Source organism: Clytia hemisphaerica, unplaced genomic scaffold (genome assembly GCF_902728285.1).
Source record: "Clytia hemisphaerica strain Z4C2 unplaced genomic scaffold, Clytia hemisphaerica genome assembly, whole genome shotgun sequence".
Taxonomy (NCBI): Eukaryota; Metazoa; Cnidaria; class Hydrozoa; order Leptothecata; family Clytiidae; genus Clytia; species Clytia hemisphaerica.
The window spans coordinates 58181-163527 of NW_027104291.1; the positions used below are offsets into that span (position 1 = coordinate 58181).

Consider the following 105347-nt stretch of genomic DNA (forward strand, 5'->3'; position numbering starts at 1 on the left):
ATAATGTAACAATTAAAAGTATTGAATTACAGAATACAACAGTTTATGGATTGGCATTCTCGGTATCGAGTAGCATCTTCAACGCAAATGAAATCCAAGTTGTTGACTGTGTTATGAAGAGCCATCTAATCAATGTTGAAGATTCGAATAATGTAACAATTCAAAGCATAGAATTTCAGAATACAACAGTTTATACTTCAGCATTCTACGTATCGAGAAGCATTTTTAACTCTAATGAAATCCGAGTGGTTGACTGTACTTTGAATAGCCGTCTTTTCAATGTTCGATATTCACCTAACGTGACAATTCACAACATTGAATTACAGAATACAACAGTTTATAGATCAGCATTCTACATATCGAGAAGTATTTTCAACTCAAATGAAATTCGAGTTGTTGACTGTGTTATGAAGAACCGTCTTGTCGAAGTTCGACATTCATCTAACGTGACTATTCATAGCGATGAATTACAGAATACAACAGTTCATAAATCAGCATTCTACGTATCGAGAAGCATTTTCAACTCAAATGAAATCCGATTTGTTGACTGTGTTATGAAGAGCCATCTTTTCTATGTTCGATATTCACCTAACGTGACAATTCAAAGCATTGAATTACAGAATGCAACAGTTTATAGATCAGCATTCTACGTATCGAGAAGCATTTTCAACTCAAATGAAATTCGAGTTGTTGACTGTGTTATGAAAAACCGTCTTGTCAATGTTCGAAATTCATCTAACGTGTCCATTCATAGCAATGAATTACAGAATACAACAGTTCATAGATCAGCATTCTACGTATCGAGAAGCATTTTCAACTCAAATAAAATTCGAGTTGTTGACTGTGTTATGAAGAGCCCCCTTGTCAATGTTCGACATTCATCTAACGTGACAATTCAAAGCATTGAACTTCAGAATACAACATTTCATAGATCAGCATTCTACGTATGGAGTAGCATTTTCTACTCAAATGAAATCCGATTTGTTGACTGTGTTATTAAGAGCCTTCGCTTCAATGTTCGATATTCACCTAACGTGACAACTCAAAGCATTGAATTACAGAATACAACAGTTTATGGATCGGCATTCTACGTATCGAGAAGCAGTTTCCACGCAAGTGAAATCCGAATTGTGGACTGTGTTATGAAGAGCCATCTTGTCAATGCTGAAGATTCGAATAATGTAATAATTCAAAGTATTGAATTACAGAACACAACAGTTTATGGAATGGCATTCTACGTATCGAGAAGCATTTTCTACTCAAATGAAATCCGAATTGTGGACTGTGTTATGAAGGATCGTCTCATCAGTTTTCTTGATTCGAATAATGTGACAATTCAAAACACTAAATTACAGAATACAACAGTTTATGAATTAGCATTCTACGTATCGGGGAGCATATTCAATTCAAATGAAATTCGAGTGGTTGACTGTGTTATGAAGCACCGTCTCGTCAATGTTCAAAATACATCTCATGTAACAATTCAAAGCATTGAATTACAGAATACAACAGTTTTTGAAGAGGCATTCGATGTACGGAGAAGCATTTTCAACTCGAATGAAATCCGAGTGGTTGACTGTGTTATGAAGAGACGTCTCGTCAATGTTGAAGATTCGAATAATATGACAATTCACAGCGTTGAATTACAGAATACAAAAGTTTATAAAGTGACATTCGCTGTATCGAGAAGCACCTTCAACACAAATGAAATCCGAATTGTTGACTGTGTTATAAAGCACCGTCTCGTCAATGTTCAAAATTCATCTCATGTAACAATTCACAGCATTCAATTACAGAATACAACGGTTTTTGAAGAGGCATTCAATGTTTTGAGAAGCATTTTCAACTCAAATGAAATCCGAGTGGTTGACTGCGTTATGAAGGAACGTCTCGTCAATGTTGAAGATTCGGACAATGTAACAATTCAAAACACTAAATTACAGAATACAACAGTTTATAAAGTGACATTCGCTGTATGGAGAAGCATTTTCAACGCAAATGAAATCCGAGTGGCTGACTGTGTTATGAAGAAACGTCTCGTCAATGTTGAAGATTCGAATAATGTAACAATTCAAAACACTAAATTACAGAATACAACAGTTTATGAATTAGCATTCTACGTATCGGGGAGCATATTCAATTCAAATGAAATTCGAGTGGTTGACTGTGTTATGAAGCACCGTCTCGTCAATGTTCAAAATACATCTCATGTAACAATTCAAAGCATTGAATTACAGAATACAACAGTTTATGAATCGGCATTCGCCGTATCGAGCAGCATCTTCAACGCAAATGAAATCCGAATTGTTGACTCTACATTCAATGAAGCATTTGCGTATTTAACACGTAAAAGTAATATCACTATAAAATATATATCCGTGAGCAAGTCCGATATAAGAGGTGCATTTATCGTTTTATCAAAATCCAGTAAATCCACGATTACAAATGTAACGATTCACGAAAGCAGGATGATAGGTACAATGTTTGGCATTGCAGAAAAAAGTAATGTTATACTTAAAAACGCAACAATTTTTGACACTGAAATAGGTCACGACATTTTTTACTTGTATGAAAGCACGGTAACACTAGAGCAATTCATCATTTTACGTTGCGTTATTTATGGCGCTATTAAAGCAGTTGAGAGTGTCAAAAAATTAGTAGCAGGTATTAAGTCGGAGTTTCTCAAAAATAACTTCACTGTTTTGGATTTCAGGCTTTATGATAGCCTTCTGCATGAAAATTTATTCAATCTAAAAAATGCAGATATTTCTTTGGAAGAGATTAAAATTAAGAACAGTTCTATAGATAAAAGTATATTGGATGTTGAAAAATCTACTGTTAAACTTAAAGGATTTAGTTTAATAAACAATACCACTCCAAATTATGCTATTCAAATGAATAGAGTCGAAACTGCTACTTGCGAAAATTTTACCACTCATGGAAATGATTTTTTAACTTTGATGAGAATTCAATCATCATACTTCAAAATCTCGAACTTCAAATCAGTTCATGATAATACTGAAGGAAAAATAGCTATCTTTGACGTTGAATTTTCAGTTTTATATTTGACGAACAGTATGTTTACATTAAATTCCATTGCTATAGGTAGCCAAATAATAAATTCAAAGCAAAGCACAATTTATTTTACAAAAGTTGACATCGTGCTACCGAAATCATTGTCCGAGGAACTCAAAGTTTGGAAAATGTTTGGAATACATTATGGGCAAATCAAAAACTTTTCAACCGTATGCGGAAATCATTTCAATCCTCAAATAAAAAGACTTAAATCATCGACAGAAATTGTTTGCAACAGATGTCCATCAGCTCAATACTCAATATCAATTGGAAGTTTTCTTATAACTTTTTTGGAAGGTATGAGCAAATTGTCAAGTAAAAAAAATGCCATTAAACTCAGCAAAATTGCACAAATTGAAAAAGCAAAATGCAAAATCTGCCCAACAGGTTCTCGCTGTCCAGATAACGATTTAATAGCACGTGACAATTTCCATGGCTTCTATGAAAATAATACATCGAATTACCAATTCCTTTTATGTCCCGAAAGATACTGTTGTTCATCAACTACAAGAAATTGCAAATCTCAAACAACTTGCAATCTAAATCGAGAGGGAAGACTTTGTGGCAAATGTGAAGAAGGTTACTTCATCAGTTTCTTCAATAATAAATGTATTAACATTTCTGAATGTACCAATGGAAGCCAACATTCTTTCTGGACGCTATTTTTCATTACTTTCATCACTTTAGCTGTGCTGTTAACATTTCTTAAAGATCTCATCACTGCTATCAAATGTGCTGGGCCGATCATAATGGCATGTTTAAGGTAAGAAAGGATTAAATATTTGCGTTCGGTAGAGTTCGAAGGACACGGAGTGTTGTGATTTTCCAGTTGCACAGTTTTGGGATCATGAGATTGCACACTTTTGTGCTTTTAAAAAGTATTTGACCTATTTTTTACCTTGAGATATTGGATGAAATAAGAAAACAATCAAAATACATTTTTAGCATTGCGAATATACAATGCTGAAAATAATAATTACTTTATTTATCAGCTCACTAACGTAACAATAGAAAGAGACCTCTTTTTTCGTTAATCCAAGCTTTATTAAGTATCATGATAAGATATTATCACTCCCGATAATATTAAGAATTTCGAAAAATTAAGCCAGCTCTTTGCAAAGTATGCTTGTTTTGTAACGAATTAGAATAAATTTGCACAGAATTATGTAAGAATAAAGAGTTCTAAGTCAGCATTTCGATTTTTGGTTTACAAAATTTTTTGAATTGGATATTTCGGGTAAACTTCGGATTAACTCACAATATTGCGATTTACTTGATAGGACCATTTCTAGTAATTTAAAAACGCCAATGAAAAACGTTGTTCATAAAGAAACAGCAAAATCTACTACTGCTTGAAAAATCTCGGAACAACTGGTGTTATGCGCAGATATGTAATTTTGCGCAGATATGTAATTTCTGCGCATATATGTAATTATTTTGCGCAGATATGTAATTTCTGCGCAAATATGTAATTATTTTGCGCAACTATGTAATTTCGAGCTGCGCAGATATGTAATTAAATTTCTGCGCAGATATGTAAAACACGACCTTTTGGACTTAGTTATTTTTTGAAAAACTGACTCGATTTTAACATTAATTTTTCAAAGTATTTAATCGCATTGTTCTTGGACTGTGACAGACATTTGGCAATTGTTGTTTTTCTTATAAGCATCATCTTTATAAGAAACAAGTCAATATCTTTTTATCAAAGTGATATTGGCTTTCGGCGATTGTATCAAAGCAACTAAGGGACAGTGCTAAATGACTTATAAGCATCAACTTTATAAGAACACAATTCATAACTCTTAAACCAATAGATATAAGCTTTTGGCGTTTGGTTCTCTAATACAAACATAGGATAGTGCTTAAGCTAGAAATTATTTTTCCTTATAAGCATTAACTTTATAAGAACACAATTCAACTCTTAAACCAATGATTATTAGCTTTTGGCGTTTGGTTCTTTCAAAGCAAATATAGGATTGTGCTTAAGCTAGAAAAATTTATTTTTCTTATAAGCATCAACTTTATAAGAACACAATTCATATCTCTCAAGCCAATAGATATTAGCTTTTGGCGTTTGGTTCTTTCAAAGCAAATATAGGATTGTGCTTAAGCTAGAAATTCATTTTTCCTTATAAGCATCAGCTTTATAAGAACACATTTCATAACTCTTAAACCAATGATTATTAGCTTTTGGCGTTTGTTTCTTTCAAAGCAAATATAGGATTGTGCTTAAGCTAGAAATTCATTTTTCCTTATAAGCATTAACTTTATAAGAACACAATTCATAACTCTTAAACCAATGATTATTAGCTTTTGACGATTGGTTCTATAAGCAACGAGGGGACTGTGCTAAATCAGGAAATTTTTGTTTTTCTTATAAGCATCAACTTTATAAGAACACATTTCATAAATCTTAAACCAATGATTATTAGCTTTTGGCGTTTGTTTCTTTCAAAGCAAATATAGGATTGTGCTTAAGCTAGAAATTCATTTTTCCTTATAAGCATTAACTTTATAAGAACACGATTCATAACTCTTAAACCAATGATTATTAGCTTTCGACGATTGGTTCTATAAGCAACGAGGGGACTGTGCTAAATCAGGAAATTTTTGTTTTTCTTATAAGCATCAACTTTATAAGAACACATTTCATAACTCTTAAACCAATGATTATTAGCTTTTGGCGTTTGGTTCTTTCAAAGCAAATATAGGATTGTGCCTAAAAGAGAAACATTTATTTTTCTTATAAGCATCAATTTTGTAAGAACACGATTCATAACTCTTAAACCAATGATTATTAGCTTTTGGTGATTGGTACTTTCAAAGCAAACATAGGATTGTGCCCAAAAGAGAAAAATTTATTTTTCTTATAAGCAACATTTTATAAGAACACAATTCATAACTTTTAAACAATATTTTTAGCTATTGTTTGATAAATCAAATCTCTGAAAGCCTATTCCACTTAGAAAAAAATCCTTGTTCTTATAAAATTCTCATAAACTAATGTTAGATTTAGGAAAATTCCCTATTTCTTTCGATAGAGCCGTTACAGAATGCTGATTCCACTTAGAAAAAAAGATAATTTGTCTCCTTTTAGATGGCTTAAAGGAAAAGGAAGTTTTTTTAGGAAGTTTTGCTAGAGACAACCAATATAATTTTACTTTATCTCACTGTAATGTATAAAGAAATGCAATCCATATCTACAAAATCAATAAAGTTTACATAGATGCGAGATCTCGAGTAAAGGTTTTATCGAAGATCTCATTATATTGTACTTTTTTATTAGGTTGTACCGATAAGATAAATAGAAAATCCGAATCTTTTGCTTATACCTTTCTAGATGGGTTTGCATTTTTTTGAAGAGTTTGGATACTCTTATTTTTTTTTAGGTTTCAGCCTAAGATATTCTTAACATGTTCTCCCTTGTTAACTTTGTAATAACTACCGTATTTTTTCGAATAAACGCCCTGGGCGTCTTTTTAATTTTAAGACTTTCAGGAGGGGCGTTTATTCTAGGGTATATACCATTATACCAAGAGTTATTTGATTCTCATAAACTAGTTGCTTATAGGAAGAATTACTATGCTCATAATATTATACGCCTTCCCTTGTTTAATTTGTAAGACCTAAATACTGAAAGGTATATGACCATCTATGAAAAGCTGATTCTTATAAAATAGGTGCTTATAAGAAAAATAAATATGCTCATCTTATACGCCGTTCCTTGTTTATTTCGTAAGAAGTAATTACCGAAGGGTATATCACCGTCTATCAAGAGTTATTGCTTTGATTCTTATAAAGTAGTTACTTATAAGCAAAATAAATATGCACATATTAAGCGCCGTTCCTTGTTTACTTTGTAAAAACTAACAACCGAAGGGTATATCGCCGTCTATCAAGAGTTATTGCTTTGATTCTTATAAAGTAGTTGCTTATAAGAAAAATGATAATGCTCATATTATGCGCCATCCCTTATTTACTTTGTAAGAACTAATTTCCGAATGGTAAATGACCGTCTATCAAGAGTTATTGCTTTGATTCTTATAAAGTAGTTACTTATAAGCAAAATAAATATGCACATATTAAGCGCCGTTCCTTGTTTATTTCTTTGTAAAAAACTAACAACCGAAGGGTATATCGCCGTCTATCAAGAGTTATTGCTTTGATTCTTATAAAGTAGTTGCTTATAAGAAAAATGATAATGCTCATATTATGCGCCATCCCTTATTTACTCTGTAAAAACTAATAACTGAATGGTAAATGACCGTCTATCAAGAGTTATTGCTTTGATTCTTATAAAGTAGTTACTTATAAGCAAAATAAATATGCACATATTAAGCGCCGTTCCTTGTTTACTTTGTAAAAACTAACAACCGAAGGGTATATCGCCGTCTATCAAGAGTTATTGCTTTGATTCTTATAAAGTAGTTGCTTATAAGAAAAATGATAATGCTCATATTATGCGCCATCCCTTATTTACTTTGTAACTAGCCATAATTTTCATTAAAGTGCCACCGCAGAAGAACGATCAAATAAGTTGTTGAATTTGGAATTTGTGTCCATCTCATAGATATCTTCTTATAGAGATAAGATAAAGTTATTTACCTGTTTTTTTTGTCATCTCTTTTATTACCATAATAAAATAATATTATAATAATGGTATATAATGGTTTGTTTATATCATACTAAACGCTACTGTACTCAACTGCCATTCTACTGTAATAGTCGAACGACAAGATTTTGAAAGGATAAAAATTTCTAATTTGCTTTGCTCAGAGCGGCTAATAACTACTTGTGGTTTAAATAGGGAATTTCCCAACAAAAAAGGAATTTCCCTTAATTCGAATCCCTGAGGTAATAAAAAAAGACATATAGAGCTTTGAAAATGGGTAATCAGAACAAAACAAATCCGGAAAAATGTTTTTAATGATGATGAAACAATAGAAATACAGTCAAGCTAAGAATGTTACCGGTACACCATTTAACCGGAACTAAAATACTGAAAAAACGCGCGCAAAATTTATGAGATGTTTGCCCAACTTCCTTATGCGTGAAGCTATGAATGCCATCCTCGGAAGCTTTAGGCTTCCTGCGGTGGCAACAAGTACCCTGAATTACAAAACTTGTTTCAAAAACATGTCTCTCTTCTTCTGATAATTCTTTGAAAATATTACTTCCAAAAATCTCTTGAAACTCTGCGTCGCTATTTCTTCTCACAAAGGTACCACAATTTTCAATAATCTTAGACCATACCGGTTCCCTAATTTCATCCAGCAGTCGAAAAGCATTACTTTTCATATCGTAATCTTCAAGTGAAATTTCCATTGATCCACTTAATGAAGCAGCTTAAAAAAATCACTTGATTTTTCATATGATACTTTAGCTTTCATTTCTGGAAGAAGCAAGCGGTAACATATTTCAAGAAAGCAATCAACAGCGCAAGAATAGGTACGACTGCCCGTTGTCCTGCTTGAATTTCGGAAATGTGCAACATTCAATGCAGTGTCTAGATTAATCGCAAAGTCTTCCTCTGCCATACTGTGAAAAATCTTCAAATTATTTTAGGAGCAAAAAGCAAAAAATGTAATTACAGTTGACACTGTTCTAATTTGACGTTCTACTATTTGATAAGCCCGTTTTGGATAAAATTTGAAGTCACTTTAAGGTTTTGAAAAACCACTCTCTTATTTGCTTTCTAGTAAAAAAAAAAATGCCAGATATTTTGAAATTCAAATGTTCGATTTTGTGCGTTCAAATTAGAAACTCAAATTTTGACTCCTCAAATATTGCAACATATCAAAGATTTCTCCCAAAAACTTATATAAAATTTCAGCAAGATCTTCGGTTATTGTACTGATTCGACGTTCAAAAACCAATCGCAATAATCAACCTTCGCTTCGCCTTCTTCTTCCCGTGTTACTCTATAATTCAATATTTACTTTCGGATTGGGGAGACTTTCTCAATATTCAATATGCTGTGGTATTCGATGAGAATCCCTTGAAATTTGAATTAGAGAGTGTCACTACTGTATATTAGATTTTTGCAAAATGCAAACTTTCCTTTATGGAATTTCCCTTTTATAGGGCGCCTTGTTTTATACTTTAGTTCAGTTTCAAAAATTCTTTTAATTGTCAGCTGTGTGCTGTTCTGTATCAATAGTGTTAGAACGATGATGGAAAAAACTATATAAATAACTGTCAGACTGTTGTTCTGTCAGTCTGTGTTCTGTTTCGCTGGAAAATATAAATCAATCTCAATGTCTCTAAAAGGATTCAAATTGTTTAGTTTTCCTTTCAGCAAACTCACACTGGATTGTTGGGTTTATAGAAAAGTAGTGCGATTGGACTACTGGACTGTGCTATAACTGGGAATAAAACAGATTTAAAAAGAAACAGGGAGAAATTCAAGATGTCTGCCACCATCACATCAGGTCCACCAACTTTCCTTTTTTATCGCTGACATTACCTTATACCTAAAGCCAGAGCCATCGGCTGATCGTTTGAAACATAGTCAATAGAAGAAATACCAGATAATTCAATTGACATTGTTTGAAAGCTCCGACACGATAGGAAGAAACAAACGTCCGCCGCGCAAGCTAAAAAAGAGCTATCCTGTAAAACACGGCTTATCGCTCTTCATTCCGGGAAATCAAATAACCGTTAATTGATAATGTTCCGCTAAGCGGAACTAAAATACTGAAACGCGCGCGCAAAATTATGAGATGTTTTCCCAACTTTCCCTCACGAGTGAAGCTATGAATGCCATCCTCGGAAGCTTTAGGCTTCCTGCGGTGGCAATTAAAAAAAACATTTTTCACTTAATGTACGGTATTTCAGAATTCCAGAAATTGATCCTTTCTTCATCGGAAATCGGGCAGAATTCTTTCGGTATTTCGGAATTCTGATATTGTTTCGGTATCGGAAATCCGTGAATTTTATTTTATGTTATAAAGTTTCTCCCTTCCGGAATCATGCATGAAAAATCAAATTTGATGAAAAATTAGTCAAGCAAAACGAGGAAGAATACCCCAAAAAATCGGTATCGGAATTGCAAGTATTTCTTTTACGGAATTTCGGAGATTTTGCCAAAAATTATTCGGTATTTCCGAAATCGTAAACGCTCCCCCGTAATACCTTATCGCGAAAAAAATGTCAGGGTTTTAATTAGTCAGGGAAAAGTTTCGTCCCCTCTAGAGGCATTTTTGTCACTTTTTCCCGACCAAATTTACAAATTAGTCACTTCCAACCCGAGTTCCACCTCCACCCGACTAAATTGTCCAAATGAATAGCGCTCCGCAACACATACGTCATTATTATTATTTTTCACTTTTTTGACATTTGAACCAGTTGCTCTCACAATTCAAGATACGTGCAAGTTGTTATATATCTTTTGTCAAATGATGCAATTAACGTGCAAAAGAGATTAACGCAAAGGTTGATGGGATTGGAACTCGTACAAACACATCGAGAGTAATGATTATGTCAAAAATAAAATCTATTTTTAGATTCAGCGCAGTGCGCTATTGGTTTCCTGCCTTCACTTACCATGAAAAGCACAGGTCGGAAATCATATATCGACGCGCGCAATCAACGAAGACAAAAGTAACCATGACGACCATCCAAGTTCTTGGATGAAGTTCAAAGTTAATATTTTTATTCCCGTCATTGAAAACACAACTAAAAAAAGTCATCAATGCTGCTTTTCAAAAAGGGTCAGTGATAGAGAATCGTAACATAAAGTCTGTGTATTATTTCGATTCAATTAACGTGATATTTCCATAATTAATAGTTTAGTAATTACTGTTATACATTTGGGGATCATATAAAAGATTTCTTTCGAAAGAAACTCACTTCAATTAAGGTCGCTACCCACTCAGCATTTTATATATACTTTATACTTTACCTTACACTTGGAGGTTTTTGGGGAATTCGTAAATAGTAAACTGCATACTGATACAGTCTGGTAGACATTAATAAGGTAATATTTGCTCTTCATCTTTGATTCTTTCTACAGTGATTAGATTGACACATGCGCGATAAAATTTCTATTATTGGTCTTCAGAGGTTAATATATTCTTTGAAAACTTAACCTCTGATACTCAGGGTAGCCTTCACTAGCTCGAGAAAAGATCTTGTAGTTTGACGTTTAAAGCACAAACTTCTGTAATTCATACCCTGAGTATCAGAGGTCAAGTTTTCAAAGACAAAGAGAAAATATTTATTCGAGCTGTAATACTCACGTCACGGGCGGTATGTAATTCAGGGGTACAAATTTGATTTTTGGTTGGGGTGTTTCAAAAAAAACGCCCCTATTTTACAATCTTTGACGTACATTTTCTATTCGGTTGAGCTGCTTGAATTTTTTTGTGAGTATTGTACATTTTAATTCCAAACATTTCTAACATTTTGGCAGAGTTACCTCAAATAAATTTCAAGTTATGAATATTCTCTACTACTTTTTGTGTTGTTTACAGTAGCAATTAATTGACGTCAAAGAAGAAGTCAAACCTTTACATTCTAGCTTTCCTATCAGCTGTAAAAGCCGTTTTAAAGTGAAATTGCAGTTTAATGAAAAAACAATGATAATAGGTTGTATAGTGCATTATATACAAATTTTACCTCATAAATAACTTCCAAGATGTTTAAAAAAAAAGAAAAGAAAATCTATGTAAAAAAAATACTAGTCCGGAGCCAGTCCCGGTATGGATCTTGATATTATCTCAAACGTAAGTAGTCAATAGTAATAATTTAGAAATTTTTCAATAAAGGAATTAATGAAAAAATGATGCCATTTTAATGTTTTAAAAATAGCGAGACAAAATAAGAGCGTAAAAACGAAGCGTAGTTTAGTTCCTTGTTCCATAAGGGAAAATTTAACTATGAAAATCCGTGAACAATGAAAAATTGACGTCAGCGGAATTATCATAAAGTAAATGTATAATTTTCACCAAAGGTAAAAAATAAAATTTTAAATCTTCCCTAATAAAAATTTCATTTGTCTTTGTTCAATAGAAATTTGTACGCCAAAAATCGAAAAAATAGGCACGTTGTTTTTGACACACCCGTAAAATTTTGGGCAAAAGTTTCGGTCAGGGATAAAAATAATCGGGTAAAAGTTTTGGTCGGGTGATAAAATGTCGGGGAGAAATTTCGTCGGGGAAAAATTTTGTCGCACCCCCTCAAAATTTTCGTCACTTTCCCCGACATTTTTTTCTCCCCGATAAGGTATAGCAAAAGTCAGTCTAAGGAGAAAGGGATGGTTTTCGTGTAGGTCCCGTCCACACATATTTTCGCCAACCCTAGTACCCCGCCCTAGAGTGCCTCCCCCGTGCCGAACAAAGAAGGATCAAATTCAAAAAGGGAAATTCCCATTAGCCGTGTGTCTGGAAACTCCAAGATCCTGGCATAGACGAGAAATGTTGTGATTACCCCCGTGATTTTTCGCTCTCCCCCGTAAACTAAAATTATTATTGCAGAAGACCTTGGTGCACGTGGTTAGAGTCTCTGCGGAGGTGCAAAAACATAAACAAACCATAATGGGGTCATCGACTACGAGATTGAGCCTGACACTTTTTAAGACTTTGAGGAAATGGTTGATTTTTTTGTCGTTTTGCAAGATTATGTCAAACTTTTCTTCAATGATTGATGGAATTGAAGAAATCTATCGTGAATTACGAATTGCTGATATACTTAGCCAATTCATTTCGCTCATATTATGCATCTAAATAATATATGAAACCTTTTTGATTTAGATAATAGCTATTTTTCCATCAATGCTGAATTATGCCTTCAACAACTTCAACAGTAAACGGAACAAAGAAGAACAGTTATTTATCTCGTGTTTTGTCTGTCAATGGAGGAAGTAGTAAAACTGAAAAATCTGATAAAAATACGGTCTCTAGCAAATGGGATAATGACAATAATAACAACAATCCTTTCGCATCTCGAAATGGGAGTTTTCGACGTAGTAGCAGCAAAAATTTAAAACGAGCAAATGAAGAATTGAGAAGCCATGTTACAAGATTAAAAGCTGAAATTGAGCTGGAGAAAATCAAATCAAAACAAACCCATAGAGATAAAGTAGCTGATATTAAACGAATGAAAGACCAGTATGAACGGGCAAATAGCTTGAGTATCGAAGCAGTTACACAAAAAATGAAGAACTTAAGTGAAGTAGAAACAAAGAAGTTGAAAGAAAGTCTCAATCGAGATAAAGATGCTGAAATAAAACAGATTATAAAGTTTAAAGATGAGGAAATTAAAACTTTGCGAAAGTCAATGCATGAAGAGACTGAACGTTTAAATCGACAACTGCAATATGCAACCAGTAGCTCTTCCAGAAGAAATAGGTTTGGAAATGCACCGAATCATGATGATAATGAAATTGGAAGACTGAAAATTGAACTAACTAAATTAAGCAAAGAAAATGAAAATCTTGAAGACAGATATTCTGGACTGCTCCTTGGAATGAATCAAAAAAATGAAATGATGAAAAAGATGAAGGTTGACCATGAAAGAGAATTACAGAAAATTTTACGACAAGCGAGAAGAGAAAATTCCCAAAGTGTCTCAGAATTGCAAACTTTACGAAAATCTTTACAAGATAAAGATGCAGAGATCTCACGTCTGGATTCTTGTGTTTTGAAAGTCACAGAAGAAAAGGAGCATTTTGAAGAGAAATTTGACAAAAATGTGCTGTTGTCGAGCTCATTTACAGCTGATGTAAGTAAAATATAATGTAATTATATGTTGTTATTGTTACAAGGCGGTGTCAATTTAATATTACCCCAGAATCGGCTGTTTGATTGAGATTTGATTGAGTTCGACAATCGAATCGCAATTATTCGATCGCAGTGGATTACATTCGATTGGTTCAATTGCAATTTTCATTCGAACTTGACACGGGCTGGATGTTAGTGTTAAACCTGAAACAACTAACTTTCCTGAACCAAAAGTTTCCAAGTTTCACAAAATTTTTGACATTTTAGCAAATTTCTGATATTTTAGAATAATTTTGGACATTTGAGACAATTTTGAAAGCTCTTGCTCTGCCAATACTCCTTTAGGTGAACGCAACGGTCTTTTACATAACCAATACTCCACACTTCAAATGATGCAAGTAAAACAAGCGGGGAAATTAGATATTAAAACTCGCGAAAAAGCGTGACATTCCTGACTCCACCACAAAACTTTTAAAATTGTATTTTTGGCAGAGAAACTAGTTCCAATTCTCCATTTATTTTCAGCTGTTTTCTGGCTTATTCGCAAAATTAAATCCACGCAAAATTTTTCAAAACTCTGACTCGCGAAATTAAATCCAGGAAATTTCGCAATTAATTTTCTTAGCTTGCGAAATTTAATCCGGTTAAGTTATTGCTCTCTACAGGATGCAATTAACGATTAATTGCTCTCTTTGAAGGAGCGTCAAATAAGAAAAAATAACTCATCGTGCGATTATGCTGCAAATCTTCCCATGTGTTTAAGTTCTATAAAGTATTAGCCTGAGTATTAGCGTATATGGAGCAGATAATTTCCGGCCTGAATGGATGGAGTAATTTTTTACACCAGATTTCTGTCTATGAAATTTTTGGAGACTCAAAATTTCCTCCTTCATGTTTTGCTTGTCAAAAGCAAATCCACTATAGGAACTATGTAACAGTTTGAAGTTACCAATTGCAAAATTAAAACTCAAATTGAATATGATACTATACCTAGAAAGCACTTTCATTAGCAAGAAAGAAGAAAATTAAATATGTCACTAACTCAAACTCCATGAATGGTTACTAATCTATTGTACATATAGCAGCCTTATAAGTTACCAAATGTTTATAGCTAATGTGATTAAACTTTTTACTGCAGAAAAACGACCACCCTCGAAGCTTGCAGTCAAAGAATGCTGAACTTAAAAATCAACTAGATGCGGCATACTTGAAAATTAGACAATTGGAAAAGGATGTAAGTAACAATGTATATATTTTTTAATTATCAGAATTGCAAATAATTTGCTCTTATTTAAGTGATTTGTATTGCATCAAAGTTGAAAATTTCCCAAACAAGACTTTCTAGAATGAATTCTTATCGCTAGTTCAAAAAATATATTAGAAACTCTAATTAAAATATAACTCTAATATATCACCTTTATTTAAGAACTTGAACTCGACTGGTAATCATACATTTGACTTGAGTAAATCCTTTCGATTGGACAGCAAAGTGAAACAACTGAAAACAAGAAACTCAGAACTGGTAGCCATTGCTAAAAAACTTGAGGAAAAAGCTAAAAATGTCCAGATTGAATTTGATGACTATGTAAGTTGAATCATTCCTTGAAAATATGTAATATCAGCATAAATTCAGCATGAGTTTTCTTTCAGCCTCTTTTTTATATAGAACCCTATTTTTTGAACATCCTCTCTTTAGACTTCTAACTAGAACTGCGATTCCCTCTACTGTAAGGCTGTATGATATAAAGTACTCTAATTTGAACCTTCTCAAACTCGAAGAACATTATTGACTTCTTAAAGAATAAAATTAGAGAGTTTCAACACTTCTGTTTTATTTTCCCATCAAAATCATCAGTTGATAATCTGGCAATTCACTTGCCTCCTTCCTTTTTATATAGAGAAGAGATGTGGAAAATCAAGAAGATAGTAAAGGAAAGATCAAGGCATCATTCTCAAAACAAAGAGCCAAAGATTTGACGGAGCATGCACGTGCAATGTTAATAAAAGAGCAAGAAATTGAAAAATTAAAGCAAAACAGTCCTCGAATAGAGGTAAGAAAATGAAAATTCTTTTAATTTTATGCTATGAAAAAGCTTTTATGAAGATAAAAAATGAAAAAGAGTCAGGGAATCTGTTTTTTAGAATGTATCTTTTTCTGTTCAAGACCCTTCAAGAGAAGTTATCTACCTTCAGGGAAGAAATTTTCACAGAAAATTTTTTTGTGGAATTTAATTTCACGCTTTTTTGACAAATCTGCGAAGTTAAATTCTGCAAAACACAAATATTTTTTGGATTACCTCTAAAATTGGTCTTTTTAGGGCAAAATACGAAATAGGCCATATTATGAACAAAAAAATTCTCTCAACCAAAAAATTGAATTCTGCGAAAATTCCAAATTTTGAGCTGTGAACCCCAAAATTCAATTTCAAGAAAATTTCTTCCTGTGGAAATTTATTCTTTTAATGCAGTTTCTTGATACCTTATATTTTTAGATGTATACATGATCTAAATTGTATTTTCACTTTTAATTGTAATTAGGAACTAGAAGCATCCCTTCATTTATCAGAAAAAGAACGACTCCGTTTGGAGCGGCAACTCAAATCTCCACCCATAACTGTAAGTTTAATTTGCTCTGGGCGATGCCGGGCAAATAAAATAGTTCGTATGCTTATTATATCTGTAATGACATGAATTTTTATAAAGTAAAAAGTCAAACTTAAAATTTTTGAAGTTACTTTTAGTGGTTCAAAAGTTATAAGCTTCTAATGTCAAAACTCGCCTTGGAAAGTTAAAAACTGTTGATGAGAAGTCTCGAAGTGTAAACTAAATGTTTTTATAACTTTTAATAAAGCTACTAGAAGTATAATATCTAAGTTTTTAATAATGTGAATAGATGCGTTTATCTAGACAACTTAAACCCAAGCATTTAACCCCTTTTAAAACTAAAATTCTTGGAATCATCGTAGTAACGGTGTAGAGATTCGCCCATTCGCTCAATCTATCGCAAACTGAAATTGTGTTCTAGCTGTCTGAATATCAAAATATCTTAGTTGCCCTAATACAGAGTATTGATATTACGAACTTAAAAGTACTTCAACAAATTCCTTATAAGCTCTCATACGAAAATAATATATTGAAACTTAGTCTTTCATGTTCTTCTATCTTTACAACTTTTGATAAAAAAATTCCTTTGTAGTTATTTACACGAAAAAGAAAAGATAAGATATTTAGCAAGTCTTATCTTGTGCTTTTCTTTCTCTATTTTTTCATTTTAATATTTTCATAGTGTTTTTTATACATGAAAATTGGACCATGTTGGGAGTTAAGTATGGTATATTTTGAGGGTTATTTTATTTTAGGCCTAAAACAAGATAATCGTGGAGATGCATGCTGTGTATTTTTTTGTGTTTGAAATTATTAGTATATGTAAAAAAATCCAAATTTTCATTTGATGTTTATTTAGCCTTTTTTGATTAACCTTCTTTTTTTCATCCAAGTTTGATAATTATCACATCGCACTTTTTTTCCTTTTCAGCCTTTCACACTCATTTTTCCACCAAAAAAGCCTTTCCCGAAGTTTAGCATATTATTAGAAGAAATTGAAGAAATGACACAGAAAAACTGACAACATGCTTCAGATCCAAATAAGAAGAACTCCCCAAAACTTCAAAATCTTTATTTCAAGTTTGTGTTTTCATTTTTCAGCCAAGGATCTCAGAAGAAGAATACAACACCTTAAAAGAATCGAAAAATAAAATCGTGAAAGAATTTTCAGACTTTCAACAGCTTCACACCTCATGTCTACAAATCAAAGAAGACTTGTCGAAGAAATTGAAACTGCTGAAAGAAATTAATCAACAACTAGAATCAAAAGAAGAAGAATGCGTTGCTCTGGTGAGTTGGGGAATTCTTTTTTTAGATTATGTGTAGAGTTAAAAGATAGTGATATCTTGCATTTGCAGAATAGATGTTTAATTTTGATTTATCAAGTTTATTCAAAACTTTGTGAAAAGCCGTCAGCGCTGAGATGAGTGTTCTTAAAACGTTCAAATTTAATATGGAAGAGAAATCATCTGAACCCTTTCTCAGTAGCTGTTTTCAATCGGGTTCCACCCACGTATCCGCGGTTGAAGGCTACCAACCAAAAAATTGGCTGCTGACCACTTGACTTTTATATAGGCCGGGACCAAGCTATATCTGTCACCTTTGATCGAAGTTTTTTTGGAATTGGTACCCGAGAAGAAGCCATCGCAATGTTAAAAATTAACGTCTAACGGCGCTACATCATCAAAAGTATTCGAGGAAAAGTAGATATAGCGCTCTCGATGCATTTTTACCGCTATTGAGTAATGCCGCCATTATGGTACCAATTGAAAAAAACTCTGATCGAAAATTTTGTTGGTTTGAGTAGTTTGGTCCAGGGATATATAAAGGTCAGTGTTGCTGACGTATACTAACGGATTTCCGTGCTTCTTATACTACCTGCGGTTTTGAAGAAGACGACTGGGATTCAGACTAACACAATATCTGCAATTATAGACTTTATTCCACTTATCATAATATGAGACCTCTTGAAACAAAACTGCTCGTTAGAAGCTAATAATCTATGTATCAAGTATTTCAACAGAATAGATGAATGCCATCCGATCTCAATAATTTTAACTTATTCGCTGTATGCTACTTGGATTTGGTTGCTTCACAATTAGTGGTTCCTTAGCAGGCTTAGCGGAAATTGGGCTTTTCCAGAAAAATTTTACTCCCACTGTTGAGGATATTGATTTTTTGAAGTATCGAACCCCCCTGGATAGCCTACTTTATTAGTAAAGACCCCCTGGATATCCACCTTTAAAAATATGCGCAAGCCTCTGGATATCCTCTATTATAAAGATACTTACCCCTGGATATCGTATTTTTTACTTGAAAAGACACTTTACCCCCTGGATATCCGATATCCTCGACAGGGGGCACGGACTATTTCTGGAAAAGCCAATTGATGCTTGAAAAACTTGATGTTGTCTCTAATATTCCGAGAGAAATGTTTCAGGTTTTAATGAGTGGTAAGCTTTTTCTTTTCGCCAATCAACATGTTAATGGAATTTTTTTTATTTTTGCCAAAAACAGCTTACTCGTGACGTAATAAGTGGAACTGTTTCCAACCGTTTTGAATTACGTTAACTTTTTCATACTTTTTTTAAAAATAACAATTTTTATAAGAATGAAAAGTCAAAGCCGGAGAACGAATTAATAAAAATCTGAGCCTGATATTTTCGAACTCACGCTTAAAATACTAAACCTTTATTAGTTTTTAAGTAAAATGACTAAAATTTGCCGTAAAACTTATAGATAAAAAATAGCCAAGAAAAACAACAGCAAAAATTTACTGGTTTGTTTTAAAAAAAAAGTATTATCTCTTGAAATCATGAAATTTTGTCTGGGTATTATATCACTATTTTGGTAACGATATTCGCTACTCAAACTTCTCATCGTATCTCATATTTAGAGTATATATAATTCAATTCTGATCGGTTTAAAGTTTGTCTTCCGAAGCAGGTAGCAGCTGTATTTTATCAACTTTTTTTTCTCGTTACTCTATTTTAGTCTTAGAATTTTCTTTCAATCTCATATTTTTTCTCAGCCTAAAAAGGGTTTTTCTAAGGTTGTAAAACAACAGTATACGTGTATAGTATATAGATACATAGTTAGATTGAAGAGATTTTCGTTTCAACGATTGACCTGAAAATTCTGCTTAGATAATTAATTATAACGAATGGCCAGTTAGCTGTGTGCAATTTGGATGCAAAATTTCGAGTAACAACAAATAGACCTAAAGACCGGTATCAGGCTGATTTCTAATCTCATAACAGATCATCCAGGATCATCCATTCTGCGCATGCCACGCTCTACTTTAAAGGGATATGATGAATTTGGCGATCTGACCTGGTTGTTCAGCCAAAATATTCAAAACCGCCTTTTACTTGAAAACGAAAGTGAAAGCGACTGGGTTCTAATGTTCATTGTTGTGATTGGCTTTGAATTCTGCTGCGATTGTTTTGTTTTAGCCGATCGCTGCGCGCAAAGCTAATTTAACATTAATCCCAAAAAAGATCAAAGCGGTGCGCCAATCAGGGCATGTTCTCTTACAAAACTATGGCTTTTTCGAGTGAATACGTGCCAAAGCAAAGTAATCAGAAATATCTCGGAGACTAGCTGGTTTCTATTTCCCTTTTTCTTTCTACTAGAGTAAAAGCTTGATGACGACACAACAAGAGATGGGTTTCTTGAAACGAGAAATGGCTGAAGAACAACATCGCCATCAACAAATCGTATGTACAATTCGTCGTACTCGATAGAAGCTTTTTCAGGTTTTCTAATCATTATTTTGTCAAATGTAATAACACCCCTGGCTGTGGCAGATGAGATGGATTTTTATAATTGGTCACTTAAAGTAATAAAAATGACGCGTTCTTTAGAAAAAGTAACAAAACTGTTTTATTACTAGCTAACGACCTACCAAATAAAATAAGAGCTTGTAAAAACTCTCGTCCCTCCCCTGGACAATGCTCTAAGGATATTCCTCACACGAAGAACTCGCTCTTCAAATCCACGCTCCTTCCAATGTTCCATTCAATTCTAAGATAGCTGAGCCGGTTGGCCGTGGATCCCGTGAAAACAATCTAAAGTGTAAAGACTAACTAAAAAGTCCTAGATTAATGGGCTATCCACGTAAATTATCGCCTCTACCCATGCTGTTTGACATTGGCGAGTTTATGTATCGGAGGATATCGAGGGCGACGATGAGTCGACGTAAAACAAAATCGGTAGTTGGTGTACGGCTCTAAATCGCCTTTGCTCATCTAAACAGTCGACGGTATTTTGGTGTTTTACCGCCGTCGAGCGATTCTTGCGACATGTCAACTTTGTTTTATACTGTTTTTTTCGATTTATCTCGAATACATAAACTAGCTATTTGGTCAATGTTCTACGATAATGTCCTCATAAATAATTATTAGAGGATTAGTACCAGTGATGTTGGTGAATCTTTGTGAAATTTAACTCGTCTAGAAAAAGCAAAACGAAATCCAACGATTAAGTCTAAAGAATATGGAGGAAGAAAATGAAAAATTGTCACGCAAAATTCAATCCATGATTAAGGTAATGTTCATTCTTTTCACTTTTAATATTTTTACATTTTCAAAAGGGCAAAAATAGTCAAAAAGTAAAAAAAAAAACATTGAACGATTCTTCTTCCCTCGAACTTTATCACTTACCGATCCTCTTTGAAATGGGAAGGGGCTTATTTTTCTGCTTGTAAAGAAATATTACCAGAGCTTATCAATAAGCGGTATCAAATGATCCATAAACTGCTGACTATGTATAATATGCTGTCACACATAGCCCTCTACCGCCATCCTTAAATGCGTTTTTGTATAATCGAAATCCCAGTTCTGAAAATCTGTGGTATACTATAATTGAGTTCTAACCCAACTTTCACTAATTCGAACTTCAACGAAATTCGAGTTTTAGTTCATGTCGATTGAAGTCTAATTTAAGGGTAACCAATCCTGAAAAAGTTTTCTTTTTTTCAGAACAATCTACCTTACATTAACAGGACTAATCTTTTCAGGAACTTTTTATAAATTTTTGCGATTTTGAGTGTCAGGTCAAACCAGAAATAAGTCTCACTAAAAGCACCACCTATACCATACCCTTGTACTGCGAATTTCAGTTCCGTTAGTTTCCAATATTCTTTCATTTTAAATACAGCTTGAAAAAGATTTTGACATTTTGAAAAATCGGATGAACGAAAAAGAAGAAGAATACAACCAACTATTTTCTGAAATGGAATATTGTAAACAGACTATATCAACTTTGAATAAGGTAAGCTTTTGAACAGCCAACAGAAGTGAAGGGAAATGCGGGTGAAAATTTATTGTGGGGAAAATACTATGGAATCTCTCACTATAATGTCCAATTTTGCAGCGAGGTCAACTCTCTCTAATTCGAACTTCGATCTTTAAAATCCTTCGAACAAAATCTCAGTTACCATCAAGTTTGTTTGTTTTACGAGATCACGTTTATCATAAACCAGATCGACAGAGTCGACTTCTATCTGAACTTTACTTCCTTATTATTTTGATGGTACTAATTCCAGTAAAATAAACTAGAGGATTCCTACATCTCGAAATTCCTCACTTTCCTTTTCAAAAAGTATATGAAAACTCAAAAACAATGAAGTATATTTGAAAGTTTATAAAACTATAATAAAAACACATGGATACGTCCAAAGACATAATGATTCCTTGGTCATAACTTTCTGTTTGTTTCTTTTCTAAAGAGGACTGTATCTATTATTGATTCGTTGCGTGCTCAAGAAAAGTCGACAATATGGTTTAGCTTCTGTAAGTCATTAGGAAAGTGTTATCAAAAAGCTATAATACTTTTTTAGAAACTTTCACTTCATGAAGAACGCCTCGAGAATCTCTTACTTGAGAAGACAGATGTTCAAAATAGACTTGTTGAAAGAGACCTGGAAATCGACAAACTTCATCAGGTAGGCGCATGCGTAATAAATGTACACGAAAATGATACTAATAATTTGTTACTGAGATAGACCCTCAAATTCCACTATGACGGATTTCCTCCCAAGTTACATAACCTCGCAAAACCTAAGAGAACTCTATTCTATTTTTCTCTCCCAGGAACTATCCGATTTTCAAACACACCACGGCAGCGAAATTTCGGACATGCAGCGTGAACTGCATGAAGCTTGCCAACAGAATCAATTGTTACGGAAGACGGCATTACAACTCAATCAACAAATTAAAGAGAACACTAATATGGTGTTTCACTCGGTTGCCGTACAAACGAATTCTGATCATCACAATAGTAAGTTAACATACAGTTTGTTGCAAAACAAAAACATACAACACTCCTTTTTTTTACAAGAACAATTTTAATAGAACAACGAGGCTCAAAAACATCAGAAAATAAGAACAACAAGAACAAAGCCTCCAAATAGGAACAACATAAGAACAGTTTGAGTCTTTTAAAGTACTGAAAAATAAAGACAGCCCCGCCTCAATGAAAATGTGTAGCCATAGACGTTTAACCATTGAGTTTCAAGCTAAGGAAACTCATTTCTGATGACATATCTAACCTAGCACTTTTCTTTGTTTCTGTATTTTAAATTCCATCAAATTCTGGCGGAATAATTTTTTTCTAATCATATCCGATGATATAGGAGATTAGAGCATTTGGTAATACCAGATTGGGTTGAGCCTTTTGATCTTTAGTGGTCGAACAAACTACATCTAGCTCTGTAATTCAAGTCTGAGAGATGTGGAAACGGGCCTTTATAACACTTCACAGTAAATCAGTTCTCAACTCGAAATTGAAACCCCCTGATAAAAGCGACGTTTGGAATGGAAAGTTTGGAACGAGAAGTGACCAGCTCAGCCCTGAAATATGGTTTCTTTCTATTCTTCATTTTAGACAATAAAATTTCTTCCAACCATTACCGTTTATCTGACAACGTGTTCGATTCACCAAAAGAACCACTCATGGCTTCGTCAACAGCCAATGAGAACACACCAAATAATCACGTGACCATTAAAATAACAAAACCTGCCGCGGCGTCATCAGTTGAAAATAGCGAAATAGAGGACGAAAGTAAGTTATGTTTTTTGCAACGACCATATATAATGTAGATAATAAAGTTAGACTTAGACTGAGCTGAATTCTTACATCGTAGAAACCGTTCTCATTTGGGGAAATGGTAGATTCTATAAATTTGAAATTCTCTGGAGTCAAGCTCAGAAGGGAACAAAGAATGAAGAAAGACACTGTATGGCTTCAAAGCGATATTATCGCGTTTCAAACGTTGAATAAACAAGCAAAAGCTCAATATAAATAGCAATAATCTCAAGTTTCTATCTAACTATATAGTATTTCACTAATTTTTTTTTATGTTGTAGATTTTTCGATTAAATCCGACAATTTGATGGATTTTGCTGCAAAACGAATCGACGAATTGGCAATTTCACAAAGTGATGCCAGTAGGTTTTATTTTCTTTTTACCACGATTTTGGTTATGTCATAGGTGTGTACTGCCTATATAATAATAATATAATATTGTTTTACAAATTCGCAGGCCACCGTGCGGACACATGGGCCTCTATGAATCGCTCATACATTTTGGGTTAATTATTTACATTGTTAATATAGACAGGTATGCAACAATAGTGACACTTTCAATCATATTCAAACTTTTTAGCTTTCCAGGCCACACTAAGGGTCTCTTTAAATTCTTCCACTGAGGATGAGTTGACTACTTTAGAAGGCAAACTATTCCACTGCTTAATGCCCCGATAGTATAGGGAGTTACTCTGCGGACCGCGAACACCATCGTTCCCAAAGATTACTACTAATTCAGAGTCGTGCGTTCTCATAGGTCTCCCTCGCTGGTTACATTTCTTAGGGATGCAAGATTTGTCATAATAGTTTAGATGTTTAAAGATCTCAACCATGTCACTTACCTCGCGTCTGTATTTTAGACTAGTTATTCCGATTCTTTGCATTCGATTTTCATAGCTTAGCTGTCCACATGTCTCAACTGTTTTAGATGCGCGTCGCTGAACACCCTTCCATCAATCTCGCGTGTTTTTTCAGTTTTGGTGACCAGATAACCTGGGCGTATTCTAAGTGTGGTCTGACAAATGTTACGTACAGTTTTCGAAACAGTTCTGGAGTGAGGTACGTGAAGGTCCGCCTGATAAGACCAGCCATGAAATTAGCTTTTTTCACACCTGATTTGATATGTGTTGGTCAAAGGAGAGATTCTTATCGATGATAACACCAAGATCTTTTTCGAATGATACACGTTCAAGAATTTTATCCCCTAGTGTGTATTCGTGTACATGTTTGATATTATTTGGCTTTCCTAGGGTTAGCACATGACATTTGTTAGGATGAAAAGTTAATAGCCATGTTTCGGACCACTTTTGTAGTTGGTTAATATCGTTTTGTATTACTAGTGCATCCTCAACTGATTCCACTTTATTGACGAGTTTGGTGTCGTCAGCAAAAAGGAATAGTTTTGACTTAACGGATTCTGGTACATCGTTGATATAGAGAACGAAAAGGGTAGGCCCTAGGGCACTACTTGACGTACTCCACTGAGCACTGCTTTTTGCACCGATTCAACTCCGTTTACTTTGACAATCTGGGATCGATCCTTCAGGAAGTCTTTGATCCATTCAAGCAACTTGTTTTTTATCCCATATGCTTCCAATTTGATTAGGAGACGTTGATGAGGAACTGAGTCGAATGCTTTTGCAAAGTCAAAGTATATTGCGTCTACGGCTTTACCGTTTCCAATATCTTCGGTGCAAGCATCTAGGTAGTTTAGTAATTGTGTTACAGTTGACCGGCGGTTGACGAAGCCATGTTGTTTGCTAGATAGTTATTTCTCTTGATCAAGATATGTCATAATATGGGTTTTGAGAATCTTTTCCATTATTCGGCAACTATAGATGTTTAAACTGATTGGACGATAATTTTCTGCTATGTTTTTGTTTCCTTTTTTATAGACAGGTGATACGTTTGCAAGCTTCCAGTCCTTCGGAAGACAACTCTCATTGAAAGGTTTTGTCATTATCAGGAAAATCGGTTCTGCGATGTATTCGGCAAGCTCCTTGAGCATCCTTGGGTGAAGCTCATCTGGGCCGAGGGATTTATTTGGATTTAACTTTTTTAGTTCTTTCCTTATAGTTTCAGTGAGTATGTTGATCTCAACTTCTTTATTCGTCCTAGAATCAAATTCAGGGAGCTCCTCGAGTGGCTCACGCGTAAAAACACTACAGAATTGGTTCTGGAGGATGTCAGCTTTACTTTTATCGTCATACTTAATGGAGTTTTCGTCATTTGGATTCTCAAGCAGAGGATGGATTCCAGATCTTGCCTTAAGGTTACTACGTATGTATTTCCAGAATCTTTTTGGGTTTGTTTTGGACTGTTCGCTGATCTTTTTCTCGAATTCTCTTTTGGATCGAGTCAGGGCTCTTTTGGCGATATTACGGCTTGTTACATACTCTCTTCTATATCTTTCAGTGTCTTCATCATGTAGAGAGTTGATCCATTTTCTATGTGCTTTTCGTTTCTCATTAATTAGGCAACAAGTGTTTGAATTTAATGGGCATTTGCCTTTTTTGATCTTATTTGACAAGTCTTTGTTGTTCTTGTTGGAAGTTGGCACATAAAGGTTTCGGAGCTCGATCATTTGCTTTAGGAACAGGTCCCAGCTCTCATTTACATTTAGTTCTACTGACCGCTGGATGAAGTTGGTGGACCAGTTTATTTGGCTCAGATGGGTTCGCATTAGGTGGTAGTTAGCCTTGTTATATTGATATCTATTTAGTTCATCCTTGAGAGTGAAGTAGCCATAGAATTTAAAAAAGAGGACACTATGATCACTGAGATGGAGTGGGGCAAGATATTTTATCTCAGAGACTTGGTTTTCTTCCCCTGTAAGAATGAGATCGAGTGTCGATGGCCTATCGGTTCCACGTCGGCGTGTTGGTTCGAGGACATGTTGGTATAAGAAAGAGTCTCTTAGAGCATCGAGAAATCTTTCCTCGTTGCTATCTTCTTCGCATGGGGAAGACCAATGTTTCCAATCGATCTTTCCGTAGTTAAAGTCTCCTACAAGACATAGGTGAGTGTATTTTGGGTTTAAGCAGAGATCTTTTATGAGCTTGTTCATGTTCTTGTTATTTTCATCGTAGTCGTTTGTATCGGTTTTGGTCGGGCTTCTATAAAAGCAGCCAAATAACATTGTGTCTTTGTTCTGCATTGCTATTTCTATCAGGCAGACCTCTTCAAATCGAATTTTTGTTTCTATTTGTAGGATAAGGTGTTCAAGAGTGCTAAATTGCGTGGGTTGCGTGGGTGCGTGGGTCAATATTTTTGCGTGGGTTAATATTTTTGCGTGGGTCATTTTTTTTGCGTGGGTGCGTGGGTCAAAATATTTTTTGTGTGGGTCAAAATTTTTGCGTGGGTCAAAATTCTCTCTGTAATTCGAAAAAAATGCCTTCCCTTGAAATTCGAACTGGTCACATCCAAAATGTTGGATGTGTTTTACATAACACGTTTAGGTTTATTTTGTTTATTTTGCATAGCTTTAGCTGTCTTTTTATAAGAGGAAGCTTTATAGAATATTTTTAGAAGCTTTAAAGCTTCTTATAGCACGCTTTAATCTTTTGGGTTTCCTTTGAGTGTTAAAGAACAAAGCAAATGGCGACAAAATCTGAAAATTTTTCTACAAAAGTTATATTCATTAGGCGACCGATTACTAAACAATTTAATCGTTGTCAATTATTTCGTCCACCCCACTTGTAATTTCTTTGATTTAAGTACATTAAAGGCCTTAAGTAAGTACATAAGTACTTAACATTAAAGGCCAATTTAAAAAATTGGACGAAATAAAGACGCTGTACTTTTTTTCAAAGCAATAGAAAAGGGAGGAAAAAATTAAAGTTATAGTGTTTATTTCCATGACACTGGAATCCTGAAATATAGCATGCTAAAATTCAAAAGTGTGATCCTGAAGTGTGTCTACAAAAATTAGACGGGTGTGTGTTGATTCTGTATAATGTTATAGTAAATAATATAAACCACAAGGTGTTACTACATAAAAACTGTGTGCTTTTGTTTAGATAGATGTATGTAGATAGATAGATGTAGATATATACACAACACATTTTTGTATAAGATAACTTGACAATTTTAATTTGACAAAAAAAACGTCTTAGCTAACTCGAAAGTTTTAATTTGGTAAAAAAATCGAGTTAGCTAAAAAATCACCAAAAAAATAGTGACCCACTCAAAATATGACCCACGCAAAAATTTTGACCCACGCAAAAAATTTGACCCACGCAAAAAATATGACCCACGCAAAATTTTTGACCCACGCAAAAAATATTTTGACCCACGCACCCACGCAAAAAAATTACCCACGCAAAAATATCGACCCACGCACCCACGCACCCACGCAACCCACGCAATTTAGCAGACTCGGTGTTCAATGGAGTTGTGAACTAGTATTATAATTCCTCTTCTTTTTTTCATTCCAATATTTGTTTTATATGGTGTGGAGTAATTTTCGAAAGAGTAGTCTTGATCTTTTCTCTCGAAGACTCGTTTGGTGTTTACCTCAGTGATGGCAATTATATGTGGTTGTTCTGCGATTACCGTTTTTAACAGTTCATTTTTCTTTTTACTTGTCATTTGGTCAGCGTTTGTGTAAATTATCCTAAGTTCTCTAATTGTTGGGGTTGTTTCTGTAGGTTTGTTCATGTTTTGGTTTGATGGGTTTTCATTTGAGCTATCGTCGTTATCATTTTTGTTTGGCCTTATTGGCTGGTTGGGTTGTTGTCTGTTACGTTGGTTTGGCTGTTGTTTAGTGTCGTTTTTTTGTAAACCTTCTTTAGGTCGAATCCGTTTTTTGAAGATCCTCGGACTCTCCAAATGAACTCATTCGTGGTGAGATTACGATTTCGGTCTTTAGCCTGCCGGGACAGTTCTTTATAGCATTCGCGGTCGGATCTACAGAGGTCTTCCGTGATGCTCATGCCCTTATACTTTTCGTTTCCCTTTAGTGACGGGAGATTTCCCATTAGCTTATCTTTATCTTCCTCACTATTGAGGCATATCAATAGTGGACGGTTGGGCTTCTTCCCTATTCTAAAAACTTTCTTTATCTTAGAGGTGACATGAAGATCTTTTACTAATTGTTCACTCCATTCACAGTCCCTAGTATGATTGGGTGTGTCACTATTATCACATACCTGCTCTTGCTCTTTCATTCCATGCACAATGATGTTTGTACATCTTCTTCTCTTCTCCATCTCGTGGGCTATCTCTTCGTCTCTTGCTTGTTTTATCGCAATCTTGATTCCGTTTGTATCACTCGTCTGCTGAGAAAGACCAGATTTGGTGACTTCTGAATAGGACTTCAAAGCTTGCTGGCATTCATCTTTTATCGTTGATAGGATACTGTATTTGAATTCATCAAGTTTTCTTTCAAATTTCTTTTCCGCAAACTCAAGTGTATGCAGGCCAGGATCAGCTTTAAGATCATTTTTCAAAAGTTGGAGATCGGCGTCTTTGTCCTCGAGCTGTTTTTTTAGGTGATCTTCGAACTCTCGCAATATACAATTCATGATTTTACTAAACGCAAAAACGTCAGCTGTTCAAAACCTCTCGTGACTTCCCTTTTTGTTTTGAAATCGTCCTTTTGGTTTGCAGTTGACAGAGATTTACTTCATAGTCTATCATTTTGAACGAAATTTTGGCCAAGGTCAAAAGGGACAAGTTGGAGTTTTTACTAGCTCTTATTTGATTTGGTTGGTTAAATGACCAATTAGTGAAGTATCTTGTAAAAACTCCAAGGCATCTCGGTCAAAAAGGGGCCAAATTTTCATATAAAATAACAATGTTTTTCGATGCCAGCAATTGTATTTCCATTTCTTTCTTATCTGAAGCTTCAATCAGTGACGCTCAACCACCTCCGCCTTTCATGTCAAACATATCTGGTATCACGTCACATGATCATGACGTCATCAAATCACGTCATGACGACGACACGGATGACGACGTTTCATCTGTCGAAGAACTACAATGCGATGATGAGAACGACGCTTTGCCTCGTAAAAGATTACCGGAAGAGGAGATTGAAAATCAAGATCTACAGTTGAGAAAGTAAGACTTGTTAGCTGAGCATTTTAGCATTTTTCGTTCTATTTGTTGTTACAATATAAACGTAATAAGTTCAAGTTGCGAATGCGGCTTAACGTATATTATTAGTATTTTAGCTTACAATGTTGTGCTTTGAGGTATACTAAGGTAAATACTGCCAGTTGATAGAACGAGGTAGATCAACGTTATCTGCCAAAATAGGATAATCGGCTATACTTAAGTTTATGGAGTAATGTGAATTTTTCAACTTGTCACAGAAATAGATGGTTTTAATGAAAGCTCTATCTTTGTGTTGATTTGTTCACCAAACAAATAATGATATAAGTTTTCTTTGCATAATCGTGCATTAAAAATTCTCACTCTAACTTAAATTTCGTAACCCTAAAAAATAGCGTCCAACTTACGTCCATTAGATGGGCGTCCAAACAACGTTGTGTATCAACCTCCTTTTTTGTCTATTTTTCAGTTTGGATGATAAAGACGACTTCCCGGTCAAATTATTCCAAGCGAAATACACATACGACCCATCATTATATTCCCCCAATGCTGACCATGAGATGGAGTTACCATTGATTGCTGGTCAATATCTTTACATCTATGGTGATGTTGATAAAGTACGTACGCAATTTTTTTATACGCAACCCCAATTTACATTCTAGCTCTTTTTCTGATAAATTTGCTTTGATCACCCCTTATATTATACCAAATTTTAGGCTTATTGGGTCGAGGTCAGATTATTTAAAAAGCTTTTATTTTACGAGATAGTAAAAAAACTGGCTGATTTCAGGGCTCGAGTAGAATTTCGTCCCGGGGGCGGGGGTACTTAGGCAAGTGAAGGGTGCGGGTATGTGCCGTCCTTAAGGGTGCCTTTTTGGGACCCTCAAGTCCCTGTAAGGGTTGGAGAAACCAGAAAATTAAATTTCAGTCCCAGTAAGGGTCGGAAAATAGGAAAATTTCTACTTTTTGCTCCTTGAAAGATCAAAAAAGCACAAACCCGTCAGCCCGCAACCCTAGTACCCCCCCCCCGGAATCTCGGACACCTTCCTGAAAGAAAATTCTCCTTTATACGTTATTTCTTTTTCGAAGGATGGGTTTTATATTGGAGAGACGAAAAATGGCGAACGAGGTCTAATACCGTCCAACCTTATTCAAAGAGTTGAAGGTTAGAATGAAACTTTTTTATCCTATCAATCTTTTAGCATTCTTGGGGACCAATCAGATTTGGTCTGAGAAAGCCAGTTTGGGTGTGTGATATCTTTATTCCCCGGCTGAAGTAACAATTTAAAACTCATTGGAAAGTATTTTTTGATAACCTTTTGATAATCTTTTGGTAGCCTCGTTATTTTATACCCCAATAATTGAAGTAAATTCTCCTCAACTCAAATCAGATGCTATATTTATTTAACTTTATATTTTTCATTTCATTTTTAGACGAATTTGCGATCAACGAAGGTATTTATCTTATTAAGATTTCATACAGGTTTTAGGCTTGTATCTCTCCTTACTTGGAAATACCTTCTCTTTTTCTCTTTTTCTTTTCTTTTCTTTCGTTCATGTATTTGTACTTTTGAGGACGGTAGAGTGTCTGAATCGATTTGGAATAACCCGCAATTCTGACCTGCAAAACAGAGGACGGTAAAAGTGCTGGTTAACCGTTGTTCTCAGCTGGTCTAGATCTAGTCAAGCTAGAACCTTACCGTCTCCGTCGCAGAAAAACACACATACATAAACTCGCTAATAAGCATTTATACACACAACTGTAATGACTTCCATTGCTTCTTCTAAAGTATGCAACTTAAACAACCAATCAGTTATTTCTGAGTTTATGTATCGGACGATATCGAGGGCACGAAAACAAAGTCGATAGTTGATGTACGGCTCTAAATCGCCTTTGCTCACTTAAAATGACGACAGTATTTTGTTGTTTTTACCGTCGTCGAGCAAAGTAGACGGTGATTTTGGAGGCATGTCAACTTTGCTTTATACCGTCCCCCTCGATTTACCTCGAATACATAAGATCGCTATTGTAAGAGCCAGAGTGACGTAATGCTAAAAGACATCGCCTGAATTCCTACTTTCAAATGTTTTTTACTTTGACCCATACATTTTACGGTTCCCATATTTTTTTTCTCCAGACTTACCATTTGATGTTTCGGACTCTGACCTGAGTGAAGGTTTGTAACTATTTTGTGTCATATATTTCATAAACTTTACGCGATCCCAGAAATAATCTTTGAGCGAAAAGCTATGATGTATGAAGTGAAATTTTATGTGATTCTTCCTACCTTCAACTTTAAGTCCCCTACCTTGCCCAGTTTTCACAAAATTTCAAAACAAGTTCATCTAGCATGTTATCATCTGAAACAAATAGCAAGGAGGAAGCAGGAATTTTTTGTTGTCAACTTGGTAACAATACAGCGTTCCAACAATTATTCTAATTTTCTCGATGAAATGAATTTGTTTTCTCCTTTACAATTCAGTTAAGAAGAAACTGCAGCAAAAGCAAAAGGACATCGGAAGCCCTTTGGCTGGTAAATTTAATAATTAAATCATCTTAATCTAAAAAATATAATAAAAATTTAAACCCGATAAATTGTTGTTAAATAATAGCACTTAAAACTAAATAATTCATCATTATCTTAATATTTTAAAGTCTGACCTTATTTAAACTAAACCTCGTACCAAAATTATAAATTAAAATCATAAACGGCTTGTTTTGCATCTTTTCACCACTGTATATACACACTAGAGTCACTTTTTCTTTCACCCAATGAATTTTGAATCTTGAGATGTTTTCCGTTTAAAGCCGAATACCTTGCAAACACAAACCGACTAAAAGCAAAGTACAATTACCACAAACATGGCCAGCCTGTGACGTCATTGATAGATGATCGTGATCTGATTATGTCATTGGATACAAGCAAAGGTAACTAACATCAAATTTTTACGAATATCCAACCTGGCGTCACATGAAATCATAATAGATATGATATTTTTTTCAAGGAACTGATTGCACTTCAATGTAAGGCCAAACACTAAAACGTAATGGACCAAAAGAGGGGTACAGAGTGTTGGGTGAGATAGGCCATGTGCGTATTCTTATCATCAACACGCCCTTTCTCCTTCCAATTCAAATTATTTTTGTCCAACTTAACAAACATCGGAGAGGGTAGTGTAAAGGCTGATTCCCTTGAAAAATGTTTTTGATGCCTTTTTGACGCCATTTGAATGAGTAAATTACGGAATGCTCGGAGAGTTCCTCTTAAGTCAAGCTAGTATGTCAAGAACCACAGAGAAAATAACTGTTGATGGTGACTGAAACGAAATACATTCTTAGTCCGATCTTAATGCTTTTAATTATGGCTGCAAACTCCACTCAAAAAGAAAAAAAAAGAAGACTATATATCAACGGAAAGTTTGTAGACCTGACGAATACCTCCACTAAGGAGGTCGAAATATTGTTTGAAATAAAATTTATAAGAAGAATGACCATTTGAACGTACATTTAAATGACTTGAAGACTATATTTTACCATATTTTTATTTTAGATAATTTCGTCGAAGTTCCATGGCCTACAGACGTTGAAATTGAGCGACAAATGGGTGATAGTGTAATCGTTAAATGGAATATACCAGTAGGAATCAATACTAGAGACATTCAAGGCTATTCCATACAAGTAGACGGTGAACACAGACAAACGGTTTTAGGATCGGCTCGTACTAAAGCGCTTATATCAAATCTCAATTTGGATAAGGTGATTATATCAGGCGTCAGAACAACGTCTATTCTAAGGGCTATAACACTAAATTGTCGTTGAAACAACGCTTGGACCTTTATTAAACATATTCGTAAACTCCAATTCTGTTCTGGCACTGCAAGCAAGACTTTGAAGTCTAAAATAAAATTTAGATTTTCTTAGTCAAAACATTTTAGTTAACACTGGGCTGCGGTTTGGATGTTGATTTCAATGGTATTTCTTTAGTCACAAAGTCTCTTTTTTAATATATTACGACAGACAGTTCAATATCGAGTTGAAGAATAAGCTATAAGCTATAAGCTATGGCATAAAATCTATGACGTGAGTCTCAGCAATTTCATGTCCTAGATTCTATACCTTTTAGACCGTAATTTCGAAAATAGCCCGTAAAAATCTCACATGGATCCCGTACGTCGTAAATAACTTTCTACTTTTGAATTTTTCAGGTGACACGTGTTTCTGTTTGTACGGTAACGAACGACGGACGAGAATCGGACGACACTGAATCCAGTATCATCGTCGGTAAGCTTTTCTTCAAGCATGGTACACAACCATTGTATAAGTAGTAAGTCTGCGACCGCAGCTGGAGGCGACCCGAAGGCTCCTCTTTCGATAACTATCTACCTGAAGGTAGGGGAGGGCGGCACTCTTTTTTCTTGGATTCCCCCACTTACCCCTTTAAATTGCTGAGCGTCAAGCAGAGAGGTATCAAGTACCATTTTAGTACTAAATTACAAAGTCGATTTGACCCACCCAGGGATCGAAACCACAACCTTGCGCACCTGCAGTCGTTTATAATCATACGGTGTATTAATGTAATAGGTGCGAGATGGTAACATGATAATTGTTACGGGACCTAATATATTCCGTATTATACCCCTTGCTGACCGTGTAACTAATAGTATAATGGAAAAATGTCATTCAGTTTATCTTTATTTTCAAATCTCTCATAAAGAATACTTTGGAATCCCTTCTTGTTTGCTATTTGTTTCTTCTCTACCACACAGGAGGATCGCAAGTAAATGGAACTACATTAGCACTGGACAAAGATCTCAAACCCAAACCTTCCAATACCAAACTTGTTCGTCGTGCAAGCGAAGATGAAATTATCGCCAATTTCTTCGAACAGTTAAAGAAAGTTGTGACTACTGCCACCAATAAATCTATATCTTCACCCCGCCCATTATCAATGGCGTCACCAAGATTGCCAGAGCCAGAGGACGATACTAGGCCACAGCAAGATCAAACAACGTCAATGGAGGTATTTAGAATTACTAAGTTCATTTGGAATATATTTTTGAGCCATTCCAAATACTATAACTACGCAACTTTATATGTGCAACAATATTTACAACTTTGATAACTATATTTGATTCAGCATATAAGGCCTGACTAAGAAAGTTTTGTAACTGGATAGTTAAGAACGTATGACCAGGTTTGCGGTGCTGAAAAATCGGCCAATCTCCTGTAAGTGCCCTTTATGTTGTAAGCAAATTGGCCTCCTTTTGGACGAAATTTAAGAAAAGTCCTTCTCCATTGTAAGCTTTTGTTCTTTTCTTTTCAGCAACTCAAGCAAATCGACGGTGACGAAACACATCCAATGAAACCTGATTTGAATTCTGAGGACGACGAAAAACCGAGAATTCTCAACCCAGAAAATCAAAATAAACCAAGAATTTATAACCCAGAAAACGAAGAAAAACCGAGAACATTCAACCCCGAGAATGATCCCGACTTTCAACGACTTTCATTACCGGAAGGTGAACGAATCGTTATTTCTGACGACGAATTGTCGGTCATTATGGAAGAAACGGAAAGTAACGATGACATTTTAACATCGAACAATCTTGATATACCGAACCAACAAGCGCGTGGATTACGGGCTAGCCCGGACGGTGAAGAAAATACGGAGATATCAAATTTGATTCGGGCTAATCAGCTGCAAGAAGATTCTTACGAGTTAATAACCGAAGAAACATTAGAACAGAAGTTTTCAAAACGGCAAAATAGTGAGCCAGTACATGAAGAAATTTTCGAGCAAATGTATCAAACGAAACAAGAGCACCAACCAGCGGATTTACCGTTATTTGACTTCCAGCCTCCGGAAACTAACACTTCAGAGGCTTTGGCTGAGAGCGATGAAATAACCGATGATTCGCCTAGTATGAACAGCGCTTTAACAAAAAAGACTGAATTTGAACAACGTATAAACGAGTCTTTGAAACTACTTGATACTGGAGAAATAAATAACCGAAAAACTATAGATCCTAACCTACTGAGTCACCAAACTGATGAAGATTCGTTAGGCTCAATAGATCAGGGTATAACGAAACGAGACTTATCACGTGATTCACCGACGAATTCGATAATTGAAGATTCGATGGGAAGAGATAGTTCATCAAGTAATGAGACATCAAATCTTAGAAACAGTGAAACTTATGATTTCGGCGAGGATGTTGACATGTTATATTCGGAAGGCGAAGATTTATCTCCGATATTATCTCGTCAAAATAGTATGAGTAAATCTTCGCGACAATCTAACGAACATTTTACACTCAAAAATAATAATAACCATTCCAATGTTACGATTCGTAAAGATCAACACGATACCCAGAGTGAAAGCCAACCTGAAAGCGCGAAATCTACCCCTAGGTCTAGGGGTAGTAGAAAAAGAAACTCTTTGATTGATACACTATCATCAGCTAGTCATGAGAAAGGCAATGCTATTGGAAAACAACCCGGTAGTTCACAATCAACTCCAAGACTTTTATCGGGGCGTAACTCTATTCTCGATTCAGAAAGTCTTTCGATGGGTCTTCTAAACGATTCGAAACGAACAGACGATAGAAATTCGATCAGGATCGATAAAGAAACCTCGAGTTTAAATTCAACACCGAGGTCTATATCTAAACATAGTAGTAAACGAAACTCGGAGAATGAATTTTCTATAGACCATAAAAACGAAAAGTCGACTCCCCGATTACTATCAAGTAAACGAAGCTCGCTCGATTCCGATTTCTCCGATTTACTTCCACCAGACTCAATACATTCGCACACATCGAAAACAAGTGAAAATAACATTACCAAATCTACTTCTTCAAGGAAATCTTCTAAACGTGACAGCAAGAAGAATTCTGAGAACTCATCAGCGCAAGACTTTGATGCAATCGATGATCACGCTAAAATAAAGAGTAATAACTCCACGCCAAGACTTTCATCAACTAGAAGCAGCAAACGAAATTCTTTATCACTACTTGCGTCTGACTTCCCCTTAGAATCTTTAGATACCGCTCGCTCAGATGGTTCACGAATAAGTTTAGAAAGTTTAACCAAACAGCATGCAACCTCTGGTAGTGAAAACTCAACGCCTCGTGATACATCTGGAAGAAGCTCTAAAGATGACAAGAAAGATGAGACATCTCAAGATATATTATCTGCTCGTTCAAAGAAATCTGATAGTCGATCCAATAGCAAAAATTCGACGCCTCGAATCTCATCTGGTAGAAAGTCTGGTGAAGAAAACATCGATGAGCATTCTCAAGATTTATCCTCAGCGCGTTTGAATGCCTCTAAACGTTCTGATAAACTGAACAATCTGTTAAATGTTGAGAATGCTCCTTCACCACGTGATGATATCACAAAAACAAAATCTCCGAAACTTCCATATGACGTCACATATGGCTCGTTCGGTCACGGACAAAATGACACAATCGAATCCAACATGGAAGAAAGTACGCGGTCAACACTAAAAACCGAGAAAGAACAGTCGGTAGAACTCGGTGAATCTGACAATGAGGAACAACAATTAACGAACAGTATCTCTTCATCGAGAAAAGATGAAATCCGAAATTCCCTCCTTAAAGGGTTGAAAAATCAATTCAAGAAATCTGGTAACAAAAAATTATCAAAATCAAATAGTAACACCAGCTCAATCATTGAAGATATCTCATCACTCAAGTCTTTGCTTAAAGATAGTAGCCAGGCTTCGAATAAATCATCAATTAAAGATGGTAACAAAGTTGTACGCAGCCATTCAGAATCAAGTCGAAAATCTACTACCCTTCGTTCGGAGAAAGAAAAATCACAGTCAACAGAGAAAGACTTCTTTAGTTTACCAAGTAGCGTGCAATCTTCACCTCACATCTCTGACAAACGGAAATCCAAGTCAGAGAAGGAAACAGATTTACGTAAAAATTCATTTTCTTCAAACCATTCACGACCTCCTTTACAATCTCAACAGTCACGTGATTCAAAGAAAGCTTTTGATTCGCGCAAATCATCACGTGTTTCTCCTGATTTCTCGCAAAGCACTGACAAAGACGTTAATAGTTTACCGAACAGTATAAATGGTTCACCAAGACCACAACTCTCCAAAAAATGGTTTAATTCAAAGAACAACAGTCCTTCTACGAAATCTAAATCCGACCATGATCCCAATGCATATCATAAAGTCAGACACGCCGATACATCATTTCAAGTATGAATGAGCACGAAGAAAGTGAAACAGTACACAAAGCGGATAAACAATCAAAATTACTAATCCGATTAAAGACATGTATTCGTTGGCTGGCTATGACGTCAGTGACGATGAGTTTGACGTCACACCAATGGTTGCCCTTGACGACACAGATCTTGGAATCACCGAACCAAAGCAACAAAACAATAACAAACAAGACGGCATTATATCTCCCGGTGAAGTCGATAACACAGTCGAAGCAATCGATTACGAAACACTCGAAGAAGAAACGATAGACGAACGTCAAAACGAACGAGTCCGAATTTTCATCGCTATTTATTCGTACGACCCGATAACAATGTCGCCGAATACCGAATATAACTCGGAAGAACTCTCTTTTAAGAAAGACGATTTAATACAAATTATCGGGGAAATGGGTGAAGATGGATTCTATTTCGGGAAAATCGATGGGAAATCGGGTTATGTGCCGAGTAATTTAGTTGCTGAGATTAATCTTGATGATAATACGATAATCGATTCATCAGTCGATGAAAATCTCGATCAAATAAACGATACAAAGAATAAATCGGATAGTTTTGATTTATCGCATATGTTGAAACCTTCCAAAGTCCATTCTGATGAAGAGGATGAAAACCCAGGGTTGTTAAGTGAGCTCAATAAATCGCTGTCAAACTCAGTTCCAATCCTCTCATCAAGCAATCAGCACGAAGATGACAAAACGACGAATAACGAGAATCTACCGACCGCTTATTCGTTACCCGAGTTACAAAACAGTAGCGAGGATGAATCTGGGCGTGATTCAGGGCGTAAAAGGGCTGACCCATATAAACTGAAGCCAAGGTTAATGGTGGCGTTGTTCAATTATGATCCGGCTGTCAGCTCACCTAACGTTGATTCTGAGGTGAGTCAGTATTATTTACTTATTTGTCTCTGTATATTCTATTGATTTATAATTCTAACTAAAAAGTAGCTTCTCTCAGGTGCCTAATAACCCTAATTTTTCGATTTTGTTTGCTGCATTCAACGTTTATTCAAAAATCATTCAACTTTACTTTGACGTTATGTACGTTTGATCGACATTGTTTTGACGTTGTTTTGCACTTCCAATGCACGCGACTTTACTCTAGTAATGTTTCCTTTACTGACTAGTAGTAGTACTCCAGTAAGATGTTTGCATTTTGCTTCTTTGCTCTTACTGTAGATCGAGTTATCGTTTGCAGCTGGTGAAAAAATCGAAGTCTATGGAGAAATGGATGAAGATGGTTTCTTTAGTGTAAGTTTCACATCCATTCATTCTGCTGTTTCTAGAAGGCGTTCTAAATTCAAAGCCTGGAAGACGTACTTTGACGTCAAAATTTAAATAGTAGCTGTCTCTGCACGTGAGGAACATGATGGAAAATATAAGATTGCAAAGGGAAATCTTTATCAAAAAGAGAAAAAGTAATCTTTGGCATAAAGAGGATAGTGGCCCTGGCCTGTTTGATAGGATAATGACGGGATAGTTTAGAACGTCACGGTGATTCTCTATAATCTTTAATTGTATACTGTAGTAACACCCCAATCCATATACTTCCACACCGACAAACAGAAAAGACACAGTATGTTCGCCATAATTTGGTGTTCGGGTTCTTGTCAGTACTGAGAAACTTATTTTTACTCTATTCTTCTTCGAGGACTAAGACTTCTTATCATCAACATGAAAAATATAAGCACAATCTGATTGGCTAAAAAGGCGTACATAAATGCTGTATTTCATTTTGTATCGTACAAATACAAGACCGCGTTCAAAAAAGGGGTCTGGTAAGCGAGAGATCGTATTTTGAACTTTCTTATTGCATCTTTTACCGAAATTTTGTACTCTGTACCGTGTGATAACTACCTTAAGGGAACTATTTTTTGCGGGAACTAATTTTTGCGGTTCGCAGTTCAAGATTTAATATTGAATATTTGCGGGAACTAAATTAGAGCCGTACTGTGAATTATTCGACCTTTGTTTTTCGCATTTGAAAAATTTTGCGGGAACTTAATTTTGCGGTTTGGGCCTAAATCCGCAAAAACCGCAAAATTTAGTTCCCGCAAAAATTAGTTCCCTTAAGGTATTACGTATTCAATTTATGATAAAAGGAACGAACTTTTGATCACAAGCCAGTTACCACTCAGTACCAAATCATCTGTATGTTAACTGACAAATTATCCGATATTATCTCAACAGACACAGACATTTTTCAATATGTTTCGCTATATTTTCTCTCAAATTGATTTCTCCTTTTCTGGTTATTTCAGGGCAAACTGAACGGACGAAAAGGGTTGATTCCTTCGAATTTCGTTTCTGATAGAAAAGAAGAATCTAAGGTAAGATTTCGAACCTACCAGCCATACCACCTTATAAAAAAAGTTCGAACTTTTGTCAAGTATTCAGTGATATCCAATTCCGAATATGCATCCCTGCAACGTCTTCTGACATCTGACAAGTGACGTATTGAGTAGAGAGAGGTACAGTGTTTTACAGTCTGCCTAAGCAAAAGCTCAAAATCGAGAACTGCCATGGCGTTCTTAATAGTGAGTTTATGTATTCGAGATAAATCGAGGGGGCGGTATAAAGCAAAGTTGACATGTCTCCAAAATCGCCGTCCACTTTGCTCGACGACGGTAAAAACACCAAAATACCGTCGTCTGCTTAGATGAGCAAAGGTGATAAAAGCTTTAAGTGGAACCGGGGATAAAACATATCATGAATAATGAAATCTTTCAGAAAATGATTCCATTAGGGGGGGGGAATAATTTGTTTGAAGGTATAAAATTGTTCTTTCCAGAGTAATTCATATTGATCTTATCTATTTGGAGTTTGTCTGAATTCTTGATGTATCACGGCTGATTTACGTTCTCTGCGGTGGCAATAATATATTAATAACTTGATTCTCATTATTCACAGACATCTATGGCAATCTCATCATCACAAGAAAGCCTGGAAACCAAAAACAAGAAAAAGAAGAAAAACCTATTCAAGAGCATGTCGAAAGCTATCTCTAAATTCAAATCAAAGTAAATTTGAGCGGTTTCCCTATTATATCTGTATGTTGATGGTAAGATAAACGTTTTTTAATATTCATGATGAATACTTTTGAAAAGCGAACCTTTGAGTTTTTTACGCACCATAAATTTGTGACCGAATTTTAAAAAGGTCAAATAGCTCGTATAGAGTTGGAGAGTATTTAATTCTTTTAATTTTCATGCATTTTCAAATTCGCCATGTTTTATGTAATATTTATGAATGCTTTTCGAGTGAACTTAGTAAATCCGTTTTTTCTTTAGAATAGTTAGCGAATTTTTTTATGTAAATTCTGGAATTTTTTTATTATTTTGAGCGTGCAAAAATATTTTATAGTTTTAAATTTTCGAGCATTTTTACGTGTACATTATATAATTCAGGGCTTTACGGTCCATCAATCATTGAATTTAGGGGCCTGGGGGCTAAAGGAGTTTCTTAACATAGCTTTGAAGTTATTTTGGGAGGTGTATAATGTCAGCATATACTTCTCTGATTACACGTTTTTTTTTTATAAGAATGGTGTTTTTTCATTTCATCATAGATATTCTTAACTTTTTGGCGAAAATCATCCAAAAATATTCTTACGGTATTCTTAGGTTAAGATCGAAATTGGCAATCTACAGGTTAAAATGCATTAAAAATGGCATTATTAGGTTCAGTTGCTAAATTCCATGATGGTGATATTCCTACCATATTCTTAATTTTTTGGCCATTTTCATCATGGACATTCTTATAAAGTGTATTCTTATAAAAAAAAGCGTGTGTAAGACTCGCTATAAGGCCACTATATATCAATGAAATGAAGATTGGTTTGGACTTCCCCATAACAAGTCTCTTCAGAGGTTTGTCTATACTCCTACCATTAAGTTTGTGCCACCGCTTAAATTATTTTTCAAATACTATTCATGCGAGCTATTGATTGCATATTCATAAAATTTTCTATTTATATATTGAGAATACCATTTGTCCCGTAGTGTAAATAAAACAAATTATCATAAGTATAATATATTTAGTTTAGTTTTATTGTCTAAATATCACGTGCTGGAGTGCAGTTTTTATAAAAAATCATTATCTTTCTGCTGGAATTTCCTCAAACTTTCATTAAAGGTTTTATTTTTACACAAGTGTTTCCGTTTCATATCAGACACATATTTCATATAAGTGTTTCCCTATCGTTTTATTATGCTTATATAAGCAAAAAATGTTTTTCTTTTCCACTTTCTGAGCAATCTTGCTCCACATCCGTGTCAATCCAATGTGAAAAAGCTTGTGAATTAAGATTGATGAGTAAGCAAACGATATCACTCTTATTTAAAAACAAAACCTTTAATACCTAGTATGAACGATCTCTGAAACTATTCCGTAAAATTGACAGTCCGCACATTGATCATTGCTTTTGAAGAAAAAGATAATTTTATATAATTTTAAGTGAATGAATTTTCGAAAAATTTGAAAATGAAGAAGAAAAAGAGAAGATTTTTTTTTACTAGATCAAAAATTTTAGAATCTATGCTCTCATTCTGGAAAGATTTGGCCTAAGATATGTCATAAATATAGCCAAAAATATATTTGTTGTTGCCCAATATAACTCTCTTCAACTTTTTTCTTCTTCACTTTTCACCCTGAAAGAATACACGTCAAAATTCTTCTTTATTTCGGCTATTCTACAGTCAGATTCGGTCTACTAGAGTCCGAGGTCCTTCATCAGTAACAGTAATAAGTATTCAGAGAAATGAAAAAAATTACTAATATAACTAAAGTAGCAACAGTTAAGTTATAAACTAAAAAGAACGCTAATTTGCAAAATTACCTGTTGATTAAAAACGAGAACTAATACTGAGTCGATTTCTAAAGTTAAGAATCCCCCTTGAAAGCTTCTTCCTAAACTACTAAATTTGTTGATAATAAATTAGAATAGATTTCAAATATTATATCAAGTATCATTTTCCATATTTTACTGCAATAAGATTTCATTAATTTTTTTCATGGGAACAAAGTTGCAATAGGTGGTAAGAATGGTTTAAACGTTTTGGAACCAGGTTTAACAATAACTCGTGATCTTCGACAGCTCTCCACGTCCATTGCAAGGATCCTCGGTACCGTAACTTTAACCATTGCCGTATCATCAGTAAGCTCAGGTGGCATTTGCCAATAAGATTCTTTGTTCGATTGCTCTGCAAGGCTGCGTCCGGATACATGACTGACCGGTTTTGGCGATAAGCAGACTGGTGTACCTTGGTTCTGACACTTCGGTGGTTTCGGGTAATTTGGTTTGGATAGTTGGATACTGGGCACGAGAAAGTCACCCAAGCGATCGCTAAGAACTTGTTTCAATAATAAGAAAGCCTTATCGCGCTCTACTTTCACATTCTCGCAGTGTTTCTGCCATATTTGTTGAGTGTTGCTATGTCGTTTCTCCATGGTTTCCAGGTACTTTGCAAAGCGCTTGTTGTTATGGTTCTTCTCTGCCAATGTTTTGATGGTTGTTTTAATGCGATTCCATTTACATAGATCCATGTAGCGACTCACCAAATCAGCGAATCTCTGCAGAATGAGTTCGTTACAATACTGTAAGACGTCTGTGGCCTCATCGCGCCGCATATGATTGATTTGATTCATAGTATGAGCTTTCTCGATCAACAAACCTTTTTGTCGGCTATTGAGGCGACTCCACAACCTATTTGGTGTATTTTGACGTAACTGGCATATTTGTGACATTGCTAAGTGGTTGACTTCGCGTTTCAGGCGGTTTCGATCAGCCTCTAAACTCTTAGTTAATTCTTTCGTCTCGTTAGATTGTTCTTTTTCATTTAATTCCAGAAGTTCAACTTTTTCTCGTATCTCAGCATATTTCTGCACCATGGCTTTACAAGGCTCCAGCTCACGTTGTAGATTATCATTCAAATACGATAATTGTTGACATTGTCTCGCCAACACAACATTACGGTTTTCGACTCGCTTAACCAGTTGTTGTTGATCAGCGCACTCTGTCGCCCGCTTCTGCAACTGTAGGCGACATTGCTCTAGCTCCTTTTCTGCATTCGCTTTATTGGCATTCGAATGCTTCATAAGCATCTTCTTTTGTAAGAAAATGTAATGCAGTTTGCGTTCTAGACTAGAAAGCCCATCTAAAATATTTGCTCCGTCGGATATGGCTATCAGAGCGGACATTTGATCATGGGAAAGATCGTCACCACCAACTTCAGCCTTTAGAACCATCTGCTCGATACTTTGTTTAAAATGGTTCACTTCACGCACTAGCTGCGCTTGCTCACTTTTCATCTTAGAAACTTGTTTCCCAGACTCCAAGTTTGCACGGCGTAGGTTAGCTTGGAAACGTTGCTGCTCGCGCACGATGAATTTACGTAGACGGTGAAGTTCTACCTCAGACTGTTGCGTAATCTTCTTGATTAGTTGGTCACGTGGTAATTGCGCAATGTCCACGCTGAGCGGGATGTTAACGTTGGGTGGTGAAACACATTTTTCAAGATCTGTGCACTGACTTCCAGGTTTTATCATTTCACGCTCTTTCAAAAGTTCTTTGATTTGCATTTGCAGTAGCTCGATGTATTGTTGCTTGGAGCTTAAATCAGTTTGGTTTTCCGCCAGTTCAATCTTCATCAGTTTCTCTGACTGTTGCAGTTGCTCTAACTGCTTCTCTAGTTTCTTTTGTTTTTCTTTCATGATTTGATCAGCAGCGGCTGCCGAGTTTGACGCAATGACTTCACGCAGATTTTCAAGTTCAGCTCGTTGAGCGTAATACCGATCATCTGATTGCCGTAACTCTTCGCGTAACGCGTGAATCTGCAAACGTAGCTCGTCAGAATGAGGATCTTCCGATTTGACAACGGATACAAAATGCTCATGTGATGAAACCGATTCGGTATCGTAATCGTAACCACTTGCAATCGATTGCGGTGTGTTCGTATGCCGTACACTTGGCATTGCTGAGACCGTACTCAATGCTCGACTCGGGACACGGCTACCGGGCACCAATACACTACGACGGCTTGATAACTTCTTCTTTAGATTCTCACGCATGACCTCCAACGGTTCTTGCCGGTCATCTATGGGCACGGCACTTACTATTTTCTTGGTCACTGCCAAGGATGCAACTTCAGGTAGTGAATTGACCTCAGTTAGTGAATCAACATGAACGTCATGAATGGATTTTGACGTATCTTGAGGGCTACCCCGCCTAGACACATTTTCTTCTTTCTGGATCTTTTCGCCTTTCTTCCGTTTTTTCTTTTCTTCGCTCCTCTCGTCGTTCTTTCCTTCTTCTTTCTCAGTTTTCTTTCCTTCTTTCCCTGGGGCAGAAATGAGAACTTCCTCTGGCAGCTTAATCGAAACATGACGCGATGTTGGACGTTGCTCAATCAAAGGCGTGTTCCCTCTTTCCAGCTCCGTAAGGGCGTCTTGTAAACGTTGCTCAGATAAGACCAACTCACGCTGTAATCCGTCCAAGTCTTTCCGCAATAGCTCGTTCTCCGTCAAAGTTTGACGCAGTTGAATCTTGTCTTCGGCGGCTTTTTGTGCGTCAGCCTTCAATGATGAAATCTCAGTAGTCTGTTGCCGAACTTTAAGTTCCAGCTCTGAAACCCATTCAATCTTTTTCTCGATTACTGGTGTAAGAATTTTCATCTGGCGGCCACCAACTTTATAACAACCTTTGGCTTGAGTAGAAGCGCCATACTTTGCACCGTCGTTGACCAGAGTTGCAATATTCTTTAGTGCTGGCTGCATATTCTTCCATAGCTGTAACTCTATCTCTGTATACAACTTCTTGGTGAAATTCCTAATCTTGTGTTCAGCTGCAGCTGCGTTGGTTTGATTGGTCGATAAACTCTCCTGGGAACTTTTCATCTCTACGTCACCGTTATTGAGGGCCACATTTTCATTGATGGTTTCAGTGCCACCACCAACATCGATCGAATCACATTCGGCAACCATATTGCACTGTTGTTGTGAACGCCCTGTCAAATTCAAACGACTTCGACTGGCAAAGGCTTTCCGCTTTTCATACCGCGACATATTCTGTTTGTTGCCACCGTTACCAGCACCTGTGTTGCCACCGCTACTTGCGTCACTAAACAGCTTTTTCTGTAAAACTTGAATCAATTTTTGAACAGAGCTGCTTGATCGGCGAAACGCTTTATGTATTCGCATGAAATAATCGTCATTCATGAGTTCTTCGCTTGAGACATTTGGCTTCAGGTTACAAAAGTTGTCCAATTCATCTGTTGATATGGCGAACCAGTTTTCTACGTCTTGCATGACGTCATCGCGGTCTCTTCCAAGCCGCGCACTCTCATCGAACATGTCATAAATTTGCGTACGCTCCTTCTTCTTCTCCTTACTAGCTTCGATATTGAACATGTCATTTTGGAAGGTTGGAACGTACACGTCATCGAATTCGATCCCTAAAATATGGATATAACTTTTATAGCATAATTATTTTGTCAGAAATTTTACGGAGATATAAATCTTCATCTCCGTGGAGATTTTCACGTGTTTCGATGGAATTTGATTTCGCTAATAATAGGGACCCTAATATGGTCCGTATATTTCATGAAACGCAACCACAATTCGATAGAAGGTTTTTGAGACTTTTTCAAGAGAGGGCTGGCGAATTAGACCTGGCAAAACTTTATGGTCAAAACTGACATTATAGGCAAAACCCCTAACGCCAAAACATGGTATAATGCTTGTTAGGGGAGAATAGATTCAGCTGCTTGATTACTCTCAGGTTCCAAATAAACGGGGGAGGGGGGTGGTAAATTCAGGGTCGGAATTTTGATAAACATGGGGGGTTAATTGCCGGGGGGGGTTGGAAATGTTACTTCTGAAAACCCAAAAGTAAGCTAAATATAGGCTAAAATCAGGCTTTTTAGAGCAAAACAAGGGACCTTCTCTTTGACAGCTGAAAATATTCTTAAAAATTAAACAGGGGGGGGGGTCCTAATAAGGTCCGGGGGGTTGGAAAATTTTTGGAAAAATAACAAGTCGGGGGGGGGGGGGCGTTTATTTGGAACCTAAGAGTACGTTTTTTACACGTTTACAAACTGACATAAAAATCTTAGTCATCAAGACAAAATACAAATTATTTTGTTATGGTGGCCCAAATTTTTCTGTGTGTTTATTTTGTTTATTTTTGTTTCTAAAGGCATGATACAATGTACCCTGGGGGAGAATAAATTAAGCTTCTAGTATGTGATGAAGGATCACGTGCTTCCAGACCCCGGATTTTAAGACCTCTGGATTAGATCAAATTCTATTCTGAAGATTTTTTTAATCCTCAGTGCAGGACTGAAATCTCGACACTTTTAAGGAGTGGTGGCTAAGTGGTCAAGGCATCAGAGTTACAAATCAGGGGTTCGTGGTTCGAATCCCCGCTCCATCTAATACTTCATTCAGTTCATTTATAGCCGGTCCAGTTGGTAGCGAGCACCTCACTAAAAACCGGGATTTTTCATCTCGTTTCTTAGTGAGTTCCACTTTGACGATTTTCGAAAAATAAATGCCTTTCAAGTGTTTTGACGCAAATTCGATTATTTTGCTACTGCAGGAGCTTCGAAAGTTAAAAGTGACGTAAAAAAATCGAATGTTTAAAAACCCGGGCTCAAAACATTCGAAAAAGTCGCAAAGTGGAATAGACGTTAATTGCGTAAAAAAACGCGGGTGACGTCTAGTATAGGCTAGTCCAGTTGGCTTTGGTCTAAATTAATAGATTATCCGCGTAAAATTTCGGGTCTTTAACCCTTTTTACATAGCCGTCGATAGTCACGACAAGTTTCTTTATGTACAGTGAACTTTTGCTAATTCGAACTTCTATTATTCGAATCTTTCTATAGTTCGAACTGATTCTCAGATCCTGTTAAGAGAAAGGCCTTGTTAAATACCCCCTATAATCTCTATAATTCAAATCTTTCTCTGATTCGAAGAAAATCTTTGCTCGCCCTTGAAGGTCGAATTAGAGGAAGTTAACTGTATATTAGACATTCATCCACAAAACAAAACAGTACCTGAATAATCCAGGGCAGCCTGTACCCGATCCAACACTTCGTTCAATTTCTGTTGTTCTTCGTGTTTACGTCGATTTTCTTTCATCTTTTTCAATTGATGAGCCACAAGCATTGATGTGTCATCTACCTACAGACAAGTTAGAATTCTTGATATGCGCGATTGAAATGTCTTCTGGCGTTGCATCACGGACCCCAATAAATGATTGATTGCAAGTGAGGTAAAATCAGCCAATCAATACGTCACTTTCAACCAATCAACTGTTGGGTCCATGGAAGACATTGCAATGGTGCATATCATGAATACCGTAAATCACCGATTAAGCGCCCCGCTTGAATTAGCGCCCCGCTCGAATAAGCGCCCCCCATTTAATTAAAATAATTTTATAAGCGCCCCGCTCGAATAAGCGCCCCCTTTGAATAAGCTCCCCCCTCCAGGGAGGGGCACTTATTCGAATTGGTGGCCTAGGCTAATTTCCGGGATAAGAATTTCTCTTCAGATGATTAACAGTCGAAAAAAATTGGAACAAAAATAAAAATCAAGGTCTTTTAGCTTTCTTTTTTTTCTGTTTCTTATTGGATTTTTCTTTTATTCATCCTTTTTTGAAGTTAAGTTTAAGCAGATTCCGAATTTGTTGATATACGAATTTCTGAAATAAAAAAATAAGCGCCCCGCTTGAATAAGCGCCCCCCTCAGAGCCTGAAAAATTAAATAAGCGCCCGGGCGCTTAATCGGTGATTTACGGTACACGTTTTTTAAAAGAGAAACAAAATATATAAGAACAAGGCTTCGATAGTAAGCTCATTAAGAACAAATTAAGAACATTTTAAGCCTTTTAAGGCTCTTTGAACTCTAATACATCCGATTTCTTAGGAAAATCGACAAACAATGTTTACAGAATGGTGAAAATTTTATTATACAGTAGACTGTCGATCTTGAAGTAAAATTCTGATCCCCTTCGAGTTTCGAATAACCGAGAGTCAACTGTATTATAAAAAAACTGGTTTGATAAATTTCAGAAATTCAAGTTCTATTCGATACTATCCATCATTTCGGATGGATCTCACTTTTAAAAATTGCCCATTTTTTGAATAACTTTTTTCCTTTTTGTTTTACTTGGAAGTGGTCGAACCACTTTCGCAATAAACGTGTGTGAGCAAAGAAGATCGGGTATGAACTCATACCTGCACTCCCTTAGCTCACTTTTTGGTGATTCTGATAGCGTTCACGAAAGAGCGATTGCATCAACGTTCATCAGTAAAATAAAAAATGGTACAAGTGTTTCGGGTATGAGATACTATCGGATACAAGTTTTGATTTTAACTTTCTAGAAATCGAAAGAATTGGTTTAAAGCGAACCTCGGTAGCAATTTCTTCATCACTAGACAATGGTTCACCTTCTTCATCACCACTCTCGTCATCATCGTCGTGGCACGAAGTGGACGTCTTCCGTCGACATTTCTTGCATACAAAATTCTTGGATGATCCTCTTGATGCTTTCTTAGTCGGGTCTAAAAAATATATAAAAAATTTAGGCATGTGCTAAGCATTACCTTGAGTCTACGAAAAATCTATTTTACTGTTTTTGACTGGGATTTTACAGGTTTTGGGATTTCCCTGAAGTTTTGCCTGGGATATAAAGCGACGTGCAATTTTGATGAAATCATCATGGTAAAAATCGTGTCGAAAAAAAGTCAGAATTCACCGTGAAACTACTCTAAATTCCTTTAAAATTAATAAAAAACTGACTTTACCCTCCGTTATATCGGTTAACTGTAAATCTTACAAACCTGATATTGAATTTAATCTCGGTGAAGTTTTTTTACTGGCGGTGTGAGATGACGGCTCAATGGCTTTGACAAATACAGCTGGTAAAGTATCTCGGAGAATAATTTCTACTTCGGATTCTTGTTTTTCGGCCTCTTTTTCTTCTTTTTTCTTTTGGGCCGCAATACGTTTATGACGCATGCGCGCCGCAACTTGTGGGTTTGGCATCTCCCCGCCGTTTGATGATTTTAGCGTCGCTCACATTTCTTCAGCATCACATCCGAGATCCGAAGACCTTCATTTTGTTTTCTGAACTGAACTTTTTTGAGCCTTGTTCATGTTTTTAAAACAGTAAAAATTGACGTCATATTTTTGCAATACATTGACATCTCACTTCAAAGAAAGATTTGACGTCTGATTGATTTTACTACAGTGATGTTATCTTTGCTGCAGTTTGAGCTGTCTTCTTTCTGCCTTTGATATTCTAACGCTAATTTAGAGAAGAAGAAGAAGAATGAGCCTACCCTAAGCATAGGGCTCAAGAGTATCAATAACGGATTTATCAAATAAAGGTTCCTTACCGTACAGTTGTTGAAAATGGCTTCGAAATACTTCTGCATTTTCTTCAGGGGTTTTGCAAATCGACCCATATCACTCTTCATCGTGGCTCTATCGTTACTAGATTGAAGTTTTGTTAATCCAGCTTTGAGCTTCAATACGTTCATCCGATTTTAGTCCATGGGCATTTTGTGAAATAGTTCGCACTACGTTCTTTTTCTGACATAATAGTGTGGTCGTGTTACAAAAGTACAGGCTGTTTGTAGGAAAAAAATAATATATAGCTGAAACTTTCTCCAGATCTTCTCTATAGGATGCTTATGCCTCAGGAAAAAATCCCCTAAAATCCCATTGGTGGAACATCCCTTTTTTGGGCAATTTCTTTTTTCCCCAGGCAAAACCCTAAGGTCAAAAATTTTTGAAAATTTCAAACTCTTTTTGAGACAACATCATGTATACCATTCGAAAGCTCTCAAAAAACTATATAGAAGACTTTTAGACGGGTATAGCCGATTTCATTACCTAACTCGAGATAATTCACGCAGAAGATGCAATTTTTGGTCAATTTTAGACCAAAATGTGGCGAAAAGGGGAACTTGCGCATGAAATATCTCGAGTTAGGTTTAAAAGTCTTCTGTATAGTTTTTTGAGAGCTTTCGAATGGTATACCTGATATTGTCTGAAAATAAGTTTGAAATTTTCAAAACATTTCACACTATAAACGTTGACCAGCAGGGCATTGCAAATGCTCGCGACACATTTGCAACGGGAGCTTCACGATCCAGTGTCACTATTTGTGGAAGAGACGGACTCAAGCAGACATATAGTATCCAACACAGGACCACTCCATCAACATTGTAGTCAGTACCAATTACATCATTTCGTCATTCAAGATGTTGATCCTCGTGTGTTCTTCTGGGTGTGGTGGCTTAACGGACCTTGTGATGCCGGTTCAGGTGTCCACCACACCCTATTTTTAGGTTTAAGTCTGAAAGAACAACTTACTCACTAATTCTTAATGGAGTGAATTTTTAATTTAGAGTATAGGCAAAAAGTCGATAGAGAGTTGGCAGTTAAAAGTTGAAATCTTTGCTAGAAAAAATTTAAAAAGTGAATATTTACTGTGAAGAAATTGCGAACTTTGTTGCTTGCAGAAGGTTAAGGTTTTTATTATTTTTGCTGATGGGAGTTCGCAAATACAGTTTAGTTTGTTTAAATGAGTGCTACAGATTTGGACAGAAAAAAATTGGAAATGAGTGCACTTACTGAAAAGATAGAAAATATAGCGATGAAACACGTCATGCATAACAACTGAATTAAACTTTATTTTTTCACTTTTAAACCCTATATTTGACCCTTAACCAAATACCCTAAAAGAGGAAAAGAAAATCTACAAAAGTATGTCTAAAAAAAGTTCCTAAAGGCAAAAAAATGCTCAATTTGAAAAAAATCACCTATTAAATTGTACAAAATATCATTCCTAATCAATCCATGACTATACTTAGTCAAGCTTAAATACAAGCAGCTAGTTTAAAAAATTCATCTGTTATTTTCCAGAAACACAATCCGATAATCCGTTATTTATTTCCCGATTGTACCAACCAAGCATTCGTAACCAGGCAACGTTAAGAAATCTTCGAAGGTTTCATTTTCGACCATTTTATCGACAATATCATATGCTTGTTTGTAAGCCTCATTGTCAATTCCTCCTAATTTCTCAACCTCCTCTTTAAGGATAGTTTTAAAAAGTTCTAAAGTGAAAGTGCGCCCATCATCCAATTTGGCGGAGTGGTGCAACCATTGCCATAATTGAGCTCTGGAGATTTCGGCCGTGGCAGCATCTTCCATCAAGTTGTACAAAGCTGCTGCTCCGTTACCCTGAGAAACAAGAGAAAGGTGAACATTTGGTATCACCAAAATATTAGAGTTTTACTCTCGACATCTTCTGAAACAATGTTGACACTTTTCTTTTTCAACATTTTCTAAGCTTACTACACGAAAAAAAACCAACCGCAGTGGTCCTTGAAATATGAAACAAAAAATCGTGTTAACTTTTTGCATGCAAGGTCGTATACTTGTCTACTCGTTTTCGTGTAATATAAGGTATGCTATATAAATCGAAGAGCTGTAATACTTAAAGGTATTTTTTTTTAGACAATTATTTTATCGATAAAATATTTTAAGGATGTTTGAATAAAATAACAATGTTACCTTGAACCATTGATTTAAGTATTGTAGACCGATGGAAACATTAGTTCGAACACCTCTCTCAGTGATCTTTCCTCCTTCGACATCGAAAGTGACTAATTGCTTCTCCGTAATGTTCAAGTCTTCGAATTTCCTAAGGAGATCAATTTAAACAGGATTGTGATTTCGTTTGTCCATTATAGTGCAAAAACAGCAGGATTTTACCAAAAAGCTTTGCTTTTCGCACTTTTATGCACCCTCAAAATACACTGTCTTTCCTATCGACCGTTATATTGCACTTTGGATGGTACATTTGTGGTCCAGATCTCCCAAATCTCTTTATTTAGCATTCAACTGAGTTGATTAATAAGCCAGGGCCTAGAGAAACACGGGAAATCTACCTAGTTTAATAGCCAGTTTTACTGAATTCTCTCTTCTTACCTGTCGATTTGGTTGACTTTTCCATCGAGACCACGAACAAATATGTCTTTAGCAAGTTTGCATAAATCGGGATGAGCAACCCAGGTACCATCATAACCCGCAGCGACCTAAAAAGCAAAACATAACTTGTCACAACCAAATTTTTATAAAATCTAAAAGCATTGGATTGTTATGATTTGGGAATTTTCACGGGATCTCATCTCACTTATAGGTGCCTTAAAACGACAATTTCTCATTTATTTGTATTTAGATGTACAAAATCATTTTTGACCTCGTTTACAAACGGAATAATTACTTTCGAAATATCAATTTGCGAGCAAACGTACAAACCTTAATTATCTTAATTCTGATAACACTGGAAGTATTGCAGTCACTACCTTTTTTTAAAGGAAGAAATTTTGGCGGATTTGGCAGATTTAGCCAAAATCCGCAAATTTAGTTTCCGCCAAAATTTATTTTTTCCTCCATCCGCTAAATTAAATTCCCGCCAAATTTATTTCATTTACTCATTCCCCAAATTGGTGCTATTTCAGGCCGTAAAACATGTTTTTTTGCTTATTTGATAACGATTTTGGCTAAAAATATCCTGCAAACGCCATATTAAATCCCCTTCAAATTAAATTTTTCCAGCCATCCGCCAAATTAAATTTCTTCCTTTAAGGTATTTATTTTTAAAACAAGATCCACGCTATGTATCGCAAGAAGAATTATGAACACTTACCTCAATTTCTTTATCAAGAGAGACTTGCTCCATGGCGACTTTGTTGACTTCTTCATCGCGTCGTGAGGGGATGAAAGCAGACATGCCTCCCATTGCATGTGCTCCATGACGATGACAGATTTGTACAAGACGTTGTGCGTAGCCAGACATGAAGGGAACTTTCATCGTGACCTAAGGAGAAAAGATGATTTAGACTATAGAGTGGACGTTTTTAGCCTTAAAACTTTTTTTTCAGGATCATTTTGTGTTGGTTGTCGGGTTGATCGGTGAAGTGAATCGTCAATCATTGACATAACCAGCCCCACCCCAACCCTAGCAGGGCCCTGATCAAGCCATCACGGTAAAAAATTTCTCTTCTCACGCCATCATGCTAATCTCTTTTCTCATTACGCATCATGCTTCTGAAAATCATAAATCACGCCACCACAAAAACCTTCAGGGGGCTCGTTAAGCGGTACTGATCTAACATTTTTAATATATTTTCCACAATACCAAAATTTACCTGTTTTCGATCGGGCATAATACAATCGCCTCTCGTCTTCAGCACTTTGATCAAACTGAAAATGTAATCCCAACGACCTGCGTTCATGCCGCATGCGTAGTTACGTAATTCGTATAACATTTCTTCCATTTCGAAACAACCAGGGAGTGTTTCGATCATAACAGTGGCACGGATGGTTCCTTAAGAGAAAAATAACTAAGTTTTGGATTGAATGATAAGTGAAAGACGTCTTTCCACAAGCGAGTACTGCCCTTGTTTACTGGGTACTCAATTTTGATTTTTTTTTCAACGTTTGCAAAAAAGAACCCTGAAGGGAATGAATTTTGAAATTTTTACGATCCCCCTTATACTTTTAGATGTAGAAAGGCACCATTATCTTTTAAATTAAAATTTGCCTAATTCGTAGAGGCTATACGTGGTTTATCGCAATAAAGGGAAAGGTTAGTACTCGATTATTGTACCTTGAGGGATCTTTATGTAATCTTCAGCGAATTCGAAAACCTCATTCCACAAAGCTGCCTCTGTCCGGTGTTCCATTTTGGGAAGATAAAAATACGGCGCCGAACCACGGTCCATACGTGGTTTTGTGTTATGGAAAAAGTAGAGTCCAAAGTCCATGAAAGCACCAGAAATGGGTTTTCCATCAATGACCAAATGTTTCTCATCTAAATGCCATCCACGTGTTCGAATGAAGAGTTGAGCGGGGTTTTCTTTCAGTTTACGAATTGATCCTGTAGTGAAAAAAATAGAAGATATTTATTTTCTGTGGCTAGACTTAGCTGGATCTTAAACAAGAAACCATCGTTTTCAGATCCGATTCTAAGCATAGGTATGCTTCAATGCCATTCTTAAAAATATATGTATAATTCAGGAAGCACCTAAGAACACATAAGTTTGGATTCTCGTAAAGCACAAACGTCTTTTTGAATGTATTGTACTTCAAATTGATGTTTCTGACTAGTTTGATCACAAATGCCAAATTAGAAGTACTGTAAATTAGTTTGAGATTGATGATAAGTAGCCGGTAGATTTATTCCTTTAGTGATAATGCTGAAGTAGAAGATTTCAAATTTTCAAACATAGGAAAAAAAGTTAAGAAGCTTCTTTTCTGGACTTTAACATCAATTTGTTACAACTGACCGTCAGGGTTTTTGAATTCGATAGTCCTCGTGTTGGCATCCAAACAGTTGACTTGCCCATCAATCACATTGTGCCACGTTGGACTGTTTGAATCTTCAAAGTCAGCCATAAACACATCAGCTGTACTGTTTAAAGCATTGATCATCATTTTACGTTGAACTGGACCCGTGATCTCGATGTGACGACATTGCAGGTCCGAGGGGATCGGTGCCACCTGCCATGTGTTATCCTCGCGTCTAGCTGGAAACTGTATTTATAAGGCAATTGTTTAGCAAGTGAAATTAGGAAACCTTAACTTACAAAATAGCTGGTCTTTAATTTATTGAAAGGTAAGATTTCTGTTACATGTAAGAGTCTTAGGAAACTTAAAAAATATTGCTTAGACTTTTGGGTTTGCTACTTTTGCATACCCAAAAGGTGAAAATGGTTAGAGATAGCAAGTTATTTAGCCATTTATAGCGCCAAGTGGTAGGTAAAATGGACTAGTTAAAACAGATACATCTTAGCTGTGGGGACCTGGCTGAATAAGTTGACAGGAAGGTTTCTAACCGTAAGACTTCAAGTCAATTATAGTTGACTGACATCATCGGCACATCATCGGGCTAACAAAGGGGAAACATTATAACTTCTTGAGTTCTTAAGACGATATCTTGTTATGTTTTAAGAATATGTATAATGTGACACATCTTAACAAGTTAATGGAAAAGACAATTGAACCCATAGTCCAATGTCTATTTCAAAATACACTCTCTCATAATAGGTAATATCATTTTTCAATCGTGATTGCATCAAATTTCAGTCAAGCAATTTTGGTAGGTTCGCAAGGCTAAAAAACTCACGTATACGTAAAAATGACATCATCAAAAACCTTTATGCTACAAACTGTAACACCTTAGGGGGTTTGGGTCCAACTTCACTAGGGAGGAATATGTGTAAGTGGGTCAAGAAAGCAATGTATCTAGACATCTGAAGTCAATAAGCCTAACTCGAGTCCTCTCTCATTCGAAGCAAGAGCTACAAGTGTGACATAAAAAGAGATTCAGATATACAAATACGGACGCTTATCTTATCAGTTAATAGCCAACAACAAGAGACCATTCTCATTAAGTAGTAGTTGGCTAGATGTTAAGGTTTTAAAATTGGTTGGTTTTTCAAGAAGATCAACCCTCATCTTAAATATAAAAGGTTAAATCATTTTACGAACCTTTAAGTCTTCTCCTTGGTCGACGAGTTTTTGTCGATCAATACGTGTTTGCAAGACGCTTTGTCGTTTAGCTTCGAAGTTACGATGAATGTCTGCTAAGAATTGGACGGCATCGGGAGACAAGATACGATCCCAACCATCCTTGATATCCCCAACGACTTCAACTCCTGAATGAACATATTAGAATTCCAAATTTTATTTTTAAACAATATATTTTGTAAGAATACAGTGAATTTTAGCTTAAAAGGTTGAACTGGTAGACCAATTGATCATCTGGTATGGGAACCAGCAACTAAGCTAGTACCAGCTGGATTCTACAGCTGTTAACCAGTTGACAATTGAAACAATGTCTCTGATTCGGTCTAACTTGAAAGTTTTATTATAAGTGATTAACATTAGTAATTAGTAGTCGAACCCACACACCACAACCTCCCAAAAAATAAATATAAACTATAACATACCTTCAGAAAATTTAGTAGCAAAGCCTCGTGTTAACAGAAATAGATATCGTTGGCTTAAAGCTGCTTGCGAAGCTAGCCTCAGGCTTCGAGTCGCAGATGATAAACCAATCATTATTATACGGTTATTGCAGTTATGAGTATCGTTATTCTGATTTTATTATGAATTGTGTATCTTTAGAATGAAAAATTCATAAGAGGGATTAAAACGATAAGACTGAACTGCAAATCGAGAAATGAACGACAACTTTGATCTTACAGAAAAAAAATCGAAAGAGCTAACCAACACACTAAACAATTGAACTGCTCAAAATTGACAGACGAGAACATACGGAATTAAAACATCTATCATTATCTATAATTCCTTGTATCCACAAAGGTGCATAGCTACACCTCCTAGCACACCAGGTCCAAGGTTTCAAGGTTCCAAAGTTCAAAGTTCATTTTCATGCAAGAAGGAAACTCATTGACAAATGCAATAATTTATTGTCGACACAAAATTAGCTCTGATTAAATAACACTTATCATCATCAATTACACGAAAAACATCACGAGAATTAAACTGTTAAAACATTAATAACATCCGCCATCTTAAAAATAATTACACTTATTAATGTCTGACATTCCACAAATAATAGCTGCAAAAAATGACTAGCCCGAGGCCAAAGTGCAACTACCAGCTAGTGTCAATGATTAAAAATCTGACGAAAATGAAACAAAAACTGCTCGAATTTATAACCGCTTAAAAGTCACGCAATAAACAAGCTTTTCAAGAATTTTGTTATGAAATTAAAAACGAGGACAAAGTTCCCTCTTTTAAAACTCCTTTCGCCAAACCGTAGGAAGAAGCACTTATATCATAAAAATCAAAGTCCGTCTTGTACCATGGTAAACAAATATTGCGTGAAAGATGACAGGGTTTTATAAGGATTGGTGTGGACTTTGAGATTGTTATTGGTCAAGGTAGGAGGGTGGTGTGTGTGGGGGCAAATTCTACTGGTTTGGTTGATGAACTAGTAGCAGGGGGATAACTGTCTATCAAAACATTGAGCTATCTTTTATAAGCAACTAAAACATTTCAGACCAAAGACATATACCAAGGTCAGGTTGCTAGTTAAATTCGTCTCCGTATCAATCTAACCTTACCAAAACTGCGCCAAAAATGAAACAGGGTTCTTGTTCCCAAGTTCAATGATCAATGATGCTTCCAGTAAAATTTCTAGCCCTTCGAAATCCTCACTGTCTACTAACTTACATACACATATAACAAATTGCTTATAAAAAAACAGTCAAAACGAAAACACAGGTACAGGAAACCAAAACACTGTTTCCTTCCGTTCAAACTTACCTTTTGGTAATTTCAAATCTGCGATTGTCAATGCTACCATTTTTCCTTGTTTTTCTTTGGATGTTGTTTTTTTATATGAATTTTTTATTCTAGCTGCTATAACGATAAAAAAACAGAATGAAACGATATCTACAAATCTTATAGGAACATGAGGCACAAAAACAGTAATGCGACTGTAATATAAGCAGATAAGTAGCAATACTTTCGGGGATGAATTTTCGGGAAGATATTTTCGCAAATGAGAAAATTTTGCGCGCGAAAAAACTTACGTGATTCTTTGAATTTGTTTGTTTTTAATCCAGATTTTTACTAATGTTTAGGAAACTAAATGCAAAATCTGACCTTTTTATCTATTAAAGTAAAGTGTATCTCAAAGCTTTATCTAAAAGATTTTAAAGTAAGGGAAGATTTCTTCGCGAAAACTTTCGCGAAACAGCTTTTCAAAATATTTTCGCAAATTGGCCGCAACCTCGCGAAAAGCTTTATCCCGCGAAAGATTCTGTTTCCCTTAAAGTAATTGAGCATAAAGTCTAAAATATTAAAATTCTGACGAACTAAGAATGAGAACAAAATCAGAACAATTCAAGGCTCGAAATGCCAAACATTGAGAACAGCTAAGTCTCAACAGATAATTATTAATTCTTGCAAATTATTGCAATGAAGTAATGTTAACCACACCAGGAAATAAATAAATTTAAAAATGCGGAAATCTTTACCCTATGTTTTGTTCGGTGTGGAAACTAATGCTAAAAGCACCTGAAATGATAAATCGCTGGACATAAAATGTTCTGAAAATTTCTAATAACTTTTAATCAGCTTAAAAAAAAAACCAAACCAAAAAAAATGACACCTGAAAATTTACACACCTTGAGTATGATGACATTTCTGACAGTAAGGTGTCACAAAAATTGACACATTTCCAATATAAATTTATTTTTAATGTCAAATAATCGTTCAAACCATAATTCATTGAATATTCACTAAGCCTTTTAAACTCAAGGGACTTTTTCTTTTCCTTAAAGCTTTTGTTTGTTTACAATGGCTCTTTAGAAGAACCAAGGAAATTTTCGATTTTAGCTCATTTTTGGCAATGAACGTCATCCAAATTTTTTTTGTCAAAAGTTACCGTATATGACAAGGATCGTATGTTCCAAATTTTATTTAAAAAACCAAATAGATCAAAATCTAAGGGGTTTGTGCTAAATAACCAAACTCTAAACTTCGATCCACTTTCATTCATTCTTTTTAACTAAAGTCGTGGTCCCCATATGTAACTGGAAAGTCGTGTTAAATGCCAATCGCAAGAAGAGCAGGTAACAGACAAACGAACAAACGGATGAACGAATGGACAAGCGAATTTATTTAATTTACAGGACCTCAGGGGTAAGTCCGAAAATCTTTGGCTCAAAATTGAAGAAATTTTGAGAAAAAAAGGTCGACTTCGTATGTAATTATCATAAAGAAATCTATGTCACACGACTTCATCCTTAGAACCAGAACTAATAGTTACCAATAGCAAAAGGTGAACTCAAAGTATAGACTAGAATGAAGATCCTTAAAGAAATTTTCGCCTAAGAAAGATTGCGTATCAAAAAGCTTAGCTTGAAATTCGAAAATCTAGAAAATAGAAGATTCAAGGTGGAAAGAGTTAGACACCAGAAAGCTACATTTACTAGGTTTTCTGTCGTGATATGACATAGAGTGGAATCATAAGATAAGACCAAAAAATAGAGGTACAAGGTACAAAGATCGAAGTGAAAGCAAAAATATTGTATCGAAAACAGTTATCTAATTTGGCGAACGGAAAAGATATAGAGGAAATTTAGAGGTAACTCATTCAAAAAAAAGTCCAAAGTCCAAATTTACAAACTCCTTAATAAACTGTTAGTCTAGCTAAAACCGCTACATATTAGATTTCAGATGTGATACTTTTATCGATAACATTAAATAATGCTATGATAACATACACAGAAGGGCAAAGAAAATGTCTCACTCGATTTCAAATATATCAACAACATTAGAGAAAAAGCACCCTTAAAAATAAGTCCTTTTGAAATGCTGATTTTTCATTTCTTAACACCAAAATTAGGCATTGGCTGATTTTAATCGTTTTTGACTATTTGGCTTTTCCTTTTAAAACGGCTAAGACAATTGCGCCAAATTTTAGGCCAAATCGGATATTTCGTAGTCATGCATGGCACTGCATGGCAACCTAAATATTAAGCTTTGACAAAAAACTCGTCCCAGGCCCAAAAATCGAAATTTCAAAAAAAGTGAAAAGAACACCCCAAAATATTCACCATTTAATAAACATTTTATTAAAAATAAGCAGTGCATCTCCATCGCGTACCGCCACTCTTAAAATGCGAATTTGTTCGAGAGAAGAACTCTCCCACCGACCAAAAAGTTCTTTGGAAAGAGGAAAAGGGAAAATGCAGAAATGAGATGGAAGATTTAAATAAATTAAATTACATCTTCATGGCCTCTTATGAATTTTTACTGGAGAACTTTTGTGGAGATTGTGTAATTGTTGCCGCAACATGGAAGGCATCCTCATTTGTCATCTCCGAGAATATTCTAATTAGAACGTACAACTTCGCAGAAATAATTTTTTTCCGAGTTTAAAAGACTTATCATAAATATGGTATATAAAGTACGGTATTTGACATAAAAAATAAAATTATAATATAAATTTTTATGACACCTGGATGTCAGAGATGTTATCGTGTTCAAGGTGTTATTTTTTTAAAGTGTCAATTTTTTCTAGTTTTCAAGCTAAATAAAAGTTTGGAGGCCCTTTAAGGAGCCATTAATATTAGTTCAACATAACCCTGCTAGAGCACAGAGTTAATGTGAGTTAAGTAACAGAAATAAATATAGAAAGGTAATAAAATACACAACCTGACGTCAAAAAGGTTAAATTACATGGATTTACGCGCGTTATATTTTGAGACATGCGTGAATTTAGTAGAGCTTCCAAAACAAGAACTCGCAGCATGGACAAAAATGGTGAAATTGGAGAAAACAACAACCTTGACGTCAAAAGTGTACGAAATATCTACAAGTGTCGAATAGAGGGTTACACTAGTGATTTTATCTGGTACTCAAAAAGAAAAATATGATTCCGAAACCATGGCTGATATAAAAGTGATGCTCCAATTTTTTAGAGGTTGACATTATTCTCTGCTCTGGTTCAACCTATATGCATAACTCAAATTATCAAAAACTCGAACACATTTTCTGTTTTTTATTATCAGAAACCCTGCACATAAATCTCCGTATTTCGAGTTCGAAAAAACTATAATCCTCAGGGCGTAGTAGAGCTATTGCAAACTCTGCTTCTGTTGAGTATTTCTTAATTCAATATTCTGTCAAGCGCTCTATAACGAACAATCAATCCATCATATGCACCATGGCAATGTCTTCCATGGGCCCAACAGCTAATTGGTTGAAAGTGACGTATTGACTGATTTTACGTCACTTGAGACCAATAGCGAGTTTATGTATGTGTGTTTTTCAGCGACGGAGATGTTAAGGTTCTAATTTGAGTAGATCTTGACCAGCTGAGGACGACGGTAAATCAGCACTTCTACCGTCCTCGATTTTGCGGGACGGAATTTCGGGTTTTTCCAAATCGCTACAGTCACTCTACCGTCCTCAAAAGTGCAAATACATAAACTCGGTAATAATTAGCTATTGGGTCCGTGATGTAATGTCAGAAGACATTGCAATGGTGCAATGGTGCATAATAATGTTGTGTTTGTGCCTTATCAAGTGAAATTTTTGCACAATAATCGAACAATCCGACAACCGAACTAATCAAATTTAACCGAACGATGCAAAGTTTGTTGATTAAATCGATTCAACGAACTTTTATTTGGAAATCGTAAAAATTCGATTAGTGTAATTAATCGTTTCGAGGTCGACTAAGTTTGATTACCGTATTTTGTTCGACAAGTTTGACTAGTCGTGTTACCGCAAGTTAGTTCGATTAATATTTGTTGAATTTAATCGAGCTAATAATTTAAAACAATTTTAGGATTAAAGTTTGATCATGCTCGGCAATGTTCGATTGGTTGAATTAATATGGCATGGTTTATAAGAAGAAAGATAAATGCGCAAAAAAGTGTAAATATTTTAGAAAAAGAAATAAGTTGCTCAAAGTAAAGAATAAGGAAAAATGAAAGTTCTGATAGTCAGACGATTTTCATATATAGACGACTTGGTTCAAAAATTGAAACTTCAAATAAACATAAACATACAGATTTGAAAAGAGGCCAGTCAAAGGTAATTCAAAGGACAAAGTCCGTCATTACATAATGTCGGAAATAGTAGATAGTTAAGAGTTTGTATATAAATTCATCAATGGAATGTTTCGTGACGAAAAGAGAAGGGAGTATTTGAGGGAGTTAAGTGGGAGAGCAAAGATTGAGAGGGAAGTTGCGACTAGTAGGTTGAAAGTCCATGAACTTTGGAAGCTCATAGGTGATAGAGCAAGGTACAGGTTTTGACAAGACAGTTACAAATTACCATATCAAATACGCCGCTGATATTCCGGAAATGAGTATTTAAAAATGACATTTTTGTTTATTTTTATTGTCAATGACTAGTCGTTAATGAGATTGAGGTTAGAGAGTGGGTGTGTTTCTTTGTTTGTATGCTTGCTCCACAAAACTGTTCTATAAACAAATAGGATGTTGTGGCTGGCTGTAGTGGTGCATATTTTAGAGCTCAATGTTCAAAGTTCATTGAAGGAGTGAATGAATGAGTAATTGTAGGAGAAACTGTGACATATCTTGATCGATGCTTGTGCTACACAGCACATTTGAACCGTGCGCAGAAGGGCAATGTACACGCTAAAATACACGTAATTTTCGTTTCCAAAGTTAAAGTATTAAAGTTGATCTATATAATAGCGATAAGGTTGAAGCAACAGAGATGCGAGGTCGAAAGATATGTGAGCTAACTAAGCCAAGAAAATCCAAGAAAATTGAATCTTTTAACAAACATGATTAGAACAATCCGCTTCAGACGAAGTAATCGAGCGAGTCTGAATGAATAGTTAAGGCTTAATATAAAAGTACGTTCTAGAAGTACGTTCTCTAAAAACACTGCTTTTGTTTAAGCTTTCCTCCGGATTGAAACTACCTTGAAAGAAAAATTATAATGTTAAAAATAAAAGCTTGTATGATGATGGTGCTGATGTTTAATATGCTCATACTCTTAACTTTTTGAGTCTTAAGCCTGAAAAAATTCTTAACGTGTTCTTACTTTGACCATTTCGTTAGTATTTTGAACCATTTTCCTAAGAAAAAAGGGTCTTTTTGAGTCCACAAAGCCTTAAAATGTTCTTAACTTGTTCTTAATATTTTTGCTATCGAAGCCTTATGTTCTTATATAGTTTGTTCTTATGAAAAACCGTGTAACAGAGAAATCTAAGTGATCAAAAGATAACAAACCTCAAAGTCAAGATATCGAGACCAGCACGTAACAGGCTGGTAGAATATATTCATTACTGTAACACCATTACACCATTTTATCCAAAAAACAACAACGAAAATTTCACGTAGTACTAATTCTAAAGTGACCTTCCGAAAGGTGTGACTTTCTTAAAAAAAAGGGTTTAATAGCAAACAAAATGACCCTAAAAAGTCTTTTGATCCCAATATTTATTAACTAAATAATGCGTGTAGGAAAAACACGACATTAAAAAAATTATTGCGATATCGCGAAAGAGGGATTTACTAAGTTGATATTTCGATATCTGAGTGCCACAGCGCTATATTGTTTTTACGAAAGCAAAAGAGGATAGGGGTTACTAGTAAAAATACGTTTCATGTTTAAGAGGAGAATTTTTTGTTATCTTTTTGAAGAAACAAAAGAATTGAACCAACTTGAACCAGAGGAATATCAAACAGACGTCACACTCAAAAGTATACAATGGTCTTACACTTTCATACTGTACTCAGTACTTTTTCTTGAAACCTTACCCCCGGTTTTTCGCGTGTATTTTTGAATTGAACCAGAGTGAACCAGAGTAAAAAACTGTCAACAAAACTTCATATTTTTTTTACTGTGTTATTTTTTCTTGTGCTCGATAGTTAAGGTGATGCCGTTTTTTCGTGGCACTTTCAATGGTTTTACCAAATATTTTTTGTGAAGGGTCTATCACGAGATATTAATAAAAAATACCCAATTTTTTTGCACAACTTAGACTACAGTAGCATTAAGTATTTGCTTCCCCTGTTTCATTGACCCAATGAGAAATTAAATCCCAGGGATTTGGTGTGACAGATTGCATGAATTTGAGCTTTCAAACGAAAAACTACAAAGATATTTTTGGCATTGGAAAAATTGAAGCATTTCCGAAAAATATCTAGAATTATTACCAATTATAGTGAAAATTAATTTGGGATTTAATTTTCCATTATCAAAAAATTCTCCAAAAATTGTATTGAGCTAGAACAAAGAATATTTTAATAGCAACAGAAAATAACAAATTAGACAAGAATTTATCCTTAAATTGAATTATTTTTTTGTTATCATCAAAACTTTCAGTAAGCAGTCTTGGGATTTGATGATAATTTAGAAAACAAGAAAAGATTCAGTTAAAAAATGCTCTTCAGTAGAAAACACAACAGTGAAAAATTGATGTGGGCGCTAAAAAGTGCAGTGCTGCGCAGAAAAAGGGGGGAAAAGCCGTGATGTGATGTCATCCTAAAGACAATAAAAGCTCGCAAGACAAAAAGAGATTTTTGTTTCTATATAAGAAATAAAAACAATGGAAATTCAAAGATGTCACAACCTCTTTCCTTATGTATACATTTGTTACTAGTGATTTCCTGAGAAAATTGAGAAAGTTTTTTTGACGTGACGACTCGCAATTAACTGCTTCTACCAGGGGGGATGGAATGGGAGTGGAGAAAGAGTATAAATGATGACAACATCGCTCGTTAGATGCTCAATCACAACTCTACCACAGTGGAGATTGGACGAAAACAACTTGACCAACACCCTTGACTACAAAGACGACAACACAATATCAAGGTAGGATTTTCAATGTTATTATCCTTTTATTTGTTCACGTTTTGTTTAAAATGCACCACCGAACTTTGATACCACACCCTAATAAAGATGATTTCAAACCTACCAATAAAAAGCGATGTACACGTATTTTCTATAAGAGGAAACTATAAGAACATAAGGCTTCGAAGGCTAAGAACATTTAAGGCTTTGCAAACTCTAAAGCATCTGATTTCTTGGGAAAATGGAAAAATTTACTTAGAAAGAGGTGAAAATAAGAAAATGTTAAGAACATTTTTAAGGCTCGAAACTCAAAACTTTCCGATAGCTTCAAAAAATTTTAAAATAAAACATGTATAGTATGTTGTACTCAAAAAAGTTTTTTTGAAACCTTACTGGAAATTGAAATATTTGTATACTACCATGTAGGATCTACAATATGTATGAGAATCGGCATTTTCTAAATTAGCACATTTCCTCATTCTCTCTACAGACAAAATGATGATCAGACGTTCACAAACAATTATTACCAACGTCAAACATGTCCGGCTCATGAGTAAGTGTCCGTTAATTAAATCATTATCGACAAAACTAGGGAAGCCCCTCGCAGGCTCAATACTTAGTTAGAGTCTCCGGAATTTTTTGAAAAAGCTCTATTTTTGCTAAATGTGAGTGGCCTTCCCCGTTTTCCTGGTTTATCAAGGGGGGGGGGGGTACTAAATAATGAATTCGTTAGTGTGAAGGAAAACAGCTTTTCAAATAAGCTTCTACTTTGAGGTTGTAATCTTTAAACTTTAAGGTGCTTTAAAATTACTATTCTTCGCCTTTCATAATCTATTAATTTAGCAAAACAGACCAGACCCCCTGAGATATTTTTCTAAAAGTTAAAACTTTAAGGAAGGTTTTCTTTGAGGTTTTCAGTGTTGATTAACAAAAATGTTGATAAAATTCTCCTTTTGAATTCTCTATCTTGGATTTCAAATCGCGTTCTTGCCACGAAGCAAGTCTGACTTTTTAAATATTTATCTTACAATGAGCTTGTGATAAAAAAAGTACAATAGAGGACTAGTACCCAATCTCCTCCTTCTCGGTTTTTCCATATATACAAAGTTTGAAGAGAGATTAAAAAGAGATAACTTTAGGTTTCAAAATTCCCCTTTCAAAACATTAAAACAACATGGCTAGTTAGAGCAAACACTAATTACTCTTATCTTTGCATAATCATAGAAAATCACACTAGCATCACGAAATATTGCTAACTTAACTTCGGTCAGCTTAAAGCCTTACCGTTGGCGCGATTGACCAAATAAAGACTTTATTTAATATAAACAAGAAATCTCAGGATTGGTAATATCAGATCAAATTTCAATTCAAAATTTTCTTCCTATAAAGGTCATCAGGTTACCATTTTCCGCTAATTTTGTCAGGAAAAAGATGACCAAACTAAACTTTTCACGTGCATACACCGTGGATAAACAAAATATCATAGGTCTTAAAGGTTAAGGAGAGGGTGTCGAACAATAGAGCAAACAGTATAAGCGTGATAATTTTAAAAATGATGGCACTATCGTACGATGAATAAAACTAATTAGCAAACTTCAAATAAAATGAAAAAACTTTTCCTTCAAAGAGTTATACTAACTTGTCTTCATCTACCTCCACAGCGAAGAAATATTTTAGCAATAAAACAAAATAGCATCACTCTGAAAGCATCAGAACACGTTTTCAAAAAATTTCTCAAAATAAGTCACCTCATGGGAACAACAAACAGCCAAGTTGAAAGGTTATTTGAATCTGTTTGAATCCATGGTAAACATTATTTGAAGTGAACGTAAAAGGGTTTCCAAATAAAAAGCTCTTAAGATGAATCAGTTTTCAAAGAATTACTCCTGGTAAAAGCTAAACTATTAACCGAAATTCTCAAATCAATTACAATAACTTGCCCGTTGACAACAAAAATGATCTCCTGAGCCATAAAAAACTCATGTGTTAAGTCAACTTTGATAGTCAATATATTACGCTCAGAGATTTACTCCTTTGTGTACTCTATAGATCTGTCGAGGAGCAAGCTCTGCTTCTCCACTCAGTACAAGTGATTGTGCAAAACTCAACACTCATCAAACACAACATCCCCAATGTTTTGACCACTCTGGTGTCAACAGCAGTCTATGCTCGTTTATCCGAGTCGCACTGACGAGTTTATAAATCCAAATGTATACACTTACTATTGACTTAAAGTAGCGAAAGAATCCTAAAGTAGCCATATAATTTCAAAATACTCAATCTATTCTTATTTCATCACAGGTAAAAATGTCTACACATACGAGAACAGATATGGTGGAATCGTTCGTGACTATCCATTGGAAGAAGTAGAGAGTCTGAAAGGACGTGCACCATTCTTACCAGACTGTACCATCGCTAGAGTTGGTTCTGATAAATTATGGAAAGCTGTCACCGAAGGAGAAGGAAACTACATTAATGCTCTTGGTTGTATCACTGGTAAGCTCCATTTACTTATCTTCATTAGAGGCAAATATTGAATCTTGGTCAAAAAATCTACCAGTATCCGCCTTTCAAATCCTCCAGAATAATTAGATGAGGTTTTTATCTTTCAAATTCAACAGTCTTACAACTTGAACGTTAGTATGAATTGCGGAAAACAAAAAAAAACCATGCTACTCATTCTTCACTATTTTACACAATCTTGTAAACGATCTCACTGAAGAATCACCATAACATTGAAACATGAAAGTTTGCTTCGGTCCAATCAACTTTATTCGTTACATTTTATTAGGTGGACAAGCTGTACAAATGGCAAAAGCTGGTCTGAAATCCATTTACATGTCTGGATGGCAAGTAGCTGCTGACGCTAACTCAGCTGATCAAGTCTTCCCAGATCAATCTCTATACCCAGCTGATTCAGGACCAAAGCTTGTCAAACGTATCAATAATGCACTCATGAGAGCTGATCAGATTGCCAAGTTGGAAGCAGTTGAGCAACACGTTGATTACATGTTACCAGTCGTTGCTGATGCCGAAGCTGGCTTTGGTGGAGCCTTGAACGCTTTCGAAGTTGCCAAGAACATGGTAAGAATATAACAGTCACACATAATGTTGTTTTTAAAAAGTGCCAACTTCCCAATTTCGGAGAGTTAAAATTCTAGCATTACAAGCAAAGGCATATTTACGTCACTAAAATGTACAGAAATATATGAGATGTCTCTTAATGACAACAACCTTTGAGTTGTGAAGTGTAGAAAATCTGGCATGCCAATGAAAAACTTTTGAAGTACTATCTATTCACCTTCAAGTCTTTGACCATGCTTTTTAATTCTTTCTTCATCAGATCATGTCCGGAGCTGCTGGACTCCATTTCGAAGACCAGTTAGCATCAGAGAAGAAATGCGGCCATATGGGAGGCAAAGTCTTGGTACCCACTAGTCAATTCATCCGTACTCTCAATGCTGCTCGATTAGCATCTGACATTCTCCAAACACATACATTGATCATTGCCAGAACTGATGCACAAGCTGCCAATATGATCACCAGTGATGCTGACAAACGTGACCACAAATTCTTGACTGGTGAACGTACACCTGAAGGATTTTATGTTTTAAAGAATGGTATTGACACTGCTATTGACCGTTCCCTGTCATACGCTCCATATGCTGATTTACTGTGGTGCGAAACTGACCGACCAGACCTTAAAGAAGCTAAATATTTCGCTGAAAGCATCCATGAATACTTCCCAGGAAAACCATTAGCTTACAACTGTTCCCCATCATTCAACTGGTCTGAATACTTGACTGAAAAAGAAATCGAGAATTTCCAAAAGGACCTTGGTAAACTTGGATTCCGTTACCAATTCATCACATTGGCTGGATTCCACAACATGAACCACGCCATGTTCAAAATGGCCAGAGCTTACAGGAAACGTGGCATGTCTGCTTTTGTTGAAATCCAAGATGATGAAATGAGACAAGAAAACCATGGATTCACCGCCCGCAAACATCAACGTGAAGTAGGAGCCAGTTACTTTGACCGTGTCACCACAATGATCAGTGGAGGACAAGCATCAACTACAGCACTCAAAGGTTCAACTGAAGAAGAACAATTTGAATACACTCAAGATTTGGAAACTTTCAAAAGCTCCTTCAACTCTCCTTGAACAATCTAATTTTTTATCCATAACACCATAAACAATAAAAATGAGGATTTCAACAACAACGAGTCTCGACTACATCCAACCAAAATCGAAAAATCTCAACAACAAAAATTAAATTTTCGAATAAAAAATTCCCTGTAAATAATCTTTTTTATATTTTTAGAGCTTTAATTAAAACTAATTTTTTTGTTTTTTGATATAAATATTATTTTATTTCACAACTTTATCCTACATTTTTTGTACGGGAAAAAAATTATTTAAAAAACAATAAAAATACAGTAAAAACCAACAAAACACCATGTCATTTTTCTGACTTATACTTACTTTTCAAAGAAAGAGTGGTTCATACTGTTTAGTCAGTGTCTTTTTGTACAATATTGGTGAGAATTATTAATCACATTTATGATTTTACATTTTCTACAGTAGTTGAAAATTTGAACTAAGTCAAAACTATTAAAAAGTTATTTGTTTCAATATAATCTGCAGTGGGGATAAAAAGAGACTTAAATAAAGTTTGAAAAATGCAGTAGAACAAGTGATACTTTTATGGACCTACCTGGTTATGCATTTAACACATCTATAATTGATATCTACGTGACGTGACCATTAAAAACAATCATTCAGAACACAAATAGTGACGATCTATTGAAATTAGTCGTTTGTTTCTTATAAAAAAAACATTTCATGCTCTTGAAATATTCTTTCATATTCAAGACTTTCTGAGCAAAAACAAACATCTAACTCATCAAAAAATTGAGTAATTTGGCTAAGAACATTGATGTATGCTTATTAATAGTGATTCTTATAGATAAACATGCGTTTTTTGAGCTGAAAAATTATTTTTTTACAAAAATCTGCTTGAGCCATCTTTTACCTACTTTCATGCAAAAAATCAGAAAAAAACAATGATCCAATATTTCACAAAGTCGAAAAAACCCTTTTTTTGGCTGGTTTTTAGCTGAAATTGACCCCAAAATTATTTTCCCGAAAATCGAGCTCCGTCACATTCGAGGGTTTATAGTTATACATGTTTGTGCAATAAATCATGAAGAATGAAAGAGCAAATCGCGAGAAAAACTAATACCTAAGTAATTGATAATGTGCTTATAAAAACATATCGAATTTGGCAAGTTTTTTAATGAAAACACGCCAAGAAACCAAAATTTCATTCTAAACACACATATTTTTCGAAAGTAAGCCCTCACGAGCAAAAAAAAATATCTATCTCATAAAAGAATTGAGTAATTTGACTAAGAACATTGATGTATGCTTATTAATAGTGATTCTTATAGATGAACATGCGTTTTTTGAGCCAACAAAATTTTTTGCAAAAATCTGCTTGAGCCATCTTTTACCTTGATGGTACCCACTTTCATGCAAAATCAAAAAATTTAATCCAATTTTTCACAAAGTCAAAAAACCTTTTTTTATCCGTTTTTTGGCCCAATTTCCCAAAATTTTTTTTTTCAAAAATCGGGCTCGTTACATTCGAGGGTTGAAGTTGAATGTTGTTGCAAAAAGAAAAAGAAATCTCGAGAAAAGTAATTCAAAGTAATGACTTGTGCTTATAAAAAAAAATATTTTGCCAGTTTTTTTTTTAAAAACACGCCAAGCAACCCAAATTTCCTGTCTAAACACACATATTCTTCAAAAGTAAGCCCTCATGAGCAAAAAAAGACATTTCTCATAGAAAAATTGAGTAATTTGACTAAGAACATTGATGTATGCTTATTACAAGTGATTCTTATAGATAAACATGCGTTTTTTAGGCCAACAAATTTTTTTTGCAAATATCTGCTTGAGCATCTTTTACCTATGATGGTACCCTACTTTCATGCAAAAATTCAGAAAAAATTAATGATCCAATTTTTCACAAAGTCCAAAAAACCCGTTTTTTAGCTGCTTTTTGGCCCAAATTTGCCCAAAATTTTTTTTTTCGAAAATCGGGATCCGTCACATTTTGCCCACCACCATTTTGGACCTTTGTACCAAAAATCAAAAGATTCCTATGATTCAATCCCGAGAAAAGTTGGTAACAGACGGACGGACGGACGGACGGACGAACACAGGTTAATTTATAGGACCTCCAGGTATGTCCAAAAATTAACTTCTTGTAGAACTGAGCTGCCATAGGGTCCTCCTGGGTTCAGGTACGTACCCCCTAGAATTTTAGTTACTGCCAATCATTTTGGTATCCCCAAATTTTTAAAATTCTAAAGTACCCCCAAACTTTGAGTTACACCTTTTTTAAATACAATAAAGGATTTTCTGCTCTTTTGTCATTTCTGGGAAAATACTTCCATGGTGGCCAGAACTTCTTTTTCAACAAATTCAAGGGTTCCAAGGGTCATTTCTGACTAATTTTCCAGGGTTTCAAGGGTTTTTTACCACAAACTTTCAAGGGTTGCTAGGGTTTTTAGTTGATCTTTGCTAGCTTTCAAGGATTTCAATGAAATATGTTGACAACTGAAGAAAGGTTGAATTTTCAACTCTCAAAGTTGAATCCTCAACTCCCTTAATAAAATGAATAAAATACGCCCTAAGAAGTTTTCTTTAACAAAATCATAAAAACCTTGAAATCTTTCAAACAAATCGGCCTTTTCAATCCCCTTGATCTTAAACAGAAACTCAAAATTATTCTTCAACAGATACTTTCTTTATAGAAGTTGTGGTAAAGAAGGGTCCAACTATAGTTGGGCCTGATGGAGAAAATAATTTATTTTCAGTGCAGTGCTTGATATATTGGCTGATAATTAATAATTTTACAACCACCCATTCTATCACCCAGACCTGCCGATCTCATATAATTCTAGTGACACTCAACAGGTTAAAGGGTAAACCCCTTAAGAATGAGCCTGGAATATCCCCTTAAATCTTCCAAAATATGTTTCTCATTTAATTCACTGATGTTTGTATCCCACACAGTAGGAGAAATTTTGTATTTCTGAAAGCTAAAATGCAACAAAATTTGGAATTTCAAGGGTTTCAAGGGTGTAAATCTTGCACCTCAAGCCACAAAATTGTACTTACAACAAAATCTTTGTAATTTTTTACACCTACTGGTGGGCCAAATTGAAAAGTCCCGTTTCTGTAACGGAAGGAAATCAGAGCCTTTTTTGGTCTATTTTTGAAAAATGGTAAACTTAATGAAAATAGTATTAGTCCTGAATTAAAGCCTTCATAGTACTACTACTTCCAAACCAAAATAAATTTCATAAAAGTTTTTCCTCGTTGAATAATTGAACTTTGAAGGTTCTGTCACGGAAGGAACGCAGCAAAGACATTAAAAAAGACCAAAGTATGCTGATTCAGATTCCTGTGAATTTAAAGAGAATTTTAAAACCAAAATACCACCAGAAGAAACTTATGTCTATCTGCTTGTTATTGAAAAAAGAACTGAGTCAAAAAAATTAATTTCGATGGCTACAGGCCTTTGCAACTGAGAAAGGTCAGTGTCACGGAAGGACACCGTCACGGAAGGAAAAAATTCCTATTTTTCAAAATCAGAATAGCGTAAAAATTTGACTGAACTAGTGGAGTGACACTCATATCATGAATCATGCCCATTTTTACTATTCAGTTCATTTCAAAACCTTGGAACTGTATTTTTATTGTTCAACCATAATGGTGATGATAATTAGGAAATTTTACAGGAAAGATTATATTTTTTAAGCAAAAAACGTAAAAACGCGACCTTGAAGCGATGAGCTACTTCCAAGGCTCAATTATCACATTTCCATGGTGCTGAAGCGTTAGGTTTAGACCGGTTGGGAACAGTAGTTTTGCCGGAAACCGGTTTTTATCTGAAAAGCTAATTAAATTCAGAAAACGCGTGTCAAACAAAAACAAAACATTCAAACTGAGCAAGAATCATTTCACCAACTTAACGCAAAGGAAAAGTTAAAACCAACAAAACAAACAGCGACAACCTTAAACAACACAATTAACAAAATAAAACAAGAACCAAAAAGAACAACCCACAAATAAACAATCTTACATAGACAAACAATCAATTAAATCTACAATTTGCGGAGAAAAACCGTAAGTGAATTTAAAGAAGTGAGAAATAAATGGAAGCGATAGATGAGACCAAAGTCGGCATCAGGTGTGGCCATGAGTAGCTGCCCTGCTACTCTAGAGTCACCCGTCATCTAACGAAAGTTTAGAAAGTGTTGCAATCACAATCTAGAAAAGAAAATATTTAGAAAAGAACGGCATAATCGAAAAGTTGAAAAGTTGGCCCAGGAGCCCGTTCGGGCCGTATCCGAGTGGCTCGAAAGAAAAAGAAGAAGAAATGAGGCTTCAAAAAAAACCACAATTTATATCAATACGGCGGAACTTCTTTACCAATTTTTACTAATGTGAGTTGTAATGACATATCCTCAAACAAGTGGCGCATACCACCACTAGAACTTTCTAATAAGTTCAAACGAGACATTCACAATTTTCAAACTAAAAATGTTAAAATAAAACGACAAATCCGATAAATGTTTTAGATGATGATGATAATTAAATAAAACTAGAGAAGACTTTCTAAGAATAGTGTTATATTGCTAGCAAGGGAATGGAATACCTGCTGGCGTCCATATATTTTTTTCAATGTCTTTTGTAAACGAAAGACTTTTCCGCCTTGTTTCAAAGCACGGTCCATTAAACTCTACCCGCCAAGCTAAAATTTTCCAAAGATGAACTAACCCGTGCTATCCGGATGATTTCAGCACCAAAACAAGAGTAAAACATGGTTGAAGGCAAATTACTAGTGCAAAAAGGAAGACGTACAATCTCAAAGGAAAAACTGTCCCTTCCTCCAGAGCCGCCTGGGCTCAAGCTGTAAGCTTACAGCGTTGTACTGGACCCTTAGTTAAGCTTATTCTGAGCTTCATCTGCTTCATACAGGGCTGATCTGGTTCCTAATGGTCATAAACCTCGTAGGATACTTCTCTGCAATGGATTAGACCCATTGAAGTCCAGCGAAGTGGGCAGAACCAACGAATCTTCACTAAATTAGCTTAAGAACGCTTAAAAAGCTCTTTTTCAGCGTTTTTAAGGCTTTTTTAAGCAAAAAACGTAAAAACGCGACCTTGCAAGCAAGTGAGCTACTTCCAAAGGCTCTAATTAGCATATTTCCATGGTGTGAAGCGATTTTGAGGGTTTAGAACTGGCTGGGAACAGTAGTTTTGCCAGAAAACCGGTTTTTAGGCCTCCAGAGCCGCCTGGGCCTACGCTGTAAGCTTACAGCGCTGTACTGGAGCCTTAGTTAAGCTTATTCTGAGCTCCATACAGGGTTGAGCTGGTTCCCAATGGTTCTAAACCTCGTAGGACACTCTCCTGAAATGGATTAGACCCATTGAAGTCCAAGATTTCTAAAAATAACAAGATATTTTGAATCCGTCACGGAAGGACAATAATTTCAGACCTTGTAAGTGAATGTGAAGGAGGTTGCTTTGGAATCTAATTTCATTTTTTGTTAGGGGGTACCAATAGTTAGAACTTGCAATAATATTAAGACTAGTGTACTTGCACAAAACTGGTGAAAAAACCTTTTGTCTTGAAATTGTCACGGAAGGAATTCGATATTTGAAAAAGTTTTCTGCTTGCAGTACTTTTTTGTTGTTTGACTTATTTCAAAATGAATAAACCTATTAAACTAACTAGGGTATGTACTTGTTTTAAAACACATTTCATTTTTGATTAATCATTTTATTTTTCAAAAGAAGGTCCATTATATTTTAACACTTGTCCTTCCGTGACAAACCTCACTAGTTGTGTTTCGATATAATCACCTGATTACTGTGCGACTCGGTTGATTTAAAAGTTGAAATTGGAAAATTTAAGGGTTATATTTAAAAAAAATCACAGTTACTTATTTTGTTTGTAAAATTTTTGATTTTGTGTTTTGGTTGACCACTTTTCAATTTGGCCCTGGTGTTATCCTTTAATGATTGAGTGCCAAAAACTTAAAAAATGACATAAAAGAGAGATAAAATTCACCTATATTTCCCTTGTGTAAGAAGCCACATTTTTGCCCACTTAACAAATTGTAAGCCACGAATCAGTGCAGCTAAAGAAAACTTTAGCCCTTTGCTGGCAATGTTGAAAAGAAAGTATATTTCTGATTGTTTCCATTATTGACAACTCAGCCTTCAAAATTTCTTGTTAGGGTCAGCCACATGACCAGTAAGCCACATTTTTTTACCCACACCTCATTTGCTTGTTAACTCCCCTTTGAGTAAGCTACAAAAATTCGCCCTTTATGCAATGGATAGCTAATTAGCCTTTTTTAAACTGATGACAAATTCGGGTTATCAGGCAGAACGTTGTGTAATTTGCGTGTAACCTTGGAAAAAAACTGCCTATTTAATCAATGTTAGATAAAATGATAAAATTTCATCCAATCCTATCCTTTTCCTTCCATTTACTGCTTATAAATCAGGTGACAGTTAATCTTGGAATCCAAGGACATTAATAAGAATAGGAGCAAAGAATCCCCAAAAGAAAAAAATATATTGCAATTCCTTTTTCAAAAAACCCTATTGACCTTAATATTGTGTTTTTGCACCATTTAGAGGTGGATTGGCGGGATTGGAGTTTTTACTTTGAACTAATATTTTGTTTGGTTAGTATTGGCCTTTCTCTAACCGGGACGAGATGAAGTTTTTACAAGCTCTTATTTGATTTGGTTGGTTTGGTTGTTAACCAGTAATAAAACAATTTTGTTACTTTTTCTAAAGAACGCATCATTTTTATTACTTCAAATGACCAATTTTTATAAGGTATCTTATAAAAACTCCATCTCATCCAGTCTAACCAGGGGAATAAACAAAACAAAGAAACCATTGGTCCCTTTTTGTAGCCCTTAGTTTTGTTTGCTGTAAACAAGGGGGAAGAAACTGCCACACGCAGACAAACTACTTCCAGTTGCCTCTCTGAATATCCCATTAAAATAGATCCAAAAAAATACTTTCTCACTAACAACAAAAATGAAATCCAGCATGGTTGAAATTAATTGGTTTTCTTTTTTACAAAAGTCAGCGGGTCTTCGTCAGGATACTCATGGACAGTGTCCAAACCCCTACCATCAACAGTGTCAGTTGAGGGTTGACTAGAAAGTTCCATGCCCAATATGGCAAGTCCATACTTATTCCACTGAATTTTGACCAACACCATGATAATGCAGAATAAAAACATTAAGAAAACGGAACCTTGCAATTGCCAGTCTTTTTCAATTTCTTCATAGTAGAATTTTTGCAATATTTCAAATGCCTGCTGGCCATATTGTAATGATGTTCTCGTAAAGTTTTCGAACTTCTCCAAAACTATTTTTTTATCTATCATTTCTTATTAGCCTTTCCTAAAAAGAGAGAAAACAATAGGTTAGTTCTAATAAAGCCAGTGCAGTACAAGTTCTTGAAACTTTCAAACCTTCTGATTTATTCTAATTAATTAATCATGCTTCCAATAATGTTCTTTTCTGTTTTGTTTCTTTTTTGTTAATAAATTATGTCACTGTTTATGGTAAGCAAAATAATAGAAGGTGATACATACAATGTTAAAAATATATAACACTATTTACAAGGTTTGATGAAGCCACATAATGGGAGCCCCCTTTATTTAAGGGGGATTCAACTTTCTAAAAAAGCCTGGATAGAACTTTTTCTGAATAAAATGTGGGATTTGAGCTTTAAGGGAGGGGATTACTTAAAAGTAGGGGAAGTTGATATAGGGGGAGTCCCAAGTGGGGGGGGGGGCACACGTTCTGAAGACGACCATACGTTCGGTCCAAAAAATGACTTCCAAAATCGGACGCTTACAGTGAAGAAATAAGCTACAAAATTTGACATCCTTCCAGTGCAGAAGCCGACAAAAAGTACACCCTTACAGCACCATTCTCTTCATCTGACCTTTTCGAATGGAACACCTCACTTTTAAAAAGGTAATTTTTGAGACATACAGATGGGAAATATACAGATGTACACGAGTGTGAGCTATTGAATAATTTAAGAATTCATTTCATTTGAAAAATTTTCATAGGAACAAGAGGTTATTTGCTACCATTACAGTTCAGGTAGAGATAAAAACATACCCTTACAGCAATGCACTGGTCAAAACATACCCTCACAGTGCAGCACTGATCAAAACATACCCTTACAGTGCAGAACTGGTCAAAACACCCTTATGGTGCACTGGCCTGTACTAGTTGAGCCTTGAAAAACCAACCCTTAGTGCCACGTGTTTGGTAAGTCATTAACCTTGCCCCCCCCAATGAGAGGAGGATGCATATAGGGTGGGGGTTTGGTGGAATATATATGGGGTGAGTTCAGACCCCTCTGAAAACACTATGAGCCATTGTTTTTTACATGGAAAACTGTTTAAAAGTAACATTCAATACCAATGTTATTCCTCAACCTTAACCTTTAAGTTATGAACCAGCTCTTGCTCATCTGAAGAAGGTTGCTCTTTTTTTGCATTTTCAAGTTTCTTTTTCCAATCACTGACAGTTCTTTTACTCAAAGGACCATTAAATGTTTCGACTATTTTGTCAAGCTGCTCTTTTGGAACATTTTCATACATTTCAATCCAAAACTCTTTGCTGTAATCGTCAAATCGAGGAAAGCTTTTAAGCATATTTTTCATCAATACTTTCTGGGTGTTTGTCAGATCCTTGTAATATATAAAGAAATTATGAGATATATCTTCTGCATATGCGTGATCAACCATACTTTTAAGTTCACTCAATCTTCTTTCCTTGTTACGTAGCTGAATTTGTAGTTTTGAATTATCAATTTTTGCTTGTTACATCTTCAGGATTAACTTGTATACCACATTCTTTAGTAGATGGTTTGATAGGTTATTTCCACCTCGCTGTTTTTGTTTCCTGGGAAAGAGTATTGGTCATTTTCTTTATTACTGTCATCGTTTTTATTTGAGTAGTAGTTAGTAACAGTATTATGTTTTTTCTTGGATGCTAAATACTCATTGAGCTTCTCTCTGTCAGTTGGACGTCCTTTCCTCTAAAAAGAATATCCTAATTATAATAATCTTCAATTTTAAACATTAGCTTAGTCATCATTAATTGTAACTGTAAATATTTCAAATAAGAGTTAATAAAAAAATAACTAGACTTAGGCCAAATATAACTCAAATAAAATAATATAAATCTATAGTTAGGTGCAAGGGCATGTTTTGGGTAATTAAGTATTTTGTTCTATTATATATACAGCTACACCCTCACCTCTCCCTTATGGATATTATTGGCATGTAGAAATAAGATTGATTACCTTGTTACTTTTTTTCAAAATGTCAATTTCTTCTGCCATGTTTGAATCAAAGTTGCATTTAATCTGATAGGTACTAGTTATGATTAGACCTTTCAGAAATATAAAATTACAAAATATTTATTGTTAAATGTATTTTGATTTGGCTGGTATGGTCCAGCTCTAGGGCTCGAAATAACGGTCGGACATCGGACATTGTCCGACCCAATTGCTGATGTTCGACCCAAATCGATTCTAGTCGGACATCATGTCCGACCCAATTACTTTTGGTGCCTCCAAAAAATTTGTCAGGATGCGTTGTGATATTTCCAAAAGAAATTATAATTTACATAGAATTAGTAACTTATTTATTTACACACAAAAACTCTCAAAGTTGCGATCATTAGTGTTAGATATTCATTTTGTGTGATGCTTTTTCTCAACAAATGAAAGGATGCTTCAAGTAAAAATCATGGGCTTCTGACCATTAATTGACATTTGTTTAGCTTCTTCGTGATCAATGTGAAAATTCTATCAGAAGCTTGTATTAGACTTGAAGTATACCCCACATAAAAATCAATCGGACATGTCCGACCCATTTTACTTTAAAAGCCTTAGAACATGTCCGACCCAAATCAATTTTTGATCGGACAATGTGTCCGACCACCTAAATATCGTTATTTCGAGCCCTGCAGCTCTGATGATAGAAAGAAGGTCACAAATTGGAAACATCCAAACAGGCAAACATATTTTAATCTAAAAATAGGGCGAATAAATACCCTTCACCAATTTTTAGATTTGTATAACATGTTTTTTTTAATAAGCATATAAAAATCCGAAAACGATGCTTAGGTCGAAAGCTTAGTAAGGCTGAATGCTTGAGGGATGCTTATATCCAAAGCAAAAATTTAGGGAAATACTGAAAAGACTAAAAATTCCAGCCAAAAAAAGCCAAAATCAGGAAAAAACGTAGGCTCAAGGTAATGCTTGCCATACTGTATGCTTAATTTTCCCCTGTATCTGAGCCCAGAATATGCTTACAAGTGCAATAATACTTATAAAAAAACACATGTAGTTTGTTTAATTTTTCGGACCAAAAGGCGATTATTGGATTGGACATGTCTGACGTGGCGTTTTGTTATTGAGATATTAAAAAGGTCCAAGTTTTTGAGCCACCTAACAGTTTTGGCAGTTTTGATAGATTTTGAGATGTTCGATTTCCATACTTTTTATCCCATACTTTTTATCCCATACTTTGCAAAGAGAATGAAGAGCATTCCAGGCTTTGGCTTTCTGACGTTCGTACCTTGAAGTCGGGTAACTTGCATCAGTGGAGGGAAACTTGCATAGCCATCAAATGACTGACCAATCATAGCAGCAAAATTTCAAAGCAGCTCTACTCTACGATTTTTGTTTTGATTTAGCTTTGTATTTTAATGACCAGCTAAGTCATTCATTTGAGGGCTATAATGCATGTTAGTCTCCAATGATGCAAGTTACCTGATCTCACGGCACAGTATTGCATGTGATCTGTCGTGTTTCAGTGTAACTTTACAAGATAAAGAAAGTTGTCGACTCGTTTTAATCTCTGAACCATCAGTTTGTTGTCATTAGGGCATTAGGGGGTTGATACCAATAAATTTTGTTTTTTGACATGATGAATAGATTAACATTTTGACATGCCAGTTCCACAGCACACAGAAGAGTATCGTAAGTTGGTCTAATGTCGACATCCGTCTTCTAATTTCGACACCCTTCTTTATGGATAGGAATAATACCGGGTGTCCCAGAAAAAAGTTCCGCTCTTTGAAGTGAATTTTATCGAGCTCTATGAGCTTTTAAATAATGAATCTTTTTGCATTGGAAAGAGGAAGGATAAACTTAAATTTTGAGGGGTCATTTATTAAATTAAGTCAACTTGATCAAAAGTTATAGCCTAAATGCTAAAACATCACTTTCAAAAAAGTCAAAAAAAGACGAAAAAAGAGGAGATTAAATCATCATAAAGAAAGCACTTCTTTTGCCAATTTATTTTAAGGTCAAAGTTTTTTCCATGCAGTTCTTTAAGGTGTCTTTATTTTATTGTTAATTCCTTTTCTTTTCTTTGTCTAATTTAACGAGCTCCCATGGGCATAATCAAGGGGCACGATGCTTTTTCAAACTCCAAACATTCATCAAAATCTTACCAAGAGTTTTCAAAGCTTTTTGTGTCTTTGTCTTACAATGAATTTAATCCCCTCTTTTTTCGTCTTTTTTTGACTTTTTTGAAAAGTGATGTTTTAACATTTAGGCTATAACTTTTGATCATGTTGACTTAATTTAATAAATGACCCCTCAAAATTTAAGTTTATCCTTCTTCTTTGCAATGCAAAAAGCTTTATTATTTAAAAGCTCATAGAACTCGAGAAAATTCACTTCAAAGAGCGGAACTTTTTTCTGGGACACCCGGTAGGAAGGTCGAAATCACTGATAGACTAAAGATTTTTTCCTCTCATCGTGCTAATCAAAGTCAATCAGCGATTCTGACCTTCCTCACTTTCTATTGTTCCTATCTCTAAAGAAGGGTGTCAAAATTATAAGACAGATGCCAACATTAGAGACCAACTTACAGTGTGAGCAGCCTTGAAAAAATATGATTTTCCAATAGCAATAAGGGACCATTCCAAAAGTACGTACGCTCTGAGGGGGAGGGGGAGGGTACGACCAAAAGCGTACGAGGGGGAGGGGGAGGTCAGGTAGAAAGGTATGTACGCTTTGACATTTTTATATCATCAACAAAGACAAACAGAAGTTGAAATTGTTTCAATTTTTCTCAAAATCCCCTAATTTACCTTTGTATACTCTTTATTTAATATGATCTAAAATTTTTGAGGGGGGGGGTCATTTCAAAAGCGTACATACACGAAAGGGTAATGCCAAAGCGTACGAGAGCGTACAAGGGGGGAGAGGGTGGTCAATTTTCACTGATTTTGAGCGTACGTACTTTTTGAATGGTCCCTAAAGAAATATTGTGTGTAACCTAGATCAGAGTTGTTCAGAAGGGGTTCTCCTATAAGATTCCAGCCACTTTAACCAGAAAAATAACAGGACAGGAGTGTTCAAAAATATGTTTCAGAAGGTTACCAAGAAAATTTTTTCAATGTCTCGGGCAAGTTAAGGCCTGTGTAAAAAATTAACGAATCAATCAAATAATGCTTTGGCTTTTTGGGAAAAATTTTTGATTTTTCTCACTCGTCATATTAATACCTTTTCAAAAAGTCCTGGGCCAAAAATTGTGTTTCCAGCCTTGCCATTTTGATAAAATTAAGGAAACTGGAATATTTATCCAAATGAGCTCAAATTTGGTACAAAGGTAGGATTTATAAACATCTCTTGTTTCCAAAAAATTGATGATGTCAGCATTTTTTTAGAAAAAACGAAAATTGTTGATTTTTGCTGACGTCATCAATCTTTTGAAACATTTTTTTTGGAAATGAAAGATATTTATCCACCCTACTTTCGTACAAAATTTGAGCTCATTTCAATAAATATTCCGGGGGTTATTAGTATTTAAAATTTTTGCTGATGTCAGCCAAAAAGTGTTTTGCCTTAAATTTCCCTAAATAGCAGAAACAGAATTTTTGGCCCAGGACTTTTCTGAAAGGTATTAACATGAAGAGTGAAAATAACGAAAAATTTTCCCATAAAAAGGGGTGGAATAACTGGCCGCCACAGCCGTTACGATTTATCGAATTTTTTGCACAGGCCTTAACTTGCCTGAGCCTGAGGTTTTATCCTCTCCTAAATAATACTTCCCCCGCCCAGCAGCTATACCGTTATACGTATACCCTGCCTCGCTATATAACACTTGCACAGCATCAAGTCAAGAGTGATATAATAATCTGCACAATATTTATAATCTTGTACCGTAGCTCAATAGTTTATAGCTAAAAGCATAGCTACATGCATAGTCAGAAATTTCCTGCATTTAAAAGCTCTCTTCGCTTTCTGATTTGAATGATGGCGCTGCGATCTCTACCTTCACCTTTCCCCTCATTAAAGGCATAATGTTGAGCTGCAGCTTCTGGACTAATAGACAGATAGAATAGCCAGATAGCCTGATAGCTACCCTGGACTTGACTGAACACACTGGCACTGGGAAACAAATGACAAACTAGAGAATAGAAGAAGCTCGCTTGAAAGCAAAAGTCATGAACATGAACATTTTAAACTTACATGAACATTAAATCGCAGAAAAGCCATCTAATATTAGTCTTTTAGTTCCCCACAGCCTGAACCTGAACTGAGCCAACATCCAACTGAGGCAACATTGACATTGACCATTCAGGTGCACGTGTGGTGCGGATTGTGATTATGGATGGATATGGCGTACGAAATGCACTTTAAATAGAGTAATACTGTTTCTGACAAAGAAACTAGGTTTTCCAGGGGCAAAAGGTTGTTTTCGTATCCGATACCCCGATTTTCGTATCCGATATCCCGATAAATTTAAGAAAACATGTTTCTCGGTAGGGAAGAAAGGTTTTCAATTTTCAAGCATGAAGAAAGCAGGCAACGAAACCAAACCATCAAAAAACACAAGTGGTAAGAAGAATAGTTCTTTTAATATTCAAAGTAGTACACATGTACGATTTTTTTTGGACTCATTATTGCTATCAAAACTAAGGATCACATCTGTTTGAATCGAATGACAGAATGAAGTTGAAGTAGTCATGTGTTGTTTTAACTGTCTTTTGGCTTTGTCATTCCATCATCATCATCAATAATCATGTCTGACAGAATTGCGAGGGCTGGAACATTAGGCCACGAAGAAGTTTTAGAGGACATTGAGTTGTACATTCGTGGCTTAGCTAGATCTTTTCCTGAAACCAAAGATCCAGAATTTGAAAAAAAGCTTAATCAAGCCAATGTGAATGTTCAAAGGTTAGCTCAAGGCAACACAAACGAGGCTAATGTACAACGAGTACATGGTCTTGTTTCTAGATTAAAATCGAGATATAATGCACTCCCTTTGGCTTCTGTTAATGAAGAAAAAAAGTCTCGTTACAGCAAAAAGACAGTTTCTGGGAAAAAGGAAATAACCCATATGACATTGACATAACACATTTGAAATTCCTTTTGTCCATTGGACATAATGTCAAAGAAATTGCTGAAAAAGGGTTACTTGGTGGCTCTATGCATAGAAACACTCTGACCAGATTCATGAAAGACAATAACATTCCAACACCAAGGGAGCGCTATTCTATCATTTCCGATGATGACCTTTTGATTCTCATCCGAAAAATAGCTTTAGATTTTCCGAACTCTGGTATTCGTGAGGTTACTGCTCTTCTTCGGACTGGAAATCCTCCTCACATTGTTCAACGTGACAGAGTAGCTAGATTACTTTCTTTCTCGAATCCAGAGGCAACTGCAAGAAGATGGGCACAAGTGGTGCCACGTAGAGTTTACAGTGTTCCAACTCCTAATCACCTGTGGCACATTGATACACATCATAGTTTAATCAGGTTATACTTAAAGATTGATTTCTGCAAAATTAATTAGGCGGTCATCGAAAAATTGTTCTATTCGCGTCACCCGCCCGCATCAAATTTTTCGCTGATTTCCCGGTGCAGAGATGCGGGAAAAAATCTGGGAAAAGCAATTTGTTCTTTTAAAGTATAGCTTTTTTCTCAATTGCTCTGACAACCATTGAAAAATAGTTTTGCTCGCGTTACCACCCGCCCCTGAGTTACTGGCGTGATTAAAAAAACCCGGGAATGTTTTTGACCGCCCGTCCGCCCGCATGCATTTTTAACACCCGTAGCGACGCGAACAGAGCATTTTTTCGATGACCGCCTTATTCAGTGGCCTTTTGAGAGCAGGGGAAAAGTTAAAGTATTAGGACTCTCTTTACTGTTAAATTTAGCGTCGTAGCTTTTTGTAATGCTGATATATACCAAATTCTGTCAAATTCTATTATAGCAACTATCTGGTCTGCAAAGTAGCTAGAGTTATTTTTTTTAACAGCACTCAGGTTTTATTTATAAAATTTAAAGGCCAGATAGTTTCTATGATGGAATCAGAAAATCAGAGAAGGTATGTCAGCACTACACAAAGTAACAGTTGTATTCCTGTTTCAACATTTCAACGTGTATTATCAACCTGAATTTCATTTTGATATCTGGCAATAAAAATGCTTATGTTGGCCAGAAGAAACTGTTTCCAGTGTCTAAACCCCAAAACTTTGAAAACATGACAACAATAGACCTTTTCATAAATCACGTCACAAACCGCTACAAAATTCAAAATTAATTAAAAAAAAATTTTTTTCAATGAAAGTATCAAAAACGTATTGAGAAAACTTATTTTTCATGTATTTTAAAGAGAAAAATATTACATATTTTTCTTTTTAATTTTTTGAGCAAGAAGAAAAATTATTGAAAAAAATAAATGAGCACCTAAATGTATTTTTTTTGTATCGTTTTTCTAAATGTATTTTAAAACAAAATAAAAACAGTATTGTTTTTTATCAAAGAAAATGTGTTATTTTCACATTGGTAAAAACATATTAAACTTATGTATTTAATAACACAATGCTCCAAAATATTTATTCAATATTGTACAAATTTGTATTATTGGAGTATTTTTCCAATATGGATAAATCAGAGCCCTCAAAAAAAATTGTTGTGCAGCAATCTTTGGAATAATTTGTCAAATTCTATCTTTTAAAATACATTTTTATTGCGTTTTTTAAACTTAACAATTGTAACCACACAAGGGAAATCATACCTAAAATTGTTTAAGTGTGATGAAAGTAAGATCCACAGTATCCTTATATGGTAAAGACTCTGATAAGTTTGAAGATGAGTAAAATTAGTAAGACTTTAGGCTGGTTGAAATGGTTGATGGCATAACTCAAATCAAATATAATAAAAATGGGTAAAAGTGAAAAGAGGAAATTACTCTAATCCAAAAAATAAAAAAATATGACAAGCTAAAAACAAATGTTTATAAAAATATGTTTAATGTCCAAGGTTAATTGTAACACCATGGTAATTGTTTGAATATGAGGCAAGTGATGTTTGTGACGTAATTTATAAAAAGGTCTATTTGAAGCTGCCTTTTCCATTACATGACTAAATTTATTTTTTTTCACTGAAATAACTTCCAAAGGCTGTAGATGTCCCCTAAAAATTTCCACTTTGAGAACTAAGTTTAGAACTATTCAGAAATCTCATGAAGTAAGGGTTCATAAAGTTTGTCACCAAGATTTTTAAGCTGTTATCTTTTTTCTCTATCAGGTGGAACTTTGTCATACACAGTTGCATTGATGGTTTTAGTCGCTTTATTATATATTTAAAAATTCATACAAATAACCTGGCAAAAACAATGGTGTGTGACTTTATTGAAGGCGTTAAAGTGTCAGGTGTTCCAAGTCGTGTAAGAGCAGATCATGGCGGGGAATTTGTTCATGTCAAATCTTTGATGGAGTCTCTGAATGGGCCTGACCATAACGCTTTTATATCTGGAAAGTCTGTTCATAATGTCCGCATTGAACGATTATGGAGAGACGTGTTCTGTAAGGTATCCAATAAATTTTACAACATTTTCAATATAATGGAAAAAAACGGCATCCTTGACATTGAAAACGAAGTTCATATTGCAGCTCTCCATCATGTTTTTGGCTTGAGGATTCAAAATATTCTTTCAACGTGGCGTGACGCACATAACCACCACCCTGTCAGCACTGAGCACTACAAAACACCCAGGCAACTATGGTTTCAAATTAATCAAATGGAGTCAAAACGTAACACAGCCATCAGTAATATCTTTCAACGTGATCTGGGAGAGGTTCTCCAATTACTTGCAAGATTCAAAGGCACACGTGATCTTCCTGAGCCTGACTCTATCAAAAAAGTGCTTCCAAGAATCATGCTACCTCTAAACAGTTTGGAACTTGAAGAGTTGAATAGGACTGTATCTGTAGACTCTGAAAGTGAGCATGAAGGTGTTGATATTTATGTGAGGGTGTTGGAATTTGTGGCTAGATGTATTAGGAAATAAATTTCGTTAATTTTTTTTTTGAAATGGATATCGTATTTTGAACATTTGCTGCAAACGTTGTTGCCCTTTTTTCTCAAAATCAAGAGAAAGTGAGTTACTTCCTTTTGTCAGAAAGGGGCAGAGTTGTGCCGTTGATCTAAAAACGATAGTCATATATTGTGTAAAAGTAACCAAAGCCAATATCATATCGTATCATACTATATTATATATACATATATCTCTTTATTATAGGGCTAGTCTAAAAATGTAGAACAAGATTGTTACCCGGGGGGTAATTAGGCAAAAATGGATGATGGGTATGACTCTCTCAAAAATCGAAAAAGAAAATTCAAAAAGTCTCTCTAAGGGTCCGCTTTTCAGCAAAAATCGGTCTCTCTAAAGGTCGGTTTTCGGAGGTCCCGTCCGCACATACCCCTCATTCGCCAACCCTAGTACCCACCCCCCCCCCAGGTCTACACTTCTATGAGCAATTATTGTTGCTCTTGTCATTGTTGACTCTGGTTTCTTGTAGATTTTCCATTTCTGTGCGTTTCTTGTTCGATCTGGTTGTGCTGCTGTGATTTGGTGTCCATTGACTGAGATGGCTTTATATGGCAATTGATCGAAGGGTGGTTTGGATTCGGTGTTCTGTTGTTTCAGGAGAACAGTGTCCCCTAACTGGATGCTGTGATGCTTCACATATGGCTTGTTGTCTTTATGATGGTGAGATTGCTTCCTCTTCTGCATGATCTCATTCTCTTCTCATTCTGCTTCAGTGATGTCTTTTCTGCTGGCTGTGGTAGACGTGGTAGAACATCCTCAGTATTTTCAGGTCTGCCTCCGTCTTTGATGTTTTGGATTTTCTTTGGGTCCGATGTCACACGTTTAGAATGGAATGTTCGACCAAACTATTTGATTTTTGTCTGTCTGAACGTCAATTTGGATGGTTTGAGGATTGTGCCATTCTTTTTAAAATAATCCAGGAATGCCTCGAGGTTTCTATAATAATGATCATTCCAGTCTCTTCCATAGACTAGGATGTTGTCATGCAATGTAGTAACACCTTGGAGACCAGCAAATGCTTTCTGTATCTGATTGTGGAAGACGCCGCTTGAGGCTGTAAGTCTAAAATGCAGAGTCTCTCAATTTTTGTAGACCTTCCTGTGTTTTGAAGATGCTCTTTTCTTTGGATTTCTTATCTACCTGGAGTTTATGGTAACCCCAGCCTATGTCAATTTAGCTGAAAATCTTTGTTTCCTTCAAGTCGTGGCGGATCTCCTGTAGTGTTTGAAATCGTGAAATCGGGTGCGCTTCATTCCAGCATTGCGTGGTGTATGTCTTTGTTCATCCTGATTTGGCCATTACTTTTGTCTTTTATCACAACGTTTATAGCTTTTCCACACGTAGTCATAGCGTTCCCGTGTGTCCACATCCGTTATCACTCCCTGTGTTTTCAGGAATTATTTGGCCTGGGTATGATGTCTGGCTCTTCCAGGGGGTCCCATGGCGCTGTTGTAGTGTTCAGGTGTGATGGTGTGCTCACTGCCTGTGGCCGCGAAGATTGTGTGTTTTGTGCCGCTTATCTTGACGTCGACCCATTTGTCTGCTGGCGTAGTCATCTTCTTCATGGCATTGGGTGTGGAGTGGTTTTGGTTTGAGTCATTTTGTTTTAACGTTGTGAAGTGATCTGCGTTGATTCGTTTGATCGTCTTCTTTCCAGGACAGGTGGCATTCTTTACCATTTTCTAGGCATCTCCTTGACTAATGGCTGGAATTGAACCTGTTGCGGGATATTTTGTGTCTGTTGCTATATTTCCCTGCCTTTTTGAGCTTCCTTACGTCATCTCGTCTATCTCCTCTTGTGACATGTTGTATTTGTGCGATTCGTGTCGAACACGTTTGACATGTGTCGTCTTGTCTCGGCCTGCTTCTCGTGCTTGGACCCATCTGGAGAGTTTCTCTAGGTTTGGATCCTCAGCATGTGCTTTCTCTCTCAGGCTTACGTTATTCATGCCGAATATGGAAGCGTCCTTTATGGCATTTTCTGTGGTGTAGGGTTTCTTGTCAAAGTTCAAGGACTAAACTAAACAAACAAGGATTTTTGACGTTTTCGAGCACTTTCTGAAAGTAACTTTTTTATTCAATTGAGCATAACTTTTGATCTAATGAATCGAATTAAATAAATGACCCATCAAAATTTAAGTTTATCTTTCTTCTTTCCAATGAAATAGGAGTGGTTCTTTTAAAAATTTTAGATTTTGAGAAAATTAGTTTCAAAGAGAGAAACTTTTTTGTGGCGCACCCGGTACAATTATATTTTGTTATAATTTGGTTTTTCGGTGTGATGAAAATACAGTTATTTATGCATTATATATTGCTCTTAGTTAATATTCATATTGTATACTGATCTCATAATGATGTTCGTTTTGGTTAACTTCAGTTTCGTATTCTTGTCCACTTTAAATATTCCGTCGTATTAATTGACTACGTATTGTCTTTTTCAACTCGAGGTGGGTGTGGCACGAAAAGAGATTGCTATAAGAAAGGGTGCAACTTCTCCTACCTGGACGAAAACCTGTCGTACTATTATGCCAAACAGAGGTTCTTCATGCTTTTTTCGATCATGGATTGCCACCGCGTCCACCGTATTACTTTGTTTGTCTTTTGAGATATCTCGAGTTCTTAGCCTCATTCGAATATTTGTCTTAGTTTGATATGGTTCACGTGTTGTCTCTACTATCAGTATATCAATTGTGTATCTTATCCATTCGTTCGTACGTAAGTATACTTCACAGCATGTTCGTTTGCGATATGTTCCATTTCGAATGTTTGTAACATGAAAAGAAAAAACAACGAATTTTTAGGTTAACTCAACGTCCAAAGAGGTCCACCGAGATGTGTTTTTAAAAAAGTGTACCATTTTTAAAGTATGCAAGCACCATTGTGTGCTAGACCCAGATTTCTACATCCGCCCTGTTGGCGCCCTCTCTATGGTGGGCGGAAAACGTGAAGGAACTCCTTTTCGCATTACCTACGAACCTGCGAAAAAACGCTTGACCATACGTACCAGATAGTAAGGCAACCGTGTTTAGCCAATTTTAGGGTCATTTCAGGCTCCAAAATTTTATAAAAGGGCTCTGCCCCCTAGAACCTCAGCTTGGGGCCTTAAAGTGCTCCCAAACCCTGGGTAAGTTATTCTCGTGTTACGCTTGTAAAATTACCGACCAACTGGAACCTCCTTATTTGCAGCACTGAGTAAGGTCCATATCATATGGGCATGTTTTTTATTTTTGTTTGAATTTTTATGTTTGAATTTAATGATTGTTAACCTTTCAAAATATGGAGAAAAGAATTTTCTAGCTTTAAACTAGTTTAAAGATATATTTGACTTCAATTGTACATTGTTTTCATTGTTTCATTATATTTGACCATCTTAAAATCGCTAGGAATGAAAATAAATTGATTAGATTGGATGAGAAAGTCCTTTAGCAGTAACAGTAGTATTATTTATTTTTCATGATTGTAATAGTAAAAATGATACAAAGATTTAGGTTCAATGATATAATAAACTAAACAATGCTAGAATGGAGACCTCATATCAGCAAGATATTCGAGATGGGCCACCTTTTTGTAATTCAAAGGAATACTAGTATAATTAGGAAGAATTTCTTTAACTACTGAACACGTAAAAGACTTAAAACAGACAATAAAAATGATAGACTAAAACAAAAAGCAAAAACCTAAATTAAAAATTATCTAAAAACAGATAAGTCTTTTTTGAGCAATAAGGTTTTTTTTTTTTTTGGTAGAAAGATAGATTTCATTTTGTCATTTTTCGCGATTGACTTGGTATTTTTTTCGAATTTTTCATTTCGCATTTTCTTACTATTGTTGCCATCTTTTCTATTTTCATATTACATTAGCCTTCAGGTAGGTCAATTCAGCATGTAGCTTGTTTTTTTTGCTCAAAAAGAGTCAATAAAATTGTCATATTTGAATTTTTGGAAAGGTTATCAAAATCGAATGCTCTTAAATCAAAGGATTTGAGAAGGAAAACTGAATAATAAATTTGTCAACTCCCTATTGAAAATTCTACCCCCTATTTTCTCCAACGCACCATTTAAACTGTGCCCCTCATCCAAAGGTTTTGCCCCAAAAGTTAACCTCCTCTTTTTGAATCTAGGGGAGGAAGTGCCCAATTTGTTCATAATAAGTTAATTGTTTTGCTGTGTAAATAAATTCAAGATTTTTCTTACCATGCATTATGGAAAAGTGAACATTATTTTCTCTCTGTCATCTCAAAAAAAAAAGATGCTTTATTTTTTTAGTGTGGCCCCCTCAATATGACTTCTGAAAGAAAAAAAACTCAAACGGGACATTTTGCTGTCAAACCTGTGACCCCTTAATCATAAAAAAATTTGAATACTAATGCGTGCATTAATAAAAATTATTTTGAATCTTAAAGAAACTACTTTTTGATTCCTTTGTTTGGTGTGAATTATAAGACCAGCAGCTATATATATCCTTCTTCCAACTTTTATGGGTTAAGTCATAAACAGAAAAGTTGGACTCCTTCGAATCATTGATTAGAAAGAGTTTTATCTATTTTGTCTTCTCGTTTCAGATTCGACGAGGCATCAACCGTCAACAAAATCTACACAAAATATCTGTCTGCAGCCTCTTTGAAAGAGAACGGTCTTTGGTAAGTGGAAAAATTTAGATCCAGTTAGGTTAGCACGTGCGACAGTAAATAAAAAGAGAAATATGAACATCTATCAATATTTTATAAGGCATTTCTTCATAAGTGATGTCGAACGAACTAAAATCAGCCTGTTACACCCTGGAAGTTTTAGAATGATTCTTTACCCCCTGGTAAAAAAAAATTCCTTAGACCCTCTGGGGTCTGGCCTCTCTATCCGCTGTATGGATGGATATAAAATGAAATGGCCCATTGTTTACTGTAAATTTTGTATTCTCCATTCTGTACTATAAAAATGAAAATTAATATAAAATAAAATTAAAGATCATATTTTTAGATTGCACTAGCGAAGCACCAGCGTTAGTGATTGTCCATATAGTGCATACGCAATAAATTTCCAAATATTTGACAACCCCTTGTACGCAGAGAACCCCCTCTCCCCCTTTCACTGCGTACGTACTATGTGGATGGCCCCTTCTTCTTTTATGATACCTGCTTTAACCATAGCCTATTAGTAAAGCACTTCCATTTCCATTTCAGCTATCAACTGAACGATGGATATGAAATGGATGAGACTCTAAATACCAATGATACTGAAAGTGATAAGACTACCACGGGAGAAAATATAATGCATAACTTCAATTGGTGGATCGAGAAGATTGCAAGAGACCTAAGGATGCTATGGCTTTTGATGAAATCTTTAGAACAGTTCATGTATTAAAATTATTATTGACAGACAATCCAACTCAGACGTTTACGATGAAGTAACCATTGAATAATATCTATTTAGATAATAACCGTATGATAACCCTCTTTTTGTACAGGGTACTTTTATTTGAAAATTCCACAAGCTGCCCCTTCTTTTGAATTTAGTAAAAATTTCAAACCCCTCATTTTCGGGGGGTGACCAATGTATTTTTTATTTTTTAGCCCTAGAATAACTTGTGACTTTTTGGACCTACCTCGGAGGTCCTATAAATTAACTGATGTCCGTCCGTTCGTCCGTCTGTTACCAGCTTTTCTCAGGATTCGCTCATTAGTTTTTTCTGATTTTTGGCACAAAGATGCATAATGGCAATGCCCAAAATGTGACGGAGCCCGATTTTCAAAAAAAAAATTTTCCGGCCGAAAATGCCGGAGATATGCCGGAAAAACTGTTTTTTTGGCATTTTATCGAGATTTTATCATTAGTTTTTTCTGATTTTTTGCTCAAAGATGCGTATTAACAATTCATAAAACATGGTCGAGTCCGAATTTTGAGAAAAAAATTTTTCCGGCCGAAAATATGCCGGAAATCGCTGTTTTTCTGGATTTTTATTGGACTTTTTCCTTTAAATTGGTTGTTTTTTCATTCAAAAACATTATTAATAGCAATGCTCACCATCAAGCATGTTTCACTTTTCAATAAAATTGATTTTTGAAGCCGGAACTACTTAAAAATCGCCGGAACAACCTATTTTCGCCGGAAAGAAAGTATTTCTTGAATTTCTCGAGCTGTACTTATATTCTTTTATGAAATTTTGCACACTGATGCAAAATGACAAAACCTAAAATGTGACGGAGCCCGATTTTCGAAAAACATTTTTTTCCGGGCGAAAATGCCGGAAATATGCCGGAAAAACCGGTTTTTTTGACATTTTCTCGAATTTTCATCTTTAGTTTTTTCTGACTTTTTGCAGAAAGATGCGTATTCGCAATGTTCAAAACATAATCGAGTTCGATTTTTTTAGAAAAATTTTTTTCCGACCGAAAATGACGGAAATTGCCGTTTTTGTAGATTTACATTGGATTTTTTCGTTTTATATCTTTGTTTTTTTTCAAACAAGAACATTATTTATAAGAATTTCCACAATTAAGCATGGTTTCAATTTCCGATGAAACTGATTTTGGTACAGAACATCCGAGAAATGCCGGATTTCTTGAATTTCTCGAGTTGTTCTTGTATTATTCTGCATTTTCATACTATTGTTGTCATACGATTATTTTTCAATTGTCTTATTACATCAATCTTCAGGTAGGTCCATTCAGCATGTAGCTTGTTCATCATGAATTTTGAAACCTAGTAAAAACTAAACTTACGCAAGAATTGCGACTTTTCCAGCTACTCTTTTGTGCTTAATTGTTGGGGGGTCAATAAGCAGGGGATGGTACTCTGGGAGAAAAATGGGGGGTATTATTGTAGAGGAATTTTCGGGTGGTTTTCCCAAAAACCCCTATGAAAATAAAGGTTTGGGCAAAATGGGGGGGGGGGTCATTATAAAATGCTATTGGAGTGATTTTTTTCCGAAAAATTGCAAAGTGAAAAAAACCCCTACAAGTAAGTACAAAAGAGTAGGCACAATTTTTCTTTGATACGTGTTTTATATTTTTTGTTATTTTTTCTATTAATCGTTTTGACCTGATTAAATTCTTTTCAAAATTCGAAATATATGTGAAGAAACGAGAATCCCTTTCAAACTATATTTAACCAGGAGATCTTTCGGCCTTATTGGTACATCAGCACTGCGTATCTTGTATATTTTTGAGATATGTGTACCTTTTTTTGTTTCTTACCTCTGTAAAGCAACAGCATTAGCTCTATTTATACTGAGACAATCAATTTGTCTGAGACGTGCAATAATTTAGAAAATGAGCCTTATGGAGGAGTGCACTTTTCATTCATGTTTCAATAAATAGGATCTCTTCCACAGATCACATTTTAAAAACTACTCGTCTCAGTATAAATGGAACTATTCTTTCAATCGAGAGTGAGCAATTGCCGACTGAATGGTACGATCTTTCACTACTGTGCCTCATAACATAATGCAAGTCGAAGTGAATGTTAAAATTACAAACAATAGGCCTTTTGATAAATTATTTTAATTTCAACGACTACAGTAAAACCTCTAATTAACGGACACTCTAAAAGGCGGACACCTCTGATTAGCGGACAATTTCATTTTCCCCGGCCGTGTCCTAGTCAAATCCTCATAAAAAAGTTTCTAAAAGGCGGACACTCAATTAGCGGACCCTCTGATTAGCGGACAAATTTTTTCGCACGAAATGGCCAAAACCCCTATTTTAGCTCTCCAATTAGCGGACATTGAATGTCAAACGGGTCACAGACGTCCAAAATTGAAAAAAAAAAATTTTTCTTTCAAGCACTTATTAGTCTTATTATTCAAATTATTTCTACAAATTTCCAGTTTTCCCTCGACCCATTCAACAAATTTAGGTGGGCCAAAGAAATCATAAATCACTGGTACTTCAAGTCCGTACCCACCACCTCGATTTAACCTCTTGCCAGTCACCCGAGCTCTTCTATGGCCTAGTGTCTGCAGATAAGTACTTTAGACTCCAATTTTGTATTTTCGACACCCTGGAATGGCCTAATTTCAAAATTGGAGCTCCGAGATCAAAAGTTTCTAAAAGGCGGACACTTCTAATTAGCGGACACTATCCCCTTTCCCCGATGGTGTCCGCTAATTAGAGGTTCTACTGTATCATTACCAAGGTGATTAAATCCCTGATACTTTTATGCACCCCCTTCTCACAGACCCACTGGAAAAATTGGCCAAAATATCGTCCCTGGTGGAAAATTATCCTCCAATTTTTGTCTCCACTGAAAATAATCAGATAAACAAATCCTCACTGCAAAATATTATGCTATTATTTTCCCATCCCCACTGAATTTTCTGACTTGAAAATAAAAGAATAGAAAAAAAACCCAGCCATAAAAAATTGTGGGAATATCAAACCCCCTTCGAATGCCAGTCCGTTTTTTCTGTCCCCACTGACTGAAAAAATCCTACCGGGTCTGTGAGAACAGGGGGTGTTTTTTATGAATGAGTTTTGAAGACGAGATACAGTGGTTAGCCCTTAGCATTGAGGTCGTCAATTAAACGACAATTTAAAATCGACCATCACAAAAATCAACCAAAAATATCAATATTAGCTACATCAAGCACCTTTAATATTGAAAAGAAATCCTAAAGATAGGGTACTATGTTTGTTAAGGGATCGGCCCCCTCTTACAATTTTATTTTTCAGCATAGTCTAGCCTTTTTAAAAAGAGCTAAAAAATACAGAGCTTTTAGCGAACAAACTGGTTGAAAATTGAAATTTTTCTCCTGTCATCGCAAACTATGGTTGCGCTTCCTAAATTTCCTTAATAACATTATTACCTTTAAATGCAACTCGATTATTACTCCCGTGATATTAAGATATTGTATATGCAAAGAAAAACTTTACTTTTATATTCCATATGATTCAGACATTGAAAGTCTCATTTCTGGGCTTTTTTTGAGATTAACAGTAAACAAAACAGTACTTAAATAAAATGTAATAAAACAGGTCATAAAAATTTCTACATAATACTATTCGATTTCTACTAAAAAAATTTGACGGAAAATTCAAATAAAAAAGTTAAGGGTAAAAATCACTTTTTAAATAATGCCAATAAAATGGGCTTTTCTTCATTTTTATGTTTGAAGGAAATCAGGATTAAGTTCAAAGTTGATCTTTTATATTCCCGTCGTTGGAAACACAACTCAAAAATGTCATCAATGCTCTTTAAAAAGAGTGTCAGTGATTAGAGAATCATAACATTATTGGTCTTCAGAGGTTGATATAATATGGTAATATTTGCTCTTTATCTTTGATACTTTCTACAGTGATTAGATTGAAACACGCGCGATAAAACTATTATTGGTCTTCAGAGGTTGATATATAACTTTTACAAAAAACAATTCTCCATAACTTTAACGTCATGAAAATTGTACAGTGTATGGCCCCTAAAATGCTGGTGGCCCCTAGAATAAAGATTGGTGCTTAGCAAAGTATTTTAGCCTGCACTTACACTTTAAACAAAAAATTTTTCCAAAGCTGTTTTGAGTACTTCATATTTTATAAGATAAAGAAGTTTTTCGTTTCAAATAGTACATTTAGGTGAAATTATGTGGATTACATTAAATATTAAACCATCGAAATTAACTGACTTCAGCTTACCTACTAAATATCGCAGAAAAGCTGTTTAAAAAAGGTTTTATTTTTAAATAAGAGTGATATTGTTTGCTTACTAATCAATTTTAATTCACAAGCTTTTTCGCATTGGAATGACACGGATGTGGAGCAAGATTGATTAGAAAGTGGAAAAAACAACATTTTTTTGCTTATATCAGCATAATATAACAATAGGCTGATATAAAATATGTGCCAGATATGAAACGGGAACATTTATGTAAAAATAAAACCTTTGAGATTGGGTATAGGAGAGTTCTTCTGTCCAATAGCTACTCGATAGCTACTAGGAAATCCAAACAAAGTTTTCTTTGAATAAAGCCAATGAAAAATATAGCTTCTTGAAGCTAACCAGCATTTTCAGGGGGCCTGAATCAGGATTTCAAGGTCTGAAAAATCTGAATGTGAAAATTTAAAGAAAACCCTTCTTTCTACTGATAGAACCTGACACTTTTCCAAAGAAAAGTCATATTGTTTTTGAAAAAATATCACTGAATCGACAAAAACATACTATTTTCGTGTAGAAACGTGTAGAAACTTTCAAATTCTTCAACGTAAAACGATAAATTTCATGTCAGTCAGCCGGTACATTCATCGGATGACGAGAATATGTCCACAGGTTGTTCTGTTTATTTCACTGTAATCCATAATGTGGATTCAACGAAACCTACATTTTAGGGGCCATACACCTGTATTTTAAGGGGGGGTTTCACGGTTGGCGGAGGAGCGGAATCGGCCCTTTTTTCGGACAGAGTGGCGGAATTTTGCGAAAATTTAGACGGAATTACGGAAATTGGGTTCTCTGACGGAGACGGAAAATTAGACAATTTTAGTGCGGAAAAACGGTATTTAGCAAAAACTCTGAAAATTTCCCCTAAAAAAGGTCATAATTTTTCCAATCTCGCCCCCCCCCGAAACGAAAACTCGTGGCTACGCCTCTGCTAGGCTTTACTCAATCCATCTCGATGAATAGTCGAACGTGCGCAACGCACTGGGCTCAACTTCAGTGGCTTCAAATTATTCATAGGCCCAATTGTAGACCCCCAGATATTCACCCAAGGAACAAGTGTGCCAAATTTCAGCCAAATCCGATCATTTTTGAGGCATGTAGGCTGCTCCAAAGTTTTAGCCTCGTTTTGGCAAAAAACTCGTCCCCAGGTCCCAAAAATCAAAATTAAAAAAAAATGAAAAAAACACCCCCAGATATTCACCCAAGGAACAAGTGTGCCAAATTTCAGCCAAATCCAAGCATTTTTGAAGTCTCCAGGCTGCCCTAAAGTTTTTGTGACAGACAGACACACATACGCACACACAGACATTGTCAGATTGTAGCTCAACTGAAGTTGAGAGCAATGTCACAAATTTTTCTTGCTCGCTTCGCTCGCATTTCCTAAATGTTTCTAAAATGACCTAAATTTTAAGTTTAAATTTCGGTATACCAATGCGACCAAAAGGGGCGCCAGAATAAGCCTACAAGGGGGCACCTTAAGCCAAAATTCTACTTTTGCTTACCAGCCTGTACCTACCCAACACGCTACAGTTTGGTAATTGTTATAGAGAATTTTGGATGATGAAAAACCCGACCTTTATCGCCCACACATACCAATCACCCATTTTTGCCTAACTACCCCCTCCGGGGACGAGTACCTAAAAAATGGGGAAAAATTGATCGGTATCGGTATTTGAACGAAAAAATTATCGGTATATCGGTAATTGAGTTAAAAAGTGATCGGTATATCGGTATTACGAAGTCCCGTACGCCCCCACGCTAAAGTGCACGAAAATAAGAAATCAAATCTGTCTTTGATGAATTTCTATCAATTTTTTTAGAAATAATTTGGTATCATTGTGATGAAAATTTTTCCGACTACAAGTTAGTGAAAAATTTATTACTGGATACTGAAAGTTAAAAAAAAAATGGATCAAAAGATTTTCGATAAATAGACTGATTGTTAGTTCTATTGGACTACGAAACTTGCTGCTTATATCCAAACCAGGACTGACCAAAGACCACCAAATAAGGATATGATTCACTAGATTATCCTCTAACGAAACTTACAGGCGGCCCTTTATCGTCTACACAATGCACTAAAAGAAAATTCCTTTCGTTCGGGTCTTTAAATTCAATGGTCGACTTACCCAGAAGCAACACTTTTTTATAAGAATTGTGTTTTCTATTAACTTTTTGTAAAACATATTCAATATTCTTAGGTTAGGAGCCAAATGAGCCAAATTCAACCTAAATTCAACTTGTTTTCCTCGAGAAAATATGTTGGGAAAAATCAAATACTATAAGTATAAACTTTATAAGAATTTTCTTGATGAAGTTGGCCAACAAAATAAGAATACAATAACCATACCACTATCATCATCATCGTCGTCGGGCCTAACCTGTAGCTGACCTTACGTTTTGACATATTGAGTTTCAAATTAGTTTAAAATTAATTTATATTTATGCTTAATATATTTATATCTATTTTATAGCGATAATGTGACAGCATACTCCATATAGCATAATGATATTTAGTTATTAATTCTATTAGCGACGTATCACATTCCTCAACTCAAACGCCTCATCGAATCAACTACAATAGTTTTTTTTCACATTTCTTACAATCTTGTTTCTATAGCTCGATTCATAAGTTTTATAAGAGAGATCTTCAAGTTTCATTAAATTTGAATTAAAAATTTGAATGGCTGGATTTCTAAACCTTTTTAAAAGAATTGAAACAGGTTACCCCAAATTCGGGGTAACTCTCGGACGGGAGTTTTATACACGATTAGCATCCCCTTTATCAAAACAGATCAGAGGGAACGCCCCCGGGGGGGGGGGGTACTTAGGCAAAAATGGATGATGGGTATGTGCGGACGGTAAGGGTTGGTTTTTTCACCTTTCAAAGTCTCTCTAAGGGTAGGAAAAATCAGAAAGTTTTAAATTAGTCTCTCTAAGGGTCGGAAAATTCAAGATTTTTTGATTTCCAGAGAAAAAATTGTAATAAAGTCAGAGAGACTTTAAGGGTATGACTTTTTTCAAAAATCGAAAAAAGAAATTCAAAAAGTCTCTCTAAAGGTCACCTTTTTAGCAAAAATCAGTCTCTCTAAGGGTCGGTTTTTGGAGGTCCCGTCCGCACATACCCCTCATTCGCCAACCCTAGTACCCCCCCGGGAACGCCTCTGGTTTTTCTAAAGTAAATTTTGGAAAATCTGACCAATTTTGTTTTTTAATGGACAAAAAATTCATTCAGAAATGAACTGTAATAATCCGATTTTAAAGGCCTAATTTTGGGCCGCACTTACTGTCGTTTTCAAATCGAGTGCACTTTCTCCCCAAATTGAAAGTTAGGCTGCTGGCATCTAGGAACGGATTCATTGTACATATGCTACCTGTTGTTTTATTGTAAAAAAGGGCTGCAATTCAGGGAAAAATTCGGTACAATATTCGACTCTCGATATTAAGGTAGTGGTCATAAAGTGTCTACTAGAAATCTTTTATAAGCAGCCCCCCGGGGGGGGGCACTCGATCTGAAAACGACCATACGTTCGGCCCAAAATTTGGCTTCTAAAATCGGACCCTTACAGTGAAGTGAATTTCCATGAAAAATCATACCCTTATTTCTCGCAAAATTGTCGTCTTTTATCACAATTTCCTACCCTTACAGTGCAGTTCAGTGCAGTTTTGTAATTTCCTACCCTTACAATGCACTAGCTGAACTATGAAAAACCTACCCTTAAGGGCCGAACGTCTGGTAGGTCATTTACCTTGAGTGCCCCCCCCCCGGGAAGCAGCCACGTGCTTATAAAAATCCAAAATTCCGACTTTGAGGTTGGGCCCATAAACCCGACTTTTGTGTTTTCTTAAATTTTGGGAAGCTTATTAGGATTAGGCTTTCAAGAGTGTTTTTTTTTTCGTTTTTTTTATGGGGGGGGGGCTGGAATTAAGTTTGTGGTCCTTTATTTCTAATTATGTAAATTGAACTTTAATTAATATTATCTCAGTGAAAAATCTTTCGTTTTCGGACAAAAGTGACGTCGGAAAAAAAGACTTCTAAATTGTGAATTTATTTTATATCATAGATTTGGACTATTTTACTGTCGGACTAGAAAGTGTCGTGACATGCACCAAAAAAGACTATTTAAGATTTGGTGCAGGCGGGGGCATACAGGAAAACTGGGAGCCGGGAGGCGGGAGGCTGAACCGGGAGCCGGGAGTCGGGAGGCTGAAATCGAAAGTGGGAGGCGGGAGGCGGGAGGCGGGAGGCTGAAAACGAAAGTGGGAGGCGGGAGGCTGAAATTGAAAGTGGGAGGCGGGAGGCTGAAAACGAAAGTGGGAGGCGGGAGGCTGAAATTGAAAGTGGGAGGCGGGAGGCTTAAAACGAAAGTGGGAGGCGGGAGGCTGAAAACGAAAGCTGGGAGGCGGGATGTGGGAGTCGGGAGGCTGAAATCGAAGGTGATATAGGCTGAAAACGAATAGACGAAAGGCCGAAAGCGAGAACCAAGTTGCAAAGATAAACAAAATCTTGTGAAGATAAACAAAGACAACGGTTTAAAAAGCACTCTCACGAGTTCCGTATCGTTTGTTAGTATACGCTTTTTCAATTATAATAAGGATCCTTACGGAGCCTGGAGTATGTAATTGATCTAAACAGTTAGCCTAGCCCATGAGGTCCAAGGTCAGTTCACCCGTATATGCAGTAGTGTTTTTTATAAGGATTTTTGAATTACGCAGTTTCGTATCGGTGCGATAGTACATAGCTAGCGTGCCGGACTCAGAATCATTGACAAGAGACTTTAGTAGTTCAACCCGGGTCAAATTTTCAGTTTTGAAAAAAAATTCTAAGTCGCAAGGCGTTCTAATCATTTAGCTACATTTCACTCTTGGTGTTTTCAAGTTAGTCTTTAATTATTGGAAATATGAATTAAAAAGGAAAATACTTTCATTTGTCTTTTCTTCTACGCTCAATGTCAATTTTCAGGATAGGACTCGAGGTTTGTTTACATCAGAGGAAACCCCGTTCTATTTAATTGTTAAAAAAATTCCATGACACAGCATTCGAAAAAGTAGAATAATTGGGCTTTCCACAAGTATATTACTTTTTGATAAATATAACGAGATTGCTCACGGAAATATCTAACCCGGGCCTGTCAATCATTTTCTAGACCTGTCAATCACTTTTTTGGCAGTATATTCAGTCAGTTTTGCTTTTCTTTTCATCGTGGTTCTGAAAAAAGTGTTTATAAGATATAATTTTTTTAGTTGAAAGTTTTGGAACATTAGATTTTCAAGACAAGGGAAAGTCATAACTCTTGACTCTTGACTCCACCCGCTAATCAACCTGATCCGTACTTGAATCAAACTGCATTGAGCTGAGCTGAGGGGGGGGGTTACCAATTGACAGTATGTGCGGCAAAAAAATTGGCTTTTAGAATCGCACCCTTACAGTGCATTTATCAAAAGTCCACCCTTACAGTGCATTTCTGATAAATTGAAAAACATACCCTTAACCGTTATCTGGTACCAGATGTGGAAATATGCTACGACACGCTTTGCTCTAAAGGTCTGGCATATTTTATATTGGTCCGCTCCTTTAGAGCTTTAGCGTGGGCGGCCACCAATACGCCATCGGAATATCAGATAGCCTAAACCGCTGCAGATACCCGTCGCGGCGTCGGTCAATTTGCCTGACTGCCCCCCCCCCCAATTTTTGTTTCTTAAAATTTTAACGGAAATTTTCAAAAATATCAATAAGAGCTCATAAAACCAGAAAAAGTTTGATCAATGTTGACAAAACAGACAAAATAACACAATTTTCGTCGCACCCGTATAGGATTCAAACTCTCTATAATCATTACCCTTAAGTTGCCGTTTCATCGACTTATCCACTCGGCCACGCAGCTGATGTGCAAGAGAAGTGAACAATGATTATTATGAGACCTTTATTTTGCCATGACTTGTATAATTTTACCCTGTCAAGGTATTGACTTCTTAAAGAAATGATTTTAGATTATTTCCAACATGCAAGAGCCGATTGTCCCTTATTTTCCAAGGAAAATTAGTTATCGCATATTTTCCAAGGAAATTTAGTTATTGCGTATTTTCCAAGGAAGATCACTAGACTGTATTTTCCAAGGAAAATCACTGGTCCGTATTTTCTGAGGAAAATAGTTGTTGCGTATTTTCCAAAGAAATTTAGTTATTGCGTATTTTCCAAGGAAGATCACTAGACCGTATTTTCCAAGGAAAATCACTGGTCCGTATTTTCTGAGGAAAATAGTTGTTGCGTATTTTCCAAGGAAAATTAGTTGTTGCGTATTTTCCAAGGAAGATCACTAAAGTCTATTCACGATAAGTGTGCACTCTTTTTCTTTTACCTATAACTTTTGAAGGAATTCTTCAATCTTTATAAATTTGGTATCAATGGAAAGATATCAGTGAGTGGAACAATTTAAAATAAAAAAATCTTTAAAAAAATTCCAAAAATGAAGATGAAAATGAAGAAGAAAAAAATGAAGATCTTGTAGAATACTGCTATAACTTTCATTTTCGCTGGAGAGATTCTTTGATCTTAGAAGATCATCACTGTGAAAAAATTTCATTAAGATATTTATTCAATATAAAGTTATGATACAAAGTTAATAAGTGATTGACCCCAAAAAACAGCAAAAAACTGCAGAAAACAGCGTTTTTAGACGTCAATCAGCTTATAACTTTGTTTGATATCTTTTGACTGAATGATTATTTTTGAGAAGTTTTTTCACAATAATGACGTTCGATGATCAAGGATTCACTTCACGGAAAATGGTAGTTATAGCACTTTTCTACAAGATCTTCATTTTTTTCTTCTTCTTTTTCATCTTCATTTTTAGAATTTATTTGAAAATTTTTTCATTTCAAATTGTTCCACTCACTAATATCTTTCCAATGATACCAAATTTATAAAGATTGAAGAATTCCTTCAAAAGTTATCGGTAAATGAAAAAAGAGTGCACACTTATCGTGAATAGACTTTAGATCGTATTTTCCAAGGAAAATCACTGGTCCGTATTTTCTGAGGAAAATTAGTTGTTGCGTATTTTCCAAGGAAAATCCTTTGTTCCGTTCTTTCCCAGGAAAATCAATTTTCACGTATTTTTTAAGGAAAATCAATTGTTCCCTATAGCTATATAATTTCCAAAGGAAATCATTTCTGTCGTATTCTCCAAGGAAAATCACAGCACTTTATTGATTTTCTTTTGAAAGAAAAGGTATTTCCCTTGCAAACAATACAAAATAACTGAAATTCCTTGAGCAATCATTAGTTGAATTTTTCTTTTTGAAAAAGAAGATTATTATTCCCTTGAGAAACACACAGAAAATCAATTTCCCAAGGGAAAATTCATAGCCTGTCTTATTTAATTGGAAATACAGATTTTATTTATTTTTCTCTTGGAAAACTGCTCAGAATGATGATTTCACAAACTGGGGGGAGAGTCTTCAAAAGTCATGCATCCGACATGTTTCTAGTCCCAACAGCTAAAAAGTCCGATAAGGCAATCGAAGGTTTGCTCCAGTTTTTCCGAAAACCGATTTTGTCCGGCAAAAAGTAGTGTCAAAAGAATATTTGTTTCAGAAAAAACGTTATTAGCCTGTCTGACTAGCCAACAATTTTAACACTTCAAGACTTTTAAACTAAATTTAGGGAAAAAATCTCTCAAAGGTCCCAAAATCATCAAAATTTTGTCTCTCAAAGGGGCGATTTTCGATTTTTGCCTCAGACATACCTGTCAGACATCCGTACCCCTTTTTGCCAATATCCCCCCATGTATATCTCGAGGAAAGTGTATTGGAACTTTGTGGATGAAAATTGTATCAAAAGTATCAAAAGATTAAAGGACAACAACAAGATCTGCTATTTAAAAAGATAAATTTCTCGACCTCCGTGCTTGAAAAATCAATATTTTTGATCCCTGTGGATAGATTAGTTTAGAAAAGAAAAAAAAATACGGGTGGGGGAATCGAACCCTGGACCATCTGACTCTGAATCTAATGCTCTACCGACTGAGCTAATTAATCGTATCTGTTATGCGAGAGCAAATGTCTTTATATTACCATAAAAAGTAATAAAAAATGACGTAATGTAATTGCGTAAAACATTTTCATTCGCGCATACAAACAATAGGCAGGATTTTCATTGTTATTTTGTCGATAATGGCGTAATCATTTGAGAGTATTCCGATCAGAATAACAACTGATACTTGCTTAGCGCTAGCCATAAGCGATGCTAGGTTCTAGAAATCCGTTAGGGAATATTTTGCCGAAAACGTAAATCGGGGAAACACTTTTTTTGAACGGAAACGGATGATAACATACTATTTGAAATATTTTTTTTGATGGATTGTGTGTGTTTAAAAAATAAATGATCTGATTTTTCTCAGCTCTTTGTTACCTATCCCTTGACCAAAAACGTTTGTGCGTGGCCTTATAATTGAGCCTCTCACTTTTGTTTTCAGCCTCCCGCCTCCCACTTTTGTTTTCAGCCTCCCGCCTCCCACTTTCGTTTTGAGCCTCCTGCCTCCCCACTTTCGATTTTAGCCTCCGCCTCCCCATTTCGATTTTAGCGTCCCGCCTCCCCACTTTTGTTTTCAGCCTCCCGCCGCCGCCTCCCGCCTCCCCACTTTCGATTTTAGCCTCCCGCCTCCCACGTCCGTTTTCAGCCTCCCGCCTCCCGCCTCCCGCCTCCCACTTTCGATTTTAGCCTCCCGCCTCCCACTTTCGTTTTCAGCCTCCCGCCTCCCGCCTCCCGCCTCCCGCCTCCTACTTTCGATTTCAGCCTCCCGACTCCCGGCTCCCGGTTCAGCCTCCCGCCTCCCGCCTCCCAGTTTTCCTGTATGCCCAGGCGGGGGTGCAGGCTACGTATAAACCGAGCATTGGAGGGTCTTCATCAATTGAATCTTTCATAAGAACAAATACAGTTTGCTTTCAACAGTTTTATTCACCAGACATTGGGATTTTCCATTGTGAT

At 35.6% G+C, this 105347-nt stretch overlaps 6 protein-coding genes and 2 long non-coding RNA genes across 9 annotated transcripts; 5 read left to right on the forward strand and 3 right to left on the reverse strand.

The window, feature by feature from the left end:
- Positions 1 to 12630: 12630 nt before the first annotated feature.
- On the forward strand, positions 12631 to 37792 carry LOC136817107 (serine-rich adhesin for platelets-like). The gene is made up of 24 exons (XM_067073445.1): positions 12631 to 13800; positions 14938 to 15033; positions 15226 to 15384; positions 15698 to 15850; positions 16338 to 16415; positions 17505 to 17693; positions 20039 to 20122; positions 20862 to 20951; positions 21564 to 21677; positions 22246 to 22350; positions 22499 to 22685; positions 23292 to 23468; positions 23774 to 23854; positions 29339 to 29555; positions 30019 to 30166; positions 30639 to 30714; positions 30984 to 31004; positions 31688 to 31726; positions 32033 to 32083; positions 32359 to 32478; positions 33101 to 33306; positions 33756 to 33831; positions 34317 to 34570; positions 34874 to 37792. The coding sequence occupies exons 1-24, from the start codon at positions 12862 to 12864 to the stop codon at positions 37790 to 37792; spliced, it is 6579 nt and encodes a 2192-aa protein (XP_066929546.1). The 5' UTR covers positions 12631 to 12861.
- A 44-nt stretch (positions 37793 to 37836) lies between these two features.
- LOC136817113 (RIMS-binding protein 2-like) lies at positions 37837 to 40973 on the forward strand. Its single transcript, XM_067073450.1, has 4 exons — positions 37837 to 38687; positions 38988 to 39059; positions 40070 to 40138; positions 40719 to 40973. Exons 1-4 carry the CDS (start codon positions 37863 to 37865, stop codon positions 40830 to 40832), a joined length of 1080 nt encoding a protein of 359 aa, XP_066929551.1. The 5' UTR covers positions 37837 to 37862; the 3' UTR covers positions 40833 to 40973.
- Positions 40974 to 42633: 1660 nt separating this feature from the next.
- Positions 42634 to 49950, reverse strand: LOC136817114 (GRIP and coiled-coil domain-containing protein 2-like). Its single transcript, XM_067073451.1, has 4 exons — positions 49649 to 49950; positions 49218 to 49369; positions 47861 to 47987; positions 42634 to 46258 (listed from the first exon to the last, which is right to left on the reverse strand). Exons 1-4 carry the CDS (start codon positions 49851 to 49853, stop codon positions 42819 to 42821), a joined length of 3924 nt encoding a protein of 1307 aa, XP_066929552.1. The 5' UTR covers positions 49854 to 49950; the 3' UTR covers positions 42634 to 42818.
- LOC136817115 (isocitrate lyase-like) lies at positions 43468 to 69666 on the forward strand. The gene is made up of 6 exons (XM_067073452.1): positions 43468 to 43477; positions 65180 to 65231; positions 65701 to 65763; positions 67512 to 67706; positions 68002 to 68294; positions 68554 to 69666. Exons 3-6 carry the CDS (start codon positions 65706 to 65708, stop codon positions 69373 to 69375), a joined length of 1368 nt encoding a protein of 455 aa, XP_066929553.1. The 5' UTR covers positions 43468 to 43477; positions 65180 to 65231; positions 65701 to 65705; the 3' UTR covers positions 69376 to 69666.
- On the reverse strand, positions 51478 to 58282 carry LOC136817111 (malate synthase-like). Of its 2 annotated transcripts, none has more exons than XM_067073448.1 (9): positions 56840 to 58282; positions 56379 to 56545; positions 55175 to 55421; positions 54496 to 54765; positions 54035 to 54213; positions 53533 to 53703; positions 52812 to 52918; positions 52395 to 52524; positions 51478 to 52061 (listed from the first exon to the last, which is right to left on the reverse strand). In XM_067073448.1, exons 1-9 carry the CDS (start codon positions 56949 to 56951, stop codon positions 51765 to 51767), a joined length of 1680 nt encoding a protein of 559 aa, XP_066929549.1. In that variant the 5' UTR covers positions 56952 to 58282; the 3' UTR covers positions 51478 to 51764. The 2 variants fall into 2 exon arrangements, with proteins under 2 accessions (XP_066929549.1, XP_066929550.1); XM_067073449.1 differs by having other exon boundaries at positions 58185 to 58281.
- Positions 69667 to 76836: 7170 nt separating the features above from the next.
- Positions 76837 to 78856, reverse strand: LOC136817116 (uncharacterized). Its single transcript, XR_010848027.1, has 2 exons — positions 78651 to 78856; positions 76837 to 78383 (listed from the first exon to the last, which is right to left on the reverse strand). It is a non-coding gene; the product is annotated as an uncharacterized lncRNA (long non-coding RNA).
- A 4136-nt stretch (positions 78857 to 82992) lies between these two features.
- LOC136817118 (uncharacterized) lies at positions 82993 to 93796 on the forward strand. Its single transcript, XR_010848028.1, has 3 exons — positions 82993 to 83210; positions 91276 to 91353; positions 91891 to 93796. It is a non-coding gene; the product is annotated as an uncharacterized lncRNA (long non-coding RNA).
- LOC136817117 (uncharacterized) lies at positions 83229 to 90050 on the forward strand. The gene is made up of 2 exons (XM_067073453.1): positions 83229 to 84133; positions 85910 to 90050. Exons 1-2 carry the CDS (start codon positions 83802 to 83804, stop codon positions 86670 to 86672), a joined length of 1095 nt encoding a protein of 364 aa, XP_066929554.1. The 5' UTR covers positions 83229 to 83801; the 3' UTR covers positions 86673 to 90050.
- Positions 93797 to 105347: the final 11551 nt, after the last annotated feature.

Coding starts and splice junctions, on each gene's coding strand:
- LOC136817107 (XM_067073445.1), top strand. CDS start 12,862: ATGCCTTCAACAACTTCAACAGTAAACGGAACAAAGAAGAACAGTTAT. Junction 21,678..22,245: donor CTATATCAACTTTGAATAAG/GTAAGCTTTTGA, acceptor ATACTTTTTTAG/AAACTTTCACTTCATGAAGA. Junction 31,727..32,032: donor GGACTCTGACCTGAGTGAAG/GTTTGTAACTAT, acceptor TTTACAATTCAG/TTAAGAAGAAACTGCAGCAA.
- LOC136817113 (XM_067073450.1), top strand. CDS start 37,863: ATGTATTCGTTGGCTGGCTATGACGTCAGTGACGATGAGTTTGACGTC. Junction 38,688..38,987: donor CACCTAACGTTGATTCTGAG/GTGAGTCAGTAT, acceptor CTCTTACTGTAG/ATCGAGTTATCGTTTGCAGC. Junction 40,139..40,718: donor ATAGAAAAGAAGAATCTAAG/GTAAGATTTCGA, acceptor CATTATTCACAG/ACATCTATGGCAATCTCATC.
- LOC136817114 (XM_067073451.1), bottom strand. CDS start 49,853: ATGCCAAACCCACAAGTTGCGGCGCGCATGCGTCATAAACGTATTGCG. Junction 49,370..49,648: donor GAGATTAAATTCAATATCAG/GTTTGTAAGATT, acceptor TATATTTTTTAG/ACCCGACTAAGAAAGCATCA. Junction 46,259..47,860: donor GGCTGCCCTGGATTATTCAG/GTACTGTTTTGT, acceptor TCCATATTTTAG/GGATCGAATTCGATGACGTG.
- LOC136817111 (XM_067073448.1), bottom strand. CDS start 56,951: ATGATTGGTTTATCATCTGCGACTCGAAGCCTGAGGCTAGCTTCGCAA. Junction 56,546..56,839: donor TGCTACTAAATTTTCTGAAG/GTATGTTATAGT, acceptor ATGTTCATTCAG/GAGTTGAAGTCGTTGGGGAT. Junction 52,062..52,394: donor ACTTAAATCAATGGTTCAAG/GTAACATTGTTA, acceptor CTTGTTTCTCAG/GGTAACGGAGCAGCAGCTTT.
- LOC136817115 (XM_067073452.1), top strand. CDS start 65,706: ATGATGATCAGACGTTCACAAACAATTATTACCAACGTCAAACATGTC. Junction 67,707..68,001: donor TGCTCTTGGTTGTATCACTG/GTAAGCTCCATT, acceptor ACATTTTATTAG/GTGGACAAGCTGTACAAATG. Junction 68,295..68,553: donor TCGAAGTTGCCAAGAACATG/GTAAGAATATAA, acceptor TTTCTTCATCAG/ATCATGTCCGGAGCTGCTGG.
- LOC136817117 (XM_067073453.1), top strand. CDS start 83,802: ATGCATAGAAACACTCTGACCAGATTCATGAAAGACAATAACATTCCA. Junction 84,134..85,909: donor ACACATCATAGTTTAATCAG/GTTATACTTAAA, acceptor TTTCTCTATCAG/GTGGAACTTTGTCATACACA.